At 37.3% G+C, this 122,315-nt stretch overlaps 1 protein-coding gene and 2 pseudogenes across 1 annotated transcript; 2 read left to right on the top strand and 1 right to left on the bottom strand.

Annotated features, from left to right (window-relative positions):
• Positions 1 to 17,624: 17,624 nt before the first annotated feature.
• On the bottom strand, positions 17,625 to 107,640 carry HSD17B4 (hydroxysteroid 17-beta dehydrogenase 4). Its single transcript, XM_059916933.1, has 24 exons — positions 107,446 to 107,640; positions 102,089 to 102,142; positions 91,178 to 91,285; positions 89,185 to 89,244; positions 87,882 to 87,903; positions 87,735 to 87,781; positions 86,182 to 86,266; positions 84,903 to 85,090; positions 78,666 to 78,757; positions 76,024 to 76,048; positions 74,311 to 74,439; positions 70,983 to 71,086; positions 69,302 to 69,538; positions 66,751 to 66,802; positions 61,086 to 61,157; positions 58,098 to 58,201; positions 53,728 to 53,793; positions 45,345 to 45,414; positions 44,535 to 44,641; positions 42,981 to 43,067; positions 37,120 to 37,206; positions 35,979 to 36,117; positions 26,738 to 26,865; positions 17,625 to 17,973 (listed from the first exon to the last, which is right to left on the bottom strand). Exons 1-24 carry the CDS (start codon positions 107,501 to 107,503, stop codon positions 17,884 to 17,886), a joined length of 2,211 nt encoding a protein of 736 aa, XP_059772916.1. The 5' UTR covers positions 107,504 to 107,640; the 3' UTR covers positions 17,625 to 17,883.
• LOC132363734 (large ribosomal subunit protein eL21-like) lies at positions 42,247 to 42,732 on the top strand (annotated as a pseudogene).
• Positions 100,661 to 101,074, top strand: LOC132363733 (transcription and mRNA export factor ENY2-like; annotated as a pseudogene).
• Positions 107,641 to 122,315: the final 14,675 nt, after the last annotated feature.

Raw genomic sequence — 122,315 nt, 5'->3', positions numbered from 1 at the left:
AGTACTCCAGTTTTCCCAACACCATTTATTGAAGAGGCTGTCTTTTTCCCCATTCTATCTTCTTGCCTCCTTTGTCATAGATTAATTGCCCATATAAGTGTGAGTTCATTTCTGGGCTCTCTATTCTGTTCCATTCATCTATGTGCCTGTATTTGTGCCAGCGCAATACTGTTTTGATGACTAAAGCTTTGTAGTTTAGCTTGAACTCAGGGAGCATGATACCTCTTGTTTTGTTCTTTTTTTCTTAAGATTGTTTTGGCTATTCAGGGTCTTCTGTGTTTCTATACAAAATTTAGAATTATTTATTCCAGTCATGTGAAAAATGCCAGTGGTGTTTTAATAGGGATTTCATCAAATCTGTAGATTACCTTGGATGGTATGGTCATTTTAACAATATTAATTCTTCCAATCCATCAGCTTTTTATCATGAAAATGTTCAAATATGCACAAAAGAATAGTATAATCAACTAGCATATCACTTCAGTCCTACATGATTCAGTGTGCATTTCTATAACCTAAGAACATTTTCTTACATAAGCATAACACCACTGCTACCCTTAATAAAATTCCTTGATATCATCTAACATCCAGTCCATATTCAATCCTGAACTGGAGAGAAATATTTTTATTTTGTATGGATAGCAGGAAAACTAATAATATAGAAAAAAATGATTATAGTAATATTATTATAGATACTGAACAACTATCAAAGGGAAACAAAACTTAAAAACATTTGGTTTGTTTAGCTGTATTAAAACAATACTAATTAAGGCAACTTATTCAACTGCTTGATATTTATCCTCAGTGACAACAGATCATCATAACAATTATGCATGTCATTAAATGTGCCCAGGATTACAGCTGGAATCAAATAGAATGTACACAAGTAGTACAGGAATCTGCTTGCAACTTGAAAATTGTTTACTTCGAAAGAAATAGAATTGACCTGGATAATCTGTATTCAGACCCAGGGAAGTGTAGTTGATATCAAGAGTACAAAAAAAAATTTGAACTTCATCAAACTCCTGACAACCTTCTCTCATTACCTTTACAATGATACATTATACTCTTAGCTAAGCGAGAAAAATGCTGATATGAAACTACAGCACAAGTACAAAAATGCAATTGTTCTGGGACCTCTGAGGAAGAACTCTTTTCATATGAAAATCCTGGAGCCTGGAGGACCAGTTTTGCACACTGTAGCTGTTTAATAACTCCTCTTCCTCCTCCTCCTCCTCCCTATGCCCACCTCAGTTTGCAGGACTGCACAGGTGAGGGTTCAGAAAACCAACCTGGAGCAAATTCCTTCTCATGACACAGTTTGTCATTTGGAAAACACTGATGGTTACATCAAAAGGCTTTCTGCAATGTTACTGCACTACCTTCACAGCAAATTTGCACAGTCCTTTCTAAATCTAGATTTAAAAAGGATGTACTTATTTCAAAGGAAAAAGGATTAAACAGAAGGTGAGGGGGAGCTCCAGGCACTTAAGTCTCCTTCCAATCTGGCAGTGAGTGTTTGCCATTAAGGCAGCCTCAGACCCTTGTTCTCATCCTCTCCAGGCCTTGTGTCCACTTGGTTCTTTGGACACAGAATCTAGTGAACTCAGGGACCTCAACTTACCCCAGTGGTCAACCAAGACTGTCTTAGAATCCTTCTGGCAAAAGTAACCTCGGAAATGTTGACCTCAACTCATTAGTGAGGTTGTAAGCATAACTGGGCAGCTTTTGTTAAGTTCACATTAGCCACAGCCTTCTGCAAAAGGGGAAGAAAGAAAGAGGGAGTGAGGGAGGGAGGAAAGGAGAGAGGGAAGGGAAGGCTGAGCTTGGAAATGGACTCTCTGAAACCAAAGTACTGGTGAACTTGTTAAAGATTTTTAAGTCTGACAGGCCAGCTTTCCCAAACCATGGCAGCTATAAAGGGAATATAATTATACTTAGCAGAAGCCACCAGAATTTTGAAGTTACCCTAAATTTAAAGCTTCTGGGAGACTTAATTAAATTTAATGAAAACCATAGCTGCTAAACAAAGATGTTGTAGCTCCCACTTAATTATTCCTGAGAAAATTAAGTAGCAATCATGAAGACATACCTCAGCTTTCACATTTAAGCTGCTAGGTAGTAATGCCCAAAGTCTATAAATAAGGTAATGCTCTCTTCTTTTCATTAGCTAGTAGCATTGTCAAACTACTCATCTGTTCCTGTAAGAAAGAAAATCAGAACTAGAACAGAAGGAAAAAATAAGAGGAGAGAAAAAGGAAGTACAGGGAAGTTATCCTGAGTGTGATATAGGGTAATATCCTAGCCGACTTCAAACCCTTGAGTTCCTCCACCATCCCCACCACTCCTTCCTGTGGCATTTCTTTTGTTTTTTAAAAAATTGCATGTTGTCTGCCATTGCAGAATTAGTACCCAATTAGTTCAGGTCAGGATGGATGTCTGTATATCACAGCACCAGAATATGTGGCTCGTTATGCTCCCATGGTAATCTTACTTAACCTGGACTATTTATATGTAGAAATAATTATGATCCTTTTGATGGATTTGAGCAACAGGATGGTAGAGATAGAGTGAAACCTGACCCCAGGCAGAAATTCTACTCTCGGACTAGTACAGGGAGGAGGGGGAGATGAAGTGGCCTAATTTGCCTTCACAGAGGGCAACCAGACAGTCCAGGACGGGGTGCGCAAACAGTGATGTGCATCAGAATCCCCTGGAGGGAGATTGCGAGACCTTATCCTAAGAGCTTCTGATACAGTAGGTCTGAAGTTGGGCCCCAAAACTTGCCTCTCTAACAAATTCCCAGGGGACACTAATACTGCTGGTCCAGAGACCATATTTTGTTTTTATTTTTTTTACTTATAGTTTTTTTGTTTTTTGTTTGTTTTTAATTGGGGTACAGTTGTTTTACAATGTTGTGTTAGTTTCTACTGTACAGCGAAGTGGAGTTCCCTGTGCTATACAGCAGGTTCTCATTAGTTACCTATTTTATACATATTTGTGTATCTATGTCAATCCCAATCTCCCAATTCATCCCACCACCCCTCTTTCCCCCCTTGGTGTCCCTACATTTGTTCTCTACATCTGTGTCTTTATTTCTGCCTTGTAAACCAGTTCATCTGTACCATTTTTCTAGATTCCACATATATGCGTTAATATACGATATTTGTTTTTCTCTTTCTGACTTACTTCGCTCTGTATGACAGTCTCTAGGTCCATCCACATCTCTGCAAATGACCCAATTTTGTTCCTTTTTATGGCTGAGTAATATTCCATTGTGTATATGTACCACATCTTCTTTATCCATTCGTCTGTCGATGGGCATTTAGGTTGCTTCCATGACCTGGCTATTGTAAATAGAGCTTCAGTGAACATTGTGGTACATGACTCTTTTTGAATTATGGTTTTCTCAGGCTGCATGCCCAGTAGTGGGGTTGCTGGGTCATATGGTAGTTCTAGTTTTAGTTTTTTAAGGAAGCTCCATACTGTTCTCCATAGTGGCTGTATCAATTTACGTTCCCACCAACAGTGCAGGAGGGTTCCCTTTTCTCCACACCCTCTCCAGCATTTGTTGTTTGTAGATTTTCTGATGATGCTCATTCTAACTGGTGTGAGGTGATACCTCATTGTAGTTTTGATTTGCATTTCTCTAATGATTAGTGATGCTGAGCATCTTTTCATGCATTTGTTGGCCATCTGTATGTCTTCTTTGGAGAAATGTCTGTTTAGGCCTTCTGCCCATTTTTTGATTGGGTTGTTTGTTTTTTTGATATTGAGCTGCATGAGCTGTTTGTATATTTTGGAGATTAATCCCTTGTCGGTCGCTTAGTTAGCAAATATTTTCTCCCATTCTGAGGGCTGTCTTTTTGTCTTGTTTATGGTTTCCTTTGTTGTGCAAAAGCTTTTAAGTTTCATTAGGTCACATTTGTTTATTTTTGTTTTAATTTCCATTACTCTAGGAGGTGGGTCAAAAACATCTTGCTGTGATTTATGTCAAAGAGTGTTCTTCCTGTTTTCCTCTAAGAGTTTTATAGTATCCAGTTTTACATTTAGGTCTTTAATCCATTTTGAGTTTATTTTTGTGTACAGTGTTAGGGAGTGTTCTAATTTCATTCCTTCACATGTAGCTGTCCAGTTTTCCCAGCACCACTTATTGAAGAGCCTGCAGAGACCATATTTTGAAAACCACAGGTCTAAGACATACTGTCTCAGAAGTTTAGAAAACAGAGGCATGTTTGGGAAATGGTTTGGTATTAGGTGAATCCAATCCGAAACATAGAAGATACGGTTGAGACAACTAAGCCAGCAATGATAGAAAGCAGATGGGTAATGGGTGAGTCCCAGAAATCTGCCCCATAAGGGCAGGCCCTTCACCATCAGATGAGGAGTAAAGTCTCACCCTAGGAAAAGTGAACAGAGCTGGGTGGGGTCCCATAGCCATGATCAACCTGCTGAAATCAGATCAGGACCTCAGCCCTCAAGGGAACCAGCCAATATGTTGCAGGGGGTCCCCAGGGGCTGATGGAATGAATCTGGGACAGAGAGCTTCAGGGAAGGGAAGCTGGGAGCATCTCCTACCTGAAAGAAAGATCCAACCCGTCTGCAGGTAGACTGGAACACATGCCCCCTCTCCTGGCATCAGAACTTTGACAACCAGGACCCACCCCACACCCCCACACAGACAAACTCTTGCCTGCAAGTGCTCCAGGGCCTTACAACCCCTGTATAAGTAAGCAAAGCGCCTGCATCACTGAACTCTACACTCATCTGACTACATTTAGAGCATTGTCTCTTCCAGTTTAATGACTCATAAAGCACAGAACTATAAAGTGGTCTTATTAAAACATATTTCACAGTTAGCTAGTGGGAAGGAGCAGCATAGCACAGGGAGATCAGCTCGGTGCTCTGCGATGACCTAGAGGGGTGGGATAGGGAGGGTGGGAGGGAGGCTCAAGAGGGAGGGGATATGGGGACATGTGTATGCATATGGCTGATTCACTTTGGTGTGCAAAAGAAACTAACACAGTATTGTGAAGCAATTATACTCCAATAAAGATCTATTAAAAAAACATATTTCACATTCATTTTCATCTAACTCTTAAAACAACCCCAAGAGATGCACCAAGAAAACAGCCAAGAGGAGGGATGCTCAGGAATCACAGGACTGGCTCTCAGACCCACCACTGTGTGAAGTTGGGATTGGCCCCCTGACTCCAAGGCTAACATTGTTCCCCTTAGTTCATATTCCTTCCCTTTTGAAAAGGATTTGTTTGTGGGGGTTTTTTTGGGGGGGTGTGGCTTGATTTTATATATTTATGTATTTATTTATTTTTATTAGTTCTTTTGAAAAAATTTTTTAATTCTTTTACTTTTATACAATTTTTAAAGGTTACTTTCTATTTACAGTTACTACAAAATACTGGCTATATTCTCTGTGTTGTACAATGTATCTTTTTTTTCAATTGAAATATAGTTGATTTACAATGTTGTATTGGTTTCAGGTGTACAGCACAGTGATTCAGTTATACATACATATATATCTATTTTTTTCAGATTCTTTTCCCTTATAGGTTATTACAAAATATTGAGTATAGTTCCCTGTGCTATACAGTAGGTCCTTGTTGGTTATCTATTTTATATATAGTGGGGTGTATATGTTAATCCCAACCTCCTAATTTATCCCTCTCCCCCACCCCCCTTTCCCCTTCAGTAACCATAAATTTGTTGAAAACAACTTGAACCAACTCTACAGGAGGAATTTAATCTCTCCTGCTTCATTAAGCAAAAACAAAAAATCAACAGATTATACCAGAAAACATATTTCATCATTACACTCAATTATGTAACACTTAGCACAGCCTGTTTTCCTACGAAAGTCCCTCCCTGCCTTCGGAAAAACAGAGTTCTCTTCACTAGAGGTAACCAAGAAAAGGCGGCACAAACACCCGCCAGGTACATCAAAAAAGGAATTCAAGCATCCAGTGGGATGGATATTGACTGATGTTTCATTTTATTGATTTTAAATTCTCTTAATTTCTCTATTAAGCTCATTTTTAAAAACAGACTCAACATCCTTATTACCATTTCCATAATTTTTATGTGTAAAATGTTTCTGTGGGCACAGTAATTTTAAAAGACAATGAAAATTCAGTATTTTCACTGCAATGTTTAACATAAATGACAATGCATGTTTTCATACTTGCCAGTCCGTTTATTTTTGACAAGTTGAAGTACCCGGTAAAATGTTTCTTACCAGAATCCATGGGTTTGGAATTCCAAAATTAGAACAATACCCATACCTCACAATCCTAAGTATGTGTATTTCTTGCCCAATGGTATTTTTACTATCTGAAAGTGTTTTCTTTAATTTTCTTTGATGCACTTTCTCCTATTCTTTCTATTGCTCACACTGTAAACTTTGAAAATAAATGTGCTTAGGCATCAACTCCGTGATGTTTACTATAAAACCTGGCAAATTTTTAATGGGATCATTATAAATTCTGCTTGTTAAACCCAAGGAAAAGTATAGGTATATCAATATTTTAAATGGAAAGCCCAACAAGGCAACATGCCACACAGACTTAGGAGATTAGTGACGTGAGCTGGGTTTGATTGCTGGCGCCACTACATTCTAACTCTGTGACTTTGGGAAAGTTTTCTCTTTGGAAAAAATGATGAAAATTGCACATAACTCACAGGAATAGAATGTAATCATGTATGTGGGGCGCCGGCATAATGGATAAGGCAGCAGCGTTTCATAGTGATTTACAAAGATTGCCTGTATCCAAATCCCAGATCTGCCACTTAGCTATATGCTGTTGAACAAGTTATTGAACCTCCCCAAACCTGTCTCCTTGTCTTTATAATAGGGATGATGATATTATCTACTTCGTAGGATTGTCGTGATGATTAGCTGGGATAATACTTGTAAAACCCTTGGCACTGGGTCCTGCAGCTGGTGGGCAACTCAGGGATGCTAGTTCCCTGTCCCAGCATCCTCTTCCCAAGCTGCCTCCAAGTTTCCCGACTCACTTCTCCCTAACTTGCCATCCTACTTTGCCCCAAAGGAAAAAAATATTTGTAAGGGAGAGGCAGAATTCCTTTTAGAGAAAGAATTATCTTTGTTTAGGCATATACACTGAAATCCTCCCTAGCTGTGAAAAGAGCTCCAATGGCCTGGTTGAGAAACAGAGCTAAACTGTTAGGTATATTTGCTTTATTAAGCATGGAGACGTGGGAGGTAAGGAAGGCAGATGTGAGAGGAGTCAGCCTATTTGGGGCTTTTCAACAGTGGGAGTGGCAAAGGCACTACTAAGAACCAGAGCATCTAGTATATTCCACAAGTAGCCTACTGGGCTAAGCTGTGAGGTAAACCCTCTGTGTTAATCCTAATGCTTCATTCCTGGTCTAGTACACATAACTACCTTGTGTAAATGGTTTGGGATAAAATTTGAGCAAAAATGAATGCTGTTCCACATTTAGATTCAATGCAATGATAAAAGAAGGGAATAACTGAATAAGGAGAGATGAGAGACTGCTAATTCAATGGAGTCAGAAAATTATATCAAAAGATGACTAGAAAAACTATTAACCACTGCTCCCCTCCCCAAGAATACTTGGACATGTTGGTAGGGACATGGGAGTTCGCATTGTAAGCAGGACGGAGACTCTTTGAATCAAATATTAAATGAAAGGTGACCAAAGAGGCTGAAAAACCCGGGCCCCCGCCACCTTCTTTCCACCAAGACTGCTGACATCTTGACTATGCCAATTCTCTTTTTTCATCACTGGTTTTCATTGGACATCTATATACAGTATTATTCCTACTTGATAAAGTGAAATAATTGGTTTCAAAGGAAGATTGGAACTTTAATGTTTATAGACTCCTAAAATCTTGAAACCAGAAGACCTTCTGGTGATGACCTAGTTCAAGCTCTTAACAACTAGGAAACCAGCCTAGAGAATGCTTGCCCAGTTTTCATGCAAGTTACCAGCAGCAAAAGGACTTGAGTTTTCAGCCAAGGGCAACTACTCCTTTCCTTATCATTGGCTGTTTCAAGTCAGAAAGGGAATAAAATTAAGCCTAAGTATGTAAGGGGGCTCATAAAACTAGGGAGCTATTACTAGTTGCCTGCATATGTTCCTGAGTTGTGATGTTAGTTAATCCATTTTAGCAACAGATAATCTCTTTATTTCAACTACACCAATCAATGCATTATTATATCAGATAACTTTCTAATGTTCTCCTTAGAATAAAATATCATGATGAAACTCAATCTTTGAGATATAAAAGTGAAATTGAGTATGAAAGCAGACCCATTTGATTATCATAATTTCTGAAGTTTTTCATAGAGAACAGACTTGTGGTAGCCAAGGGGAAGGTGGGGCGGGGAGGGATGGATTGGGAGTTTGAGATTAGTAGATGCAAGCTAGTATATATGGGATGGATAAACAACAAGGTCCTACTGTATAGCACAGGGAACGATATTCAGTACCCTGTGATAAACCACAATGGGAAAGAATATGAAAAAGAACGTATATATATGAATAACTGAATCACTTTGCTATACAGCAGAAATTAACACAACATTGTAAATCAACTATACTTCAATAAAGTAAAATTTAAAAAACTTCTGAAGTTTTCATTTGCTTTCCTATGTCTCGAACTGATTTTCAGGTGAGTTAGAGTGAACACAATTTACAAAATTCAATGCCTTTACAAAGAATATGAAATTTCAATATTTTCTGTTGTAGTCTAATTATTGAATAAGCAATTAAGCTAATTTTCACTGAATTTATGAAATGAAAATCAACTAAACACTTTAATTAACTTAATTTTGGAGATTTGTAACTTGGGATTTTTTTTCAAATGGCTGTGTGATAAAGTCATAGTTCTACAGCAATTCAATATGTTTACAATAGTAATAATTTTACTTTTAAGATATACAAAGAAGATAAAGATGAGCTACTGTATGGAAATTGGAGTTAATAGACCATGTCTTAGGCCTCTAAGCATTATTCTTTTATAATAGTTATAGTTATAAGCCTAATTAATTCAAGAAAGAAGTTGACTTTGTCACTACAAGATTTTATCAGAAAAATACAAAGAATATTGGTTTGGATATTGGAGGAGGGGTGAAGGTCCAGAAGAGATGAGTCCCTAAGGTTTTGTAAAAAGGCACTTAGGGAATGAAACTTTAATACATAAAGAAAGAAGGTATAAGGTACAAGTGAGAAGCATATTTTCAACTCTGCAAGAATTAGAAATAAAAAATGCCAAAGATTGGCCTCTCTGGTCCAATTAATTATACAATACCCAGCCTTCTCCTATTTCACCTTTAGTTAGATAATTTTCTATAATTCCAAAGTTACAGAGCAAAAGTACTGCTAGCTTTATAGACACAGCACTTCTCAGAGCCCCAATCTCCTTAATTAAGGAGTCTATTTTAAGACAAATCATATTACCTTAAAAGATAGGGATGGAAAGATATGTTTAGAGATACTGCTTGGAATGCATAATAGAACAAACACAAACTAGGAGATGGTGAGTTTGTTTCTTGGTCTGACTCCTACACCTTTCCCAGTATGACCTGGCACAACTCATCAACTTCTCAGAGTTTCACTGCCATCTGTCAAATGAATTTTTTTGTTTTCAATTGTCAACTCTAAAGAATAGAAACTGACAATTCACACGTGGAGAAATACATACTCCTTAAACAACTCATGGAAAAATGTCCATTCTCTAATTAATTTTAAAACGCAATTTAAATCAAACCAGAGAAACCACTGAACATCTGCTAAAGAATAAGAATTCCTTTTAATGCTAATAATCATTAAGAAGTAACGATAAAATTGGATTCACTCATGCAATGAGCTGCTTAAGATCAGATATTCTCTCTTCCTTATTCCCATCTAAATCTTTTAATGCCCAGTGCACATTAGGAGTTCAATAAACAGTCATTAACTGACTATCCATTGGTGGGCTTGAAAATTGTTATTTGGGAATCAGTATGGTTACATGTAGCAAAAACGATATATCTGGAATAGCTCACACATTAGGCTGAAAGGTGAAGAGTGAGGGGAAATGGTTTATTCCAATCATCTGTCTTAACTCACCTCCACAGGCCAATAAACTTGAGTACCCTTTACCGGGCAGAGGAAAAAGAAGACAGGTCTATTTTTATAGGGGACAGTGGGCCAGAAGGTAGTGGTACCAAAAGCCCCTCTCTCTAATCTCCCAATCTGAAATCTAAGGTGAAATACTCTTACTGCCCAGGTGTCCTCCCTTGGGACATGGGCCAAAGTGATGGCTCACTCTGGACTGAGGCTTGGTTGCCACGGAACCCCAACTTCAGTTGATTATTCAAAAAGTCAAAAGAGTCAGATCGTTGAAACACACAGTACTACCCACCTTCTTATGATACAGTCTGTGAACAGGACTGTATCTTCTGATGATGACGGGTTCCCCATCAGATGCAGGGCCCTGCTCCTCCTGGCCCAGCATTTGCACACAGCAGTACGCACTTCCTGCCCACTTTACTTCCACAGACACCTCATTTGAATCAGAGGTCTAAGTCATATTGCTTCAAATGCTTTCTCTTGCTTGGTGATAACAAGATTTAGTCACATTAGGAACTAAGGGACTGTTGCAGTCCGCAGGCATTGACTTGTATAAGGCTTTTTGTATAAGACTTTTGTTTTTTATGACAGAACTCGCCATTCATAAACGTGCTGACATGTTTGCTCTCCTTTCCTCACCTCCCAAAGTGGGATAAGCACAAATGAAACCTCTTGGCTGTATAGGACTGTCACAAGCTGCTCTTACCCTTTGACCCAATAATCCTACCCCTAAAAGCTTTGTCTAAGAAAACAGTTCAGAAGAATTGAAACGTCTAAAACAGTAATGTTTAAATAGAGGGTAGTGGTTCGTGAATGTTGATGGAGATGAAAAGGGAAGATCAAGGGGATACTGGAGTTGCTGGTTTGGAAAACTGAGTAGATGCTTGTGCCACTCGCCGACACAGGGAATGCATCGTGTGGCTGGTAGGGGCACAGCCAGTGCGTGTGCCGTGTGGTTTCACCTGCCTGGGTGTGGGAGTGGGAGAGGGCCTTTCACACTTTCATAATTCATATGAATTCATATTTTCATAATTGTTCAAAGCAAATAAAGGTGACAGTTCAATATTTTGTTTTCTAAACTGGCACTCTCAGCACCTATGCCTGAAGGCCATATCCACCGCTCCCCCCCGCCCCCGCAACCCTGGCCTGTTTTTGGACAGGTTTTTACATTTTTTTACAAAGCTGTTTTTAAAAAAAGAAGATGCTACAGAGACCATATGTGGCCTACAAAGCCTAGAATACTACTCTCCAGCCCGTTACAGAAAACGTTTGCCGACAGCTCATTTAACCCATCGTTGTTCTTTACTGGCAGGCTTGTAACTTCAAAAGACACTAAGGAAGACAGAGCTGTGCAATCTCCCTTCACATAAAACTCACTTGAAGTGATACTTTTTAGACATAATTTTATGTCTTCTTCCACGCTGCCTTCAAAAACTTCCCCCGGCCAACGCTGCCCCAACTTGCGGCGCTTTCTACTTCTCTGTTTTCTGACTCTTATCAGCTGTGGACTCAAAAGTTACGCAACCAAACCGTCCAAAAGACGGATTCTGGATGAGGCCATCAACAGCTCTCCCATGAGCAAATTTTGAATTTTAGTGCCTCAACATTTCACCTCCTCAGATACCTTTTTATCTTTTAAGCTGCGATAACCCTGATAGCTAGATGTCACTTACTAGGGAACTTCGGCCAATATACTGCAGACGCATGTAATATAAATCTAGATTTTTAGTCGACACTTGCAGTTTTTCTATTTTGCCTATTTATGGGTTTTTGAATGGGTTATTGTCTTTCCTCTCCCCTCTTAAATAGCTTAGTCCACACTGACCTAAAACCTTCTGCTCTTCAGAAAATCACCTTCCTTAACTTTCAGCTTTTGAGGTTTCTCAACTTCAGAATTTCTGCATGGCATTGGGTTATCGTTTAGTTTTGCTACAATAGTTATTGACTTCAAGGATAAAGTTAATGTTGGGGTAGTATTCTTATTAAATAGATTATTATTCAAATCTATTTCTCTCCAACATACAATTCGGCTTTCTCAGATGGTTTGCTTTAAAATACACACACAGAGTCCTGTGAGCAGCAAACAGAGGCTGTTCTACTAGTGTGGGTTACAAATAGCTTCGCACAGGGAACACGCTGGGGAGGCTTAAGGATACAGAGGAGTTTGCCAGGTGACGAGGTGAAAAGGCAAAGACACCTTAGGGTAGACTTTTGAGATGTGGCTCCCCATACTCTAAATTTCCTCTGGTATCATAGCTGATTCACCCTCAGGCCTTGTGGTCTGGCTGGGGCTGGTCCTATCAGTGCAGAAGAGTTACCATGTCAGGCCTGAGGCTGCTGTCCTTAGAAAGGTTCGCCTGCAAGGCTGGCCCTTCGCTGACATCTGGGAACTTAAAATTTTGAGAAGTTTCCCAACGTTCCCTCACTGAGAAGAGTGGTTCCCTGTGCACAAACTGCACAAACAATGTGGTTGATGCTAAATACCCGCTTTCCTTTTAGAAGTCTGGAATTTTGGTATGCACTCTGGCAGAAGACGCCTATGTGACCAGCCTCCTGATGAAAACCTCAGACACTGAGTCTTGGTAGACATTTCACATGCTGTCATGATTTGATGCTGGGAAAATTAAGCATGTCCTGGATGACTCCACAGGGAAAGAACTCTTGGAAGCTTTTACCTGATTTCCTCTGGACTTATTCATGCACGCTCTTTTCTGATTTTGCTTTGTATATTTTGATATAATAAATCAAAGTCAGAAGTCAGAAGTATGACTATATGGTGAGTTCTGTGGTCCTCCTGACAAATCACCAAATCTGGGGAAAGTCTTGGGGCTCCCCAACACACTGTCCTTTGCTACGTGTATGGACCCTGATAGATGCGGGCCAATCAGGATACCCACAATCTCTAGCTACAGTGATGAGTTCAGGGATTGGCTTATAATCAATAACAGTTACTGAGACCAGATAAGGTCTTCACTGGGGCTTTTGGGAGAACCCAGTGGTCTCTCTTCTGCTGGTTGATTTGAGATGCGACTATGAGGCTGTACCTCTTGGCTGCCATCTTGTGACCACAGTGAGAATAACTTGGAGCTGCCAGGGTGGTTACCACATGGAGCCTGTGGATAAAGCGGGCAGAGAGATGGCCTGGACAACACTGACTCATTCAATGATTTCCCTTCAAAGCCAGTCCTACCCATCTAGACTTTTTTCCGTTATATGAAAAAGTTTTATGCCAATTTGAATTGGTTTTATTACTTGCCACTGAAAGAATCCCAAACGATGCAAACTTGAACCATGCTAAACAGTCTGACAGTAAGATGACCAAGTAGGAATCATCGCAGGTTTCTAAGTTGGGAAGTCACATGTTCAGATGTGTTAACCTCTGGAGGCTGCAGGGAAGTGGGTGGCAAGAGGGTGGTAATGAAAGACTGGAAAGCAGTCGGAAAGCCATTAAAATGAGCTATCAAGTGTGAGGTACTAGGGTACAAGTACTTGTGTAGGAGTAGCATAGAGTAAAATCCTTAAATATTCAGGAAATAGAAGTGATAAGAGTTGGTGAAGGACTGCATATGGGGTGTGAGGAAGAGAAAAGTCAAGGTTAACTCTGGTTTCTTAGTTTAACTCAGCAAAAGGTGATGTTCTTAACTAAGACAAAATAAGAAAAGATGCACATTTAGGAGTGGAGAGGAAGATCACATGTTTATTTTGAACATGTATCTGCAGTAACTACACTTGACCCTTGAACAATGGGAATAAGGGGGTTAAGGGCACCAACCCTGCATGCATTCGAAAATTCATATATAACTTTACAGTCGGCCCTCAGCCCTCCATATCTGTGGTTCCATATCTGTGGATTTAACCAACTATACAAATGTTATAGTACTGTAGTATGCATTTATTGAAAAAAAGCCCAAGTATAGGTAGAGCCATGCAGTTCAAACCCACATTGTTCAAGGGTCAACTATATATGACAACAGTCTAGTAACCATTTGGCACTGTGGGTGGAACTATGGAATTATGGCAAGATCAGAGTTGAAGATAATAGACTCAGAGTTATGAATACTCAGGTGATGGTTGAAGATAAGACAGTAAATGAAATCACCCAGGAAGAAAACACCTACCAAAAAGTGGAGAAGGCTGAAACCTCAATCAAAAATTCTGAAAAGACAGGTAGACAGAGGAAATTACCAAAGAGACAAGCAGAAGTCAGGGAGATTAACTCATAGGTTCATTTAAGAAGGTACAATATTTCTCACTGAAGAATAAAAGGGAAATAAAGAATTAAAAAGGATGGTGCACTCAGCATGATGGTACACAACATGGTGTAATATTAAATATTACAAAAAGGTTAAGGAGCATGAGGACTAATAAGAAGCTACTAAGTCTGGATACCAGTAGCTCTCTGACCATTAAGATTGACAGAGGTGGGTTAATAAGGTAATTAAAAGGTCACTTTCTTAATATGCTTTAAGCATCTAGGGTATATATTCAACAATTTCATTCATTAATATGTAGTGGCATTTGATTAACTTTACTATGTTATTTCTATTTGGAAGGACACTAAGCTGTTCCAAGCACAATTATAAAAGACAAACATTAAAAGACTGCCATTTGGGGGCTTCCCTGGTGGCGCAGTGGTTAAGAATCTGCCTGCCAATGCAGGGGACACGGGTTCGAGCCCTGGTCTGGGAAGATCCCACATGCCGCGGAGCAACTGGGCCCGTGAGCCACAATTACTGAGCCTGCGCATCTGGAGCCTGTGCTCAGCAACAAGAGAGGCCGCGACAGTGAGAGGCCCGTGCACCACAATGAAGAGTGGCCCCCACTTGCCACAACTGGAGAAAGCCCTCGCACAGAAACGAAGACCCAACACAGCCATAAAAAAATAAATAAATAAAAATAAATAAATTTTAAAAAGAGAGAGAGAGGGAAATTATGTTTGTGTGTATGTGTGTGTTAACCTAGAAAAACATCTGAAAAAATCTGCACCAAAGTAGTTATAGTTGTAGTCTTTGAGGTTTAGGATCAGGGATGGACTTCATAAAAAAAAAAAAAAAAAAGACTGCCATTTGGTTTGTTAAAATTCAACTGGCATAACAATGAATCACCCTAAATTAAATTTATGTGATGCAGTAAAAGCAGTTCTTAAAGGGGCATTCATAGAAATAAATGCCTATCTTAAGAAACAAGAAAAGTCTCAAACAACATAATTTCACACCTCGAGGAACTAGAAAAAGAAGACAAATGAAGCCCAAAGTTAGTAGAAGAGAGAAAATAGCAAATGTTAGAGCAGAGATAAAGGAAACAGACACTAAAAAAACTATAGAAAAGATCAATGAAACTAAGAGCTGGTTCTTTAAAAAGACAAACTAAATTGACAAACCTTTACCTAGATTGACCAAGAAAAAAAGAGAGAAAACACAAACAAATAAAATCTGAAATGAAAGGGGAAATGTTACAATTGATATCACAGAAATTAAAAGGATCACAAGAGACTACTATGAATACCACCAATAAATAGGATAACCTAGAAGAAATGAATAAATTCCTAGAAATGCACAATGTCCCAAGACTGAATAATGAAGAAATAGAAAACCTGAACAGACTAATTACTGGTAAGGAGACTGAATTAGTAATCTCCCAACAAACAAAAGTCCAGGACCAGACAGCTTCACAGGTGAATTCTACCAAACATTCAAAGAAGAATTAATACCAATCCTTCTCAAACTCTTCCAAAATTAGAAGAGGAGGAAACTTTTCCAAACTCATTCTACAAGGCCAACATTACCCTGATACCAAAACCAGACAAGAATGGCACAGGGAAATTACAGGCCAATATCACTGATGAACACAGATGCAAAAATCCTCAACAAAATATCAGCAAACCAAATTCAACAATACATAAAAGGATTATAACCATGATCGAGTGGCATTTATCCCAGGGATCCAAGGATGGTTCAACATCTGCAAATCAGTCAATGTGACACACCAAACATTAACAAAATGTATGGATAAAAATCATATGATCATCTCAATAGATGCAGAAAAGCACTTGACAAAATTCAACATCCATTTATGATAAAAACTCCATTTATGATAAAAGCAAAAATAAACAAATGGGACCTAATAAAACTTACAAGCTTTTGCACAGCAAAGGAAACCATAAACAAAATGAAAAGACAACCTACAGACTGTGAGAAAATATTTGCAAATGATGTGACCGACAAGGGCTTAATTTCCAAAATATACAAACAGCTCATACAACTCAACAACAAAAAAACAACAACCCAATCGAGAAATGGGCAGAAGACCTAAATAGACAGCTCTCCAAAGAAGAAATACAGATGGCCAATAAGCACATGAAAAGATGCTCAACATCACTAGTTATTAGAGAAATGCAAATCAAAACTACAATGATGTATCACTTCACACCAGTCAGAATGGCCATCATCAAAAAGTCTACAAATAATAAATGCTGGAGAGGATGTGGAGAAAAGGGAACCCTTGTACACTGTTGGTTGGAATGTAAATTGGTGCAGCCACTATGGAGAACAGTATGGAGGTTCCTTATAAAACTAAAAATAGAGTTACCATATGATCCAGCAATCCCATTCCTGGGCATATATCCGGAAAAGACGAAAACTCTTAACTGGAAAAGATACATGCACCCCAATGTTCACAAAAGCACTATTCACAATAGCCAAGACATGGAAACAACCTAAATGTCCGTCGACAGATCAATGGACAAAGAAGATGTGAATATATATACAATGGAATACTACTGAGTCATAAAAAGGAATGAAATATTGCCATTTGCAGCAACATGGATGGACCTAGCAATTATCATACCAAGAGAAGTAAGTCAGACAGAGAAAGACAATATTATATAATATCACTTATATGTAGAATCTAAAAAAATAATACAAATCAACTTACCTATAAAACAGAAACAGACTCACAGACATAGAAAACAAACTTACAGTTACCAAAGGGGAAAGGGGAGAGAGAGGGATAAATTAGGAGCAGAGGATTAACATATACATACCACTATATATAAAATAGATAAACAACAAGGATTTACTGTATAGCACAGGGAACTATATTCAATATCTTGTAATAACCTGTAAGGGAAAAGAATCTGAAGCTGTATGCCTGAAACTAACATAATATTGTAAATCAACTACAGTTAAATTTTTAAAAAAAGAGTTATATATTTGGTAGATTTCCAAGCATTCTCTGAAAGTAAAGAATTTCCAGCAAAAGCGAAGGAAGAAGAAAGAAAACTATTTGAAAACACAAAGACCTTTATCTTGCCTTAAAACAGAACACTATCTATCATAGCAAAGTATGAAAATGAATAAATATACGAAAATTCATGTTAAAATTGGGATATCAATAAAGAGAAGAAAAAATAACAAAACAAACTGTAAAAGGCATCAAAGTGGCCTCTACTCATTTCATTTTCCTTACAACTTATAAATGCCATCATAATTCTAAAAAACTTGGACTTGAGCGAAACTTTTTTTATTATGAAGACATAGGTCTAAGAACAGAAGGATAATCATGTGCCAGCTTACAGTTCCTTGTAAAAGTAATAACATGAAAAATTAGTAGAAAATGAACATCTGAAAAGTTATCTGTAATCTGAAAATGTTAAGCAATTTCTCCTGTATCTTAATTTTGACCATTTTTGCTAAATCATTTTTGCATATTTAGTTGAAGAGAGTATTTAATTTTTCTATTGTAATTAATAATGTAGTATGTCCTTCAGAGCTTGGCATATTCTTTAAGAATCATCTGAAGCTTCTGGCTCAACATGATGTTCCCTCTGGCCTTCAGTCTGCCACTAAAGAATGCCTGGAAAGGAGAGAGGGAAAGAGAGAACCAACCTTTACCATGTCACATTGTATTTCTTTTTTAAAAAGATCATTGCTTAGACTGAATACAATTGAGTTAATAACTCTGGACAACAAAGGCAACTTTTATCCAGCAATGATAGTTTAATGATTATAGTAACACCCATATTTTTAGATATCTAAGAAAAAATAAAGACTCCTTGTGTATTTTAGAAAACGATAGAATAATTTAGCTGAATTGACAGATCTGGGAATTCTGCTTCAACCTATGCTTCTGGCTTTAGTCTATGTTCTTAAATGTGAATTTGAGACCATATGAATAAAAGGCTTTACTGTATTACTAACAATAAAAATATTAAGTTCAGAACTTTTAAAAGATTTAAAGTATTTATTATATCTTCATGAAACAGAAGGCCATATAATGGCAAAATAAGACAGTGTAACAAAGTAGTGAAGAGATCCTGGGCTGTAGCATCAGAATGCCTGGGTTAAAATCTAGGCTCTGCCATTAAATGCAAGGTGAGCTTGGACAAATTACTTAACCTCTCTGAGCTCTGGCCTCCTTATCTACAAAGGGCATGACAACAGCACCTAAATAGCAGCTTTGTTGTGTGAGTTAAATGAAACAGTGTGAAAAGTGCTTAGCTTGGCATTTGACATGTGGAAGGAGCTATTAAGCTCATTATTACCATGCAAAAGACTATAATGTTAAAACACTAAGAGCTCCTGTAGCACTTCTTTCCTGACCTGACAATAGAAACTTGTGTAAGTTCTCCCCTGGTGTCAAGTTCCCTATCAGTAAAATAAAAATGATAAAACACAATATAGCTTACTGAGAAAATAACATACGGAATATGAAGTGAAAAAGAAGTCTCTAGATTTTTAGCTAGATTGAAAAAATAGTAATATCCATGTATACGTAACATTACAAAGCAGCCTCACAAATAAAATATCACTTGAGAAGCACAGCCATCAACCTGAAGTGGGCATATCAGCAAAAAAGAAATTCAAAAAGCTTAAAAACCAGCTCAAGGCCACAGAGCCAACAAAAAGTGGGCCAGGATTAAACACGGGTGTTCTCTGCTTAATAATGTCTCCTGCTTATTAACTAGCAGCAACTTAATTTCAGAAGCGAATCCTTACCAACTGGAGGAAAAGCAAAAACTGCTTAAACTTTTTATCCCAAAAATAATGCAGGAGAATTTCATTCAATCAGGTTCAAGTGCTAAGCATTCAAAGTAGAGACTGGAATTTTAAAACTAAGACAGCTTTCACTGTGCCGTTACAGAAATGATGGTCTGCGACTCCTGCAGTCAGTTCTTAGATGGGCTTGCCAGGTGCTACAGTCTGAAAGGGACTTACAACCTAAAATAAAAACACCAACTTCCTTGAAGTAAATATACCAATATTTGATGGTTGTTATTTGAGTGGAAGAATTTTGTACATAAATCTTTGTTCCTATCTAACTGTTTTCTTAGGATAGATTCCTAGAAGAAGAATTACTAAATCACGGCATTTCTTAAATAAGTTTCTTGACCATGCTTCCATATCACCACAGTTTTCAAACTGTGCACCTCAGTGCACTGGGGCACCACACCAAACTCCAACAGACACTACAGAATATTTAAAATTTTTGAAGGAAACATAGTGACATTGGTCAAACACAACATGAAAACTACTCTTGTTTGGATCTAACTACTTAATAAACTGAACCATTAGGTATTTCTTTTGGCCTAGGAGTGCCACGCAAAAAGTGCTGAGACAGTAAGTGGCCATAAAGGAAGAAAGTCAGTGAAACTCTGCCATAGTGCTTTCCAGAAAGACTGTTAAATTAATATTCCTTCTAGCTACGTGTGAATCCTCTTATCCCAACCTTAATAATACAGTTTTCTTAATCTTTGAAAATCTGAGGCAAAAATGACATGCTTTAATTTGCATGTTTTAGATACTGGGAAAAATTAATAGTTTTTCTCATGTATGTTAGTCATACCTATTTCTTTCATTAATTACTGGTTCATGTCTTTTGCCCATTTTTTATATTGAGGTCTTAGTGTTGTCCAGAATTTTTATAAGTTATTAACACCAATATACGATGTATCATCATTTTATTTTCCCCCAGGTTTATGGAATATCTTATGGAGTCTGACATGCAGAAGTTTTTAATTTCTACATAGCCTAAACTACTGCTATTGAGCTTATGTTCCTTATTTCTATCCTTGCTTTAATCTACTCAAGTATTAATTGAGCATCTACAGTACCCTAGGCAATATTCTATGCTAGGAAAGAGACATCTCTCCCTGTTCTCATGGAGCTAACATTACAGTAGGGGAGTCAAAAAGTAAAATGTAAACAAGTAATTAAAGCCTGTTTTAAATGCTATGAAGGAGGCTACTTAGATAATATAATAGGAGGGAACTACTTTGGATGAAACAAAGCCAGCCATGCAAAAAGATGGGAATAGAAATTCCAGAAGAGTCAAATAAATAGACATTGAAGGGGTAAAAATTGATGGGAAGGAACTAAGAGGAGAGGCAGTGTAAGTTGAATTAGCATTGTAAGTGATGAGGCAAGCAGTGCAGGATGAAGCTGGGAAGACAAGCAAGGGAAACTTCACATACCATGTAATAATATATAGTTTGGATTTTATCCAAGTGCAAAAGTAAATCTTGGAGGTTTTTATCAGGTGGAATGACCTATAATCTGATTCACATTTTTAAAAGATTACTCCAGCTCCTGTATGGAGAACAGATTGGTGGAAAAGCAAGACTAAAAGCACTAAGACCAGTCAGGAAGCCAGGTGAGAGATGACGGAGGCTTGGATCATGATGATAACCCTAGTGATGAAGAGAAGAAAATGAACTCAAGATACGTTCTGGAGAAAGAACAAGCAGGATTAAGGATAGAAAGGATACAGAGGTAAAGAAGGAAGCCAAGACAATTCTTACATTACTGAGTGTACTAATTTGGGTAGATAGATCATGGTGCCATTTCCTGAAAACAAAAAGAATGGGGGAGAAAACTAAATCACAAGTTCTAAGTTGGACATAGTAAGATGTGCCATCAGAGACACAAGTGAAGAGCTGGTTATACCACTATGGGACTCAGAGAAGATGACTGAGTGAGACATTTAAATCTGCAAGTTGTCAACATGTAGATGGCTCTAAATACCACAGGATGGATGGACTCTTTTAAGAAGAGTGTTAATTAGAGAGGAGCCCTGAAATGAGCCCTGAGAAACACCAAAACTCAACAGTTGGGGGTAAAAGAGGAAGACACCAAAGGAGATTAGGAAGAGCCAAAGGTGGAGGAAGCAAAACAGGAGAATAAGGCATCATGAAAGCCAAGGGATAAGATTATTTCAAGAAGTTGGTGGTTAACTGAGTTGAATGCTACTGAAAGGCTGAGAAAGATGTAGATAGAGAAATATTTACTAGATTTAGCAATATAGGTCATCACAAGAACTTCACAAAAACATTATCAATGGAGTAACAGATGTGGAAGTCAGGCAAGAGAAGGCAGAAGAGCAGTCAAGACAGAATGTTTAAGCCTTTGCTGCCCACTAAAGTAGCCACTAGCCCATGTGGCTATTGAGTACTTGAAATATGATTAGCCCTGGCTGAGATGTATTATAAGTATAAAATACACACTGGATTTTAAAGATTTTTTTTAAAGGATATAAAATATCCCATTAATATTTAATATTGTACATGTTAAAATATTTGAATGTATTGGGTTAAATAAAATATATTAAAATTAATTTTACCTGTTTCTTTTTAATCTTTTTTAATTTATTTTTATTTTTTATTAAAGTATAGTTGATTTACAGTATTGTGTTAATTTCTGCTGTACAGCAAAGTGATTCAGTTATACATATATATACATTCTTTTTTTTATATATTCTTTTCCATTACGGTTTATCATAGGATATTGAATACAGTTCTCTGTGCTATACAGTAGGACTTTGTTGTTTATCCATTCTATATACAATAGCTTACATCTGCTAACCCCAACCTCCCACTCCACCCCTCCCCCAACCCCCTCCCCCTTGGCAACCACCAGTCTGTTCTCTATGTCCGTGATTCTGTTTCTATTTCATAGGTAGGTTCATTCGTGTCATATTTTAGATTCCACATATAAGTGACATCATATGGTATTTTTCTTTCTCTTTCTGACTTACTTCACTTAGTATGATAATCTCTAGTTACATCCATGTTGCTGCAAATGCATTATTTCATTCTTTTTTATGGCTGAGTAATATTCCATTGTATACACCACATCTTCTTTATCCATTCATTTGTCAATGGACATTTAGGTTGTTTCCATGTCTTGGCTATTGTAAATAGTGCTGCTATGAACATAAGGGTGCATGAATCTTTTTGAATTATAGTTTTGTCGGGGTATATGCCCATGAGTGCGATTGCTGGATCATATGGTAATTCTATTTTTAGTTTTATAAGCAACTTCCATACTGTTTTCCACAGTGGCTGCACCAACTTACATTCCCACCAACAGTGTAGGAGGGTTCCCTTTTCTCCACACCCTCTCCAACATTTGTTAATTATAGACTTTTTAATGATGGCCATTCTGACCAGGGTGAGGTGATACCTCATTGTAGTTTTGATTTGGCATTAGAGAAATGGCATTTCTCTAATAGTTAGCAATGTGGAGTACCTTTTCATGTGCCTGTTGGACATCTGTATTTCTTCTTTGGAGAACTGTCTATTTAGGTCTTCTGCCCATTTTTCCATTGGGTTGTTTGGTTTTTTGTTGTTGAGTTGTATGAGCTGTTTGCATATTTTGGAAATTAAGTCCTTGTCGCTTGCATCATTTGCAAATATTTTCTCCCATTCTGTAGGTTGTCTTTTCATTTTGTTTATGGTTTCCTTTGCTGTGCAAAAGCTTGTAAGTTTGATTAGGTCCCATTTGTTTACTTTTGTTTTTATTTCTATTGTCTTGGGAGACTGACCTAAGAAAACACTGGAACAATTTATGTCCGAGAATGTTTTGCCCATGATCTCTTCTAGGAGTTTTATGGTGTCATGTCTTATGTTCAAGTCTTTAAGCCATTTTGAGTTTATTCTTAACCTTTTTTATTGTGGCTACTAGAAAATTTTTAATTACTTATGTGGCTCACATTATATGTCTATTCAACAGTGCTGGTTTAGACAATTCTTTTGTGAAAAGGAACAGAGAAATGATATGGCATGCTGGATGGGGATCTGATATCAAGAGACAGTGTTTGCTTTAAAATCAAGATGTTAGCTTGCCTCTACGTTGTGGGACAATTATGTAGTAGAATGGGAGAGAATGGTACAGAAAAAAGTGGAAAGAAGAAGAAGCAATGACTTTGAGTAGATACCTGGATGAGAAGTGAAGAAGTCTTTGACAGGAAGAGGGAGACTTCCTTCAATGTAATGTATAGGAAGAAAAGAAGACAGGTGCAGATGCTGACAAAATAGATCTGGTGATGGGAAGGTGAATATTTTCATTTGAAAGTCTTTTTTTTCTCCCAAAGAACATGAGAAAGGTCATCAGCTGAAAATGAAAGAGAGGTAGGCATGGGGGAGTTTTGAGAAGACAGGTATGAAATACTCATCTCAGACAATAGGAATGGAGGCTTAGTGGAAAATCACAGTAAGATTGCTAGACAGTGTGTAGAGACTATTTGAGACTTGTAATCAAAATTTTAAAGGGAAGCCAATTTGTCTAGTTGTATGGCTTTTCTCCTGGCATCTTCATCTATTCAGGTACAGATGCAAAGATGGCAGAGAGTAGGGTTAAAATAGGGTGGAGTTTTCCAGGCAAATAAGATGAGAGAGGTACAAGGGAGGTGAGGGTATTTTCAAGGGAGATACTCTGATGGACCATGGACTCTAAGCTGAACAAGAAGAGAAGACAGAAGGGAGCTGATGGATAGAAAGTGGTGTTGTCAACAAACCGGAGGTCTCTGTGAAGCTCAACAGCAGTAGCAGGAATAACAAAACAAGTTAATGAAACTGTAGGTGAGGGTGTTGGAAAATGGTGATGTTTTGTAACAGATCCTGGAAGTTGTACATTTTATGCTGCCAATAAAGACAAAAGCTGATGTAGAATGGAGTAAAAGATAATTAGAAATAATATCAATAAACTAAGAGTCATCTGTTAGAGAAGTCACTTTTACAAATCCTGAAGGAAGCCATCAAGGCTGACAAGAGTTGATGCAGAGAGAGAGACAGAGAGAGAGAGAGAGAGAGAGAGAGAGAGAGAGACTGTACACTGGGATATAAGGTCTTTGATAACTGAAGAAGAGTGATGATAGATAGCACTGAGGTGAGGCAGAATGTAATTGAGCCAAATGAGTTTAGAAAACCCCTAATATTAAATTAGAACTTCTCTAAGGACTGTCACTAAGAATAATAAACACCTAGGTTTTCATCAAGTTTTGCTTCTGCTTTAATTTTTTTACATTTAATTCCATCCTGTATGGTACTGACTAAGGTATATGGAATGACATAAAGCACTACCATTTCCTATGCAACTGCTCAGTACCATTCACTGAATAATCCATTCCCCCCCAAAGGTCTGATATTCCTAGCAATTATATAAATGTTTCTGTAAAACCTACATTTAATCTTTATATATAAGCACCTCAAATATATCTTAAAAAAGAACTCTTAATTAGCCACTCAGCAGCCACAATGACCTTTAAAAATCAGATGTCACTCCACAGCTCAATAGCTTCCTATCACACAAGATCTACACTGTCTTGCCAACATCTACAAGGTCCTGTGTGATCTAAGCCATGCCTACCTCTCCCTGTTCGCCTCCTGCCTCTCTCCCCACTGGCCTCCTCACAGTTATAGTATCCAATAAGCTGAGCTACCGGGGCCTCCAGCCTTTGTGCAAGTTGTTTCTTTAGCCTTATGGCTCCTTCCCTCACTTTGTTCAGATCTCTATCAAGCCTTTTTGGACAATCCAATCTAAAATAGTTCTTCTATCCTGTCACACTCTAATCCAAGGGTTGGCAAACTACAGCCTACGGGCCGAAACCAGTCTGCTGCCTGTTTCTGTGAACAAAGTTTTACTGGAACTCAGCCACACCCATTTGTTTACATATTATCCATGGCTACTTTAACTCTACAATGGCAGAACTGAGTAGGTGCAACAGAAACCATCTGACCTGCAAAGCTTAGAATATATTTACTAGGGGACCTTGCACAGAAAAAGTTTGCCAACCACTGCTATAACCCATTAGTCTGACTTATTTTTCTTCATATCTGAAATTATACTTCTTTTCCATTCCCCTCTAGAACTAAGCTCTACCCAGAAGGGGCACTGTCTTGTTCAGCCACACCTAGCACCTGAATTAAAGGAGGTACTAAATAAATTCCCGGGAAGGAATTAACTGAGGGCTCACTCAGTACCACTCATTATTCTAAGCTCTTCATGTATATTATTGGATTTAGTTATCATAACAATCTTTTGGGATTATCACAATTCATTTTACAATGAGAAAATTAAGGCTTAGAGAGTAGGTGGGAGAGCTAAGATTCAAACTTAGATTTATCTGATGCCAAAGAACGTATTTTTAACCACTATACTACTTTACAATTCTTTTAAAATTAGTCTTTTTATCCAGGAAAATTGAACATTTTCTCCCTTATTCAAATTGCTCCGTTCCTTGTAAAGTTGTATAGTTTTCTGCAAATAAGCCCTATGCTTTTTCTTGTTAGGGTAGTCATTGGTACTTTGCAGTTTGGGTAGTGATTACAAACAAATTTTTAAAATTATATCCTCTAGTTGGTTTTGCTGTTATGTGAAAGCTATTTTTAAATCATCATTGTGCATTCAACCATTTGTTTGAACTCTTCTGGTCTAAGAATCAATCAGTTGATTCTTGTGGGATTTCTAGCTACATAATCATTCAAATTTTCTACTCCATTCTAATTGCTACATCTAATTTTGTGTGTTTGTGGACTAGCAATAGGTTTCAGAACAATATTACCTCATAATGGCCAGCAAAGGCACTCTTGTTTTAATCATGATTTTCCACTGAAATGTCTCTAAATGTTTTACCTTCAGTAAGACACTGGCTATTATGTTCCATCCTTCTATTTCCAGTTTTCAATGACGATTAAGACAAGTTCTTAATTTTATATATCAGGAAAGAATGTCTAATTTTATGAAATACCATATGGTTTTTCAACTCTGAACTAACAATATATTAAAAGGTCTAGATGTGGGTTTTACATTGTTTATCTGCTAAAGAAGAATTCCACCCAAAAATTTAGTTTTAAAAAGTATCAGTTAAGGGCTTCCCTGGTGGCGCAGTGGTTGGGAGTCTGCCTGCCGGTGTGGGGGGCGCGGGTTCGAGCCCTGGACCGGGGGGATCCCACATGCCGCGGAGCGGCTGGGCCCGTGAGCCACACCTGCTGAGCCTGTGCGTCTGGAGCCTGTGCTCCGCAGCGGGAGGGGCCGCGGCAGTGAGGGGCCTGCGCACCGCGATGAGAAGTGGCCCCCGCTTGCCACAACTGGAGAGAGCCCTCGCACAGAGACGGGGACCCAACGCAGCCAAAAATAAAAAAAAAATAAAAAAAAAAAGTATCAGTTGAAAAACTCCATTAGAAAAATATATGACCTGTCAATTTGAACACCGCTATCAACTCTGTCTTTCCTCAGAGCTGCAAGATATGTCTTATAAATCAGAATTTTGGAGTCAGCCAAAAACTGCAATTGTCAAACAGGAAGCAATAATGACAAATAAATGAACATTTTAAGAACTTTACCTTCTGAGGATCAAGCTTGCCCAAGACTACTTCCATGAAATCTTCATCTGAAAGCGTGATGGTTACATCAGCAGAATCTTTTGCAGTGCCTTGATACACTTTTCCAGAACCATTTTTTAGGTCAATAGCTGGGAAAATAGGAAGAAACAAATGTCTGTCATTTTTTTCTTCACAAGATGAGAATAAAATAAACCAAATAAATGCAGACATTTTTATAGTTTCCAAGTTACTGTGGTACTTATTCTATTGGGTTGGCCAAAAACTCGTTCGGGTTTTTCTGTAAGATATGGAAGACCCAAATGAACTTTTTGGCCAACCCAATACATTATATATTACCTATCACTCAGAAAAAAATTTTAAATCCTTGATTTTTTGAGATGCCCTTGTTATAAAGAATATGATCTTCAAAATAGTCAAATCAATAATAGCTTTTCATCATTGAAGAAGTTTACATAACAGAGATATTTGAAATGTGAATCAATGTAGAATAATATAAGGAAGTTAAGTGGTTGGAAGTTATATGGTTAAGGCCTTTAGATTCAAATAAAGACTGTAGTCAACAAAGGAAGAAAACTGAATTTTAAAACAACTGCATATTGGTTGGGGTGGGGGAAGGGAATGCACACTCTAATTACCTTTCAAAAACCTGAATTCATCAAAGGTTCTGTCATATGAATTAAACGACAATCAAATTAAATTTTAAAAAGTATTCTAATTAGTTTGCTATAATTTATTTATAAAATGTTTATTGCCCTAATTGTTGTGAATAAATGTTAAAATTAAAATCTTTTCCCTTAAATGTTTTTGACAGAAGGATTAAGTCTCCCAGAAACAGGCTGGGTAACTGGAAAAACTATTAAAAATTTGCCTTCATTGCTCTCTATACAACACTTACAGAGCTTTATGTTAAAGTTACATTTAGAAAGTTTTAATTGTCTCATATATGACTGAGACCAGTCATCCAGGAAGGTAATTCCACTCATCCAGCTTCAGCCTCTTGAATGTGCTTTCTCTGCTACTGCGAAGGAGCTATGATTGCGTCACTCTCCCTAAGAGTGTCAGGAAACTCCCAATTTAGGATCAAGGAAAAGCTACACACATGTAAGCAAAACCATGCATTCTGCTTAGCCAAGCCCTACTCCAAAGAGAAAATTAAGTCACTCCCACTGTCCACAGAAGAGAATCTTGCCAACTAAACTAAAAAATAATAACATGACTATGACAGTTACCTGGGAAGGAGTAAGAGTGAGAAGGAGACTTTTTTACTTTTTATGCTTCATTCACTCACTTCATTGTTAAGTTTCTTCTATGGGTGTCAGACAATGTACAAGGTACTAAAAGTAAGGTATGAAGAACAAAGGCTCTGTTCTTATTGGTACACACATATTACAAATGTGTTTTTATGTATTATTTGTATAGTTAAAAAGAAAGGTAGAAAAAGAGAGGGAGGAAGGCAGGCAGGGAGGGAGCAGGGAGAGAATAAGGGGAGGGGGTCAGAGAGCAGAAAGGAAAGACTAAAGAAAAGCAAACCTCTGGCATTCAACAGACATGATTTTAATTCTTCACAAGTAAGTGTAAGGACCACTATATGTACTAGTCTTGCTCAGGAATAAAACTGGACTCACGCATCTTAATACTTCAGTGTGGAATAAGTCTGTTAGCTAATGAAGGCCCTTCTAATGAAGGGCTGTCTACCTGCCCTCTCACTCACTTGGTTTTACGTGCTGCTTCACAGCCCTGACTCTTATGAAGCAATAAAACTTTTTTTCTGTGGAAAGCTAATAACTAGTGCTGGTAAAAGAAAAGAGGGCTAAAAAGGGGGACATTCTTAGCAAGAATACAGAAATTTGGGGTAAAGGAGTGAAACTCCCCATTCCACAGTGGCTCAAGTCATGGTCTACAAATGGCTCCTGCGGAAGGATCGTCATCCACCACCATCACCTTAGGTTTACAGATAGCTGTCAGGTCATGGGTAATCTAAATGAAATGAAGAAACAAGCTATATGTATTTTCATTTCGTGGTGGAATGTATTTTAAAAGCTTTATGAATTATTTTAGCTCAGTATTTATATAATCATTAATGCACTGAAAAAGTCCAAAAAATTTCAGTTATACTTTACAGAATTTAATGGGGGAGGGAAAGGTGTTAGATGAGAACATACATTTGGACTTAGAGATCTTTGAAGGTTTTAGAATATATACCTTACAAATTACAACACTGTTACCAAAGTGGGTATACAAGGAACATACCTCAACTTAATAAAAGCTACTTATGACAAACCCACAGCCAACATAATATTCAATGGTGAAAAGCTGAAAGCCTTCCTGCTAAAATCTGGAACAAGACAAGGATGCCCATTCCTATTCAACATAGTACTGGAAGTCTACTCAGCATTCAGACAAGAAAAAGAAATAAAAGGTATCCACATTAGAAGGGAAGAGGTAAAATTGTCATTATATGCAGATGACATGATACTAAATACAGAAAACCCTAAAAATTCCACACAAAAACTACTAGAACTGATAAACAAATTCAGCAAGGTAGCAGGATACAAGATTAACATACAGAAATCAGTTGCATTTCTTTACACTAACAATGAAATATCAGCAAGGGAAAGTAAAAAAAACAATCCTTTTTAAAATCATATCAAAAAAATAAAAAACTTAGGAATAAACCTGACCAAGGAGGTAAAAGGCTCATATACTGAGAACTGTAAAACACTGATAAAGGAAATGGAAGATGATTTAAAGAAATGGAAAGATATCCCATGCTCTTGGATTGGAAGAATTAATATTGTTAAAATGGCCATACTACCCAAAGCAATTTACAGATTTAATCAATCCCTATCAAATTACCCATGACATTTTTCACAAAACTAGAACAAATAATTCTAAAATTTATATGGAACCATAGAAGACCCAGAATTGCCAAAGCAATCCTGAGGAAAAAGAACAAAGCAGGAGGCATAACCCTCCCAGACTTCAGACAACACTATAAAGCTACAGTAATCAAAACGGCATGGTACTGGTACAAAAACAGACACATGGATCAATGGAACAGAAGAGAGCTCAGAAATAAACCCACACATCTACGGTCAATTAATCTTTGACGAAGGAGGCAAAAATATACAATGGAGAAAAGACAGTCTCTTCAGCAAGTGGTGTTGGGAAAGCTGGACAGCTGCATGTAAATCAATGAAGTTAGAACACACCCTCACACCATACAGAAAAATCAACTCAAAATGGCTTAAAGACTTAAGTATAAGACATGACACCATCTTGTAAAAATAAAATACAGTGTGTGTCTGTGGAAAAAAAAAAAAAAAAGACATGACACCAGAAAACTCTTAGAAGAGAGCATAGGCAAAACATTCTCTGACATAAATCGTACCAATGTTTTCTTAGGTCAGTTTCCCAAGGCAAAAGAAATAAAAGGAAAAATAAATACATGGAACCTAATCAAACTTATAAGCTTTTACACAGCAAAGAAAACCATAAACAAAATGAAAAGATAACCTCCAAACTGGGAGAAAATATTTGCAAACAATGCAACAGACAGGGCTTAATTTCCAAAATATACAAACAGCTCATACAATTCAATGTCAAAAAAAAAAAATCAAAAAAATGGGCATAAGACCTAAATAGACATTTCTCCAAAGAAGACATACAGATGGCCAATAAGCACATGAAAAGTTGCTCAACACTGCTAATTATTAGAGAAATGCAAATCAAAACCACAGTGAGGTATCACCTCACACCAGTCAGAATGGCAATCATCAAAAAGTCTACAAATAATAAATGCTGGAGAGGATGTGGAGAAAAAGGAACCCTTCTACACTGTTGGTGGGAATGTAAAATGGTGCAGCCACTATGGAGAACAGTATGGAGGCTCCTTAAAAAAACAAAAATAGAGTTACCATATGATCCAGCAATCCCACTCCTGGGCATAATGCCGAAGAAAATTCTAACTGGAAAAGATACATGCACCCCCAATATTCATAGCAGCACTATTTACAATAGCCAAGACATGGAAGCAACCTAAATGTCCATCAACAGATGAATGGATAAAGAAGATTTGGTGTGTGTATGTGTGTGTATATACACACATACCCACACACACACACACACACACACACACACACACACACACCAGACTACTACTCAGCCATAAGAATGAAATAATGCCATTTGCAGCAACATAGATGGACCTAGAGAATATCATACTAATTGAAGTAAGTCAAACAGAGAAAGACAAATATCATATGATATCACTTATATGTGGAATCCAAAATATGAACTTATTTACAAAACAGAAACAGACTCACAGACAGAAAACAAACTTATAGTTACCAGAGGGGGAAGAGGGGAGGGGATAAATTAGGAGCTTGGGATTACCAGATACAAACTAATATATATAAAATAGGTAAACAACAAGTCCTACTCTTTTGCACAGGGAACTGTATTCTGTATCTTGTAATAAGCTATAATGAAAAAGAATATGAAAAGAATATATATATGTGTATATACATATGTATATGTGCATATATATAACTGAATCACTTTGCTGTACACCAGAAACTAACACAACATTGTAAATTAACTGTATGTCAATTAAAAAAAAAAGTATAGATCCAATAAACAAACTAACCTAGGGATGTCATGTGTTAAATAAATAAATAAATAGATAAACCGATAAGCTATATATCTATTGTATAGATTGTACAACACAGGAAATATATTTTATAATAACTATAAATGAAATATAACCTATAAAAATTGTGAATCACTATGTGGTACACCTGAAATTTATACAATATTGTACATCAACTATACCTCAATAAAAAATTTTTATTTTATAATAAATAATAGATAGTGTTATAGATTTTACTCAACAGGATGACCTTGCTACAATGTTCTGATTTCAGCTCCCAAAACAGCTGAAGAAGTCTACAATGTCTCTCTTTCTGATTCTTTTTTATTTCATTAATATTTTGCACATCAGTATGGATAAGAAGGTGCAAGTGAGCATTCCAAGATCTGGGCTTCCTTCCCAAAAGCACCTCACTGAGGCCCACCCTCTGGTTTCTTATGCATGTCAAGGGCCTACATCTCTCCATTACACACTCTTGTTCCCCAGAGAAGAGGAAGGGACCTCGCCCAGGCAGCCCTCCTGCTCCTAGATGATCAAGCACGACAGGCCTCAGAGAGGCCTAACCTCGAAAGACATAGCTAAGACTTCTCCTCCTCCACAGCCAAAACCAACACTGATACCAGAACTCTCCCCGTTCTCTCTAGACTCACACTAATTTAGTTTTTAAAAATCCCGACATAGACACACATTCTGCCCAGAGATTCATTGTTGGTGTTGTTTGGATGGCAAGATAGGGGAAGGAGCAGGGAAGATGGGCACGGTCCAGGATCCTTGGTTTGACATGCATCTTCCAGGCCACTGAGCCCAAACCCCTTGGTTTCTAGACTTGCTCAAGGCCTGTCACTTGTGTAACTCCAGTTCCGTAGGTGAACTAAGGAGCTGAGCCTGTTCTCTGTACACAGGTTTGGATCTGCCATAATGCAAACATGACTGGGACAACTAACAGCAATTTAAAATACCAAGAATTTGGTGATTAACTGTTCAGCAAAACATTTTTAAAACTGCTTGTAAAAAAAAAAAAAAATTAGGTATTCCCTAAGTCAGAGCATTAAATCATCTATTTTATGCCATTAAGCACCAAGATGCAAAAGAGAGATACCAACATGGAATCATCTTCTAAAATATCATAAGCCAAAACACCTAGATACTTTCTATTGCTGCCAGCTACTCTGATTTAGCTCAGTGACACAAAGATGGTGAGAAAACAACCAGAATTGAAAAAAGTTACACAGCTGAGAATCAGATCAAATAAAAGACAGGCAGATAACCAAAGATAATGATGAACCCTTTCAGAGAAAGCTTCAAGATCCAATTTGACTGTTAGCTGTGATAAATTTGGACCTGAAGAAGAGATGATAAAACAAACAAAAGCCACAAGCATCAATTACAAGTAGTTATTAACAGGTTTCTAACATTCCCATTTTTCCAGTGAAAATACAAGAAAAAACCCTTTGCCTAGGTTAATTAAAGGTAATTATTAAATATAAGCACATTTTCTAATACTTTCTACAAGGAAAGTGATACTAAGATAAGGAGAAAATCTTAGTTGGTTATTGACACTATATTGAAGGAAATTACGCTATTTGCCAGAGTGAATCACTTGTATACTTCACAAATCTCTACAGAGTTCTTTTCTGACAACTGTGAGACACATAATTCTAGCACGTTTTCTCTCTTATAGATCGCATTCCTTTCCTTCACCAGTATCTTCAAAAATCCTGTGTTTTATATTTATAACTCAACTCCTAATACAGTTTCATCTATAGGGGAAAAGGCTGAATTCCATCATGAATAGATAGAAAGAAGGAAGGACAGAAAGTAGAAAGAAAGTGATGATACCTACATATCACTGTTAATCTATGAAGTTTTTTAGAAAAAAAAAATAGACACTTTGAACTCTGGGTAACTAAATACATATTACATGTTTGGCTTCCTTTACCCCCTTCTGAATTAACCTCCTATAAGCCCAAATGTCTGCCAGAAGGACAAACATCAAAATGTTAACTGTAGGTAGTGGGATTATATATCATTATTTTCTGCTCTATACTTTTTTATATACCAAATTTTATATAATGAAAATATACTCCCTAAAAGGAATAGCAATTGTTATGTTAAAAAGAAGCTTACATTAAACCAAAATCAATTGAACAAAACTTCAAAATGTTTCCTAGGAATATGTAATACAAGATGGTCTCAAAAAGTTTTAGTTGATTTAGAGATACATTTTAATTGTTTTGGTCTCAGTGAGCATTTACAGTGATCTTTAATTGTAAGGAGAAATAAAACAGTCTGATTTACAAGGTACTTAGGCACTCTAAAATAGTAATCTCAGAATAAAAATAATGAAAATCTACAAAACAGTAGTTTCTACTGTGCAAGTAAAATCCCAAACCTAAAGATTTTTTCCTTTAAAAAAAAGTCTGTATAGACAGATTATCCGCATGATATGTGGTATACAAATAATGAGTGAAGATGGTTCATACCATCAGTTGTGGGACTTGCAGAAGCACAGCCTACAATCCTTGCTTTCAGGTACCACCATAGTATACTACATCTCACACTAGCCTACAGTCCCCAGAGAAGGATTACAACCAGGTTTGGGATGGGCCTGAAAGTTAACATGGTCCTGGAGTGTAAGCCAATCACTGGTCACTTCCAGGAGTCCCTCAGCATTCCAGGGGCTCTTGGCCAACCTTAACTACACAGGATCCCATTGTACTTCACAGTTATGAAGGACGGGAAAAATCCTTGAGCTAAAAACTATTCTGGATGCTCTCTGTACCACATTAGTAGACAGATTCAAGGGACCACAGCTGCTTGACTACAAATGAAAGGATCCTGTCCCTTGGGACCTCAAGACAAAAAACATGAGAAATCAAGAAGTTTCAGTGAACATTCACTGATACACCCTTTTTCTCCAACAGCTCTAGAGATCAGAATACTCTATAACATAAACCTAAGGTTAGAATACTCTATAAAGAAAGAATATTCTACCAATCAAAGTAAGGCTAGAACACTTGATAATATAAAGGTAAAGAAGTGATGGTCAGCGTTCATTAATAGCATGCTTCATGATTCAAAATATGAATAGCGGTCAGCTACGGAATAAATGTTTGTGTCCCTCCAAAATCCATACGTTGAAGCCCTAGTCTCCAAATAATGATGGTATTTGGAAATGGGGCCTTTGGGAGGTAATTAGGTTTAGGTGAGATCATGAGAGTAGAGCCTCCATAATGGGGTTAGTGTCCTTAGAAGAAGAGACATGAGAGAGATGATCTTTCTCTCTGCCTTGTGGGGAAACAGTAAGGAGGCGGCCATCTGCAAACCAGAAAGAGGGTTCTCCCTAGAGCCCAAACATGCTGACACCCTCACACTGGACCTTCCAGCCTCCACACTATGAGAAAATAAATTTCTGTTGTTTAACCTATCCAGTCTATAGTATATTTGTTATAGCAAACTGAACTAAGATACTCTCATTGTTAGAAGCAGTGGCCTCTCAATCTATAATTGACTGATGCTGAAGAAAGAGAATGGACGTATACTCACTTCCCTGTCCTTTAACCTATATAGAAGCAGCACAGTGAAATCTGATAAAGCCACATATTTTTCTGTCATGACATATAGACACTGGATACTTAAAAACTTGCTAACAGATCTGGCTGATTAGCAAAGTGAGCCCACAAAAGTGCTAGTGCTTTTATTATGCAGACAGAAAAAGAAGAAAATTCTCTGATCTAGAAAATTTTTTTTACTCATCTTTAGTAATTTCATCTTACCTTCCCCAATTTTACTTTAAGAATTAAATTAAAATTGGACACTGCAATCTTTTAAGAGACCACAGCACAGAAAAGTTTGTGCCATGATTAAGAATGTAGTTACACAACAGATACAAAAGACATGGTAGAATTTTTTTTACCCCTTTCCCTTTTTATCTTCTCTTTCTTCTTAAAATGGTACCAGAGTCCTTTTGGAGCGACACAGAAGTGAATGGAAATGTGACTGCTTTCTCTCTGCAGCAACTTGGCTTATATCAGATGCCTTGCCAGATTGCTAACATGGCACTCTAGTAGATAACTTCCCTAGATTAGATAAAATTAGTACCTTTGATTGCCATCTGTATAGATGAAGAAAATAATTATGATTATATACTGATAGTTAAGGTGATAATCCAAAATGTTAATTTGGGGGGAATGAAGAAAATATTTTTAAAGCTGTTAAAATGTAATGAGAATTACTCAAAACTTTAAAATATTTCATTTAACCTGATGTACTTTCTTCACATTTAAGAGGACTTTGAAGATTAGTTAAAGAAGCATACGGCTAAGGTGACTGTTTAAAGTACTAATTTCAGGTGTTACAATGAAATCTTTAAAACAGATATTTTCATTTTAACTGATTTCCTTCATCTCTAAAAAACATGCATGGCTTTGGGTGCCAAGAAACCCGTTATTTCCCATAAAAAAACAACTTACCGAAGAAGGCAAGATTTACCTACCTTCAAAGAGACAGGCTTTAGTTATAACACGGATACTTTATCTCTATTGACTAAGAGTTATCTTAGAATATTATAGAGCCAGGAACATGACTTACTCCACTTAGCTGCAGTATTTTCACCTTTAGTGATATGCCACTCAAACACAGCATTTACTTTCTTCACCACCTCTCCCCCTATATGCTGAAGGCGGCGACCTATTTCCTCAAACACAAGGGTACTCTGAAGCTCCCTACCCTAGCAAAAAGAGAAAAGTTAATTTAATTTTAGAAGTTCTGTAAAAATGACTCAAGGGGATAAAACTATTACAAAATAAAAGTGCAACAACATGATTTTTTTTAAAAACCTGCACATAAATAAGGCAAACTAGTTTTTTCTCACTAGGTTTCTTTCACACCTTTCCTTATATTAATTTATGTCATCCAGAACCTCAGTCCTCTTAATAAAAGAATTTTACTTTTATCAAAATTCAGAAATAATATTTTACAAGTAGACTAGGAACTAACTGGATAACTTATATCCTAACTAACTTCAGCAGGAAGGTACTGGGCAAATCAATCAACTACTGTGGTCTCATTTCTTTGTTCATAAAATAGGACTAAATTACATGAAGCTTGAATTTCCTTCTAGCTCTAAAATTTCTTAAGTTTTTGATCTTAGATTCTTTGTAAAGAGATTTTAATTTTCATTCAGTTATATGATAATATGGCAAATGAAAGACAAAGATCATGGGTTTGAAAACCTCGACATTACAAAGTTAATATTTTGGAGAAAGAAAATATAAATATTTTTATTAAAAGTCTCAGCATGTTAATACAGAATAACACAAATGTTTTAATAAATAATACATGCTACTGTTTTTATATCTGCATTCAAAGCATTATACAAATCTTTAAATCAAGAAAAAGGTACAGGATATTTAAATTTTTAATATATTCTCCCAAATACTGTTTAAGATTTCTCATTAAACAATTGATTTAGTTACTCTAAAACTAGAAAATTACTTATATTCTCTTGAAAGATACCCTAGTATCCCCACAAAAAAGTTTTTTAAAAAATTCATAAGTTGTCAAAATATTCCTTTTTCTCCAAGCAGTTTTAAATTAATGTTCTCCAGTTCAAGAATTAAGAATCTTTCATAGCTCTTAATTTTCTAAAGTAGACTGAATATTCTTAAAGTGGTCTTAATTGAAATTCATAAGTCAGGGTATGACTTGGATGTCAGTGGTTATAACCCACCTCAGATGGTGTCTTAGCTACAACATCAGCTGTTGGCACAAGATCCACATATGCATTTGAAATGACGATGTCTCCAGTTCCTTGGATCTTATAAAGGTACAAGAGGAAAAAAAAACAACCAGTTCACTCTGATGATTCCAATGAAAATACAATTTCATTGTGAAACAGTATAAAGTCTTTTAAAAGAAATTTACATTTTTCTTCATATGAAAAAGAAAATAATCCAAATTAAATAAACAGTTCATAAATTAAATATCAAGAGAAATAAACATGAAGGCTTACTGATTTAACACAGGTGTTAATTAACCCTAAGTGTAGAATCAACTGGAGCCCTTTTAAAAAATATTTATGACCAGTTCCCATCTCCAAATATTCCAATTTAAATGGTCTGGGGTGGACCCTGAGCACTGGTATTTGGGGGATTTTTTTAATCCAATATAAGTATGTGTAATGGGGAGGCAGGGTGAGAATCACTTAATTCTTATAAATAGTAAAAGGCATGGCACAAAATCCACATGAGGTAGGGGTACGTAAAGTGTATTTGTTTGGTTAACATAGAATAAAATTGGGTAGGAAGAGACCACAGTCTTTTTAAAGAAATAATTCTAGCTCTTATTTCAAAAAGGAAGTGTACACAGTATAAAGTAATACGTAAATAGCCTTTTTATAAAATATTAAAGGAATTCTAATTCTAATTCCTAATACTTCAGCTAAAATTATTCCAGTGGTATACCTTTCATAAAAGTATGGTATTGCTACAAATGTATAGGACATTCTCCCTTGACTACTTCCCATTATACTTCAGAAAAAAAGATCTTTCAAACAATCCTACCTCAAGAAACAAGAAAAATCTCAAATAAACAGCCTAACATTACACCTAAAGCACTTAGAAAAAGAAGACAAAAAAACCCCAAAGTTAGCAGAAGGAAAGAAATCATAAAGATCAGATCAGAAATAGATGAAAAAGAAATGAAGGAAATGATAGCAAAGATCAATGAAACTAAAAGCTGGTTCTTTGAGAAGATAAACAAAATTGATAAACCACTAGCCACACTCATCAAGAAAAAAAGGGAGAAGACTCAAATCAATAGAATCAGAAATGAAAAAGGAGATGTAACAACTGACACTGCAGAAATACAAAAGATCATGAGAGATTACTACAAGCAACTATATGCCAATAAAATGGACAACCTGGAAGAAATGGACAAATTCTTAGAAAAGCACAACCTCCTGAGACTGAACCAGGAAGGAACAGAAAATATAAACAGACCAATCACAAGCACTGAAATTGAAACTGTGACTAAAAATCTTCCAACAAACAAAAGTCCAGGACCAGATGGATTCACAGGCGAATTCTATCAAACATTTAGAGAAGAGCTAATACCTACCCTTCTCAAACTCTTCCAAAATATAGCAGAGGTAGGAACACTCCCAAACTCATTCTATGAGGCCACCATCACCCTGATACCAAAACCAGACAAAGATGTCACAAACAAAGAAAACAACAGACCAATATCACTGATGAACACAGATGCAAAAATCCTCAACAAAATACTGGCATACAGAATCCAAAAGCACATTAAAAGGATAATACACCACGATCAAGTGGGGTTTATCCCAGTAATGCAAGGATTCTTCAATATACGCAAATCAATCAATGCGATAAACCATATTAACAAATTGAAGGAGAAAAACCATATGATCATCTAAATAGATGAAGAAAAAGCTTGTGACAAAATTCAACACCCATTTATGAAAAAAACTCTCCAGAAACTAGGCATAGAAGGAACTTACCTCAACATAATAAAGGCCATATATGATAAACCCACAGCCAACAACATTCTCAATGGTGGAAAAATGAAACCAGTTCCACTAAGATCAGGAACAAGACAAGGTTGCCTACTCTCACCACTATTATTCAACATAGTTTTGGAAGTTTTAGCCACAGCAATCAGAGAAGAAAAAGAAATAAAAGGAATCCAAATCAGAAAAGAAGAAGTAAAACTGTCACTGTTTGCAGATGACATGATACTATACACAGAGAATCCCAAAGACGCTACCAGAAAACTACTAGAGCTAATCAATGAATTTAGTAAAGTAGCAGGATATAAAATTAATGCACAGAAATCTCTTGTATTCCTATACACTAATGATGAAAAATCTGAAAGAGAAATTAAGGAAACACTCCCATCTACCATTGCAACAAAAAGAATAAAATACCTAGGAATAAACCTACCTAAGGGGACACAAGACCTGCATGCAGAAAACTACAGGACACTGATGAAAGAAATTAAAGATAATACAAACAGATGGAGAGATATAACATGTTCTTGGATTGGAAGAATCAATATTGTGAAAATGACTATACTACCCAAAGCAATCTACAGATTCAGTGCAATTCCTATCAAACTGCCAATGGCATTTTTCACAGAACTAGAACAAAAAATTTCACAATTTATATGGAAACACAAAAGACCCTGAATAGCCAAAGCAATGTTGAGAAAGAAAAACGGAGCTGGAGGAATAAGGCTCCCTGACTTCAGACTATACTACAAAGCTACAGTAATCAAGACAGTATGGTACTGGCACAAAAACAGAAATATAGATCAATGGAACAGGATAGAAAGCCCAAAGACAAACCCAAACACATATGGTCACCTTATCTTTGATAAAGGAGGCAAGAATATACAATGGAGAAAAGACAGCCTCTTCAATAAGTGGTGCTGGGAAAACTGGACAGCTACATGTAAAAGAATGAAATTAGAACACTCCCTAACACCATACACAAAAATAAACTCAAAATGGATTAAACACCTATACAACTCTTAGAGGCAAACATAGGCAGAACACTATTTGACATAAATCACAGCAAGATCCTTTTTGACCCACCTCCTAGAGTAATGGAAATAAAAACAAAAATAAACAAATGGGACCTAATGAAACTTAAAAGCTTTTGCACAGCAAAGGAAACCATAAACAAGACGAAAAGACAAACCTCAGAATGGGAGAAAATATTTGCAAATGAAGCAACTGACAAAGGATTAATCTCCAAAGTATACAGGCAGCTCATGCAGCTCAACATCAAAAAAACAAACAACCCAATCCAAAAATGGGCAGAAGACCTAAACAGACATTTCTCCAAAGAAGATATACAGATTGCCAACAAACACATGAAAGGATGCTCAACATCACTAATCATTAGAGAAATGCAAATCAAAACTACAGTGAGGTATCACCTCACACCAGTCAGAATGGCCACCATCAAAAAATCTACAAACGATAAATGCTGGAGAGGGTGTGGAGAAAAGGGAACCCTCTTGTCCTGTTGGTGGGAATGTAAATGGATACAGTCACTATGGAGAACAGTATGGAGGTTCCTTAAAAAACTAAAAATGGAACTACCATACGACCCAGCGATCCCACTACTGGGCATATACCCTGAGAAAACCATAATTCAAAGAGTCATGTACCACAATGTTCACTGCAGCTCTATTTACAATAGCCAGGACATGGAAGCAACCTAAGTGTCCATTAACAGATGAATGGATAAAGAAGATGTGCCACATGTATACAATGGAATACTACTCAGCCATAAAAAGAAATGAAATTGAGTTATTTGTAGTGAGGTGGATGGACCTAGAGACTGTCATACAGAGTGAAGTATGTCAGAGAAAAACAAATACCGTATGCTGACACATATATATGGGATCTAAAAAAAAAAAAAAAGAAAATGGTTCTGAAGAACGTAGGGGCAGGACAGAGATAAAGATGCAGATGTAAAGAATGGACTTGAGGACACAGGGATGGGGACGGGTAAGCTGGGACAAAGTGACAGAGTGGCATGGACACATATACACTACCAAATGTGAAATAGATAGCTAGTGGGAAGCAGCCACATAGCACAGGGAGATCAGCTTGGTGCTTTGTGTCCACCTAGAGGGGTGGGATAGGGAGGGTGGGAGGGAGACGCAAGAGGGAGGGTATATGGGGATATATATTTATGTATAGCTGATTCACTTTGTTATACAGCAGAAACTAACACACTATTGTAAAGCAATTATACTGCAATAAAGATGTTAAAAATAAATAAACAAATAAATAAAATAAACGTAGGTGAAATAATTAGAAAATACGAGGGTTCCAGAATATGTGGCACCAACATTAATTGTAGGAGGATTTCAGAGAAAGCCAGTATGTGTTTTTGTATGGATGAGGGAAAGGGGAGTAGTAAGGGACTGCCTCTAAGGAAAAGGTAGAGCTTCCACTGAAGCCAAAAAGACAAAAGAAATTTGAAAAATGAAATAGTGTGCATACATGAAGCAGGAAAATGATACTGCAAGCAGCAGGAAGTAATAAGGAGAAGGCAGCCATACAAAGAAGAGTTCTGCAAAGTTATTTACATTTATGAAAGAAATCATGATACAGTAAAAAAAAAAAAAAAAAAAAAAAGTTAGGGCCTAGGAACTAAGCCTTGAGCCAGGCAGACCTGGGTGTCTATCCCAGCTCCACCACTTTCTATGTGACCATGAGCAAGTTATTTAGGACGCCTGAACCTAGATTTTCCTAAATTAAATGTAGAGCTGTTACACATAGTAGAAATAATGGGATAGCCTGCTTATAGGTACTTGACAACTTTAAGCTGTTATTATCGTTGGTGGTGGTATTTAAACTGCTCGACACATACCATCAATGTAGTACAAATGATCAGGCCAAAAAGTATCACCCTGGTCAATTGTATTAACAAAAATAATCTGTAAAAAACTTACAAAAGGCTGATTGCACGTCCTTTTAGTGTTTTACTGGAGCACTGCTAACAGCCTCACCCCAAAATTACTTAACTCTATAGGGAGATATACTCTGTCTTGTTACTTACTATTAATTAAGCCCAGACTCTGTGACATAAGATATTAATTTGTGTCACATTTTCATTTTATATCTGTCTGAGAGTCATGCCTTTAATTTTCTGAAGATTATATTCTGACAACAACTTGAATGATGGGTTGAGCCAAAAAGATATGGTTGGTTGGGTTTTCAGAAATGCTATGTAGACAGGCACCAATTTAGCTGAGAATAAAAAACAGAAAATAGCTTCTTTTCGGCCAGAACCGCCACCTCCAGTAATTTGTCAAAATGACCAACACAAAGGGAAAGAGGAGGGGCACCCGCTACGTGTTCTCTAGGCCTTTTAGAAAACATGGAGCTGCTCCTTTGGCCACATACATACAAATCTACAAGAAAGGTGATATTGTAGATATCAAGGGAACGGGCACTGTTCAAAAAGGAATGCCCCACAAATGTTGCCATGGCAAAACTGGGAGAGTCTACAGTGTTACCCAGCATGCTGTTGGCATCATTGTAAACAAACAAGTTAAGGGCAAGATTCTTGCCAAGAGAATTAATGTGCGTATCAAGCATGTTAAGCACTCTAAGAGCTGAGATAGCTTCCTGAAACGAGTGAAGGAAAATGATCAGAAAAAGAAGGAAGCCAAAGAGAAAGGTACTTGGGTTCAGCTGAAGCGCCAGCCTGCTCCCCCCAGGGAAGCACACTTCATGAGAACCAATGGAAAAGAGCCTGAACAGTTGGAGCCCATTCCCTATGAATTCATGGCATGACGGGGGTAAAGAAAATAAAAGACCTGGACTGTAAAAAAACAAAAAAAACAAAAAAACACAAAATAAAAAACAAGGTACGGAGGCATCTTATTTTCAATTAAAAGTTACCACTGATTTTTAAAAGAAAACTTTCTAAGTTTTATCTCATATCCATAATATTAACCAAAAGAATGCTAGGATGGAACATAATTATAGGATACAGTGAAGAGGGTAACGAAACAATGTACCTCTAACTACATTATCCATACCTTGGTTTGGAAATGGATTCTATTTCCTTCCTTCCACATCTCAGTTTGTAGAGTTTGTCCTGGATATACTGGTTTTGCAAAACGAACCTTTAAAAAAAATGTGTTTTAGGGTTAAGAATGTTTTAATATGAAACTTTTCCACTTTGCGGGGGGGTGGTATTTGGGGGGAAGGTTGGAGAGCATAAAAGGAAGAAACAGAGACTGGACTATACTTAAATTCATAAAAATAGTAATATAAAATTAGTAGAGATATAGTTAGTAAAAGTTAATTCTTTGTCTTTCAAAATATAGAATCAATAAATAGTTTAATCTTGACAAATCAAAACACAGAAGAATAATCATATTAAGTAGAGTTATATAGGTAACCACCAGAACAACTTAACAGAAGCAGTTAAAAGTGGCACTAATTAAGTCTGAGGAATAAGACCTGGGGTTGTTGTATAGGACAGAATAATTACATTTTTTATTTCCTAATTTTCTATACTATTTTATTTGCTCTGTGTACATATTACTGGCTGATTTTTTAAATAATTATAATAATAACTATAAAATAGTTATAATAATGAGAATAATCAGTGTTATCAAAGGCAAGACATCAGAAAATAAATTTCCACTGCTGCATGGAGCACAAACTGATAAAAGCTTTTGGAGCTATTTGACACTGCCTTAAAGTTTTGTTTTGTTTTGTTTTAAGTGTATGTCTTTCGATTTATGCAAAACTGTGCAGAGTCAGTTTTCTTTGCAATTTATAATGGATGAAAACTTGAAGCCAACTTAAAAGTGCAAAACTAGGGCTTCCCTGGTGGTGCAGTGGTTAAGAATCTGCCTGCCAATGCAGGGAACACGGATTCAAGCCCTGGTCCAGGAAGATCCCACATGCTGCAGAGCAACTAAGCCCGTGTGCCACAACTACTGAGCCTGTGCTCTAGAGCCCACGAGCCATAACTACTGAGCCCGCGTGCTATAACTACTGAAGCCCGCACTCCTAGAGCCTGTGCTCCGCAGCAAGAGAAGCCACCGTAATGAGAAGCCCGCACACCACAACTAGAGAAAGCCTGCGCGCAGCAAGGAAGACTCAATACAGCCAAAAAATAAATAAATTTATAGTGACCACAAAAAAAAAAAGTGTAAAACTAAAATCAATATGCAGCCAACATACTGATATAGGTGCATGTTTATTAGAGTTCAAATGCAGCCACTTAACATTTTCAATTAAATTAAGGCAAATTATAAAACAGTAAAACATGAATAAATAAATTTTTAAAGGTAAATCTCGAGTTTGTTAAGGCATATATGCTGATATATGTATGCTCCTAATTAATTTATAAAACAATCAAATCAATCTGTTAAAAGTATAACTGTATATAATATCCTTCATGATGCATGTGTAATAGAGGCATTTATAGCTACAAAAAGAAAACTTGCTGATTGCCAAGTCAATGAAATAATAAAAATAATAACTTCAGTATAGTACCTATTTTTAAATGAAGTCACTAAGACTCCTCTAAAACTAAAAAGGAACAAGTAGTTAAATTATTAATAATTTACACATACCTTAATTGCTTTGAATCTTGACACGTCATTATCTGCAAACTGCTGTAAAACATGCCTGGCAGAAAATCCAAATGTACATAATCCATGTAATATGGGCTTGTCAAAACCTAAAAATGAGAGAGAGAATTTAGTTAGATAAAGGCACATTTCATGTTTAAAAACCAAGAACAGTTCATTCAGGACTTCAAAAATACATTTTTAAACTGCATTAGCCTGAATCATACCATCTATTTTAACACCTTATTGACTGGGGGGATTTTTGCAGAAACTAAATGCCTATGGCATTAATACGTCTCCAGTCAATAATGTGTTAAGAAACATGGAAAATATTTTATAAATAATACTTCCTGGGAAAAAAATTATGAAATAAACAAAAAAAGAAAAAAAAAAAAAAAGGAATGTCAGAGATCTGGGGACACAAATAATTATTTTGTTTAGCTTTGGTTGTAACCATGAAATCATCCACAGTGATTTCAATATCCACGTATGTAGATGATCCTTCTTCAACCTTCCAGTTCTTTGCTCTCCCCTCCAATGGCCTTGACCTTCATGATAACTCAGATACCCATCCCCATGGTCCTATCCTAGACCTTGCACTAGCAGGAGCTACCTTCCACCATAATCTGAATTTCACGTACACCATTTTCTGAACACTACTTCCCACCTTTCCATGTCCTTTGCATAAACATATTAGGAGAGGGCTATTTTTTAAATGTTACTCAAACTTCCAGTCATAAGTAGCAACGTCTTTAAGTATTATTTAGATAACTGAGCTAATATTTTCATTGGCTCACATTATTAGCAACTCACCTGCTAAGTTAGCAAAGTCAGGATCAATGTGTAAGGGATTCCAGTCTCCACTTAGGCGGTACAAAGCAGCCTGTGGAGAAAGAATTATAAAAGAAACTAGCACCCAGTGCCTTCTTAGAGTACATTAAAAGAAAAACAGGAAATATGGCTGGTTATTGCATAAGAAATGCATTATAATGTACCTAATAGTAGCTTTGATTAAAAAATAACTATTTCTAACAAAAAAAGATTAAGTGTAAATCCAATGCTTTTTGTAACACCTGCCACTGAGATCAGAAGGGGTGAGGACTGTCAAATAATAGGAAGGGGAACCAAGAACTACATCTGGGAACAACACTGGTTACCACTGCCTAAGGAGAAATTCACAAAAAGGAATCCATCAATCTACTCTCATTAAAACACAATGAAGGGCTTCCCTAGTGGCGCACTGGTTAAGAATCCGCCTGTCAATGCAGGGGACACAGGTTTGATCCCTGGTCCAGGAAGATCCCACATGCCTCAGAGCAACTAAGCCTGTGCGCCACAACTACTGAGCCTGCACTCTAGAGCCCGTGAGCCGCAACTACTGAAGCCCAAGCACCCCAACTACTGAAGCCCGCATGCCCTAGAGCCCGCGCTCCACAACAAAGGGAAGCCACCACAATGAGAAGCCAGTGCACCACAATGAAGAGTAGCCCCCGCTCGCCACAACTAGAGGAAGCCCGCGCGCAACAACGAAGACCCAATGCAGCCAAAAATTAATTAATGATTTTTGAAAAATAAAAGAAATAAACATTTTTTAAAAAAACACAATGAAGATAAGGTGTAACTGTTTATAGCCTCTTCTAACCAAGCAAAATTTATGCCAACTTTCTTAATGGGGTGTTTTAAATTGAAGCCTGTAACCCAATACTAGACATATAAACATCACACACTTCTCACAAACCTTCATTTTACTGGGTATACTAAATCCTGAGATCAGCTCATCCTGCAAAAAAACAGACTAATAACTTGCCATTAAGATTATATTCCTGCTTACTCCAGATCTTCACATCACTTCTGTACTTAGATAAGGCAGAATTAGCAGAAAGATATAGATAACAATAGGAAAAAAGTCACCATACTTCCCAGCATTTAAATTGTGCATTGGTCAAATGAGAGAGTACTTTTCAGTACTGAAGGGAAGAAATTCACAAAAGAGCTAACAGTAAGTATTTAATGTATCTGTGTATTAACTTTGGGTCTGCCTCTAGACTCCTCTCTTATCAATTGCTAGGTTAAGCTTTCCAAGACTATTAAAATGTTGTGTAGAGACTAGCCAAGTCAGCATACCTGACTTTCTTAATGAGTTTTTGTTGTTTTTAATTATTGATTATTCTTTTTTAACAAATTTTATTTACAGAAAATAACATCTCCTATAATTCATAGGAAAATGTTGTTTACTTTTTAATGTTTTGTACAATTTTAATAAGCTCTTTCTCTTTCCCATCACTCTATATGATAGTTTTCTAAATTATTCACTTTTTTAATGACTCAGTATTTTTTCCCTTTATATGGCTTCTAAAAATAATTAAATCAAATCAACAATTATCAAATAGATGTGACTTAAGATTCTGTATAAGATGGTAGAAGATTAAATGATAAATTTTAGAAAGCACTTTAAAAAAAATAAAACACTAGGCAAATATACATCATCATGTTGCATACAAATGGTAAAAGAATGACGAATTTCAGGGCCCAAAGAGGAAGGTGTCAAACACATAATAGATCATGGGCTTTGGCACCAGACAGACCTAGGTTCAAATCCAGCTCTGCCATTAGTGGGCAATTTTCTTTATCACCCTAGCCTCAACCTTCTCATTTAAAAAACTGAGAGGCTAATCAAACTCTTACAGAGCATTATCCTTGATAAATATTAATACCTCAATAAATGTGAACTATTATGATTATTTAAAAGATTTCAGCAACAGTATAAGACAATCAAGCTTTTAAGATTAGTGTCAGTGTTCTTACCCCACAGATATCATTCCTATAAATGAAAAGAAACAACTTTTCTAAAGAAATCATATTAAAGGAATATGAAAATTTTCATATTATTTCAATGACAGCATTGCTTCCAACAAAAGGCAGAATTAGCAAAGACATAAAAGATCTATGATGAGAAATGACTAAAGTCAACTGATTGGATGTTTGACTAAATTCAGTCATAATGCAAAATGACCATTCTCCAAACAATAAAGAACACTATCAAGGTTTATTTTCTGAATATCTTGAAGGACTTTCATATTTCAGAAGAAAAGCAAAAAGCTTCATGTTTTGTTTTGTTTCATTTCTGCCTAGATGTAAAAATCACTAAAATTCACACATACAAACTAAGAAAAATAGCTCTATATTGTCTTACTTGAGTATTAAATGTAAATGGGAGGATCTTCCATATATGAGTAAATTAGTTCTTAGTTTTATTTATTTAAAGTGTACCATTAGGGACTTCCCTAGTCGTCCAGTGGTTAAGAATCTACCTTCCAGCGCAGGAGACATGGGTTTGATCCCTGGTCAGGGAACTAATACCCCACATGCCAAGGAGCAACTAGGCCCTTGCGCCACAACTACTGAGCGCACACCCTCTAGAGCCCGCGCACCACAACTAGAGAGCCCACGTGCCATAACTACTGAACCCACACACTCTGGAGCCTGCGCGCCACAACTAGCGGGCCCACGTGCCTCAGTGAAAGATTCCGAATGCTGCAATGAAGACCCTGCGTGCCACAACTAAGACCCAATGCAGCCAAATAAATAAGTAAAATTTTTTTTTAAAAGTGTACATTAAGTTAAACCAAATGGTAAATAAAAAGGGTCAGGAATTAGTTCTTCCCAAATCCTCACATCCCCTAAAAAAGCAAACAGATCGACAAGAAAAACAAGTAAAACTACACAGATCCCAGGCCTACAGTGTAACTAGAAGAGAAAAACCACAAACTTCAAATTCCTATAAGTAGGAAAAAAAACACCTATATCCAGCAGCACTGTCTTCTGAGCACCCTCTCAAAACTGCTAGAGAGAGTGGCAGGGGTGGGGAGGGGGAGTATAGCAGAAGCTCATGGAAGAGAAAAAAGGAAACAAAGAAAAATCACTTCAAGACACAGAGAGTCCACCTCGAGGACAAAAATACTGAGAAGAATCCTGGAAGATTAGAATACTGACTACTGAGAAAAGAATTAAAAGTGCACGGGCCTCCAAATGGCAGTCCTAGAAAGGCAATACTTCTGAGGAAGAAGAGGATAAAACAAAGATGTCTCCTTCGCAGACGAATGGTGAAGAAAGAGAAGCAAGAGGGGAAATTTATGATCCTGCAGGATAAAGAGAACTAAAAAAAAATTTAATAAAACACTTCCCCATTATGCCCTACTCCAAAAAGCCATCCATTAAAGAAAAGGCACTTTGCTATACTGACAGATGACAATCTTGAATTTCTTTAAGAAAGAACCTTGTAAACTGTCCCAAACTACTAACTTTACCTACAAAATGCATATAGGTAAGTAATCTTCACCTGTACAAAGCTACAATAAGACTAAAAAAGAAAATAAGAACCAAAACATTATAATAAATAAAATTTTCCCAAACAAAACAACTAGCAAACAGAAGAAAACTATAACACAATACTCAAGCATTTGGGGATAGGAAATAAACATCTTGAATCTGAAATTCAAAAACCAAAAATATAAATGGACAACAAACATGAAGAAATGAAGTAAGAGATGATTAAACTTGGGAAAGAAATAAAAGAAAAATCAAAATCATACCAGAAATTGAAAACTAAATTATAATGTTCCCAAAGGAGAACATATTCAAACAAAATTTTAATAAGGGGCATAGAAGAAAAAGAAGAAAAAAACCAAGAGAATGGAAATGAGATTAATAAAGAACTAAAAAAGGACAGAAAATGGTTGGAAGAAAGATAGAAAAAGATCCAATGTACATAAAGAGTACCTGAAGAAATAAAAATAAAACAACGAATAAGAACTAATATTTAAAATTATAACCCTAGAAAACTTTTTGAAAATAAAAGATCTGAACACACATATTAAAAAGGCCCACCAGGTACATGGGAAAACTGACCTGGAATGAGCAACACTGAGACTTATCCCAGTAAAACTATTAGATTTTTAAAGATGAAGGAAAAAAAAATCCTAAAGCCCTCGAGGATAAAGATCAAGTAACTTAAAGGAAGATAATGACTGGCATCAGACTTCTAAACAGCAATATAGAAAGCCAGGCAACAATGGAACACCATTTTAAGAAACTCAAGATTTCATATCCAGCCAAGCTGTCCTTTGAGTATCCAGGGTATAGAAAAATAGTTTTAAATACATAGGATCCGGACTTCCCTGGTGGCGCAGTGGTTAAGAATCCGCCTGCCAGTGCAGGGGACATGGGTTCAAGCCCTGGTCCAGGAAGACCCCACATGCCGCAGAGCAACTAAGCCCATGCACCACAACTACTGAGCCTGTGCTCTAGAGCCTGTGAGCCACAACTACTGAGCCCATGTGCCACAACTACTGAAGCCTGCACGCCTAGAGCCCGTGCTCCGAAACAAAGAGAAACCACCACGAGAAGCCCGCGCACCACAACGAAGAGTAGCCCCCGATTGCTGCAACTAGAGAAAGCCCGCGCGCACCGACGACAACCCAATGCAGCCAAAAATAAATAAATAAATTTATTTAATAAATAAATAAATACATAGGAACCAAAGGAATACTATACACGAGGCCTTCTTGGGGAACCTACCACAGGAGGAGCTTTATCCAACCAGGAGATATGGGAGAACCTTTGGCAAAAGGATTGATATATATTCGATTGCAAATCTAAGACTAAAACAGAGGTGGGGAAGAGGGAAGAATAATATATAAATGTTAAATTGTTCTGAAAAAGTAAAATTAATGCATTCCCCAAAATGGGAACTGTAAGGGAAAGAGAAACAAGAAAATAAAATAGGCTCTTTAATTGTTAGAAACAAGTAGGAAACAAAGCACAGCAATAAAAACTGAAAAAACAAATAGTAATAAATGAGAAAATTGGGCACTATGGGCATATAAAAAGGTATGGGACTTCCACTTCCGGCCTAGATGGAATAAGTGGAATGAACTTACTCTTCCACTGTAAACAATTAGGAAAAAAAAAATTTTTTTAAGTGGGCGAGGGAGATACTGTTCTTAGACATTGGACAGTAGGCAGGACAGGATTATGATTCTTGATAGAAAAGAAACAAGATGGACTCTACAATGGCCACAGCGCTCTGCCTGACAGCACTTTCTAGACTGCAGTGCAAAAAGGGAAACCGAAACATAGCAAAACAGTCTCAAAGAGTTAAAGAGATAAAGATCAGAGTTCTGGGAGAATGGGCAGCTGGAATGCAGACGTACTGAAAAGGAGGAAGCTACACAGGAAACAGCTCCAGAAATTGAAATAGAAATCCCCTTGAGGGCCACAGAGAAAGGCCCTGGAAGATGAGACACCACACGGAGAAGAAGCCAGGTGGAGATTAGAGGCACGCCAGCCAACAGGGAGCACTAAGACCCTGCACTTGTGAAAGAGCCATCCTGGACTTTCCTGCCCCACCCAGCCGCCATCTGAGAACAGCTTACATGAGTGATAGCCAACACCATTTGTAGCACAAGGACTGCCCAGGCAACCCAGAGTCATGCAAAATAATAAATCATTGTTTCAAAACAAAATTTTAAAAGTACTTATAGGGGCTTCCCTGGTGGCGCAGTGGTTGAGAATCTGCCTGCCAATGCGGGGGACACGGGTTCGAGTCTTGGTCTGGGAAGATCCCACATGCCGCAGAGCAAATAGGCCCGTGAGCCACAATTGCTGAGCCTGCGCGTCTGGAGCCTGTGCTCCGCGACAAGAGAGGCCGCGATAGCGAGAGGCCCACGCACCGCGATGAAGAGTGGCCCCCACTTGCCGCAACTGGAGAGAGCCCTCGCGCAGAAACGAAGACCCAACACAGCCATAAATAAATAAACAAATAAAATTTAAAAAAATTTAAAAAAAAAATACTTATAATACACATGGTAATATATAATAAAGAATTATATTTTAATGGATAGTATAACCAATATTCCAAAGATTAACTTTATTTAACAATGATGGTAGCTAAGGTCCTAATTGTTAGAATAAGTAGTATGAGATATGTATCTAGGGAAACTAAAGATACTTGTTTTCATTCTCCTCAAATACAAAGCCTGACACCTGTTACCTATTTATTCTTTGGTCTTTCTAGATTATTGGGGAAGAATTTTCTCTTTATTAATTATGAAAAACCATGAAGTATACTTGTAATATCATACCAGTTTGAAGATGAAGAAATTCTCCTAAAGACATGAAAAACAAAATATTCCAGAAGTGATATTGGTAGAGCTATGGTTGCCAGTTTCCCTACTGATTGAAAAGTTACTTATTTAATTTAAATACCTGGCACAAAGTTTATGCTATAACAACATAATCTGTTCCATTTCCACTTCTCCTTAAAGGTCTGTTCGTCCACAATCATCTCCCACCACTCTCCGGTGTGAATGCTCTAATTCTTACTCCTTGTACATACATCATGCTCTTTTCTGCTATCATTACTAAGTTCTTATCCCCTTCCAGGCCATACTGCAAGCCTTATATCCCTGGCAAGAGAGAAGATCTATACACCATTTTAGTTTAGAAGTCCCATCTTTCCTACCAAACTCTTCTGTATGTCATTCTCTAATGAGTAGCCCATCTCAGAATGTCTACAGCACTTACTCTATAATTCAAAGCCTTGTATTTAATCATTCGTTGCTTAGAATAGGTGCCCTAGAAATTAAGACATCTACGCCTTATATCTAAGTGTCCTTTCAGTTCCTTGTCAATAGATCACACTTCTTCTACTTGATTTGTATCTCCTATAGCACAGATCCAATTTAAAACAGCCCACAAATCCCCTGAAATTTATGCAAAGTTTTATGCAAAATGTTTTTGAAGAAACAGTCGGTAGTTTTTATCATATTCTCGAGTGACCATATGATACAAATGGTCAGGAACCTCTGTCAAATGATGGGTGCCCATTATTTATACAAAAAAGATTTGTTAACTTATAAACTGTCCTTTGTCACACAGCAAAATACTCAAGTCTGCTAAAAGCTAACAAAAAGTTCTATTCATCTGAAAAAAGAAAAAAAGAAAATCTTTCTGCTTACTGTATAAAGAAATTCAAGCCATGGAAACTATTCAGCTTTTCTTATCTACAGCAGATACATTTTATTATTTCAGTAACACAAGAATAATAATGGAGCATTTCTGGGTTTTCTGAACCATGAAACCATGAAGTCTTCTGTTCTTTAGTGTGCTAATAAAATTAATTTCACTATGAAGCTTTAATTAAACATAAATATGAGTGCTCTCTTAAGAAACTGATAAGAAATAGGGATGGGAAGAACAATTAAAGGCAAAAACTAATCTGAGGTAGAAAGTATTGTTCTATCACCCAATTATATAGTGTATAAAAAAATACAATTAATATGTTCCAAACTTAATTCTTTCTGGCTCATGAAATTATATTCCTATTTGCCAGCACACATAAATCCTACAGAAGTTCTCATATCAAGTATATCAAAATTAGTATCAAAAAATAAGTGAATTTTACAAATAATGTGCTGTCATCACCTGCTTATTCACAGCATAACTTCAGAGCTTTACATATTCTGTTCTGTATTTGCATGGTTAGTATTCTGGCCATCTTAGGGAAGAATCTTCAGGTCTCTCAAAAACAAAGTTGCTTTTCTCATCTTTATGGTCACCTTTTGCTTCTTAGATAAATCTTTGCATGCTTACAGAATTTGTTAACTGACAGGGCATTTTAACTCCTCCATCAGAAAACATATTATTTATGCCAAACAAATGAGATTAAATCATCTACTCCTTCTCAGATGCTTTATTGTACCTGTCCACTAAAGTTAGCATAAAATAATCTCTCTCGAAGCAATGTAGCTCAGTTTTCTTTTCCAATAGAAGAAAGGATAACTGAAATTTGCCTTTTATTTTATCCTGCTCTCTAAGGCTTTAATGAAATTCTTCACTACTAAGCTAGGCAGTCTCCTTAAGGCAAGCAATCCATTGCCAACAAAGCATGATGCTTTTTCAATTGACTAATGAAAAGCCATTTTACATTTTCTTTTGATACCTAGTGGAGAAAAAAACTGCTAAGTAAAAATTCAGAAAGAACGAATTTCAACTACAGAAATATGCCGTTATTTTTATTACGTAGAAGAACACAGCCACTACTTTTGGACTCACAAAATTACAGGGTATCAGAGTTATAAATCAAAAAGTGTCAGAAGTCAGGTGGCTTTATCACTTTTCAAAAATACATTCTTACCTGATTAAGTGAGGTGGTATCTGTAAGTACAGCATCAGGAGGTCTATTAGGTATGGCTACAGCTACCTGAGATCAAAAAACATTACACGTTAAATTATAACAAAATAATTGTTATTCTCTTTACCCAAACTGATATTTGATGAACAACCACGTTTCAATATACAGTCATCCCTCAGTTTCCAAGGGTGATTGGTTCCAGGACCCCTTCATGGATACCAAGATCTGCAGATGCTCAAATCCCTTATATAAAACGGTGTAGTATTTGCATATAATCTATGCACATCCTCCCATACACTTATAATACCTAATACAATGTAAATGCTGTGTAAATAGTTTGGGAACTTTCTGGAATTTTTTTTTTCTGAATATTTTTGATCCACGGTTGGTTCAATCTGCAGATGTCAAACCTGTGGATACAGAACCCACAGATATGGAGGGCTGACTGTAACAAAATCTGCAAGCTGGATAAAAAGTTTATTTTAATATTTTATTTTCAGCACATAATGACATTTAAAATTTCATAACTGCTAGCTTCATCTACATTATGATTTCCCTGAAATGACCTTGTTTAACGAAAGGAATTATATAACCAGATCCATTCTCTAGGCCACAAAGGAGAAAAAGGTAAAGACTCTTTTCCCAATGCAAAAGATGACAATAACTGTAAGAATTAGACAAACAATTCACATCTATATTGATTTAATCTTTAAATGCACTTTACTAAGGGTGTGGATCTCTTTGCATTTATTTTCTTTTTAATTTTTATTGGAGTATAGTTGATTTACAATGTTGTGTTAATTTCAGGTGTACAGCAAAGTGAATCAGTTATACATATATATATCTATATCTGTATCTATAGCTCCACTCTTTTTTAGATTCTTTTCCCATATAGGTCCTTACAGAGTATTGAGTAGAGTTCCCTGTGCTATACAGTTAAGTCCTTATTAGTTATCTATTTTATATATAGTAGTATGTATATGTCAATCCCAATCTCCCAAATTATCACTCCCCCACCATTTCCCCCCTGGTAACTATAAGTTTGTTTTCTACATCTGTGACTCTATTTCTGTTTTGTAAAGAAGTTCATTTGTATGTTTTTTTTTCAGATTCTGCATATAAGTGATATCATATGATATTTGTCTGTATCTGACTTATTTCACTCAGTATGGCAGTCTCTAGGTCCATCCATGCTCCTGCAAATGGCATTATTTCATTCTTCTTTATGGCTGAGTAATATTCCATTGTATATATATGTACCACATCGTCTTTATCCATTCCTTTTTTTTTTTAAGTGCATAAATCTTTTTTTTTTTAATAAATTTATTTATTTTTTTTGGCTGTGTTGGATCTTTGTTGCTGTGTGCGGGCTTTCTCTAGTTGCAGTGAGTGGGGGCTCTCTTCATTGCAGTGCGCAGGCTTCTCCTTGCGGTGTCTTTTCTTGTTGCGGAGCACAGGCTCTAGGCGCACAGGCTTCAGTAGTTGCAGCACGCGGGCTCACTAGTTGCGGCTCGTGGGTGCTACAGCACAGACTCAGTAGTTGTGCCGCACGGGCTTAGCTGCTCCACGGCATGTGGGATCTTCCCGGACTGGGACTTGAACCTGTGTCCCCTGAATTGGCAGGCAGATTCTTAACCACTGCACCACCAGGGAAGCCCCCATTCCTCTGCTGATGGACATTTAGGTTGCCTCCATGTCCTTGCTATTGTGAACAGTGCTGCTATGAACATTGGGGTGCATGGTTTTCTCCAGATGTATGCCCAGTAGTGGGATTGCTGGATCATATGCTAACTCTATTTTTCATTTCTTAAGGAACCTCCATACTGTTCTCCGTAGTGGCTGTAACAATTTACATTCCCACCAACAGTGCAAAAGGGTTCCCTTTTCTCCACACCCTCTCCAGCATTTACTTTTGTAGATTTTTTGATGATGGCCATTCTAACCAGTGTGAGGTGATAACTCATAGTTTTGATTTGCATTTCTCTAATAATTAGTGATGTTGAGCATGTTTTCATGTGCTTTTTGGCCATCTGTATGTCTTCTTTGGAGAAACGTCTGTCTAGATCTTCCTCTTTGCATTTATATCCTAATTGGAGCAGTTGAGCTTCTTGGATGTGTAGATCAACGTTTTTCATCAATGCCATTGTTCCTTCAATTATTTTTTCTGCTTCTTTCTCTCTCCTCTCTTTCTGGTATGCCCATTACGTAAAAGCTGGTGTACTTAATGGTATTTCACATTTCTCTGAGCCTCTTCATTCTTTTTCTTCACCTTTTTTCTTTCTGTTCTTCAGACATAGATAGATTGATCGATCTTCAAGCTTTCTGATTTTAATTCTGCCACTTCAAATCTACTGTTGAGACCCTCTAGTAAATTCTTCATTTCAGTTATTGTACTTTCCGTTCCAGAACTACTTCTATTTGGTTCTTTTTTTATATAATTTCTATTTATTGATTTCTTTCTCTTTTTTTTTTTTTTTTTTGAGCCACACCACACAGCTTGCAGGATCTTAGTTCCCCGACGGGACTGAACCCATGCTCCCTGCAGTGGAAGTGCGGAATGCTAACCACTGGACCACCGGGGAATTCCCCAATGTTTCTCTATTTGATGAGACATTGTCCTCATACTTTACTTCTTTACACACTTTACTTCTTTAAGCATGGTTTCCTTTAGTTCTTTGACTATATTTACAATAAATGCTTTGAAGTCTTTTCCTATTAAGTCGTCTCAAAAGCAATCTCTGTTGCCTGTTCTGTTGTGTTTTGTTTTTTCCTATCTATGGGTCATACTCTTTTATTTCTTTCCGATCTTGTAATTTTTTGTTGATAACTGGATACTTTAGATAATATATTGCAGCAACTCTGGATACTGAGACCCCCTTCCCCTTCCAGGGCTTGTTGTTATTGTTAACTTTTTCATTTGTTTAGTGACTTGGCTAGACGATTTTAGTTAAGTGTATTTCCCCCACAGTGTGCAGACTCTGATGTTGCTCCTCAGAGGGTACAGCCTTGGGCAGGCACAGTCAGCCTGGGATGACAGTGGTTTTAGCAGGGCTCTCTGTGACTGTCTCTCCCTGATCTCTCTGTTAAACTGTCTGTCCAGCTGCTCGGCTTCACAAATTGCCAGATGACTGACTGCTCTATTATTTTCAACAGTGCCCTGGGGCATAAATTGTTCCACAGTCTGATCCAATTAAAGTCAGGCCTTTTTGGAGGTGTAGTCTTTGAGGCCAGTCTTTGAGGTTTGTTATGATCCCATGACGACTCTTCTTAGCTGTCTCTTTCCATGGTTCTCTCTGGCAAACTTCTAGTTGGACTAGTTTAGTTTACTGCTTTCATGGAGCTACCAGCCTCCTCTTGATTACCACTAAAGTAACCTTGTTTTTGAAACCATCCTTACTTTTGAGCTTCCAAATACTTGGTACCAAAATGAGTCAGTTTCCATGGGAAGGGCTTCAGAGCTCTCTATCATTACAGCCTGCCTTGCCCCCCAGGCAAAACCTCTGCACCACTGCCACGGACATGAGGGCAAGGATAGTGGCCCACTTCTCTCCAAGTGACATCCTCACTTTACAAGAAGAGTCCTAGGCAGAGGTTGGAGCTTCTGGTCTTCTCAGCTTGCCTCTAGCAGCAGGGGACCCCCACGCTATGAGCAGCCTGGGCAAGAGTTATCAGGGCCCTAGTGTTCTCAGCCTGCCACAGTGGAACACAGTCTCCACCCTACAAGTGGGGGCAGGGTGGAGGAAGACAGCCCCGTAACTCTCAGCCACTTTTACCTGGAATTGAGCTTCTGCAACACAAGCTGGGGCCGGGGAGCCGGGGTGGGGGTAATAGGAAAAATGAGTGAGCTGCTCCTCCTAGGAAGACAGTGCAGCCCTATTCTGGGAACTGAGGGCAGAGGTAAAAGCTAAGTTAAATTGATGTAAAATCCAATTTACAAAATACTTTTAGGAAAAAAAACATGTCTTTGGATAGAATTTGAGAACTAAAGAGTAACTAGAATTGTTTTATACAAGAGAAATGCTCAAGTCATTTAATGAATGATGATTTGCATTTATACAAGGATCACTTGTATGTGTTAGGTTTTTCTAAAGAGTTTTGGATGCAGGCAAAGTTTGCATAAGAAAGTAAAGATATTCCCATAGTTACCTCAGCTACATTACACTTACGTCAGCCAGACTTTTCTATATATAACATATGTTATATATTAAAATATACAAATATAAACAGCATTTCAAATCCAAGGAACACATTCTGATTCAAAGAAGCGTGGATTACTGAAATCCTACTCTATGAAATTACACGTATGGTAAGTTCAAAATACAGATAAGGATCCTTAACGACACATGTATCTCACTTATGAAGTCATAGCCTACCTTAGCTTTGTCTGACGTCCGTTTTCCACCAAAGCCTCCAGCGCCAACAACAAAGATGGAGAACTGATTATAACATATAAGTTCCTCCCCAGAATAAGAGTAGACTGAAAAGCAAATGAAAAAAAAGAAGAGGTTATTACCAAAAGACATAACTAGTTACCCAATATATGATCAACAATCCTTTTAAAAGTTTCAGAAACAAAATCCAATTACTAAAAGGCTTTGCAATTTAAAGACACCCAAGTTTGGGATACAGAGCACTCATTTTAATCATTCACTACCAGCCTCTGGAAGGCAGAGAGAAGAGGATCTTGACAAATCCTTTCTGGACTATGAAACAGCAGTTCATCTCACCTCTTCTTAAAGTGCCCCAACTGCCTTTCATATTTCAATTCTCTCCTTCTCAAACCTTTCAAACAATTCCACTATAAAATGCAGACTAACACACATGAAAAGATGCTCATCATCGCTAATTATTAGAGAAATGCAAATCAAAACTACAACGAGGTACCACCTCACACTGGTCAGAATGACCATCATTAAAAAGTCTACAAATAACAAATGCTGGAGAGGGTATGGAGAAAAGGGAACCCTCCTACACTGTTGGTAGGAATGTAAATTGGTGCAGCCACTATGGAAAACAGTATGGAGGTTCCTCAAAAAACTAAAAATAGAATTGCCATATGATCCAGCAATCCCACTCCTAGGCATATATCCAGACAAAACTATAATTCAAAAAGATGCATGCACCCCTATGTTCATAGCAACGCTATTTACAATAGCCAAGACATGGAAACAACCTAAAAGTCCATCAACAGATGAATGGATAAAGAAGATGTGATACACAAACACACACACACTGGAATATTACTTAGCCATAAAAAAGACTGAAATAATGCCATTTGCAGCAACATGGATGCACCTAGAGATTATCATACCAAGAGAAGTCAGAAAGAGACAGACAAATACCATATGATATCACTTATATGTGGAATCTAAAATATGACACAAATGAACATATCTACGAAACAGAAACGGACTCAGAGATATAGAGAACAGACTTGTGGTTGCCTAGGGGAAGGGAAGGTGGTGGAGGGATGGATTGGGAGTTTGGGATTAGCAGATGGAAACTATTATATATAGGATGGATAAACAACAAGGTCCTACTGTATTGCACAGGGAACTATATTCAATATCCTGTGATAAGCCATAATGGAAAAGAATATGAAAAAGAATGTATGTATGTATAACTAAATCACTTTGCTGTACAGCAGAATTTAACACAACATTGTAAATCCACTAAAATTCAATAATTCAATAAAATTAAAAAATTAAAATAAAATACAGATAACCACACTCCCAAATTTTCAAACATTCTGCTGAAGTCCTCAATAGAGCCTGGAATGTAAAAGAAGAAATAAGTGAGAATGAAGGTATAAGCTTCAGGAGGGCAGGATCATGGCTTTTTTGCTCACCATCATATTCCCAGCAATTAGAATAGTAATTGGGACAGAAAAGGCACCTAATAAATATGTATTAAATTAATTAGTAAATCAATGAACAAACGATGTGACTGAGCAAGTTAGTGAATAAGTAAGCAAGTAATGAATGAAAGACAGCTGTCCCTCTTTCTACTGACTACTTTCCTGGTGACAGTTTGAGCATCACCTAAATCACTAGCACTATAAAACTAGGAATATGATTTTGAATTGTATAATAAGGAAAAATATAATTATAACAAAAAATAAGGGAAGTCATGGTGATTTGCATTTAAAATAAGACTTTTATCCTTATTACACAGAAAATTGGATATCTAATTTCATCTATATTTTATCTACAAATTCTAATACATTATTACCCATTACCAAGCTATAGCTAAATAAATGGAGTAGATCAAGAAAGAATAGTAAAAATTAAAGCTAAGGTTACTGCAAAACTTTTTTGTGGTAGACATTTGGTAGAATGGTGAGAAGACTAAAAGAAAACCAGGAGAGTTCCAGCCAAATGTTAGCCAATATTTGGAATGGTAAGAAAATACCAAAACCTTAAAAAAGAAAGAAGAGGGGTAAGGAGGAAGAGGGAAAGAGAGAGAACAGACACATGTTCTATGTGTCTATGATGAAATACATAGTTTACTTTGTAAACTATGAGTTAACAAAAACAATGTAGTAGAAAAATATTTAAGAGCATTAAAAATGTTCTCAATATATTATTAAGTAAAAACAAGGCAAGTTCCAAAACAACATATTCAGTATAACCTCCTATGTATTTAGAACAAAAATGATAAAGCCTATATTCCAAATACCAGACAAAAACTTTCCACTGCTATTTCCAAAATTTTTTATAATGTTTATCTATTTCTATTGTTCTTAAACTTTAAAACAAATAAATTCTAAGCAATGTATCTTTGGCTTATGTTTAGTTACTAGTATTTCAACATTCATTAAACTACTATAATCTTTTTTTCCACTGCAAATAAAATGTGGCTATGGTGTTTAAACCCCATTATAAGTTCAATAGGTTTGAATGTGCAAGGTTAAGAACCTAACTACCATATTTATAAGAATGATTCAGGGGTCAAATACGTTTGAAGTTCCAAAGAGCTAACACAGAAAAGAGTATCTACAACATAGCCTAATTATCAACTGAGGGCAGTCTATGTATTCATTCCTGCCAAAAAACATACTCTAGGAAGCATAATTCTCCTCTATGTTTGCTATACCAGCCACATTTCTCACCTCTGTGCTTTGGTTATGTTGTTACAAATCCCCTGAAATGTCCCACTCTCTGGACCTCTACCCCAATCTACTCCACCCCCTCCTCCCTTATTTTCTAAAAAAGCTTATGAATTTTTAGAACACTAATCTTGCTTTCTCACAATTGGAAGATAAATAGAAACTTATTAATCAACTTCTGTGATAAAGTATTATGTTACATACAAAGCCTATGAATCTAACAATATTATTATAAGAACTAGAAATGAGTTACCATCCATAAGAATTATTAAACCGGATCCTTTATCCAGGACGTCAGCAACAATTGCTTCACATTTTAATTTTCCTAAAAATGGAAAGTAAAATAATAAATAAATAATAAATAAATAAATAAGGAGACTGTTTTAAAGACCATAAGTTATATGAAGACATGAGAGAAATTAACATAACTTCCACTGTAAGTTCAGCAAAACTAAAAAATCATGATTTAGAATAATTTTCAATATAATGTTGAATCATAAACATTAAAAGCAATCAGAATACCTGAGTCACCAAATTTGAAACATCAATAATTCTGATAAATTAGGTTGTAAAAAGTAACAATTTTCAATCATTCAATGAACACTTGTTAAGCATACAGCCAACACCATCTACCCCATTCCTTCTCAAATCTCTACGGGCTTCAGTTAGACAGTGTCTCTTTCTAACTACTCTGTTCTTTTAGGGGCTGTTCCATTATTTAACTGGTAATGTCTTGATGGATTAACAATTATTTGGGAGTGAACTCATAATCTTTTTCTCCAACCTGTTTTTCTCTTTTGTTCCCTATACGAATGAATGGTACTATCCACCCAACTGCCAAGCCAGAAACTTCAGCATGACCCTTGTCTCATAAAATAGTGTCTAAGTATGTGGCAAGACTTGAGTATGCAGAGACTGGGAGGAGCTAAATTATATGAAAAGTTTCTGACTTCATCCTGAAGTCTATGAACAGCCATCTGGGGTTTTTAACAGGGAAGTGACAAATACACTTGCATTTTGGAAATAATATTCTGGCTGCAGTGAGATAAGCAGACCTGAAGGGAGCAAGAACGGAGGCAGAGGGCTTCCCTGGTGGCGCAGTGGTTGAGAATCTGCCTGCTAATGCAGGGGACACGGGTTCGAGCCCTGGTCTGGGAAGATCCCACATGCCGCGGAGCAACTGGGCCCGTGAGCCACAATTGCTGAGCCTGCGCGTCTGGAGCCTGTGCTCCACAACAAGAGGCCGCGATAGTGAGAGGCCCGCGCACCGCAATGAAGAGTGGCCCCCGCTTGCCGCAACTAGAGAAAGCCCTTGCACAGAAACGAAGACCCAACACAGCCAAAAATAAATAAATAAATAAACTCCAATCTCTTTAAAAAAAGAATGGAGGAAGAGAGAACACTTAGAAAGTGAGAGATGATGGTGGTCGAAGTGAGGGGGACAGAAATAGGATTCTAAATGTATTGAAGGGAGAGAATCAAAGAACTTGGTACCTGCCTGGGTGTGAAAGATGGTAAAAGAAACGCTAAGGATAACTAGATTGCTGTCACTTTCACCTCCTAAATCTCTCTCTGCTTCTCCCACTTCTCTCCATCTCTCCACCACCACCTTAGCCTAAGCTACCATCATTTCATTTGAACTACCACAACAGACTTCTAACTAGGTACCTGCATGTCCACTCTGACCAACTTTAAAACATGCTCTCCTATTATGTCTGAAGTTATTTTTTCCCAAAGTCAACCTGATTACCAACCTGATTATGCCAAATCCTTCTATTTTAAGTTCTAATGGTATCACATATGTTTCATCTGTAATGTTTATCACATATAGTTGCAAGTGTACATTTATTTGTGTGGCTTTTTGATTATTGGCTGCCCTCCCCACCAGCTAGGTTATATGCTCCGTGAGGGCAGAGTCCAGATTTGCTTCCATTCTCCATTTATTCACAACCCTAGCAGAAAGCTTAGAAGTTAGGAAGTAATCAATAAATAATTGTCAAATTGCTGATGATCTCCTCAGGTGATCAACTCCACATCCAGTCAAACACCAAGCCCACTCCCTACATATCTCTATAATTTCTCCACTTATATCCATCCTCATGCCCACAATCCTATTCAATCAACCACGGTCTCTAACCTAGATTATTGCAACAGTCTCTTACAAAATCTCCTTCTCTCTATCTCATTCCCTTAGAATCCAAGCATTACAAACATGAGCCAGAGTTGATGCTTTCTAAAATCCACGTTTGATCATATAATTCTCTCCTTTCAGTCCTTCAGTGGTTATCTATTGTCTTTAAAATAAAAGCCCAACTTCTTCACCTGACCACACACTGCACACTGCCTCAGATAAAAAACAAGGGCTGTGTGAAAACTTAGGCTGTAACACTAAACTGAAGACTCAAACTGAGATGGTGGAGCAGGAGGACACGGAACTCACCTCCCCACCGACAAACACATCAAGAATACATCTACATGTGGAACAATTCTCACTGAAAACTAAGTGCAGACTAACAGAAAGACCTGTACAACCAAGACTATAAGAAAGACCCACCGGTAATTGGGTAGAAAGGGAAGAAAAGCGATCAGGTCAGCACCTGTGTCCCTGAGAGGGGACTCAGAGGAAAAAGGAGATTACACGGGAAGAGACCTTCCCTGGGGAGTGAGCAGTTCAAGCCACACATTGGGCGCCCCAGCCCTGGTGTCCAACAAGGGGAACACGAGTCCCCTTGCCTGGTTGGAGGGCCAGTGGGATTAACAGGAGGGCTGTGGGAAGCCTGGACTCCGGGAGCACGTGAACACTTACGTGCCCCCGAGGCAGGGCAGAGAGGGCAGACTGAAACCACTTGGGTAGCTGACTGGTTTCCTACGATTGCCCTGGTCCCCAGCCTGAGCTGAGAGAACACGCCAGCACCATGTGCCTCGTGTCGCAGCTTCACACTCTGGGCTGCCATGATTGAGGAAAAGGCTCAGCCATGAGACACTGAGGAGGTTCAAACCCTACGTGGCCACTGAGCAGCGAGGGGGCAGCCATTACTGGTGGCTGCACAGGGGCCCCAGATCTCTGACAGTGGCCATGCCAAACGAAACCCATTCTCCGACCCTCACTGATTACCCACACCAGCCCCTCTTGCTCCACCACTGCTCCCCTCTGGGGTAAGGGTGCCAGTGTTGGGAGCGGGGAAAAGCACACACTTAAAGGAAACTTAGCCAGCTCAGACCCGACCCTCAGGGCTTCCGCTCCAGCAACTTGGGACCTGCCCCCGCACCAAATAGTGGGGTAACAGCCACTAAGCAGAGGGGAAGCTCTACCTAACATCTGGCTTGGCCCTACCCCTCCATCTCCAGCCCCACCCCCTACCAAGATGACAGCTGCCAGCACACCTTGGGAAAAGACATAAATTGTGCTCACATCAAATCCAGCTCTCCCATCAATGCCACTGGGCACACGCAGACTATACGTATAGGGACACGCCCACAAAAGAACACCCCTTCAAGACCACCATAGGTAACTATTTCACCAAATTTCAATAGATAAAGAAATAGATAAGCAAAATGAAAAGACAGAGGAATCTGTTTCCATTGAAAGAGCAAGAGAAAACTCCTGAAAAAAACAACTAATGAAATAGAAATAAACAATTTACCAGATAAAGAATTCAAAGCATTAGTAATAAAAATGCTAACTGAGTTAGGGAAAAGGATAGACGAATACAGTGAGAGTTTTAACAAGGAACGAGAAAATTCTAAAAAGAACTAATCAGAACTGAAGAATACAACAATTGAAAAGAAAAACACACTAAAAGGAATTAACAGCACACTAGGTGATACAGAAGAACACATAAGTGATCTGGAAGATAGAAAATGGAAATCACCCAATCAGAACAGCAAAAAGAAAAAAACATGAGAACATTTTAAGGGATCTTTGGGGTAACATCATGCATACCAACATTCCATTATAGGGGTCCCAGAAGGAGAAGAAAGGGAGAAGGGGGTAAAAATATATTTAATGAAATTGTGGCTGAAATTTCCCAAGTCTGAAGAAGGAAACAGATATCCAGGTACAGGAAACACAGAGGGTCCCAAACAAGATGAATCCAAACAGACCCGCACCAAGACATATCATAATAAAAATGGCAAAACTTAAAGAGAGAATTCTAGAGGCAGCAAAAGAAAAACAAAGAGCATATACAAGGGAATGCCCATAAGGCTATCAGCTGATTGTTCTGCAGAAACTTTGCAGGCCAGAAGGGAGTGGCATGGTATATTTAAAGTGCTGAAAGGGAAAAACCTATAACTTAGGACACTCTACCCAGCAAGATTATCCTTCAGAACTGAAGGGGAGATAAAGAACTTCTTGGATAAGCATCAATACTAAACGAACCCTAAAAGAAATGTTAAAGGGTCTTCTCTAAGTGGAAAAGAAAAAGCTATAACAAGAGTTAAGTATCTATAGAAAAGAAAAAAAATCCCATTAGTAAAGGCAAATATATAGGGAAGGCTGAGGCTCAACCACTTAAATAAGCTAGTACAAAGACTAAAACACAAAAAATTGTAAAATCAAGTATAACTACAATAATCAGTAAAGGGATAAACATGAAGGTGTAAACTATGACATCAAAAACACAAAGTACGGGGGCTTCCCTGGTGGCGCAGTGGTTGAGAATCTGCCTGCCAATGCAGGGGACACGGGTTCGAGCCCTGGTCTGGGAAGATCCCACATGCCACAGAGCAGCTGGGCCCGTGAGCCACAATTACTGAGCCTGCGCGTCTGGAGCCTGTGCTCCACAACAAGAGAGGCCGCGATAGTGAGAGGCCCGCGCAATGCGATGAGGAGTGGCCCCCGCTTGCCACAACTAGAGAAAGCCCTTGCACAGAAACGAAGACCCAACACAGCCATAAAAATTAATGAATTTAAAAAAAAAACAAAAAACACAAAGTATGGGGGAAGCGAGTAAAAATGTAGAGCTTTTAAAATGTGTTTGAACTTAAGGGACTACCTGGTTTAAAACAAATAAATAGAGTCATATATCAACATCTATGAGCCCCATGGTAACCACAAATCAAAAATCTACAACAGATACACAAAAACAAAAGAGAAAGGAACACAAGCAAAAGAAAAGCATGAAACCACAAAGGAAAAAACTAAAAGAAGAAAAAAACAGGGAAGAACTACAAAAACAACCAGAAACAAGTAACACTAACACTGAAACAGAACTATTCAGCATTAAGCAATACGAATTTTTTTTAATTAAAATCTCAAAAAAAATTAAAGTACAATTCTAGCTATTTGCTGACCTCTACATTATATAATGTGAAATGAAAAAGACTTTTTTTTTATTTTACCACCTTACATGGTCAGTATATAATTAATACTCTGACATCAGGGTAGCAACATAAAACAAACATATCAAAGTAAAGTGAAAAGATAATGAGAAGATTTACTGAACAAGTAAGATATTATTAAGAAAAATAAACTGATTATTAAGACAGCCTTGGTTTTACTTACTCTAAAAGAAAATAGAAAAAAGTTAATTACAAGACATTCTGTATCTTTTAACATTGTTTGCTTTATGAAAATCAGTACCAACACAAATACCTGAGAAAAGAATGAAGAATCATATTCATGGGAATCATAACTGATTATACACAATCACTAAGTTTAGGACACACACAGAATATGCTCCTTTCAATTGTTGACCAGATGTTTAGTATTTTGAAGTAATTTATTAAATAAGACTATTCAAATAGGACAAAGTTTAAGGCAACCAAAATAGGTACTAGTTAACATCAATCTACTCTAATGGCTGACATGCACATAAATAACTTATAATATAGTTTATTTAGGTTGCTCTATGCCAGTTTAACACATTGACACAGTTTGGAAGGTTAGTCAGAAAATAAAACGATCAAGAACTCACCTGCTCTGGGAAGTGGTTTATATAACTCTAAGTACTGCTCCCCATGAAGAACCTACGTTAGGGTAAGCAAAATTTTATTAGTAGACTTTCTTTTTCCACAGCTTCTTCTGTGGATACCGCTAATCACAAGTGGCATTTCACTGTCCACACGTTCACGTGACTACTTCCCCCAAACTATCTGTCTCAATTTGGCTCCCACTTCTTAATTATATGATTCAGAAATAATCAGTCCCCCAATCTAAATACTGTCAGCTCTCTAGAATAGAAAAGATACATTTGTGTTCTTTCTTGACATTCATAAATTTTTGTTGACTGATAACTGTGGATTATTTGCCAATGGAGACACTAAACTAGGCGTATTTCCAGTGCTCGTCACTGCGCCTGGAACACAGCAGGTATCCAATAAATATCTATTGAATAAAAATGAACAAATAGGTCAGTACTAGTAAAGTAATTTCAGGTCACACCTGCCAAATACAAATGACACAACCAAAACATTAATATAAATCTTACAACCACATTCAAGTAAAAGCACTGCCAATGTCAACATTTCCTTAGTGTAAGAGTAAATACTAAAAACCCCGTGCAACATCAGAGCCACTTAACTTCAATGTATCAAAGCAAGAATATAAAAATATATGTAGGAATACAATAGGACAGTAAAAACAAAACCTGACCCATATATCTGAATGACCACACTCAACTGCTATGGGACAGTTTAATTCCCAGTCTTCCTCAGAACCCAGAAGGGAAAAAGAAAAGGGGTGAGGGTAGTGATGGGAGGACAAATGAAGGACTGCCTCACTATCATATGACCTGGAAGCTCAAGGTTAGGAAGACTGGGATTCAAATCCCAAGACGGCTATCATTCCCAGTGACAGATTTTGAACACTATTCATGATTTCCAACTCCTTCCAACTCTGAGGAAGAATTCTGAAACATTTACTTTAATTGTTTGTACTGACATTACCCAAACAGAAGAACTGTATGCAACAAATACCATGGGAGAGTGACTAAAACAACAAACTGCCTGGCATCTATTTCTTGCCTCCCTCCCAACTTCATCGAATACGTTAATAAAATAACCGTAGATTCTCATAGACTCAGAGCAGCAATGAGCTAATCGATCCTCCAGTAAATGGGTTCTCCAATCAGTCAAAATCACAGAAATCAGTTCAAAAGTCTACGATTCAACAGTTATCAACTGGACTCATGGCCTGACCCTCACTTCAAGAAATAAAATAACCCCAAAGCCTTCTCACAATTGTTTGCTCCTCCCTTCTTGAAACCATTTATTCACTTTGCTTCTCAAATACCACACTCTCCTGATACACCTCATACCTCACCAGCCACTCCTTCCCAGTCTGTCTTGCTCACTCCTCCTCATCTCTTCCACCTCTCACCTCTCACCAAACTCAGGCTTTTCTCTACTTACATTCACACATGGGTGATTTCACCCAGCCTCATGTCTTTAAATCTCACTTAAATGCTACGAATCCCAGTAGGGCCTCCCCCGCAAACTCTAAACTCACATATTTAACTGCCCACTGTGCATCTCCACTTGAATGTATAATAGGCATCTCAAATCTGTCCAAAACCAACTCCTGATCATCCCCACCTTAAAGTAACTGTATATATCTATTTTATTATACATAGTAATATATCATATATAACTACTATACATGTTAAATACATTGCACATAATTAATTCTAAATATATGGGTATATATGCATATATATCATCCCAGTTAACCAGACCAAAAACCTTCCTCCTTGACTCCTCTTTCTTTCCGTGCATATCCAGACTAGTGCTGGAATTACCATAATCAACTCCAAACTGTTTTCCCTGCTTCCATGCTTGGCTCCCATAAATCTATTCTCCACAGAGGAGCAAAAATGAGCCTGTGAGTGAACATAGCCAGATCATACCACTCCTCAGTTCAAAGCACTACAAATGGCCTCCCATGTTAATCAGAGTATGAGGTGAAATTCTTATGATGACTACAAGGCCCTCTTCTCCTACCACTGCCCCCTTGCTCATTCTATAGCTGTATCAACCCCCTTGCTGTTCCAAAAACAAGGTAAGTATGCACCTGCCTCGGGGCCTTTTACACCTGTTCTCTCTGCTTCAAATATTCTTCACTCTTGCTCCTTCATCACTATCGTCAGGTAAGGATTATCATACCCACTTTATAGATAAGGAAACTGAAGCTTAGAGAAGTTATTTACCCTTGGTCAAATAGCATGTAATGGCAGAGAGAGAATTAATAACATTATGCCAGGGTTATGGACTGTACATAATTATTGTTGTCTTCTTTTTGCTTGCCTTTTCAACTAACTCTCTACCCTTTTTTTCTTTTTAAGAAAAATCAAAAGACATGCTAAATCTTTATCCTTGAATCAACCACTATAAACTATTGTATTAAGACACCATACACACACACACACACACACACACACACACACACACACACACACAGCATGTGACATTTACCAATCATATTTAAAGAAAGAGAAGAAGAGCAAAATAAAGGTTTCTTATTATGCATACCTTTGCCAAGTTGACTGAGAGCCCAGGAATCTCTGCTAATCCTCCACCCATTATAGATTTCTGAGCTAGAATAACTCCGAAGGTAGGCAAACAGGAGAAATCAGAACTCCCTTCATAAATAAATTTCAAATCTTTCGGTTCCTTGATAGATGCTCCCACTCCAAGGGCATACATAATAGTGTCCAGTTCCGTATAAGAAGAAGAAAATGGAGGAAGTTTATGGCCAATAGCTCCAGCCTATGGAACAATTGTAGAAAGTTATTTTTTTCACTGATATTCTTGTCAAATCTTTAAATTTCTGACTTTTCAAAACTATTAACTGCTACATACTTAGCTTTGTGAATAGAATGTCATTTTAGTAAATCTGATAGGGTTTCATAATTGTTTCACTATATTTTTTAAATAAAATCAATTATAATGTATGGAAAAAGACCTCATTTACAAATAAGTACTTTTTTCTTGCCCGCTTCTTGCTAACAGATAGTACATCTCATTTTCAACTTTCCTGTCTCTGCTGATGGAAAAGCCTATTAATACAGTGACTGTTAGCTACTCAAAATTACAAAAAATAAAAAACTTATTATAAACAGGGATAATGAATGGCTCTATAAGATCTATTTTATAAAAGTCAGTATAAACAGATGAGCAAAACACTGCTTAATGCTTGTAAATCAGACTCCCTCATAATGGTTTTGGTTATAATTAGATTTTACCGTAAGCTCCTACCCAGGACTGTCCTTTATCTAATTGGATATTGTATTTTTCTATTTAGTGATGACATGCCTAGCTAATTTGTGAAGCATATGTTAGGTTATAAAAGAATCATGTCCAATTTTTGATCACTTTCATTCTAAAGCAAGAGTCAGCAAACAACAGCTGAGAATTAAGAATGGTTTTTACATTTTTTTAAGAGTGGTCTAAAAAAAGAAAAAGAAGATTATGTGTCAGAAACAGTACGTGGTCCATAAAGCCTAAAATATTTACCATCTGGCCCTTTACCAAAAAAGTTTGCCAACCCCTGCTCTAAAGTAAAATCACATTTATAAACTGATCATATTCTCAGGGTTACAATTAGATTGTTTATTTCATCACTATGTCTCCCCTAAGTCACAAAACACCACAACTGAATGTGTCAAATGACTTATTTCTTATTATTTATGCACTATAATTTTTTTTTAAAAAAAGAAGTACTGGAGATAGTTAATCAGCAAACTTCACAAGAGCTATAACCACAGCTCTATTAGAATTTCTGACACAATGGGAGACTTTTTACTTGCAGCCATGTTGAAATATTTCCAAAATACAACCTATCGATGCTTTTCCTTAAAAGAAATGACTCAAAAGAGGCACTAAGTTAAATATCCTTTTCTAAAGAGTTAGAAAGTGACTGAAGGACGATTATCAAAAATGCTCCAAAAAACAAAAAAAACACTTGTTTATTACACTGAAGAAGAGAAAGTAAAAGTTACATTTAATATTTTAGCTTTATGTTCATTCAAATTTTATAAACATTCAGTACATGTTCTATAAAATTTTATGGTCACTCACCTTTCCTATTTAACAATAAATTAATAGCTTGGAAAAGCATTTTTTGCATAAAAGAAAAGAAAAAAGAAAAAAAGGAAAGAAAAGAAAAAAGTCTCCAGAGAAGGCAAAGCGTTAGGCTTTTTCTTCCACTTACAAATCCTGATGTAGCTGTTGATGTCACATTACTGGTATGATTTGCCGAAACTCCTCCATCTGAATCTATTTTATTTAGAGCTTCAATTATACCACCAATTGATTCTAAAAAAAGGAATAAATAACAATAATAATGCTTTTTTCCATCAACAGACGAATGGATAAAGATGTGCTACATATATACAATAGAATATTACTCAGCCATAAAAAAAGAATGAAATAATGCCATTTGCAGTGACATGGATGGACCTAGAGATTGTCATACTGAGTGAAGTTAAGTCAGAAGGAGAAAGACAAATATCTATGATATCACTTATATGTAGAATCTAAAAAAATGGTACAAATGAACTTATTTACATAACAGAAACAGAGTTATAGATGTAGAAAACATACTTATGGTTACCAAGTGAGAGGGAGAAAGGGAGGGATAAATTGGGAGACTGGGATTGACATATACACACTACTATATATAAAATAGATAACTAATAAGAACCTACTGTATAGCACAGGGAACTCTACTCAATACTCTATAATGACCTATATGGGAAAAGAATCTAAAAAACAGTGGATATATGTATATGTATAATGGATTCACTTTGCTATACAGCAGGAACTAACACAACATTGTAAATCAACTATACTCCAATAAAAATTACTTAAAAGAAAAATCAGTCCCACTATGGTGTGGGAAGAGTATTTGCATATGTGAAATATCTAGCCAGTTATTTTACAGTGCTATTTAAATAGTGACCTACAAACTTCCAGATTTTTCCTATATAGTTGAACTATATTTCATTTCTACTGAAAAAAATTTTAAATCATGAATGATTCAAGTCAATCAACTTCAGGATAAATAAGGATGAACGAATTGAATTTTCTCTTTAGGATCACTGGAATTTAAATAAGACAGAGTGCTTTGGTAAACTTATTACATAAAGATCATAAAAGCATCATCTTTCAAATATCCTAAAGAGCTAATATTCTCCTGGTGAAATCCAAATAAATGTAAGCTATTTCCAAAAAAAAAAAAAAAGAAAAGCTTTTGTTACAGACATGACTAAGAAAAGCTACAATGCTTTAGACAATCATTCCTATAACATCCAGCAAGCCTGCTGCAGAACCTTCGCTGGCATTCATGAACTGACTGTATGATGTCAGGCTATTGCAGGAAAAAATCGTGAAAGACTCTGAATAGACCAAAGATAACTGGGTGTTTCCAACATACTCTCTCCATGTTATGATTCCAAAGAGGCTCTGAGCTTTGCAAAGTCTTTGAGTGATTTTACAACTCTGTAAAGTCGGATCCTTGTCCACAGATGTGCCATTTCCATCTGGTGGAGGGACAACTAATTTTCCTTCTCTCCCCACCATCACTCCTCCTCTAGGATGCAACAATGTCAAGATTACCCCCCAGGTCTCTGTACAGGTAACTGCTCAGGAAATATTACTGAAAATTCTTCCAGAGAAAACCACCGTTATGACTAGTGACTACGGACAGAATTCAGAGGCTGCTATTCTGGGGTCTAAAAGGTTAATAAAGGAGATTCACAGAGTATCCACATATGCCATAACGTTCCAAAAGCTCTGGGACCTTTCTAACAAACCTTAGATATATGGGCGTCCTTCTAAACTCAGACAAAAACTATAACTAAACTACAGAATGTGAGATGACCAGGGCTCTCTGCCATTCCTGGTGACACTAGGTAGGTTTCTTGCCTACCAATCCTCCTCTTACCACCTCATTTAGGCTGCTGCCTAGATGGGAGGCTATTTAACTGAAAGTAACCTCGGTACAGGTTGGCGGTACTGCACTCAAAGACAGACCACCTGAGTTAACTCTTGGCTCAAACATTGAGAAAGCTTGGGCCACTTACTCAGCTTTTCTGGGATTTAGTTCCATCATCTGTAAAATGAGAATGATAAAATATGGGTGCTTGGAAAGTCGTGATTCTACAGAAAGTGTAAGATTTTTTTTCTAACTGTACTTCAAATACTAGGGGTATCTTTTCATTTATAACTATATAATTCATTGTTAGCTTTTTCTTTATATTAGTCTAATACTTTTAAGGCAATAAAATGGAATTCTGACCTCAGAGAAGAGTTTTTAAGATATTTCTTCCTTTTTCCTTTTCCTAATTTTCATTGATAGGTGACTGCTATTCGGAGACTAAATTTATCTCAAATATCAAAAAAAAAGAATACAGAAAATGCTACTGCTAATGACATAACAATCATGTTATCCTCTGATTGAGAAAAGTACAATGAATATTTCAGTGAGTGTACCAGCAGACAGGAAAGTAACATTGGGATTAAAAAAAAAAAAGAACAGTCATTTTTCAGATATATTCTTCTATCAAACATTAAATATAATACTAGGAAGGGAAAAAAAAAGATTTTTCTGTAAAATAATCCTGATTCATGATCCTTCCCAGAAAGGTCCTTTAAATTTCATATACTATATACATATGTGACTTATACTAGAAAAAATAATGTGACTTTTATTGGCCATCTCTTCCTGTGGCATATCATAGATGATTCAATAATTCAAGGTAACAAGAAGCATTTACTAAATCCTTTCTATGAGTTCAGCACTATACTAGCACCAAATACAAAAGGACATACAAGATACATTCTCTGCCTCCAAAGGAACTTATTATGCAGCTAAGAAACCACACACTTATGAAACAAAAGCAGTGGAAAGCAGTCATGATTAGACGCTCAAGTTGTAAGAGTTCAGCTAAGAAAGAGATCAATGAAGCCCAGAATATCTGGTGAGGTTTTGTTGAACATCTGGGGCTTGAGTTTTTCTAAAGAAGCACGGAGATTAGCAGAGGTGATAAAAGGAATAAGAGGCATCTTAGAAAGGCAGAGAAACAGTAGCAAAGACAAAGTGCTAAAACAAAGCAAAATCTATTCACTAGAGAGAAAATACCTAAGCCTAAATAATATAAGACTTAAATAAACTTTTGCGGAAATAAAGAAAAATCAGGTCAGATAAGGAGCATGTGATTAGATAAGGCAAGACTTTGAAACCAACCACCAGATGGGGAATAGATGCATTGAGCACAAATGGGTAAACACCTCCTACTATCCTCTCAATCACACATATACCAAAAAATCAGGATCATAAGAAAACTGAAAAACTGACAGTGGGAGTAACACACATACCTTAAATTGGAGAGTTCTAATACCTACTGGAGCAGAAAATGTGCTCTAGATGATTTGAGCATCTAAGTTATCACAATTAAGAAGACAATTCCATAAGAGAAGAGAATGCTTTGTTGCCTCTGATTCCCCAACCAGGACTGAACTGACTTGGGACTCTTTACCTTGAATTCTCTGAGGCTTGGTGGCATTATCAAAGTCACAGATCTTCGTCCAGTTAGCCTTCACCGCCTCAGGAGTCATTGGCTGAGTCCTCTGTCTTACAATGGCTCCAAGGGTCCGCTCCCATCGTACTGGTTATAGAAACAAAACTAAGATACTGAACACATAGTTTAAGAGGGAGACAGAAAGCAGAATTCATGAGTCCCCTGAATTTTTTTTTTTAACTTCAAGAAAAATGGAATTTGGAAAAAAGATTCTAACTTCTAAAGATTTTTACTACAAATTTTTTTTAAAAGAATAACAAACCCATTAGGATGTCAAATTTCTTTTTCTAATATTTGAAGCTGAAGGGAAAACCTCTCCCTCCTCTGACTATGCCAGATACTACTAAAGGTAGGATGAAATGTTGGATCAGAAAGTTAAATTATATATAATCACACCAAAAGACTGTCTTCATCACCACAGATCACTTAGATAATACACTTTAAGGTAACAGAACAGAATAGAGCTTTGTTGAATAGCAAACTGAAAACTAGTGGTGATAACAGGCCAAAGACTCCAGATAATCAAATTAATATATCAGACAACCCCACATAATTCTCCCATTTCCTCCCTTTGCTCTTCCTCCTTGTCCATGGGAAGTCAACTAGATTGCCCAGATTCACAAAAATCATCATTGCTGCATAAATTCCATGAAGATAATTTTTAACATTGTGTCTTTTTTAAAAAGCCTGAGGAATAAACAGAACCTTATTTAAACAGAATGGTCAGACTTTGATGATTACTAAATTGAAGATTTGTCCTGGGGAATGACAGAAGCTTCTAGAGATTTCTTATTGATAAAGTCCCATATACAGCTTTTATTGCAACAACTGATCTTCCTTTCTTAAAAGATGTCATAAGACACTTAAAAATGTTTGAATAAGTTACTTCATAACTTAGAGAACAGTCATTAATGATATTCTACAATATGTTGTAACAATGTCATCCAGTAATGGCAGCCTTTTAAATAATTCAATTAATTTTGATACCAGCATCCAACTGAAAACTTGAATTGGGATATTGGAATGTTCACAATATTTTTTAAACACCATAAAGTAATTATCCAATTTGGAGCTCACAAGGTTTAAGAACTGGGGTAAAAGAGGACTTAAGCCAGATGAATTTACTGTTGGGCTGAAGGAGAATAATTTCTATAAATCAGCTGCAATTTCTCTTCTACAAAGCTGTCCAGTGTGATTCCCCACTGTCTCCTTCTGATGTCTCATGCTCCAAGGAAGAAAAGAATCACTGAGAGAATTGGAGAACTTGCCTAGGACAGAGCTCTTCCCATCTTCAAAAAACGCCCTCCCTCCCACTCACTACTCTGCTGAACAAGCACGTGGGGTGCCGGAGACATGGGAAGACAAACATCAATATAAAGAGAGACTGTGCTGTCTGAAGAAACAGCCAGTTCTGAATAGGACAGGACAAATATTGAATAAGCACTGCTAATAGGAAAAAAACTGAAAAGATCCTTGAAAATACCACAGGCCTGCAGGACAACTTCCATGTTTTAGAAGACCTGTTGCTATAACAATGTTTGAGTTTGATTATGCGTGCACTAAATCCAATGGTTCGGCATTTGACAAGGTCTTTACCCAGCTCTACCTGGATATGCAGGTTTAAAGATATGGAAATAATGTATGGCAAACCAAAAACCAAAAGAGACTTACATTTTCCAATCCATCCTGCTCCAACCTACCAAAAAGAGGAGGAAGAAGTTATACCATCTAATGTGAAATTACTAATAGAATTTTTATGAAATTAACAAAACAGGCAGCTATCTTTTTACGAGTATCAGAATGCTAGATGACAATGGATGAAAATAATGCAGCTCTACAAAAGTCCGTTGGCCGGCATGACTTTGCACTATTCATGTTATCAGAGTAGAAAAATAAAGCAACACAATATAGCAGAAATGCATGTAGTAGAAAAGCATGACTTTGCACAGAAACCAAGGTGCGATACCAGTTCTTCTACAGACTAGCTGTCTGATTCCTGGTCAAATAATTTGACTTCCCTAAACTCAAGATTCCCCTTATATAAAATCAGGATAATAATACACTCTTCATGAAGTAACCATGAAGGTTAAACAATATAAATACCAAATTTGCCCAGCACATCACTTGAAATACATGTCCTTATAGAAAGACTTAATGAATAAAAAAAAATAAAAAGCAAAGAAAAATAAAGCCAGGATTTGACTTAATGAACTACATATACTCATTTTAATGAAACACCTTTATATAGAAATATGGCAAATGACCAAATACATTAATCACTGTACAGAAAGATGGTATTTTTTCTAGAAGCCATTCAAGGAAATCCTCAGAAGAAAATGTCTGATGTAAGAAAATCTGTTTGTCATATCTTCAAACACCACAACTACAGTGTTCCACATGCATATAACAGAAGAAACTGTACCAGCAGACAGCACACTTCTCAGTGGCTCTATGCTCAAGGGTATGGCTTTTTAATCACTCATTCCTTTACGTATATTAACAGGACAATCGGCCTTGATGCTATCAGAGTAGCTAAAGTGGCAGTGGTACTGATAACAGGCAAGAAAAATATCATCTTTTATCATATTTGGGGAGTGAAGAAACAAGCTGCAAACTCCTCACAGGTGCTAGAAACGACAGCTCCAGTCGATCCAAAAAATCTCTATCTGCCACTCTAGATATCTATCAAAACTTGGCAAACAAAGTGTCAATTTACATTTAAGGTTTAAGGTTTAAGTCAGGATATTACACACCGCTCTTACTGTATTTTGTACTCAGTCTCACACAGCAAATGTCCCTCACTAAAACTGTTCACAATATAGTAAAATAAAAGAACAACATACAAAACTTCATCTACAGCATCATCCTAGTTATCTGTGTATGTCTGGGTATGTGTGTAAATTGTATACCTAAAAAAAAAAGACTATTCGTGTAAAATGCACATCTAATAAAAGACTGGAAAAGAATATCCATAAAAATATGAATAGGAGTTATCTCTCGATAGTGGTAATGTGGGTGATTTTTATTTTCCTCTATATACTCCCCTATATATTTGAAGTTTTCTACAAAAAGCATATATTATTTTTGTTCACAGAATTAATAACAAATATAAATGTAAAAAACAAAGAATTTTTTTTTAATTCCTTAATGAGATAAAAGACAGGCAGACCAAATTTTGAGCTCCACATGGCTTGATATTATTAAATTTCTCTTCTTTAAATCTAGAGTTGTAAAGTTCTTTCCACCTCTAATTTTCCACAATTCACAATCAACGATTGTGATTAAGAAAGCAGAGGTGCCTATCTCTGCATAGACATGTGTAGACTGTTTTTCATTTACTAAACAGCTTTTTATTCAAATAAATCAGGCTAATATATCATTCACTTCAAACTGAGCCAGGTAATTTTGCTACCAAGAAATATCTTTGGATGTCATGTATTCCACATGCAACAGGTTTATTATTATATTACCACAGAGAATCAAATAAAGGGGGGTGGTCTAAAATATAACAGTTTATGCTAGAAAAGAAAAAAGAGATCAAACTCAAATGAGGACCAAAAAATATATAAATCAGCATAAGGAAATCTAACGGGACTTTGATTATAGAGTGAAAACTGAACCTCACTGGATAGTAGGATTATGTGTGGTTTTTATTTTTATAGCAAACATGTAAAGCTTTGCGATAGGGAAACATAGCAAAGTTTATTTTTAAAGTTAATACAAATAATAAGTTGTGTTTACTGATCTATCATACCCAGACTGAATTCCTGCTATACTGATATAATAGTTAAAATTGAGGGGTGACTGCTAGGTAGGCTAAGAGTTTAAAAATATGATCTCCAGTTCTCACAACAAAACCCCAAGAAAACTAAAACTCAGGGAGGTTAATCTGTACAATATTCCAGCGAGCCAGCAATTACCAGAGCAAGAAATCAAAACCTGGCCCGGCTGACTTTAAACCATCACCTCTGTCCTTTCACTTTACTACTCAGCATCTCTAACCAAATGAGACTTTCTGTATCTGACTAAACACATCAAACCAGCCAGTCACATTTTCATTTGACAAGAATATCAGAAATGAAGAACTAGGGAAGAACAATTTACAAAGTTGCTGTTACTTTCTCAAAAAAGGACATTAGTCATACTTGTTCCTTAACTGTAACACATACATAATATTAAAAAATATACAAGTGATACCAACTGATGCAGATTTTTACAAATGTGAACAATTGGAAAATACTAATTTTTGAATCATTTTTTATATTTAATTACACAAATATTGCTTTGGGAGAAAGTGCAAAGGTGCAGAATACCTCAAACAAGCCACCATTTTCCTCACAACTCTCATGGCAAAGCCAAAGGACCAGGGGTGCCACGTAATCTGGCTTCAGAGCTTCCAGAAGATCTGAAATAAATAGCCAAAAAAAAAAAAAAAAAAAAATCTATCAATAAGAATATATACATATTCAATCAATCATTTTACTTTCTGAAAATTCCTCACTTATAAAATTATAGGTTCAGAGACTTTTTAAATAAATAAGAAAAAAATTAGATATACATAAATAATTAGTATTAACATCCAAGGCTTTTAGAAGAATCTTTTCATCCCAATGGAGACATTCAGGCTTCTAACATAGAAGGCATCAGATATCCCCTTCCAAGATGGGTAACGTACTGTTTAGAAGACAAGTTAAAGCTGCCTTGGCAAAGACTGGTGAGCAAAGGCATACATAGCATAATGAACTTAGGTACCATTCATTCCCAAAACTATTTTGCTCTCCCAGAAGCTAGAAAACTACAAAACAGCCTTGACAACTGTAATGGCAGTAAGATGATGTAAAATGGACCTTGCAACCGTGACTGATGAGTCACAAAGTGTAAGAAATATTTTCCTGTTGCATACCTTCTGTGAGCGACTTAACAGAGCAGAAAGGTACTACACAAGGAGCATGAACACCTAGATTTTACTGCTGGCCCTGCCATGTAGGCAATTTAGGGCATTGAGCACAGCACTCAACTCTCTTGGACGTGTGTCTGCATCTGTAAGATGGTAATTAAAATGCGTTACCTGCCTATTCTACTAAGTTGTTGCAAGGCTCAAATGAGACACGATTTGTAAATACATCTTATAATCTTTAAAGAATCAAATAAATGTAAATTTTAACTGTGAAGGGACAAAATACAGTTTTATATTTTAAAGTGACAAAGATGACATTTACAGTCCCTGTAAATTAAAGAGCAGCTCTAAGAACCTTTCACTTTACAGTATTCCTGACCCCAGAAACTGTGAGATAATATATACTCGTTGTTTTAATCCACAAAATTTGAAGTAATTTATTACACAGCAGTAAATAACTAATACAGCTTGGGAAGTTAGTTCATGGGTATTCATCCTAAGATTATGTTTCATTTCATGTAAGAAACATGTAAGTCACATACATGACTTTCCATTTTTCAAATATATTTCAAAGGGGGAAATGAAATTGCAAATGTCTCCACACATTACTCATAACACCTGGTTCTTTAACAAATAATTCCTTTGACAGCCTGTAAGTTAATATTTCAGAGGAAAAGAGGAAAAACGCTGAGGCAAAATAAACTTTAGGCTTTTTCTAAACTATAAAAAAGTAATAAATACCAAAATTTAAAATAACAGGAATTCAGAATCTGAAGGGCTTTTAAAAATGATCTGTAACAACTCTCTTCCTTTACAGAAGAGAAAGCAGGTCCAGAAAGATTAAATTATTTGTCTAAAGTAGATCTTATTCTCCAAACATCTTTCACTAGGGTTTGGTGGGCATAAAAGATACTACATTGAACAGTGACCTAACATCTCTAGAGGTCAAAATTAATGGAAGCTACATTCCCAAAGGAAAGCAAATTTAAAAGCTAAAGTTTTCAATATTTTCTTGGAAACTTGCTGCTTCCCCAAGAAAGTCTACAGCCAATGGCAAAAAGTGACTAAGGTAGGAGTCTAGCACAGAAATGATAAGCATAAAATTCTAAATAGTGGTTATCTCTTGGCATGAAGCAGAGGAACAGAATAGAAGGTATAAAGTTAGATGCAAGTAATGTTCCAATTCTTGGGTTGAGCAGTGAGTTCATGACTATGTATTACATTTTGATGCTTTACTTCTTGCCAGTAACCTACACTGTTGTGCATATATATGTAGCATTATACTTAAATAATCCAGTTCTTTAACAAGAATTCCTTCAATAAGATATGAGAGTATAAAGAGTTTTTAAAATAAGGGACTTTTTTAAATGGCCCTGTTGACAAAAGAAAAGGAAAAAAAAAATTAGATCTCAGGTACAAATAGCTATTCTACACTAAAGCAAACTGGTTAGGCACAGCTCTTAGGAAAAGCTAGCAAGTACATACTTGGTATTACAAATCCCAAGTTCTAAAATGAATGTTAGCTCAAACGTGGAAAGTAAAATGGTACTGTGAATAAGCATTTGTATGCCATGAAGCAGCTAATTCTAAAGTAATTTCACTCATCAATTGTTTTGTACTGTTTCACAGAAACTACTTTTAAAGTATTATAGATATTTTCTTTTTAGAAATATGTTAAAACCAGGAGTATCAAAAACCATACAGTTTTCCACCAGTCAAGTATTCTATTTCTTATATAACTAAATAAATAAGCATTGGCTCTCAATCATACATTTAAATTTTTAAATTTAAAACTTTGTATTTCATGTTTTCAAAGAACAAAGTTGGAAGACACATATTACCTGATTTCAAGACTTACTATAAAACTATAGTAATGAAAACATCATGGTATTGGTAAAAGGACAGGCCCATAGATCAATACAACAGAACAGACAATCCAGAAATAGACCCACACATACATACGTGGTCAACTGATTTTCCAAAAAAGTGCAAAGGCAATCCAAATCAAGAATGAGGAATAGTCTTCAGGACAAATGAACTCGCAGTTTCTTCAACAAATAATTGGCACTTTTTCAAAAGGGAGAATGAACTATCATATGTTAAATAAAACTTAAGAGATACAGTAACAAAACGACTGTGAACCTTGTTTAGATCATTGTGGAATAAACTAACTCTAAAACGATATTTTTTAGATAATGAGGAAGTTTTCATATAAATTTGGTATTAGACAATGTTAATGAATTATTTTATTTGGTGTGATATTGGCATTGTGGTTATAAAGTCCATATCAGTTAGAGACACATTTCCAAGTATTTATTAGGTGAAATGCAACATCTAAGATTTGCTTTGAAATGTTACAGAGAAAAAGGGAGAGGGTAACAATAAGACAAAATCATTTTGAAATATGCCCAGAGCATTCTGTTCTCCTTAACAAAGGCCTATCCTCAAGGGAAGCTACCAGAGCCTTATTTGACCTAAGGGAAGAGCAATTAGACTAGTGGAACCCCTCTAGCCTTCCTGTCTCAAATAAGGGGAGAAAAAAAAAAAGGCTAAAAAACTCTACTGAAGCTCAGAGTCCAGAGACTTTGACCTGCTAAAAAACTTGCGGATTTAATCATAAGATTATAGAACACTTCCCCTCGCCGTAATTTACAGCCACTTCAACAGGCCTCCAGTATAACAACAGTGGATTACAACTGAGAGAGCTGCAAACACAAAGAGTACCTAGGGAAACCCAAAGACAACAGGGGACACAAAAACAACGACAAAGAGGAAAATGTAGCCTCTGACACCAACAGCTACAGCAACCAATAAACGCAACCTAACTCCTAGCCAGATAAACGTGAAACCTCACAATAAAGCTCTGTATACCACACTTTCTACTACCCCAATACATCATGTTCAGTTTTCAACAAAAATTTCAAGGCATGCTAAAAGACAAGAAAAGTACGGGCTGAGGAGACAAAGCAAGCCTCAGAACCAGTTTGAAATATAGCAGAGATTTTGGAATTTTCAAACTAGGAGTTTAAAATAACTGTGATTAACATGCTAAGGGCTCTAATGGAGAAAAGTGGACAACTTACAAGAACAGATGACTACAGTAAGCAGACAGAAGGAGATGCTAAAAAAATCAAAAGGAAATGCTAAAAAACAAAAACAATATAACATTTTGAAATGAAAAAAGAAAAATCAGTAAGCTTGATTTGAATATATGTCAATAGAAACTTCCCAAACTGAAATGAAATGCAAAGAGAATAAAGGACAAAAAAATAAAAGGGAATAGAATATCCAAGAACTGTGGTATAATTACAAAAGATATATTGAGACTTCCCTGGTGGCACAGCGGTTAAGACTCCACGCTCCCAATGCAGGAGGCCCGGGTTCAATCCCTGGCCAGGGAACTAGATCCCGCAACTAAGAGTTTGCATGCCACAACTAAGAGTTTGCATGCCACAACTAAGGAGCCCATGTGCTGCAACTAAGGAGCTTGCGAGCCACAACTAAGGAGCCTGCGAGCTGCAACTAAAGGGGCCCACCTGCTGCAACTAAGACCCGGCCCAACCAAATAAATTAATCGATTAATTAATTAAAATAAAAAGATAGAACAGGCACATAATGGGAATACCAGAAGTAGAAGAAAAAAAGAAAACTACAGAAGAAATATTTTAAGCAGTGATGGCTGAGAATTTTCCAAAGTTAATCACAAATACCAACCGCAGATCCAGGAAGCTCAGAAGACATCAAGTAGAATATTGCCAAAAATCTACACCTATTATTATGCATACTATATTCAAACTGCAGAAAAAACAAGGAGAAAATCTTGGAGGAACACAGAGGGGAAAAAATACCTTATGCATAAAGAAACAAGGAAAGAATTATGTCAGACTTTCCTTCAGAAACCATGTAAGCAAAAGAAGAGTGGAGTGAAAGATTTCAGGTGCTGAAAGAAAAAAAATTACCAACCCAGAATTCTGTACCCGGTGAAATTATCCTTCAAAAGTGAAAGAGACTAAAGAGAATAAAAAAACAAGCTAAAGACTGGGAAAAAATATTTGCAAAACACATATCTGATAAAGAACTTGTTTCCAAAATATTCATGGAACTCTTAAAACTCAACAACAAGAAAACAAAGAACCCCCCCCGCCAAAAAAAGAAGAAGAAAACAAAGAACCCAATTTAAAAATGAGCAAAAAAATAAGAACAGACACATCACCAAGGAAGACAAATAAATGGCAAATAAGCACAGGAAAAAAATGCACAACATCATAAGTCATTAGGGAACTGCAAATTAAAACAATGAAATACCCTATACACCTATTAAAAGAACTAAAATGCAAAAGACTAACAATAATAAATGCTGGCAAAGATGTGGAGCAACCAGAACTCTCACTCACTGCTAGTAGGAATGAAAAACGATACAGCCATTTTTGAAGACAGTTTGGAAATTTTTACAAAGCTAAAGACAGTCTTACCATACAATCCAGCAATTATCCTCTTTAATATTTACCCAAATGAGTTGAAAACTTACGTCCACACAAAAACCTGCACATGAATGTTTATAGCAGCTTCACTCACAACTGTCAAAAACTGGAAACAATCAAAATGTTCCACGATAGGTGAATGAAAAAACAAATTGTGGCACCTACATACCATGTAATATTATGTAGTGATAAAAAGAAATAAGCTTCAATCCTCCCAGACATTTGGGAAAAAAGGGAGAGGACGAAGAGATGGAACACAGGGGATTTTTAGAGTGAAACCATTCTGTATGATCTATAATCGTGGGTACATAACATCATGCATTTGTGAAAACGCATAAAATCATACAACCTAAAGAGTGAGCCCTAAAGTAAACTATTAACTATAGTTAATGATAATCAATCAGGGACTTCTCTGGTGGTCCAGTGGTAAAGAATCTGCCTTCCAATGCAGGGATGCGGGTTCGATCCCTGATCAGGGAACTACGATCCCACATGCTGAGGGTCAACTAAGCCTGGGTGCCACAACTACCGAGCTCACGTGCCTCAACAAGAGAGGCAGCGTGCCACAAAATATAGAGCCCACGCACCCTGAAGCCCATGCGCCGCAACTAGAGAGAGAAAACCCACGTGCCACAACTTGAGAAAAGCCCGCGCACCACAACAAAAGATCCCACATGCCTCAACGACCCGATGCAGCCAAATAAATAAATAAATAAATAAATAAATAAAAATTGATCAATACTGGTTCATCAATTGTAATAAATGTAGCACACTGATGTAAAACTGTGTGGGAGGAGGAGTATATGGGCACTTTCTTTACTACCTACTCAATTCTTCTATAAACCTAAAACTGCCCTAAAAAACATAATCTATTAATTGTTTTAAATAATTATTACTATAAACCAGTAAGAATGCTATTACCTCATTCTGTAAAGAAAAAATGTATGTATGTCTACCTACACAAAGAGAAAGTTTACCTCAGTGTGGTAGAATTATGGGTCATATTTTGTTTGTGCTTTCCTAAATTTTCTATAATGAACATAAACTACACATAATGCTTTTTTAAATTGTAAGGAAATTTTTTTAGCTACTCAAAAAATTAAATACTTTTACAAAGCTCACGCCACACAGGTATGTGAGGAACAGCATTAAAAAAAAACTAAACTACTTACCATCAGGCAAAATGTTCTGGGTCAACCGTGATCCAGCAGTAGGGGCAATAGTGTTACAATGAATGTTGCTTTTCTCGCCTTCAACTGCAAGACAATTTGAAAGGCCCAGAAGACCCAGCTTTGCAGCACAATAATTTGCCTGGCCAAAGTTGCCATATATTCCTGAAGCCGATGAAGTCATGATGATCCTAAAAGGAAAATCAATCTCTCAACATCATCTTTTCTATATTTTGATACTGTTGCAACTCTTAAGCATTTTTTTTTCTTTTTCATTACTATTATACCTGTCAAAAGCAACTCTGTATACTACCATTAGGTTCTTAAAGTCATGATTCATATATCTAAATTAATATAAATAATAAAAGTAATCTCTCAAAATTCAACTGCGAGATTTAATTGTTTTAGAAAGAATCCCTGGTCAGGATCAAATGAATTCAAGTGTAAGAATGTATATTCATTATGTACTGAAAACAATAAATATTTATAAACATAAAATAAACTGCCAATTTACAAGTTAAAATTTTAGTAAGAAATATTAGATCATGAAGTTCTAATTCTTTAGTCCTCAGAACTTTGCTCCTTTCGCTTTCTGGATAATATTAAATGCCTCATATTAAACAATACCATCTCATAATCTGACCTAATCTCACTTACTCTACTTAGTAGAACAAGTAAATCCTATCATTTACTTTCAGAAACTGCTAGTATCAGGATATACTAGAACTCTCCAATAAGAACAGATATCACATGCAATTTACTTCTAGTAGATGTGTGTGAACCCTAAGTTAACAGGAATAACTTTTATGTTAGAGAGCATGGGGCCACTTACTAGGTCTGCCACGTCTGAGTCACACAGACGCAACTATAAGAGTCTTACCGTTCCTAGTTTACAAAGACTAACTCATGTCTGACCAGCGTCAGCCAGTAGAAAACAGCCACTCATCTCTCCCCAGTTAGTCACTGGGCACAAAAAATGATATTTTGGTTAGAGAATAAAGTACTGCTGAATCCTCAATGTTTGTACTGCTAAAATATCAGAGAATAGCAGGAGAATCATTAATAATGAAAAGTAGGAGGTGAAAAGAAATACTAAGTTGTCTAGCTAGCTAATCTATGACTGACACCAATGTAATGGGGAGGCATCTGCCAAAACTACATTTAAAAAGCCTGTGCATATCTGAAGGTGTATTTTTCAACGTCAAAGCAATTCTTTTCCTCTGGACATAAGAACCCACACACGGCATCTCCAATCCCCCTTGACAGCCACATACAACTCTACCTTCCAAATTTCTGTTTCTTCATGTGATCCCACGCTGCCCGGGTCACCAGGAATGAGCCCCGCAAATGAACTCTCTGGATGATATCTAAAACAAGAAATTTTTATCCTGAATATTGTCAAATTTAGACAGACCTATCTCAGAATCAACATAAGCAATGATTTACTTATACAAAGATGTTCATTTTATACCTAGCATTCAAATTCAACTATTGTCACATTGCACTCCGAGTAATCATTTTTGCTTTAGTTCCAGTTACATAACCAATCAATAATTCATACCCATTTTGCCTATAATTTATGATTAGATTATTATCTAATATATCTAACTTTATCATAAATACAATGCCACCTAAATATGATGCCTATGCACATCTAAGTACAATGCCATCTTTAATTTTTGCCTATTTTATATAAAAATTCATTAATACAAATAACCTAGAATTTTACATATATAATTGGGACTCAACACAAACGTTAGTTAAAGCATAATCAAAAACCACTCAGTTCTTCATCAAAAAATGTTTATAAAATGTTCAGTATATCCCTAAATCCCTATTTTTAACAGGATTTGCAAATGAGTTAGAGACAGCTGGGGGTCGGGGCGTGGAGGTGTAGGAAAGAGGGGGAGGGAAAGAGGGAAAAAGAGAGACAGAGAAGCCTGCTTTCTGAAATGTCAATCTAATGAACAGACAGCTTGGAGGATGATTCAGATAAACAAACAACTCCAGATTTAATCTTACTCTGATGAAACCAGAAGAGGACGCACTCCAGCCCCATCAGAGCTCAAAGCAAAGCACTGACTTAAGTCCCCTCTGCCAACAAATTCTATCCTTCTCAGCTCCTTTTTCTCTCCAGTTATTACAAGGGAATTGGAAGCTAAAAGCCTGTCTTTGCTTAATTCTAAGTCAGAAAGATATCTTGCTTCTTCCAAAAGAACTTCTGGCAATATTTCCCAGAAACACACTCTATAAACAATGATGTAATTCATCTCAGTTACCATGCCTGCCACCGTCCCAGCCACCAATGCTTGTTTTAGTTCTGATAGCCAATGAATATAAGTGCAAAAAAGAGCAAACAGGATAAAAAAATTTTATAACTTTGACTGTTCATCATCTAAACTCAATCTTTCCAACATGACATTCCTAATGGAAATTTTTCCTACTTATTAGAAGTTTCAAAATTATACCTAGGTTTTTCCCACCCAGTTCTCAGATCTCCATTGTTTTTAGTGCCTCAGACTCTCTTCCATAGCCTACTCTTGCTCTTGAAATAAGAATCACACAGCCAGACAAGCATGCAAAAGGCTGTTAGAAACAACTAATACTGCAAGAAAACGCTGACAATCTCTCAAAGAGAAAAAGGGAAATGAACGAAAGTCACAAAGCCTTTTCTTCCAACTGTTCATTTTCAGTTGTAAAGCTTACTCATCACTTATATTAGCAGAAGCAAAAATAGGTAGAAGCAAGTTTTTCCTTAAGTGTGTAAATGTATCAAATATTAGAAGGCTAAATGGATAAGTATGTTCCAGAGAACATATATTTAAAATAACTTACCCCAGTCTTCATCACTTATTCTACCAAAGGAACGGTCCCTCAAAATTCTAAAAAATTGATATTATATATGTTGAGAAGAGAAAGTCAACACTTAAAAAAAGTTTGCATGTACATTACTTTATTGGAAATTTAAAAAGAAATACTCACCCAGCATTGTTGATCACAACATCTACAATATAAAAATATTCAAGTCACAAATATAAAAGCAAGCATATTAATTTGCCTTTGCTTACAACACATTTCTTTCAAAAGTGTTCCCTGCCTCCCCCCCGCCCATGGAAAAGTAGATATAACAGGTTAACAAGTGCTAGCAGAACAAAATTTTATACCTATAGCAAAAAAAAATCTGATTCACAAAAGCACAATAAGTACCCCATTGTATCAGTGCTTTCCTCTCAAGTCTACATACCTAAATGTTTCCACCTCTACCTTCTGCCAAAATTCTGTGAGCTTATTCACAGAATTAGCAGTCACACAACTCTTAGGTTCTTAGAACTCAGTGGTAATCGTAAGCCATCCCTCAATTAACTTCAAAATTCACTGGGAAAGTTAAAAGTTTAAAAGATTTTTCCCTGCCACTCAAAAGTCAAAAGCCCAGAAAGGAAACCATTAGAGTTAGAAACTGATGGTCTATCTTCATACATAATTGCATTCTCACTATAAAATAAAAGGCATTGTTTCTTAAGGTTCAACCACCATCTTGTGGCTATTTTCACCTTATGACTTCAAAACTTTGTGGTCTCTATCCCTGTGTCAGACACTATGTGAACATGTCTCTTATAAGCTCAACCAAATATAGCTAGAAAAATATATATGCTAGACCAAAAAAAGGGGGGGGGGGAAACACATTCAAACTATAAAAATTAACATTTTTCAGATTATAAACATGTTGGGCTTATCTGCAGTAGTTTCCCTCTAGTAATTCAATAACCTTTTACTAACAATCTATGGGACTAAGTCAGGAAAATTAAACAATATATTTGAAATGCTTGAAATGCTTCTTAAAAATGAAGATTTTTATTTTATATAATTCATCGTAATTAATTTGCAAGATACTGAATCATTTTAATCTGAATCATTATAATTATCTAAAATATTCCACTGGGTCCTCTATTGCCAAAATACTGATTTATTTTTTATTTTCTAAATATATTTGGGGTATGATTAAATTATTATAAAACGGAAACTTAGAGAATACTTACAAGTTTTTTTAAAGGCTCTTAAAGTACAAAAAAATATAAAACAAACTCAACACATACATGCATAAAAACTGTCACCTCAAGCCCTTTGTGGAATAAGATTAAGGTATGTAAAAAAATTAAAATTTAAAACAAATCTAAAAATTTGATTACCAAAAAAGAGTTTTTAATAAACAAAAGTGAAATAAAAAATATTTCATTAGAAAGGTAGAAGCTGCTCTGTTAGTACCATAAATGCAAAGAAACATTACCTATTCTTCCAAAAGCATCCAGTGCTGTCTTCACAACCTTCTCTCCTGCTTCCACTGAATCTGAGGGAAAGGGAAATTAGGACAAAACTTCAGTAATATCCCTTACAAATGACTTTTAAATTCTGTGGCTCAGAGCACATGACACATACTATTCATTCAACAGAACTCATTTCCAAGGAAAAAACATTTATATTGCAGGCATGTAACAAACTAAAATATAAATGATACATGTTACAAAAGAAATTTAGTCCCTAAGGCAATCCTTTAACCTACCAAAAAAAACAAAAAAAGAGAGAGGGGGTAAATGAGAAGTATTTGACAAATAATATCCAAGACACCACGGTCCAACAGAACTTTCTGTGAAGATGGAAATGCTCTATTTCTGCACTAATATGGTAACCACAAACCACATGTGGCTCCTGAAATGTGGCTAGTATGACAAATGGAATAATCTATTTTATTTCATTTCTGTTGAATTTTAAATAGCCACATAAGCACTTCCCCTTAAGGATGCAAATGAGACTTTGAGAGGGAGGGAAGGAGAAGCGTGTTTAATTTGAAAAAGCATGTTCAATTCTGTATCACTACATTTGGAAAACAAACCTACTGTTTTTGTAATACTAACTACAAAAAGTAAAGCTCAATGAAATATTATGGATTTGTTATTTTCTGCTAATCAGCCCAGGAGAAGGGCTCATATCCCCAGAGCTGTGTGTCAAATGGTCAGCTGTCAACTCAACATCACCACTGCCTCTTTCTACTTCCTCTGCAATCACAGGGGGAGCCAGGTCCCTTCCCTGGGACCCATAAGCTCCTGAGTTAGATCTGCCAAAAAGAAATACTCGCTTAAAGGGAGGAAAAGTAGGAAGAGACTGTAAATGCAGGCAATCTTGTGAGCAGGTTGCAGATGTGAGACTGACAGCACATCTAGGTGAGCTCTTGAAAACCACCTGCCACAGGCTGAGATGGTCATCGACAGTCCCTGACATGCACCTGCCCAGACCTTCCAATGGTAAGTCTCTAATTCTTTGTATAAAACCCTTCACACTTGGAAAACCGAGAGGGGCTTCTGTTTTCTTGACTGAATCCTGATTGATACAGGTTGAATATCAAAACTGAGGGGCAGGGAAGAGAGTCTGAAATCTTTATCTTTACAAAATAGGTTTTAAAACCCCAGAAATTTTTTTAAGTTGAAAACATTTTTCTAGACTCTCAATGTGGAAATAAGATACTAAAATGTCTGTCTCATTATTCCCTTGAACTCTCAAAACAAATCATATCCTATTTCCTTTCCTCTAAAATTTCAGAATAAAGTCACTGGCAATCTAATTTTCTCCCTGGTCCATAAAAACAATCTAATTTGCAGAAAAGTCAGTAAGCACTAGCTTTTTAAAGTAAATCTACTCAAGAAGATTCCCTACAAATACTGTTAGAATCAATACATCAAACATAAAGGTTGTATTTGCTGTCGTTATTTTTTCTTTATTTTTAATGCCTAACTTTACATTTTCATAAAGATAAGAAAGTTACATACAGCAATGATTACCTGTGCAGAATGTAATATGAAGGCTGGGTACAGAAAGGGGGCACTTCACTTCTTACACTATATTACTTTAAGAAATGTTTTTTAAAAGCAATTTTAAAAAGAAGAATTTAATGTTACTCTGTAGAAATACATAAGACCTTTTAGCTAAGGCAGGTCTTTTAAGAAAAGAGCATATTCATATTCACATCTACAGTAATGTACTGATTATATCATGCGCTCATTATTAAAAATATTAAATAAACAACTGAATAAAAGTTAGACTCATGAAATAATCTACATCAAAAGTTTAAAAAATACGTCACTAAACATCTTTGGCAGACTTAGGTAAAATCTAATTTCATAATTATACTGGAATGCCAAGATATTTGCTCAATACTTATTAACATGAGAAATGGCATCAGTTGAGGAAATATAAAACAGGCAGTATAGTTCTCTCAAATATTGTACCATAGTTGGCCACTGCTTTTCCGCCTTTCCTTCTTATTTCTTCAACAACCTTATCAGCAGCTAAGGAGCCTTTACCAACTCCCATGAAGTCCCCTCCTAGATCATTCACTGCAATGCAAAAACAAACAAATAAGAATTCAGTTCTAGACCTTAAAAATATGAGTTGGAAATGAAATTATATTATTAGTGTATTTCTTCAGTCATCTTCCTAATTCCCTACTACCATATTCCCATCTTACTGAACATACCATGAGATACGTACTTTCAAAACATGCCTCTTTGTTTTTAAATATAGATATGAAAATATATATAGATATGAAGCAGAAAAATATTTAAACACAGGTTCATGTCATGAAATTTTTAACTGTGCAATGCTTCTCCTTTTTTAGAAAGAAAAAGACCATGATTCAACCCACTTTTAGCAAAAAGAAAGAAAAGAAAAAAACCTAAAGATCACTTTTAAGATTAAATACACAGGAAAACTGTATGGACATTCTTCAAAAAATTACAACTAGAACTGCCACACGATCCAGCAATCCCACTTCCACGTATTTATTCAAAAGAATTGAAATCAGGAACCAAAGAGATAACAGCACTCCAAATGTTCAATGCAGCACTATTCACAATAGCCAAGATGTAGAAATAATATAAATATCAACTGACAGATAAAAATGGATAAAGAAAATGTGGTACATAAATACAATGTACTATTATTCAGCCTTTAAAGAAAGAAGGAAATTTTGCAATATGTAACGACATGGATGAGCTTTGAAGATAATATGGTAACCCAGTCACAGAAGGCCAAATGCTGCATGATTCCACTTACATCAAAGTACCTAAAATAGTCAAACTCATAGAATCAGAGAGTAGAATGGTGGTTGCAAAGATTAGGGGGAGGAGAAAATGGGGAGTTGCTAATCGGTGGGCATAAAGTTTCAATAATGCAAGATGAATAAGTTCTATAGATCTTATCTGCCATAGAACATAGTGCCTGCAGTTCATAATACTGTATTGTACACTTAAAAATTTGTTAAATGCTCATATTAAATGTTCTTACCATAATTAAAAAAGAAAGAAAGAAAGAAAGAAAGGTTAAATACACGATGTGAAATATCTTCTCCATGTCAAGAAGGCCTTTGTTTACAGGAATGGTGATAAAGAACAAGCACGGGGCTTCCCTGGTGGCGCAGTGCTTGAGAGTCTGCCTGCCAATGCAGGGGACACGGGTTCGAGCCCTGGTCTGGGAAGATCCCACATGCCGCGGAGCAACTGGGCCCGTGAGCCACAATTACTGAGCCTGCGCGTCTGGAGCCTGTGCTCCGCAACGAGAGGCCGTGACAGTGAGAGGCCCGCGCACCGCGATGAAGAGTGGCCCCCGCTCGCCGCAACTGGAGAAAGCCCTCGCACAGAAACGAAGACCCAACACAGCCAAAAATAAATAAATAAATAAATAAATAAATTTATAAAAAACAAAAAAAATAACAAGCACAATATTAAACTCTTGGAGAAGCACACGTGAATTTTTATAAAACATAGTGTGTCATGGTCTACCAAAAAAAGAAATAAAAACTATTTATTGAAAGAGGTCAAAAATTACATACACAATTAATATGTGTTCAGTCACTAATTTATACCATATATGTAATTTATATGTTTAACAACTGACCACACTTACCACATAACATCTCCCTATATCCAATTATATAGATACAAACACATTAATTGCACATTTACTATTTGCAAGGAAATCTACAGAAATCTACAGATGTATAAGAATGGTGCCTATCCTCAGAGTTTATAATCTACTGAAAGTTAAGTATGTGGTAACTACACTAATGCACTAATTGCATCATAAAGTTTATAAAAGCCAACATAACTAAATAATATGATAACGAAGGTAATTTATACAATAATTTAATTATTTACAAAATAACATGCAAAAACAAATGAAAAGATATATAGATCAATGCCAAATAACTTGGAAAAAACAGAATTTAAAACAAATACCTGGGACAAAGAATTAATTTGCATTGCAAAGTGGTCATTTTTGTAGGGTTATTGCACACTGTGCAGAATATAACAATTTAAAAATTACTAATTAATAAATGGCATAGAGGTATATACTAAAATTTAAAGTCTCTTAATATTACCAAATTGATAATTACCATACCTGGGGAAAAAACAAAAACCCACAAGATCTTTTTTTCTTTTCAAGAATGGTCCTCTTTTGGTGGGGGCTGGAGTGAGGGCTGCAAGTGGGGTTGGGTGGTAAAGGGAGATACAGGGATGATACCGACCAAAGTTAGCCTAATGTGCTTTTACTCTTAAAGGAAATGAGTTTTTCAAAATGTGGACTGGGATATATTTTTTCTAACAACATAGTCTTAACAGCCTTACTGCAAATAAAAAATGCCTCAAAGACACAAAATAATGGGGAAAAGGCTTACATTATCCCTCAGAGATTAAAAAAGAAAGTGTTAAGATTCTCAAGACTAAATTCCTATTAATTATTCATTTCTGTACAATTACTCAAATGACAGGAAACAGTTTTTAAAAATCAAGATTTTAAAACATGCGGCTAACAGTCTATTAAGACCCTTTTTAACTAAGCAAGGGAACGTTCAAGAGCAAACTGGCAAAGGCCATACTTAAGTAAAGAAACAATTGTTCAATTGTGAAATGAAACACTACCCCCAAGTGGAAACTGTTCAAAGTGCAACCAAGTGCAAGCAAAGGTAAGAACTGAAGGCTGTATAAATAATTATTGAGATCAATGATGTGCAGTGAAACAGTTTCAGAATAGATTTATTCAAGACAAGTCTCTACCTTAGAGAGTACAAACTTAACACTGACCCCACTCAGTTATCCCACTATCACCAGAGCTAAATCACAGGGATTTCAGGCTTAACTAGAAAAGCACTGGTTACACGCTGAAGGGCTTGGATAGCAACAATGTTAACAGATTGTATACAAAGAGAAATGTATCCACACTATGTGACACTGTTCAGCTTAAATATATGACTAAAATTCTAATCACAATAATATTTTAAAATACCATTACCACCTTATACTGGTATGTATATACTTTACCTTTTCAAAGACCCATCTATGTACATTGCTGCATTTGATCTCCATACAGCTTTTTAGGAGTTTGGCAGGAACAGTTGTTCCTATTTTCGCAGAAGAGCAAAGTTTAGGAAAGGTTATGTAACTTGTTCCAGGCTCCAAAGCTTGTCCAGCCTCCAAGGTTGTATGAAATGGCAAAATTCAGACTAGAACCTGGACCTACCACAATACCACTCTGCTCCTCTAATGCTGTAAACAAGTTTCTTTTATCCTAATTATTTCCACTAAAAAAAAAAAAAAAAAAAAAAAATCACATGGGCTTGGGGAGAATATAGAAGGAACAGTAAATCAGCCACCCCAGTCAAACAAATAGCTTTAAATTAGGGAGTAAAAATGGTTAAGATTATGATAGTTAAGGACAGAGTCTTTTCAGCTAAAACCATCAAAATATCCCCCAAAGTGATATATTTGTAAATCCTCCATATAAAATCCAGTTTATAGCTCTGAAGAGTTTTGTTGTTTTTTTTTTAAGATGTAAAATCTTTTTCCTATTTCTGTCATTTTAAATAAATCAATGACTTGGATAGTCTACTAAAGACTACATAAGGTTTTTTACTAAAAATCCACCCCAAGATTTTACTAAATACCTGCAATATGCTAACCACTAGAGCAGGGATATAAGAATCCAGAGAATTCTAAAACACACTTGGAGCCTGTAAAAGTACTCTATTAATAGGTAAATGGATACCTAAATACAAAGTATCAAGTTATCAACTATCCAAGCCTGAAAACAGAACCATGTTTGTGACAATGCCTGTTTCCCCATATCCTCCCAACACTGGACATCATCATTCTTTTCAGTATAACAATTAAATGATTACAAGTTGTAGCTCATTATTTAATTTACATTTCTTTGAGCACTAGTAAGGTAACATTATTTTCATGGGCTTATTGGTCATTTATACTTCTCATTGTTTTGCCTGCTTAAATCACATTTCATTTGGGGTGCTTTTCTTTCTTACAGATGTGTACGTGTCCCTTACTTATAAAAGATTTTCTTTATCATATGTGTTGCAGATCATAAGTTCCTTTAATGAAATGTTGAAAGAGAAACAGAGGTAACATTGGAGCATTAGTATTTTTTGATGAGCATTACATACATTGTTTTTCAGTGTTTTGTTACATAAACCAGATTGAGAAATCTGGATTTGTCTTTACCAATCCTATTTGTGTACAGGACTTTGCTCTCAGAAGTTGGTTTTCTTGTTCTTTCTTGCTGTCCTTCAGCCCTGACTATTGGCTCCAAAGACTAGAGCAAGAAACATGCTTTGGGTCTCCTGATATCAGGGCTGCTAAACCAGCTGAGGGAATATACGTCACTTATAGTTTGACAGAAAAAAAAAAAAAATGCAAATCAAACTGATTATCATCTTCCTCAAACTGTCCCACCTTCTCAACATCAGTTTGCTGGGTGAGTTATTTGCCAGGTACTCTTTCCTTTCTCCCATTTCTGAACAGCACATGTCACTGGGCCATCAAGGCTTGACATCAATTTCATTATGATTCTTCAAATGTTCACTCTGTTCCCACTCTGTATCCAGCACTGTGCTAGGTGCTTTGAGCTCGCAAGGTAGACAGTTTGTGCACTGAGGAGTTTCCAGTTCTTTCGAGGAATTGTTTACTGCCATTTCTTTCCTATTCTATAATTTCATGCCCAGATTACTACAGTTGCCTTCCCGGTGGTCTTCTGCTTCCAATCTTAATCTTTCCAGGCAATCAGCAGACTGTTGCTGGGTAATGGCCCAAAGGCAGCCTTTATACTAAGTCATCCCCTTGCTCAAAATCTGCAGTGGAACCCTAATTATTCACTGCTTAACTTTCAAGATCCCTTAAAGTCTGCCCTCACTTTACTGCTTCACTTTACTATAAGTAGTTCGTCCTTTTTCTTGTAGCTCAGTGCGGGAAATTGCTTATATAGCAGTTTCTAACTTGCCACTTAATTATCAAGAGTAATAATGTTATAATGCTTTGTATTTGAAGAGTGTTTTATCACTGTGCTTACACATATTCGTGTTCCTATATTTATTCAATCCAAGGGTTTGACACCAGCTGAGTCATATCCACTACCAATGACATATCTATAAACGACTTTTATTTCCAAAGTAAAATGGTGCTTCCAAATCTACAAAATCAAAATAACTTGCATATGTATTGATTCTGTGAGTGACATCCTTTACAATGAGTAATCTGAGAAGCATATTAAAAGATGACACGGGCAATATTATACTACAAGTGTACTTATTTTTTGGAGAGGTTATTTACTTTTTTTTTTTTAATGCTTTCAAGAAATTCAAACCCTGCAGATTCAAAAAGTCTTTTTAATCCTTGTCTTACCCCAGAGGTAACTGCTATTAACCATCTCTTGGATGTTCTTCCAGACATTTCTGTTTTCTATGCTTGATGCCTTTCCTCCTATTTTGATAAAGTTTCCGATAGCAAACAATAGCATTAAGAATCATTTCATTGATTTTAGAGCTGTGGGCCCAATGGGGATTTCTTCCTGTATTCTGTTCATGTCCTGACTGCTACCAAAAAGTATTTAAGGTGCCTTAAATGTGAAAGGACTATTAAAAAATGGAAAAATTAAGAAAACGTTACATCAGAGAAAGAGAAGCCTACTCAAAGCATATGCTAATGGTAGTTACTCTATTTGGGGACAGTGTCAGGTTTACCCTCAAGCTTCTTGACAGCCAAAGAAAAGGCGGAAAACACAGAGCTGCCATACTATTTTCACGTTTGATAGAAAGATACAATCACCCTAGTTCATCAGAGTCTTTTCCAGAATGGCCATAAATGTATCTAAATATTTGAAGACCTCCAAAATGTTGTGATAGTTTAGAAAGCAACGTCTTAAATTAGGTCCCTTTAATTTAAGGGACTTAATCTGTCTCAACAACAAGAAGGCATCAAAGGTCTCCTTAAAGGGAGAAGAAACTGAAAATGAGAGACTGAGTCCCCTCCAGAGTTCAGTCCTGGGACCCCATCTCCTGTTTATCTGCACTCACCACCTGGGTAATCTAATCCAGTCTCCTGGCTTTGAATACCACCTAGAAACTGAAAATAGATTTATACAGCTTCAACCTGTCCCCCCAACTACAGAGTCCTATGTCCCACTGCCTACCTACTATCCCCATCTGAAAGTCTACTGGGAATGTCCCCTCTCTGCGAATCCGGCCCTCCTCCAGTCTTTCCTATCTCGGTAAACCACCACTTTATCCTTCTCTCTCCCTTTCAACCCACATCAGCAAATAAGCAAACCCTGCCACACCTACCTTCAAAATATATCCAGAATTTAACTTCTTTGCACCACCTCCATCCCTACCACCTGTCTGAATCACCCCCATCTCTTACGTAGATTACTGCGATAACCTGACAGATCTCTCTGCTTCCTCTTCTTTTTTTTAATGAAACATCACAAGTGTGGACAAGAAGAGTTAATAGGGTAATAGACCCCAATATGCCCAACATACTTCTCCACTTCCACGCCTGCTCCCCTAGAACCTATTCCTCACACAGCACTCAGAATGATCCACTTAAACCTTAAATGAGGTCATGTTGCTCCTCCACGCTCTCCAATGGCTTCCCATCTCAATCAGGGTAAAAGCCAGTCCTTACTCTGAACTAAATGGTCCTACATGACCTGACCTCCTGTGATCTCTCATCTCTCACTTTGTTCCTCTAGATGACTTCACGCCAGCCTGGGATGCCCCCTAAGCTCACTTTGACATAATCTTGAGCACAGTGCCCAGCACACTGCCCGGTAGGCGGTCACTATTACTGGCTTTTTACCCCCTTTACAAAAGGTTTTAATTCTTGATGTCATTTAATCCCCATCATAATCCTGGAAGTTATTAGGTAAGGTGGCTACTAATATTCAGAGGGGTCATGTAATTAGACAGCAGAAACAGGATTTATAGCCTGACCTAACTTCAAAGACAATTCACTTTCCCCACTGCAGTTCACATTCTAGCTGTCAGGATCACACAGCGGTTAAAAACACAGGCTCTGGCATCAGACCACAGGAACTTGTAACTCACCTTTACCAGTTATTATGCAACTGCAGTACAGAAAAGAAATCATGTCGATCTTACTTCAAATGATTGCAGTTTCAATTACCCAAAAATGCTACTCCTCCAGTTCAAGAATAGAAAGCATTCTGCCTTTCTTACTGTCCAAAAAGAGGTTCTCCTTGCTGGAACACTTCGATCTTCTTTGTGTTCACGCCCTCAAGACAAAACTTAATATTCAGAGAACTCGATACAGCTCACCTACTGAGGAAACCTCAAACCTATTCCATTCCCAACATTTCCTTCAGATATGTGCGAACATTTCTTGAAAGATATAACGTGTACGAAACCAAATGTCCCTTGTTGTAATTATCACCCAAAGGCTTAGCAGTTCTTATACCCAGATTTAAATCTCCCATAATGCTTTATATTATGGAATATAAAATATAGCAATCATATTTACATGAAGAGAATATCTTAAGTGATATCCTTAACTTTGGGCTTGGCCAGGTGATTTCTTTTGGCCAATGAAAGGTGAGTAGAAACGACATGCCACTTCTAAACAGAAGCTTTATGAGACACCAAGGGGATCCATTTTTATTTTCCCTCTGCCGGAAGAACAGCCATGATGAAAGTTGCTCCTTCAACTGGGATCCTGAAATTAGTAAGACACATAAAGCAGAGACACAGCTGACCAGAAGCTGAAAGGTCAGGTAGGTATGAAATTATCCTTTTTTTTTAAATAAATTTATTTATTTTATTTATTTATTTTTATTTTTGGCTGTGTTGGGTCTTCCTTCCTATGCGTGGGCTTTCTCTAGTTGCGGCGAGCGGGGGCTACTCTTCGTTGACGTGTGTGGGCTTCTCATTGCAGTGGCTTCTCTTGTTGCGGAGCATGGACTCTAGGCACGTGGGCTTCAGTAGTTCCCGGCACACGGGCTCAGTAGTTGTGGCTCGTGGGCTCTAGAGCATAGGCTCAGTAGTTGTGGTGCACGGGCTCAGTCGCTCCGCAGCATGTGGGATCTTCCCGGACCAGGGCTCGAACCTGTAACCCCTGCATTGGCAGGTAGATTCTTAACCTCTGCACCACCAGGGAAGTCCTGAAATTATCCTTTATTATTATAAACCATTGAGATTTGTCTGTTAACTCAGCATAACCTAGCAAAAGTTGACTTATATGAGAAACAAGGTACTCCATTTCTTAAGGTCTTACTTCTTACTGGCCTCTGAGCTAGTCATAGGATTAACTGATTAGTAATTTTTCCACAAACAAGATACTCTCATGTCATAAATCCTAGGTTTGCTTACTCCTCTTTACGGTGTTTTGCTTACTCAGGTAAAAATATGCTGAGCAGAACAAAATTAACACAGGAGAAATGTTAGTGCACATGATACAACCTGGACTCAGGGCATCTGTGTTTTAAAAAAGTTAAAGCAGAGGGTAGTGGTGGTTAGGGAAGAACAAAACCCATTGGTAGCCCAGAAAGTTCACAGCTAGGTCACAGGCTAAAAAGTGGTAGAAAATATCAGTGAAAAGTTCTACATTTTCACATAAACTAAACTAAACTAAATCTGGCTCTCCAGCCTAGTTTGGTAAATATTTTTCCCAAAACACTGATTTTCTGCCTTTTTGGACTCTCACAAGCACTTGCTGCAATACCATCCCTGAGGCAATGACAAAATAAACAGATATACTGTCCCTGTTTACCTTTTTCTTAGAACTGAAAAACTCCAATCTGAGTTCAACAAATTCAAAGGTAATAAATAAATACAGGAAAACTGATCCACATAAACACATACTGCTGCAAAAGGTTTTACAAAACAAGTTTATAAACTAAGATTATAACTTAGTCACAACAAAAAAAGCAGAAATTTATTCAACCAATCTCAAAGACACACCAACCACTCCCCAGCCTGCCCCACCCCCCCGAAAAGGGCTACAGCAAACAATAAAGGAAGGAATGAACAAAGTCCCTTCTTTACAAAAGGCAACATTCTCGGAACTTTAGGAGATACAAAAGATAAAATGAGATACTTGCACTTACGGAATTGAGTGGAAAAGATGTAAATAAATAAAAAGTTTTAAGTATTAATAAATAAATAACAATATATTTTTTTTAAAGAAAAAAAAAAAAGTAACAACATGTGCCTTTAGGCCCTGACATGAAATATTTTGGGGAAAATCTGGCAAAAAAGGCCTGAACTATACACGCCCTGACCAAATACCACAATATCAAAATTTGTCCTTGCCCCAAGAAGTAGACTGGATTAACAGCCAGTGGCTATGACCTTAAACAAGGAACATCCAAAGTCGCTGTGTCCCTTCCATAAAGATATATGCTAGGTCCGGGCAGCCGAAGAGTGTGGTTAGCAAGATGAACAAAGATGCGCAGATAAGAGCAGCAATTAACCAAAAGTTGATAGAAACTGGAGCAAGAGAAGGCCTCAAAGAGTTGCTGAGAGCTAAATTAATTGAATGTGGCTGGAAGGATCAGTTGAAGGCACACTGTAAAGGTAATTAAAGAAAAAGGACTAGAACACGTTACTGTTGATGACTTGGTGGCTGAAATCACACCAAAAGGCAGAGCCCTGGTACCTGACAGTGTAAAGAAGGAGCTCCTACAAAGAATAAGAACATACCTTGCTCAGCATGCCAGCCTTTAAGATTGAATTAGATTGTGTTGTTTTGTGGTTTTATTTCTTAAAGTAAAACTTGCCATAAATTAGGAATTGATTTCCCAAAATAAAATCCTTTTTTGTATGATGGTATACAGTTTTCAGTAATGATGTATAAACAATTGTATTGATATTTTTCCCTAAATGTGTTATTTTAATAAATATCTCATGAATGGAAAAAAAAAAAAAAAAAGATATATGCTGAGGAAGAAAAGTATATTCAATATCCTGCTTAGGTCTTCTTTGTTTAGAAAACCTGGCTGCTTGTTCAGTCTTTTATTACACATCTCCGTAAACAAATAGGGAGAAATTTGGCTCTCTGTATTCCCTGATAAGATGTAGGAAAACTGGGATTGGGAGGACAATGATGTGGGCCAACAATTTTAGCCCAGGAAAGATATTAATAAATATTGGGCCATACATCTGCCCTATGTACCTACCTGGCACTCATTTAGATATTCCCCACAAAGACTTGGCTGTAGACAAATCCAATCCTAGGTCCACACCAACTGCCAAGTACATCAGGCAAACCACTGAGATTACTAAAACTTCCCACTTTTGGTGTATTCTTCAATACACCATCTTCCAACTGATCCCCCCATAATAAAACTCATGCAAGTGCCCCTTTAATTAAAAAAATTTTTAACTGTTATAAAAGCTTCCATTTGAAAAATTTTTATGAAAGAGATTAAAAAAAAAATACTTTGGATTCCCCGATTCCAAACATTTAGTTATGAAAATGCACTTATTTCTTACCTTATCAATATATTTACACTTACAAGGATTCATCTTGCACCAGTCTTCTACATCGAAAAATTACAGCCCACAATATACCAAATTCAAGAATTTCCTTTTATATAATGAATGTCAGCTCATCTTTCTCAGTTCTATTAAGTTGCAAATTCTGTGAAACTAGTTTACTTTAAAAAGTAAGTTACAAAGTTAGCCTCAATGGGGAAAAAAATTTTGCTGGCAGAAGAAAAAATTAGTGATGAAATTTGACCTTGACAAATTATTTGGTGTGAATACAAAGGCCTCTGGCTTGTGAAGACTGTATTTTAGTTCCTAGCTACTGAATGAAAAGAAAAATGTATCAACTTACCAACAACTGATGCACCTCTTTCTGCAAAAGCCAGGGCATAGGCTCGGCCCAATCCTATTGAAAACAAAAGAAAAAAATCAGAAGGTTGAGCAAATGTTAGCATAATTTTTCTGGTCCACTCAACTCAATCCCTATTGTAAAGTAACTGGTGAACAATTAATTACATTACAAGGGTAGAGCTTTCATTGGTACTCTCAGCCTCTACTTCACCTCCTTCTACTTTCAGGGGTTGGAAAGCTTAAAACTGTATTTTCCACCTATTCTACCTACCATTTCCTATCATTCTACCTAGCTCTAGGATGGATGCTAGATGTGAATTGGGTTCCACCATTAAACACATTTGCATGAAATGTGGAAGGAGGGAATGAGGCAGAAGCCACCTTACTGTGACTTTTGGATGTTACTGTTGGTTAAGAAGCTGATTTCTTGAGGCTTCCTAGGTATTAAGCAGGTATAGTGGCAGCTTCTAGATCTAGCTCCCTAATTTCTGGATGGCAGCTTCCATTCTCTAGATCCCTGGGGCCAGTGGCTATTTGGGCTGTGGCAGTTCCAATGGTAGCCTCAGAGGTAGTGGCTCCCCTAATGGACCAGTTTTATACTGTTCCATAAGGAATTCCAAGAGGAACTGCCTAAAACCCAACTGCTTAAATTAAGTCCTTTCCTGTTTCAAATATCTAGTGGTTTCTATATCCTGCTCTGAACCTTGACTACATAATCACCACACACAGGATATATTTAATTCAGACTCAAAGGTATGAGGTGTAAATTTATACATCCAAAAATGGATACGTGCCCATATAAATTTTATAGGCAGAGAATATCTCAGGAAGACTATATAAGAGACTGGCAATTAGTGGTTACCTCTGGGGAACAGAATTGTGTAACTAGCAACAAGGGGTGGAAAGCTTACTTCTGCATTGTTTAAATTATTTTAACATGCACACGTTTTTTTGTTTTTTTTCTTTTTGCATGTAAATTTATTGTGCCCAGTTTTACAGAACATCCCTTACAATTGCCCAGGCCCAGGTCCTTCCCCCCAGATAAGCCTTTGATAACATTCTCCATGTCTCCCGTTGTTACTGGTCAGCAGAAGGGTTTCACTTCTTCTGGTGTCAATGTGGATCATCTGAATTTCCCTGAGCAGGTTGGACACCTGAGGGGTGACCAGCACCACCAGCCTCCTGGTGGCCCTGTGGTCCCGCAATGATTGCCCCAGCACCAAGGCCCCCTGGCAGTAGACGTCATTGGTAGCCAGCGTGACAAACGCCTGGTCAGACACCAGCATGGTTTGAGGCCCAGCGCGCCGTGGGCACCGGGCGGCCAAGTGCGCCTCGGCGCGGGGGCGGCCTCGAGCAGGGCCTGGCGGAGGCGTCGTCTCCAGGCGACCCGCGCGGAGTTCCAGGCCTGCGGCACTTCGGCAGCCTCTGCCGGGGCTGGCGCCCCTGCCCTACGCCCACCACGCGTCCCCGGCGCCCCAGCGCCTCGGCCCGGCCGGCGGGGCTGCGCTCCGGAACCCCGGCCCCGCCCCCGCTCTGCCGCCCCGGGCGCCGGTCCACGCGGCCTCCGCAGCCCCGCGCCAGGCCGGCGCCGCCTCGTGCCCCTGACGCCCCGTGCACACGTTTTTTAAAATGTAATTGATAAATTTAATTGGTAGTTTAAATTTAATTTGAATTAATTGATAAACAAGTAAACAAATATTGAGATGGCTAAATTATCAGGCTCGTCTAAAAAGAACCCAAACTATAAAGTTTTCCAAAACTAAAAGATCACCAAATAATTTATTTTAAAATTTAATCCACTCTGAATGGATGAGAGAGAACCCACCCAATATAATAACTCAAGTTTCCTCATATTTTATCAGATCTAGGCTGAAGCACTTGCTCTTAACATGAGGTTTTCAGAGAAATCAAATACTCATAACCAGAACGCAAAAAAAAAAAAAAAAATGGTAACAAAGAAAATCATCAGATGAAAGGAATGGGATATGTCTCTAGTAGAGATTGATCTAAGTTAATCAGAGAATTATCTCAAAACCAATCTATAGGGGGCTTCCCTGGTGGCGCAGTGGTTGAGAATCTGCCTGCCAATGCAGGGGACACGGGTTCGAGCCCTGGTCTGGGAAGATCCCACATGCCACGGAGCAACTGGGCCCGTGAGCCACAATTACTGAGCCTGCGCGTCTGGAGCCTGTGCTCCGCAACAAGAGAGGCCGCGATGGTGAGAGGCCCGTGCACCGCGATGAGGAGTGGTCCCCACTTGCCACAGCTAGAGAAAGCCCTCGCAGAGAAACGAGGACCCAACACAGTCATAAATAAATAAATAAATAAATAAATAAATAAATAAACAAACGAACGAACGTGAATTTCTTTAAAAAAAAAAAAAAAAACCAATCTATACAATTCTCTGAAAAGATATATCAGTAATCTACTTTTACCATAAAGGCCCATGCAAACTGTACAGAAATCTGTATATAAAGTTAAAAGTGACATTCTCCTCCCTGTTTCCCTGTAATACCACTCGTCCATTAACAGGTTCGTTAAGTGTCCTCCAACGTTTTTATATCTGTGCTTACATAAACATTATTTAAATACTTTATGTGTCTTAGTCTGTCTCCCCAACTAAACTAGAAGGTCCTTGTAGGTTGAGATTATGTCGTTCTTTTACATTTCCCACAATGCCCAGCAAATCTTTACAGTCAAAATGCACAAAAAGTTAAAGCCAAGAGCCTCTATTTTCTCTTAATCCTCTTTTAAATCCTGTCTTAACTTTCTCCCACACCTAAGTTCATTGTCAACTGTCCTCTCTCCCCCATTTCTCTTCTGACCTTAACTTCTTTAGCACTGTCAAATATCAGTTGATTCTTTTCTCACAGTGCTTGTTCAGTGCTCTCTTCAGTGGGTTAGACTTCTCTCTGCTTCAAGTTGACAGAGCCTCTGAGATTAGCTTCCTGGACTATTTCACCTTCTAGCTTTACCAATCAAAGGAAGTCAAATGACTTCGAAACCTCTCCTGACTCCAGAATCTCCAACTACTCACACACTTCTCACTATCTCCAGATCTACAGCTTGCTATTTTATAACCATCTCAAATTCACAATGGCCAGACTCCCTTCTTCCACGGCCCACCTCCACCACTCTCACAACTACATCCCCAGCAACTACTACAATCAGCTAATAAATACGAATTCCCGTTATACCACCCATCATGGCAAAATTGTTTACCTTAATCCTAGACAATTCTAAACCTCTCCTTCCAGGTCTCCCATTAAACTATTCAATATTCCAAGCTAAACAACAGCACCTGAATAGTGCAAAGATATTTCTATTCATCTCTAGAACATGCATGGGTTGGAGTCAGACTAATTCCCAGACACAGGCCTGGGAGGGATTCACGGACACCCTCCTGGGATGTTTAGCAGTGCCTCAATTCTACAGATATGTATCCTTAAATGAGAACCCCAAGACCTCAAGGACAACAGTCTTCATGATAGGACTGGAATTAGATCTCAATCTCTCTTTCATAATGATGGCCCAGTGTAGACCTAATGACAGTCTCAACTTTACCACAAAATTATATCTGCCCCAGATCAGTATTCAAATCTAATGGCTAGTAATTGTATCATAATCCAGGCTCTTTAAAACACGGATCAGTTCATGAACAGGAGGTGCTAAATTCAGAACTGTCTAGTCACAACCCATTAATACTTCACAAAATCAATTTAGTGGGTTGTAATCTGCATTTACTTAATGAAACAGAATAGAAACGTTCAAAGTGCACTGCATTTACTATGTACCATGTCATGAGCTTGTTTCAAATATGGTGTGTGTGTGTGTGTGTGTGTGTGTGTGTGTGTGTGTGTGTGTACCAGGTCCTGGTATAAAATGTATTTCATACTGTGAATCACTCACTGTCAAAAGAGGTTTAAAACATGAGTGCTTAATTATTTCCATCAAAAGCAAAGTGTAAACAAAATGTTTTCCCAAAAACATAATCATTTTAGAATAAATATAGCTACGGATATAAAACATTTGGCCACCAATTAATACTAAAGATATTTTCTGAAAGGAAGCATGTGAATCCATTTTATAAATGGAGACGTGAAAATACGTATGAATTAACTGTCAGAATTCCACTGTTTGTGACTTTTAATATATAATTCAAATTAATTCTGCATTAGGTCCATTCTAGGTATAAGGCACTACCAGTGGGTAATCAAAGGCCCGTTAGGTCAAGATCCCTGCACTTGGAGATTACAGAGATCATGGACAGGTGGGAAATAGTGTAAAACCTCACTGCAAAGCATCCGTGTGGGTATGAGTGGTTTGTCTTAAATTTTGTCCTTTAAAAATAGGGTTATTTGGGGACTTCCCTGGTGGTGCAGTGGTTAAGAATCCACCTGCCAATGCAGGGGACACGGGTTCGAGCCCTGGTCCGGGAAGATCCCACATGCCGTGGAGCAACTAAACCTGTGCGCCTAGAGCCCGGCTCTGCGACAAGAGAAGCCACCGCAATGAGAGGCCCGCACACCGCAACAAAGACCTGATGCAGCCATAAATAAATAAATAGAAATAAAAATAGGGTTATTTCACATAACCAATCTCCACTTGGCTTCTGAAATACAGGAAGATCTGGCCCACTTCAGAAAGGCCTCTGCTCTCCAGTTCCTACTGGCCCCACCCCACTCTCATTTTATTCCTCTATCACCTGCCTGAGTCCTGCAGGCATTGGAGTTTGCAATCCGCTTGATAAACACACAAAGTCCAAAAAGGAGGACTCTTATCAGATGCCTTTTTTTAAAGAAGGCCCTCTCGAGAACTTAAAATCATCCGACAGAGGGAAAGATGACTGACTTTTCAAAGGCAAGGGACTGACATCTCTACTCCTGCGGGGGTGATTCCAGCCCCCAGACGGCTTTTCCGCCACGTTTAAAACACTTGACAGAGGCCTAGGGAGTCTATTAACAGGAAGAGTCGCAATCGATACGCACAGACGGGCGTCGGGATGAATTATACCTAGTTTTGCAACCCGCAGCCGAGCCGGGCCTCTCTCCTCTCAAGACCTGAAGCCTTGAGAAGCTCCCACAGCGTTGGGGGCGGGTGGAGAAGTGGGCTGCACCAGGAGTTTCTGGCTCCCCACTCTAGGCTGGCCAGCCCCTCCTCACCATCCTCAGCCGATTAGGCGCCCGGAGAACAATCGTTGTCCGTCCTCCCACCCTCAACCCCACCGAGTCCAGTCGCTCGCTCCCCAAGCCGCCCCGCCACCGCTGCCCGCAGCCCAGATGCTGAGATCGCAGCTACAGCTGCGTGCGGATCCCGGCCCGCTGGAGGACGCCGGCCCTCTAGCCTTCGCGTACTCACCTCCCCCCGCGCCGGTGACCAGTACCACCCGCCCGTCGAACCTCAACGGCGAAGCCATAAGTCCAGCCTGCAGCGACACACATACACTAGCAGAACTACTGGAGTTCAGACTGCGGGACAAGGAGGACAGGAGGACAGGCTGGGGCAGGACGGCAATGACCTGCCAGTTTCTGCGGAGGAGAGAGACGCCGGAGTTTTCCAAGTGCGCCTGCGCAGCGATCCCTTGGAACTCTGGGAAATGTAGTCCGGCATGCCTCCAGTCGCGGCGAGAGCCTGCCCAAGAGGGTTGGCTTGAAAGGGCCAGTTCTGCGGCCGGAAGTAACGGGAGCTGCTGGGACCTGTGTAGTAAAATGATTGACTCCCCTAACTTCATTCATACTTTCATCCATCGTTTTGTCATTCACTCAACAAGCGTTTTCTGGATTTAGGCGAGGATGCAGCCCCTATCCTTAAGTAGCTTTCAGAAATAGCAAGGGGTAAAAAAGATTTCTTAGAATGTAATCCTTGGACCTCTTGGATGGAAACCACCTGGAAAAATGCAGAGTCCTGGGACCCCAGGCTGACCTCCTAAATGGAACTGTTACCAAACTGGTCAACTGGACCCTCACTAAAGTCCTAGCCAGGCGCCGACACCCAGGGAGGTTCTTTTTCCGCTCAGATTCGCACAGCCAATAATGAAACCTATGCTGAGACTGGAACAGCACAAGCTTTAATTAATGGCCAAAGAATGGAGAAGCGCAAATTTAGTTTGCAAATCAACTTCACAACCCAATTGGGACAGAGACACCATATGTTTAGGAGGGCCAAGGTAAAAGGGAGGGAATTGGAAAGAGTGGGAGGCATACTCACGTCTTATCTGAGAACAGGGTTGTGGTTTGGACACAGAACTGATGCAACACTCTTTTTCAGTCCTTGTATGGGCTTTTCCAGTTGTTGTCAAGGCGATCATCACCTGTCATGGTGCTGGTGGATGGGCCCTTTAGCATGCTAACGTATTACAATGAGCGTATAATGAGGATCAAGGTCTACTGGAAGTCAAATCTTCTGTCATATTGGGTCTAATTGTTCTAACCAGTCCTTGCTTTTCTCTTTGCAGCTTCCTCCTGAACTTAGATAAGAACAACTGGTTTCCATTCGAGGGAGGGGCAGGGGTATGATTCTGGGGCAACAGCCTTGGTAACAGAATCTCAGGGGACAAAAAAATGTCAACAGGTGCTCCTAAATGATTTTTGCTTTTGTATGGTGAGTACAGTCAAATGATGTAGGTTTTCTCAATTTTGACACTATTGAAATTTGGGGTCAATAATTTTTTTGTTATGTGGGGTTGTTCAGTGCATTGTAAGATGTCTAGAAACATCCCTGACCTCTACCCACTAGATGCCAGTAGCACCCCCCCACCAAGTCACAAAAATCAAAATTGCCCCCAGACATTGCCAAATGTCCTCAGTTGGGGTGGGGTGGGGATAACCCCTGAATGAGAACAACTAGTTTATACTAAGATAAACTAAGCCTCAGAAGTAACATTTTTGGAAACATAATTTTACTACAATAAATAAACTTTAATGTTTATTTTCCAAGGTGAAAATAATGCTTTCTAAATAGTTACTAAATAGCTTCAGTGGTGTCCAATTTTCAAGCATGAAATTTCATTTTGGGTATTGTCATGCACTTTAACACAACTGAATTGAACATATGAATCCTCATGTGGTGTCTCATAAGTCAATATCTTAGGCAAAGAGGAATCTGAAATTTTTGAATAATGGCTATGCTTGGTTTCTGATTAAGTCTCCATTTGTTCACACTCTCAATATACTATCTCTGTCCAAAGGACATAGTGATGATATGGGCTTCCCTAGTGGCGCAGTGGTTAAGAATCTGCATGCCAATGCAGGGGACACAGGTTCAAGCCCTGGTCCGGGAAGATCCCACAGGATGTGGAGTAACTAGGCCCGTGCGCCACAACTACTGATCCTGCGCTCTAGAGCCCACGAGCCACAACTACTGAGCCCACGTGCCGCAACTACTGAAGCCCTGGCACCTAGAGCCCGTGTTCCACAACAAGAGAAGCCACCACAATGAGAAGCCCGTGCATTGCAACAAAGAGTAGCCCCCACTCGCCGCAACTAGAGAAAGCCCACGTGCAGCAATGAAGACCCAACGCAGCCAAAAATAAAATAAATTTTTAAAAATTAAAAATTAAAAAAAGACATAGTGATGATAAATACAAAAGAGAATTATAAAGCTAGGCTCAAACAAAAATCTTTGTATTTCCAGAGAGAAACCCAAAGCAGAGAATGGGGTTATACTCACAGATCTATCCTCACAACTTACTGGAATCCAAGTGCAGAAGCAGGAAAATATACCTGGAAGGTAAAGGTGATAAAGAAGATTGGGGCTCAGCTCTCTGAGAAGTCATCAGTTAGTGTCCTTCTGTTTATAAAAAAAAATTTTTTAATAGCCATCCTGAAACTCTGCCTGGGGTTCAGTTGATATATAGAAAGAAACTTCCTCCATGAATGTCGGACATTCCTTATGAGATCATTTTACTTCTTCCTGAAGTTTATCCTTTAGAAAAGAGCTTCCCAGATGAGGTGTCATGAATGGGTTACAGATGTGCATGAAATATTGATATCCTCAACCCTTAGTGTGGCTGTGGAGAACAGAATGGCTAGAACCCCCTGGCTGATCTCTGGCCTGTGACCATTCTTATCTAGAGTTGACCCTTGAACAACATGAGTTTGAACTGTGCAAGACCACTTATGGGTGAATTTTTTTTCAATAGTAAATGCTACAGTACTACAAGATCTGAGGTTGGTTGAATCCATGGTGTGGCACCATGGATATGAAGGACCAACTATAAATTATATGAGGACTTTCAACCGCACAGAGGGTTAGCGCCCCAACCCCTGTGCTGTTCAAGGGGTTGTTCAACCCCTGTGTTGTTCAGCGCCCCAACCCCTGTGTACTTCTGTCAGAATACTGCAGGAATATTTTATATGTGTGATGTGATTTGAAAATATTTAGGAGTTAAAATATTAGTACTTCTTATAAGAATCTTCATTAGCTTGCTAGGGCTGCCATAACAAATATCACAGACTAGTGGCTTAAAAAACCGAAATTTATTTTCTCACAGTTGGAGAGGTTGGAAGTTTAAGATCAAGGTGTCGATTGGTTTGGTTTCCTTTGAGGCCTCTCCTAATGACTGCAGATGGCTGCCTTTCACTGTGTCTTCACATGGTCTTTTCTTGCAGCAGATACCCTTGTGTCCCTTTGTACGTCCAAATTTCCTCTTCTTACATGACACCAGTTAGATTGGATTAGGGCCCACGCTAACAGCCTCATTTTAACTTAATCTTCATTTTAAAGGCCCTATCTCTAAATACACTCACATTTTCTGGTCCTAGGGGTCAGGGTTTCAACAGAAGAATTTTGAGGGAACACAATGCAGCACCAACAGAGATTACTGTTGATAAACTCTTACTATTTTACTTGAAAATATCTTCATTTCACCCTCAGTATTAAATGATAATTCAGTTGGATATAAAACTGTCAATCATAAACTATGATCAAGTGGGATTTATTCCAGGGATGCAAGGATTTTTCAATATCCTCAAATCAACCAATGTGATACAACACATTAACAAATTGGAGAATAAAAACCATATGATCATCTCAGAAAAGCATAAAAGCAGAAAAATCTTTTGATAAAATTCAACATCCATTCATGATAAAAACACTTCAGAAAGGGAGAAAAAAGGGAACATACCTCAACATAATAAAGGTCATATATGACAAACCCACAGCTAACATCATACTCAATGGTGAAAAGCTGAAAGCATTTCCTCTAAGATCAGGAAGAAGACAAGTATGACCATTCTCACCACTTTTATTGAACATAGTTTTGGAAGTCCTAGCCACAGCAATCAGAGAAGAAAAAGAAATAAAAGGAATCCAAACTGGAAAAGAAGAAGTAAAACTGTCACTGTTTGCAGATGGGATGATGCTATACGTAGAACATCCTAAAGACACTGCCAGAAAACTACTAGAGCTCATCAATGAATTTGGTAAAGTTGCTGGACACAAAACAAATACACTGAAATCTGTTGCATTTCTATACACTGACAACAAAATATCAGAAAGAGAAATTAAGGAAACAATCCCATTTACCATCACATCAAAAAGAAATACAGAGGAATAAACCTAAGGAGACAAAAGACCTGTACTCTGAAAACTATAAGATGCTGATGAAAGAAATTAAAGACCCCACAAACAGATGGAAAGATATACTCTGTTCTTGGATTGGAAAAATCAATATTGTTAAAATGACCATACTACCCAAGACAATCTATAAGTTCAATGCAATCCCTATCAAATTACCAATGGCATTTTTTCACAGAACTAGAACAAAACATTTCACAATTTGTACGGAGACACAAAAGACCCCGAATAGCCAAAACAATCCTGAGAAAGAATGGAGCTGGAGGAATCATCCTCCCTGACCTCAGACCACACTACAAAGCTACAGGAATCAAAACAATAAGGTACTGGCACAAAAACAGACATACAGATCAATGGAACAGGATAGAAAGGCCAGAAATAAACCCATGCATTTATGGTCAATTAATCTATGACAAAGGAGGCAAGAATACACATTGGAGAAAAGACAGTCTCTTCAGTAAGTGGTACTGGGAAAACTGGTCATGTAAAAGAATGAAATTAGAACATTCTCTGACACCATTACAAAAATAAACTCAAAATGGATCAAAGACCTAAATGAAAGACTGGATACTATAAAACTCCTAGAGAAAAACATAGGCAGAACACTCTTTGACATAAATCGCAGCAATACTTTTTTGGATCTGTCTCCTAGAGTTATGGAAACAAAAACAGAAATAAACAAATTAAACTTAAAAGTTTTTGCACAACAAAGGAAACCATAAACAAAATGAAAAGACAGCCTACAGACTGGGAGAAAACATTTGCAAAGGATGCTACTGACATGGGATTCATTTCCAAAATATATAAGCAGCTCATACAGCTCAATATCAAAAATACAAACAACCCAAACAAAAAATGGGAAGAAGACCCATATGGATATTTCTCCAAAGATGACATACAGATGGCCAACAGGCACATGAAAAGATGCTCAATATTGGTAATTATTAGGGAAATGCAAATCAAAACTACAATGAGGTATCACCTTACACCGGTCAGAATGGCCATCATTAAAAAGTCTACAAATAATAAATACTGGAGTGGGTGTGGAGAAAAAGGAACCCTCCTACACTGTTGGTGGGAATGTAAACTGGTGCAGCCACTGTGGAAAACAGTATAGAGATTCCTTAAAAAAATAAAAGTTGAGTTACCGTATGATCCTGCAATCCTACTCCTGGGCATATATCTGAAGAAAACTCTAATTCAAAAATATACATGTACCCCAATGTTCACAGCAGGACTATTTACAATAGCTAAGACATGGAAACAACCCAAATGTCCATCAATGGATAACTGGATAAAGAATGTATGGTATATTTATATACAATGGAATATTACTCAACCAAAAAAGGAATGAAATAATGCCATTTGCAGCAACATGGATGGACCTAGAGAATATCATATTAAGTGAAGTAAGTCAGTCAGAGAAAGACAATTATCATATGATATGACTTATATGTGGAATCTAAAAAAATGATAAAAATGAACTTATTTACAAAACAGAAATAGACCCACAGACATAGAAAGCAAACTTATGGTTACCAAACGGGATAGCAGGGGGCATGGGGGGAAGATAAATTAGGAGGTTGGGATTAACATATACACAATACTATATATAAAATAGATACACAATGAGGACCTACTGTATAGCACAGGGAACTATATTCAATATCTTGTAACAACCTATAATGGAAAAGAATCTGAAAAAGAATAGATATATATACATATGTATAACTGAATCACTTTGCTGTACATCTGAAACTAACACAACATTGTAAATTAACTATACTTCAATTTTTAAAAATTGTTTAAAAAATGTCAGCTGGTGTTATATAAAGTCTAGCGTATTATATATTATGCTAGATAATATGAATATTATGCATATTATACTATATTAAAAACTTTAAATTATCTTTCACATATACATATATATTTAACATATGCTGAATATACATATTTAAATATACTCTAGAATATATTATATATAAAATATTATATATATACATATGAATATATATATACATTCATATGTGTGCATGTGTATGTGTGTGTGTGTATGTATGTGTATATATATATATATATATATATATATACATATATATACACATATATATTCCAGCATATAGTTTTAAATGGCCAGGCATTTGAAGAAACAAGACAATGTGAACAAAATCCATGAGAAATCAAAGGTTATAAAACAGACAACAAGGGCTTCCAGATAATAGAGTTAGTGACCATAGATTTCAAAATAATTATTCTTATTTGGTTCAAGGTAATAAAAAATGATTGAAAATTTAAGCCATGAATGGAAAATTTTAAATGATCTAATGGATTTTTAAAAATAATAATAAAAATATAATGACTAGATTAAGAATTTCAAAAATGTATTTACTATCAAATTACACATGATAGAATTAGTGACCTGAGATAGGTCAGATAAAATATGTGAAATAAGCACATGGAAAAAATAAAAACATGAAATACTGGAAAAAACTTAAAGGTCAAAGAGATGTGTAAGAATTCCAAAGTAGAGAAGAGAGAACATGAAGAAAAGGCAATATTTGAGTAAATAATGACTGACAATTAACCAAAACTGATGAAAAATATATAAAGCATCTAATTTTAGAATATTCAGGTAAGATAAATACAAACAAAACTAAACCTGAATACATAATGGTAAAATTACAGAATATTGAAGAAAAGATGAAATCTTCTAGGTAGCCAGAAAGAAAATGTTCAAATGAACAAAAGTTTAATTTATGTTTGGTTTTTTATTTCTTTATTTTTTCCAGTTTTCCAATTATTGAGAAATAATTGACATACATCATAGTATAACTTTATGGTCTACAGCAGGATGGTTTGATTTTTTGATTTGCATATACTGTGAAGCAATTACCACAATAGGCTCAGCTCACATATAGATACAATAAAAAGAAAAAATAAGCAAAAAGGAAAAAAATGTTTCTCCTTGTTACGAGAACTCTCAGGGTTTACTCCCTTAATAACTTACCTATACAACACACAGCAGTGCTAGCTGTAGTCATCAAGTTGTACATTACATCCCTAATATTTATTTATCTAATAACTAGAAGTTTGTACCTTTTAACCACCTTCCTCCAATTGCCCTTCCCCCCACCCTCAGCCTCTGGTAACCACAAGTCTGATCTCTTTTTCTATGAGTTTGACTTTTTTTTTTAGATTCCACATATAAGTGAGATGACACAGTATTTGTCATTCTCTGTCTGATTTATTTCACTTAGCATAATGCCTTTAAGGTCCATACATTGTCAGAAATAGTAGAATTTCCTCATTTTTCTGACTGAATATTCCATTTTGTGTATAGATACCACAACTTCTTTACTCATTTTATCTATCAATGTACACTTAGGTTGTTTCCATCTCTTGGCTATTGTAAATAATGCTGCTATGAATATGGGAGGGCAGATATCTTTTGAGTTAGAGTTTTCATTTTCTTTGTATATATTCCCAGAAGTATTAGAATTGCTGGGTAATATGGTAATCTATTTTTAATTTTCTGAGGATCCTCCATATTGTTTTGCAGTGGCTGTACCAATTTACAATCCCACCAAACCCTTTCTCCTCATCCATACCAGCATTTGTTATCTCTTGTCTTTTATATAATGGCCATTCTAACAAGTGCGAGGTGATGTCTCATTGCAGTTTTAATGCATTTCCTTAGTTACTAGTAATGTTGAGCACTTTTTCCATGTGCCTGTTGGTCTCTCTTATATCTTCTTTGAAGAAATGTCTATGCAGGTTTTTTGCCCATTTTTTCATTGTTTGGTTTTTTTGCTGCTGATTTGTGTAAGTTCTTTATATATTTTGGATATTAATCTCTAATCAGTTATAGGGTTTCATATATTTTTCCCATTCCATAGGTTGTCTTTTCACTTCGTTGATTGTTTCTTTTGCTGTGCAGAAGCTTTTTAGTTTGATGTAGTCCCACTTGTTTATTTTTGATTTTGTTGCTTGTGCTTTAAGTATCATATTCAAAAAATTACTACCAAGACCCATGTCAAGGAGCTTTATTCTGGGGATGGGGGGGAGGTGAAGTCAAGACGGCAGAGTAGGAGGATGCAGAGTTCACATCTCCTCACAATTAGGGCACCTACCAGGCTCTGGTGGGGGACCTTGGACACCTAAGGGGACAGGAGGAAACCCTGCACAACCAGGTAGGACGTGGGGGGTTGGGAAGAGGGAAGCAAAAGTGGAGGCAGGATGGGACTGGTGCTCCTGAGGGGAGGCTGGGGGAGGGGAGGGGTTCCAACACCCAGAGGGGCCCACTCACCACTAGGGGATCAGCGGGGACAGGGAGATACCTTCGGGGGATCAGAGGGGAATGTGGCCAGCATTTCCCCCACTTGCTCGGGCCCCAGCAAGCCTGCTGGGGTCCCAGGCCTGAACCTCCACCCTCTGGGGCCCCCTCCAGTCATGCATGTCCTGTGGGCATGGGAGGGAGGGGGGAGCAGAAGTAGAGGTGAGAGAGAACCAGTTCCCCAAGGGGCAGCTGGGGGAGGGGAGGGGTTCCCATGTTCGGAGGGGCCCACTCATGGTGAAGGGATCAGTGGGGATGGGGAGAGAACTTCGGGGATCAGGGAATCAGAGGGGAATGCAGCCAGCATTTTCCTGACCTGCTTGGGCCCCGGCAAGCCTGCTGGGGTCCCAGGCCTGAACCTCCACCCTCCAGGGCCCCCTCCAGCCACACTGAGCCTAGGCCCAGCTGCCCCTGCCTAAGCCCCGCCCCCCCATCTAACCCCCAAAGGCCTTTTCTGGCATTTTTTTTTTTTCTTTTTTTTGCTGTTGTGGTTCTGTTTTGCCTTCTTGTTGTTGTTTCATTTATATTATTATTTTTTCTAATATATTTTTTATTTTTCTAACTTTATTTTATTTTTTATTCTTTGTTACTGTTCTGCTCCTTTTAGTTTGTTGCCTTCTTTTTTTTTTTTTTTTGCTGCACCCTGCAGCTTGCAGGATCTTGGTTCCCAGGACAAGGGTCAGGCCTGAGATCCTGTGGTGGGAGTGCTGAGTCCAAACAGCTGGACTAACAAAGAACTTCAGACCCCAGGGAATATTAATTGGTGTGAGGACTCCCAGAGGTCCTCATTCTGGCACCAAGACCTGGCTCTACACAACTGTCAGCGTTGGACTGCGAACTCCAGTGTTGGATGCCTCAGGCCAAACAACCAGTAAGACAGGAACACAGCCCCACCCATCAAAAAAAGTGAGATGACAAAAAAATATGTTACAGAAGAAGGAGCAAGGTAAAAACCTAAAAGACCAAATAAATGAAAAGGAAATAGGCAACCTACCTGAAAAAGAATTCAGAGTAATAGTAGTAAAGATGATCCAAAATCTCAGAAATAGAATGGAGGCATGGATTGAGAAAATACAAGAAATGTTTAACAAGGACCTAGAAGAACTAAAGAACAAACAGTGATGAACAACACAATAACTGAAATGAAAAATACACTAGAAAGAATCAATAGCAGAATAACTGAAACAGAAGAACAAATAAGTGAGCTGGAAGATAGAATGGTGGAAATAACTGCTGAGGAGCAAAATAAAGAAAAAAGAATGAAAAGAAATGAGGACAGTCTCAGAGACCTCTGGGACAACATTAAATGAACCAACATTTAAATTATAGGGGTCCCAGAAGAAGAAGAGAAAGAGAAAGGGTCTGAGAAAATATTTGAAGAGATTATAGTTGAAAACTTCCCTAACATGGGGAAGGAAATATCCACCCAAGTCCAGGAAGCACAGAGAGTCCCATACAGGATAAACCCAAGGAGAAACACATGAAGACACATATTAATCAAACTAACAAAAATTAAATTCAAAGAAAAAATATTAAATGCAGCAGGGGAAAAGCAACAAATAACCTACAAGGGAATCCCCATAAGGTTATCAGCTGATTTTTCAGCAGAAACTCTGCAGGCCAGAGGCAGTGGCATGATACATTTAAGGTGATGAAAAGGAAAAGCCAACAACCAAGATTACTCTACCCAGCAAGGATCTCATTCAGATTCGATGGAGAAATCCAAAGCTTTACAGACACGCAAAAGCTAAGAGAATTCAACACAACCAAACTAGCTTTACAACAAATGCTAAAGGAACTTCTCTAGGTGGGAAACACAAGAGAAGAAAAAAACCCACAAAAACAAACCCAAAACAATTAAGAAGATGGTAATAGGAACACATATATCAATAATTACCTTGAGTGCAAATGGATTAAATGCTCCAAACAAAAGACACAGACTGGCTGAATGGATACAAAAACAAGACCTGTATATATGCTGTCTACAAGAGACCCACTTCAGACCCAGATACACATACAGACTGAAAGTGAGGGGATGGAAAAAGATATTCCATGCAAATGGAAATCAAAAGAAAGCTGAAGTAGCAATGCTCATATCAGATAAAATAGACTTTAAAATAAAGACTGTTACAAGAGACAAAGAAGGATACTACATAATGATCAAGGGATCAATCCAAGAAGAAGACATAATAATTGTAAATATTTATGCAGCCAACATAGAAGTACCTCAATACATAAGGCAAATGCTAACAGCCATAAAAGCAGAAATCAACAGTAACACAATAATAGTTGGGGGGGAACTTCCCTGGTGGTCCAGTGGTTAAGAATCTGCCTTCCAGTGCAGGGGACGCAGGTTCGATCCCTGGTCAGGGAACTGAGATCCCACATGTCGTGGGGCAACTAAGCCCATGTGCCGCAACTACAGAGCCCATACATTCTGGAGCCCATGTGCCACAACTAGAGAGACTGCGTGCCGCAACTACTGAGCCCACATGCTCTGGAGCCTTGCACCACAACTAGAGAGAAGCCCGTGCACCACAACAAAGATTCCACATGCCACAACTAAGACCCAATGCAGCCAAAAATAAATAAATAAATATTTTAAAAATAATAATAATAATACTGGGGGACTTTAACACGCCACTTACACCAATGGACAGATCATCCAGACAGAAAATAAATAAGGAAACACAAGCTTTAAATGACACAATAGACCAGATAGATTTAATTGATATTTATAGGACATTCCACCCAGAAGGGGCAGAATACACTTTCTTCTCAAGTGCACAGGGAACATTCTCCAGGACAGATCACATCTTGGGTCACAAATCAAGGCTCAGTAAATTTAAGAAAATTGAAATCATATCAAGCATCTTTTCTGACCACAATGCTATGAGATTAGAAATCAATTACAGGAAAAAAACTGTAAAAAACACAAACACATGATAGCTAAACAGCATGTTATTATATAACCAAGAGATCCCTGAAGAAATCAAAGAGGAAATCAAAAAATACCTAGAAACAAATGACAACGAAAACACGATGACCAAAAACCTATGGGACTCAGCAAAAGCAGTTCTAAAAGGGAAGTTTATAGCAATTCAATCTCACCTCAAGAAACTAGAAAAATCTCAAATAAACAATCTAACCTTACACCTAAAGCAACTAGAGAAAGAAGAACCAAAAAAAAAAAAAAGCCCCAAAGTTAGTAGGAGGAAAGAAATCATAAAGATCAGAGTAGAAATAAACTAAATAGAAATTAAGAAAACAATAGCAATAAATAAATAAGGTCAGTAAAACTAAGAGTTGGTTCTTTGAGAAGATAAACAAAATTGATAAACCTTTAGCCAGACTCATCAAGAAAAAAAGAGAGAAGACTCAAATCAATAAAATTAGAAATGAAAAAGGAGAAATTACAACTGACACCACAGAAATACAAAGGATCAAAAGAGACTACTACAAGCAACTATATGCCAATAAAATTGACAACCTGGAAGAAATGGACAAATTCTTAGAAAGGTACAACTTTCCAAGACTGAACCAGGAAGAATTAGAAAATATAAACAGACAAATCACAAGTAATGAAATTGAAACTGTAATTAAAAATCTTCCAACAGAGAAAAGTTCAGGACCAGATGGCTTCACAGGTGAATTCTATCAAACATTTAGAGAAGAGCTAACTCCTATCCTCAAACTCTTCCAAAAAATTGCAGAGGGAGGAACACTCCCAAACTCATTCTACGAGGCCACCATCACCCTGATACCAAAACCAGACAAAGATATCACAAAAAAAGGAAATTATAGGTCAATATCAATGATGGACATAGACACAAAAACATTACAATTTGCATTTCTCTAATAATTAGTGTCAATGTTTTTCAAGTTGCCTAGGGCAAACAGGAATTCACTGAAAGGCAGAAAACTCATGTCAGTTTGCCATTCTGTGTTTTTTTTATATGTTGATCTTGCTGTTCCCTGAACATATTGTTCCAGAAGGCAATATTAAAGGACAATCTCATAGGAGGTTGGAGCACTATATTTTCTTCATTGTGAATATGCTTTCAGGGTTCACACAGATGCAGGTTTTTTTGTTTAAACAGAAAAGAAGGAAATAATTAGTCCTTCCTAGATGCAGAATATAGGGATTTTGATCTGAAAAGAGTGTGAAGAAGTTATGGGGTATCACCTCACACTGGTCAGAATGGCCATCGTCAAAAAATCTACAAACAATGAATGCTGGAGAGGATGTGGAGAAAAGGGAACCTTCTTGCACTGTTGGTGGGAATGTAAATTGGTACAGCCACTATGGAGAACAGTATGGAGTTTCCTCAAAAAACTAAAAATAGAATTACCATATGACCCAGCAATCCCACTACTGGGCATATACCCAAAAAAACCCATAATTCAAAAAGACACATGCACCCCAATGTTCACTGCAGCACTATTTACAATAGCCAGGTCATGGAAGCAACCTAAATGTCCATCAACAGAGGAATGGGTTAAAGAAGATGTGGTACATATATACACTGGAATATTACTCAGCCATAAAAAGGAATGAAATAGTGCCATTTGCAGAGATGGGGATAGACCTAGAGTCTGTCATACAGAGTGGGGTAAGTCAGAAAGAGAAAAATATCGTATAATATCTCTTATATGCGGAATCTAGAAAAGTGGTACAGATGAACTTATTTGCAAAGCAGAAATAGAGACAGAGATGTAGAGAACAAACTTATGGATACCAAGGGGGGAAGAGGGGGGGTGGGATGAACTGGGAGACTAGGACTGACATATATACACTACTGTGTACAAAATAGATAACTAATGAGAGCCTACTGTATAGCAGTATAGCACTAGGGAACTCTACTCAGTGCTCTGTGGTGACCTAAACGGGAAGGAAATCTTAAAAAGAGGGGATATATGTATACACATAACTGATTCACTTTGCTGTACAGCAGAAACTAACACAACATTGTAAAGCAAATATACTCCAATAAGAAATAATTTTAAAAAATAACACTTTTTTAAAAAAGAAAAACATTAAGAAAAGAAATAAGGAAAAGAGACTCTGCCAACCAAATGTAAATTGGAAGAAAATCACAACGTGCTGGAGCTAAAAGCAATCTTAGCAGTTGAAATACATGGCATTAATGTCCTCAATTCTTTACCCTGCCTTTATCCACATACTTCACATACGACCTGGCAGTACCTTCTCCCAGGAAAGAGACAGAAGATACTTCCCTACCCCTTGCTTTCGGGTTTGCCACATGATCTGCTTGGGTTAATGGAATGTTAACAGAAAACTGTTTGTGCTATTGTGCCTGCTCTCTCACATCTGTCAGAGCAGGAGAGTAAGCCTGGGCTAGCTGAGGAGGAGGATTAGAGACCTACAGGGCTGAGCCAGCCAGGGATGTACCCAGCCTAGAACCAGAGACCCTCAGGTGACCTATGGATTTGTGATCTACGTAAATGCATATTGCTGTGGGATACTGAGATTATGTGGTTGATCGTGCCATACATTAGTTGATGCCATACCAAACAACTTCAACTCCTTCAATTTATAGAAGAGAAAACCAGACCCCAAAAGTGGAAGCAGATGGATAGTAGTGGCAGGGCTGGAAGTTAGGCCCTGAAACAGAACCTTGAATATCTGAATATTTACTCCATGCTCAGATATGCACTGGCCACATGGACATTGGAAAGCCAATTAGTCTCTCTGAATCTCAGTGTTTTGTTTGAAAATGAAGGTAACATGTACCCTAAATAAAAACTAGAAATTGTCTGGTCTAAATAAGGTATTCAATGTGAAGACACTTTGTGAAAAAGGGATAAAGATGCTCAAGTGGTTAGTGTTTAATGGATGCCAAGTGCATGATGAAACTTTTGCTTACATGATATTATTTTATCTCATTTAATCTTTTAAATACCTACCTATTAATAAGGTAGGTGTGCACTCATTTGTTGAAAATCAGGTGATTACCATGTGCTTACAGAGCCAGGTCCTGTGTACATGTAATGAATAAACAAATTCATGCTGAGGGAACTTAAGTAACTTACCCAAGTAACTTAACCTCAAAGAACTTGGCACGTTTTTATTAATCAGTAGGGAGACTGATGATTGTAGCTCAGGAAAACTGTTAACTATTGCAAAATGACTTTCTGCTACTCGTCACCCAGAAACATGCTACAAAGTTATTCAAATTAGAGTGTCTGCTTTTAGAGCTTTGATCTGAAAATTTTATTAGAAACATCTGTTTTTACTATCCAACTGTCATGATATATATGCCATGCCACCTACCATTAACAGTCACTGGGGTCTCTA

Source organism: Balaenoptera ricei, chromosome 3 (genome assembly GCF_028023285.1).
Source record: "Balaenoptera ricei isolate mBalRic1 chromosome 3, mBalRic1.hap2, whole genome shotgun sequence".
NCBI lineage: Eukaryota > Metazoa > Chordata > Mammalia > Artiodactyla > Balaenopteridae > Balaenoptera > Balaenoptera ricei.
Note: the sequence above shows the minus strand (reverse complement) of the source record. Positions and strands in the feature narration are given on the sequence as shown.

What these genes read in the sequence shown, in the direction of transcription:
- HSD17B4 (XM_059916933.1), bottom strand. Translation starts at nt 107,503, where the DNA reads ATGGCTTCGCCGTTGAGGTTCGACGGGCGGGTGGTACTGGTCACCGGC. An exon ending in CAAGCCTCAGAGAATTCAAG is followed by an intron (nt 71,087 to 74,310) that starts GTAAAGAGTCCC and finishes TCCTTTTTTTAG; the next exon opens with AATCAATTGGTGGTATAATT. An exon ending in TAAACCACTTCCCAGAGCAG is followed by an intron (nt 61,158 to 66,750) that starts GTGAGTTCTTGA and finishes TTCCATTTTTAG; the next exon opens with GAAAATTAAAATGTGAAGCA.